This window comes from Epargyreus clarus, unplaced genomic scaffold (genome assembly GCF_041222505.1).
Source record: "Epargyreus clarus isolate Ecla_fem2 unplaced genomic scaffold, WU_Ecla_fem_2.2 ptg000023l, whole genome shotgun sequence".
Classification (NCBI taxonomy): Eukaryota; Metazoa; Arthropoda; class Insecta; order Lepidoptera; family Hesperiidae; genus Epargyreus; species Epargyreus clarus.
Window position 1 is genome coordinate 6,497,969 of NW_027332230.1, and position 126,024 is coordinate 6,623,992.

Here is a 126,024-nt window from a genome sequence, read left to right on the forward strand (position 1 = left end):
GTTGCAAATGTCCATAGGCGACGGTGACTGCTTTCCATCAGGCAGCCCGTCTGCCTTATCGTTAGGTTACATATAAAAAAAAAAAAAAAAAAAAAAAAAAAGAAGATTGTATTTACATAATCATATATTAATTATAATTTACTTATGCTTATCTATATGCTCATTATTTTAATAAAAATATATTGGTTTTTAGGAAACCTATTACTCTTGTACTTATTATAAATACTTTATCATCCTGTATATTACTAGCAGACGTACAATACGTAAATCAACATGCATTGAATTTAAATAATAGGATGTGAAGAAGATTCCTTTTACATTTCGGTGCCAAATTATTTATAGACAGTTTTCAGTGCCATCATTATTTACTTTTTAGAGAACATAGACTGCCAAACTGTGAAAACTATTTATAACATATGTACAGAGGAAACAAACGAAACAATGAAACATGAAACTATTTCAGAACTAACTAATTAGTAATATTTATATTTTTAAACTACCTTCGACCGAGACGCAAAAGTGCGTGAGAAAATATGTATGTAATTCGGAAAACTATACTCGACAAATGTTATGGTTATGACATATAAATATCCACGGTATTTTCAGAATAACTGTACTAAACTTTGGAATATAAGTAAAACAATAAATGTTTGTTAAGAATCATTGAATAAGATCAAGAAAACTCAAATTATTTTTTCTTTATTTCAAGTTTTCTTCGTAGTAATCATTATTGATATTCGACTCTTGTAATTAATTTAATAAAGGTACTTGCATGTTACCAGTGTTTAAAGCCTCTACCACGCCATTTTGAAAACCCATATTCAGCACAATAAGGATATTTTACACGACTGAAAGTTGCATGTACCTATCATAGGTACTATTCACCGTTAACGGTCTTACTATATTTCTGTTCACGTTTAACGAGAGATAATTAAATTCAAATATGCACATCAAATTAACTTTAAAAATCCAGAGAATGCGAAAATTTGAATATCATATTGACTGGTCAAATTTCAATAGGCAATCACTCATGTCCCTATAGTTCCGGGACTAGAATAGGGCTACGGTATCCCCTGCCTGTCATAAGAGGCGACTAAAAGGGGGCTTCCGGGGTTGCCGGCGGCAAGAGTGGGAGCTCGAACCGACCGGCAAGCAACCCCGGGAAGGAAGGCGGCATGTGTGGTCGCATGCCGACGTAAACACCAGGTATGCAGGAGGAGCGTAAACTGCTCCTCCCAGGGCAGAGCCTCGCATCAGCGGGCATCGCGCTCGGAGGGCTCCGGTTGTGTTCCATCGGAGATACCGGAGTTCTCCGCCACGCACTGAGGACGGCCACCGGGGGGTTTTAGTGCGGTAAAAATCCCACATAAGCCGGCGTCGCTCCCACGTCGTCGGGTACCTTTTGAAAAAAAACGGTACAAAAAAAAGGCTATCAGTCTTATTACATCATACTATTATTTGGTATTTAGTCATATCGTAGTTCAAATAAAAGAATGCCAGCTATATAACTTGCCTATTTATAAAAACTTTGATATCGCGACAGAAATACAGCTTTGATTTCTTTTTGTAAACAATCTTGTTCGTTTCAGCACATTTGATCTCATGACCCAATTCAATCGCATAAAATTAAATTCCAGTAAGTTTGTTGCGCTATAAACAGGTTGTTCTAAACGTTAAACTAGTTTTGAGGCATCTAATTAAAGCGCTAAATTATGGCTAATTACTTTACCCAATCATTAACTTGCTAGTTGCAACTTGCTTTAACAACCTTAGCTTTAAGTATATAGGTATTTATATTATAATAAAAGGATCTACCTTTATCTTAATTAATATATCTTTCGTTACATGACAAGAACAAGAAATTAGATATAAGTAGTACAATAATACAGTATTCTAAATTTTCTAATCAAAATAACTTTCAGTGCAGAAGCTATGCCAGAGTAGTTCTCACTATAATTTTGTGATAATAAAACACGTCTCGGAATTCCACGATCCGCACCAGATTGGACCTTTGAGATGCAGTTGCCAAAACAGTTTCTATGACGGCCACGAGTGTCTTATTTATAAAGATTGCAGATTGCACACTAAGAACCGGCAGACGGCCATTGTATGCGCCACCGCTCACCAAGAAAGATGTCGCGCGCGTAAACATACCAAGGGTATAAAAAACAAATAAACAAATGAACGTACACAACATTACGTGATTAATATACGGTCAAAGCGTACGCGGTGTGGTCATGTCTAACAGTTATAACATGAAGGAGTTCAGTTCGACGTAAGTGAAGACAGTTTTGAAAATTTTAACTCTAAAAACATTTTTCATTTTTTTGCAAAACATAATTGTGCTTTTAACGACTTTTTAAGATTTTTATTTATATTTTGAACGAATCAACCTACGTTTATGATGTCACTCAAAACTCATCAACCAACAAGATAATCTTTCCATGACCGAAGGCTAACAACATTTCAACTTTTAAGTACTTAAACTAAGCGTTTATGGTGTTTGATAGTATGGTGCTTATTTTAATTTGGGTAATATTTTTAAAGGCGTAAATCAAACTTCGGTGGTGAATTAAAATGTAGAGTTCGATAGTCGTTGATGCCAATAAAATCACTTAAGAAAATAAAAGGAATTGATCCACGTGCGTTAGACCGTTCAAACATTGTGGTCTTGGTAGACTTTTAACATACAATATATTAGGATATTGTGGTATTACAAGAAAATCATAAAGGACTTTAAGTCAAGTGTTAAGTGTAACTAAATACATAATGAAACATGAAATGAACACAAATAAAGTAAATAAATTAATAATTACATACAAAAGTGATACCTTTTAGAGACATTTTATGTATTTACAAACCCTAAATACTACGCACTAAGACTATTTACAGATCATGTAGGAGTAGGTACTACGTATTAGGTACAAGTTTACAGAATCATGTTGTTTAGTGGCTAGAATTCTCTTAATAAATACCTACATACCTTAGCGCTAATCAAGGAACTTACAAAATTATCTTCAAAATGCTTCTAATATAGTACATTACGATACGCGTGGCCAAAGTAGCCTATTTTTGCACGGCGTGAAGTTAGCGCCCGAGCGCAGCGAGGGTGCTAAACGCCGTGCAGATAATAGGCTACTTTTGTCACAAGTATCGTATACTATTTTATAGCTCGTGTGATATAAACCCGCTTATACTTGTGAAGAAATATAAAAAAATATGATAATTATTTTGAAACTTATAAATAATTCAAACTAAAAATTATGAACTGAAAAAGCAATAAAAATGTGACACAACCAAAACCATTGAAATATAGAAAATTTAGTAATTATTCTGCACTTGTGATAAAGACAAATCTAACACCACACATACGTCGAAATCTATCAAGCCATTTAGGCTACATACAGGCGTATTAAAAAAAAACATATGATAAGCAATCACATAATGTACTAATACATAACTAATACTAGTGATACAGTAGAAAATCGATTATCCGGACCTTAGTTATAAATATTCGCGATTGTTCGGATTGTGAAACGTGAACTAGTAACTTTGTAATAACCCTTACAGATCAGCCACATTTTGTGTGACTTGTGCATTTAAATTCCGGAAAGTCGCCAAATCGCAACAAAATAGTTACTATAAAAAACAAAAACCCGATTGCTAAAAATATAACCTATGTTATCGCCACAATTTAGACGAATTCAGCGACACATCATGTATCAAAATTAATGAAGTCGTTTGAGTTTGCCAAAGAATGAAAAATACATACGTAACAAACATATAGTCGAAAAACATCACCTTCCTAAATCGGTTTAAATAGCTTTTCTTCATAAACTCAATTATCAAAATTTTCGATAATCCGAATGCCACAAATACGACAACAAATAGGTCGCTTAGTGGAGATTCTACTGGAGTAGTATTATGGCTAATTTTGATAACGATTCCTAATTTAAATATCTCCTACTATGGTGTGTAGCGAAAATAAAACAAACATAGTCAAAACAAACAATAAAATTCGATAAAGCCCAATAGTTAGTCTTATAGTGATGCTATTGCTTAGTATGTACACAATGGCAAAAACATTTATAAATACGTCCAAAATAAAATATTAAAATAATTATAGCTTTAAACAAAATACTCATTACTCACTTTTAATTTTTAAATGGCATTTAAAAGTATGAAACGTTCATAGCTATGTTTATTTTTTTCAACTGTGAGGGTAGTGTATTAATATTCGTATGGTGTAAAAATCGGCTACTTTGGACACAGAAATGCGTGGCTAAAATGCGGGTTTAGGTCACAGAGTGCTATAAATATAGTTAACTAATAATAAGTAGTGTTCACCTAAATAACACTAATTAATAATTAATTTTATGTGTTGAACACACAAGTTTTAGTTATCGAAAGTCCATAATAATACGTTTTCCAAAATTGGTAAATTCATTGATAGGTAATACTAAATCTTATTAATAACTACTAACCAAAAGAAGAAATAATTACCTTATATTAAATTTCATTAAAAACAGTTAAAACATAAATAGTCAAGTGTATCATATTAAAAAGAACGAGGCATGCCTAAATGAAACAGGAGTTTAACGACTTGAACTTTACTAGACATACATCGTTAGAAAATATAAAAACTCAACAAGGAAAAGGCTCAGTTGTAATCGAATATATTGTAATCATTGTATCATACACGACCATGGTACCATACGTACAGTAGGTACACGATAGTATTATAACAAAATATGAATCAAAAATCGTATCGCGAAGCAATATAAAAATCAAAAGTTATACGATTCAATCATAAGTAAGAACGAAGGCCAGGGTCATTGGGACAAATCTCAATCAACAGACGAATTTGTCGGTTGCGGTTTAAATAGTATTCAATCATTCATACAGCACGTGTTTCACGTGACAAAGGCTAAAACACATACATACGATACGACGTCGCGTCGTGACACATTAAGACGTCATGAAGTGATATATTGCACGACGGTTTGTCGTGAAAACTGATGATGCAAACCCTATGGAATCCAATGGGACTAGTTTTCTGTAGTGTTATTGTGTAGTATGTAGACTTTCACAAGCATTATCTTAATGTCAGCAAGAGAAGAACACATGTAGAGCGGTCAATATCTCCATCCGGAGACGAACCTATCTATGTTAATTTATCTTCGAATTCCAACGAGATCGTATGCAATACGTTGTGCCGTGCATATCACCGCGATGTGTCACCGCGTAGTGTTTTTTACATGGCACGTCGTTTTGAACAAAACGACATGGCATGACTTCAGGGCTACACAACCTGAATGTATGTAAGTGTTTCAGACCTTCCACGTGAACATTTATATCTACCGACATGCCCGCGTCCGTACCAGACCAAAATCGTATTTATCGTTCTTTACAATTTGTACGAAGATGTTCTATTACATGTTGTAAAAACAAAAAAGATTTTGTCTGACACGATACGTTCAATATCTGAAGATATAAATTGGATCCAAAACATCATAAAAGTAATTTTACTTATTTAATACGTACTCTTATAGTATAAAGACGTTTTGTTAATAAATACAATAAAAGCTTGTAAAAGATAAGATACCTTACTGTTTCTCAGGGCCGGGGAAGTATGTCACCGAAATGTTATTTTTGAGGTGTTTTAAATGTTAAACATAGCGATAGAGCGAAATAATGTCTCTTCTTATGCAACTATTATGTCAAGGAAAACTTCAAATATCTTCTATTACTTACAAACTTATTACTTACAACTTTAATTAAGTGTACTTATATCAATTACCATGGCTAAATAAAAGAGGTTGAAACGAATCACATACCCACAGCACATACAAATCTTTCATACGAAATCAAGGTATAAGAAATTAATTTTGTATTACTTAATAATAAACTTGACATGAGACGGAAAATCTTCATACATGGCATAATAAAATGTTCTATGTGTAAAATTTCAATGAATCCGAGACAAAGTCAGTAAAGCATTTTTTATAAAACTCTTGACAGCGTCCTCTCTATACCATATGCAATTAATCTCGGGCGTTATAATCCGATATTATTTTTTAAAGTTTTCTGAATATCCTCAAACAATTCCATTTGACCTTTAACTTTTAGGATTAATATAATATGTAGATACAAATTCCGCTGAGGTTAATAACATTTTCCATTAACCGACTTTTTGTATGTCAACCCAATTGGTGATAGTCAATAAGTTGAATAAATGTTGTGAACTACAAACTAGTAAGTAAGTATACGATTCTACATTTAGTTCAATTGTCAACCTAAAAAAGAAGAGAATAATCAGTGTAGATACTTTCGGTATATTGGTTTGGGAATTGAACAAAGTCCAATCTCTCAGATTAAATTCAGCTGCGGCGATTGACCGACTTCATTCACCGACCGAAAATAATGTGTCTTGGTGATTTTTACATCGATTGAAAAAAGTTGGTTTGTCACAGCATTTTTTGTACAAAACTAATATACGACGAATTAATGTACCTTAGGTAACCCAATAACGTAAAAAATCAATTTACAACGACAAATGAGAATTAACTTAGTAGATAAGTAATATTCCCACAATCTATCGCCGCAGCAGGTCTATTGAAAGTATTATCTAATGTCGTGTAAGCCTCCTTTTAATATAAATTGATTACGTTTAAAACATACAATTTTACTATTGTGTTGAATCTAAATACTCGTATGACATTGAATACGATTTACCTGTTTAAATACAAACATTACATGCAAATTCTAAATTAATGGTGCCTTATAGTTGAGTACTATAAATAAAATATCTTTCTCATCTGAATCCTTTATCATCTTATCATTTATTACTTTATATACCAGACTTATTTGTTAAGTACACAATCTTAAAATCCATATAACGCCCGTCATTGAGTTAATATAAATATAAGGGATCTCGCACAGTAATCTTAGATAGCCTACTCATACGATTACATATAAATTTAATTCATGTGAGTGTTTGTTATTACGTACCTCGTAAAATTAAAAGAAAAAAAAAGAAAATTACGAGTTCCTAATAAAGAAATATTAAGAAACCTTCACATTTTAAAATTAAATACAGAATATTTAATACGACGTTAATGTTGTATACTTAATATAAATCGTATGGTATAAGTACTGTAAACAAAATGTTTACCATAAATAATCAAGGCAAGGATTAATTGCAACGACGTATGAATCTTTAATTGCTAATTACATCCTTTATTCAATAAATAAATTAAATGCTTTGTAACTCTTACGAATGAACTGCCGCAAAACGCGAGCAAAATATAAAAAAAAGTTTTTATTATCATAATTAACAGGGAATTACCTACTTTGTCCGACGGCGTACATATATAATTCATAAATATATCTTCTCTTGTCTCTTGATACGGGTCTCTTGATAAACATGGGTTAGATATCCGGCATATCCGGCTGTAATATTCATGGTACTAAAATGAATTTTCCTAACACTTTTCCTATTTTATTTCCAGTGCGGTCATAACGGAAAATGGAGTTTATCCTTCAACGATATCTATCAGCACAATAAATACGAAATGTAAAGAAAATGACGTGGAAGAAAATTCTTATGACCCGTTTCAAAACCGAAAGCTAGAACACCCGAATTCGTAAGTATTTAATTACTTATGGAGATACCATGAAATGTTGATTGGAAAGTCTTACATTATGGAGCAATTCGTCACTCCACTTGTATCTAAAAGGTTTTTGTGATGGTGTGGTAGAATAAAATGACAACCTATCCAAACAACATGGTATGAACTTCGACTCCTCATGCCACGCGGGAGTTCAAATCGCAAACACACACGTCTAATCTTTTCAACTTTTGTGCAATGTAGACATTCATTAGTACATACTTGAGTGATGAAGGAAGAAAATCTTAAGAAAACCTATATGATTGACAGTTCTTAACATTTTTTTTCCAAAAGCTGGTTAAAGTCTTCTTATCCACCTTAACGAGTGGATTAAGGCATTTATTCGTAATGGATGATTCATTCCTAGTATAAAGGTATCATCAATAGCTGTTTCATCTTATATGGAAACAAGTCCCACTTAAAAGGCAAAACAGATAATATCTTGTCACATTAGCATCTGCAGAATAGTTGTATTATGGTTGTCTATAGCCAGGTGGAAACTGCATTAACATAAATATTGTTGAAGGTATTACAAAATTCGTGACTGAATAATAAAAGAACTATACAATATGTAATCGATGTTATGCGGTTACTGAACACCCATTAGATTAATGGCCTACTTCAAATACAATAGGATTCCTACCTTTAAATTTTACTTTTAACCATAAGGTTATGTAACAAAATCATGTGGTTTTTCCTTCCATAATTTCTCAAAATGACAAACAGGAACACCTAAAATACCATTAGTACACAAAATGTACAAATGTAAAGTAACTATTTTATAGCAAACTAGTGGTGCCCGCGGCTTCGCCCGCATTTTAAAGACATAATATGAAAATTTGTACCTGCATTGGAATGACAGTGGTGCCATCTGTCGAAAATTGGTCTTACCAACTCCCAAACCTTCGTGGGCTCTTGGACAACAACTTTGCTAAAGATCATCACTTGATCAAATGCATAGTTTCCGTGTCTATAACTACTTACGAATTAAAAATTAGTTAAAAAAACTTTTTCCCATGGACTAAATTGTGAATCTAAACCATTCTCGAGTCCCCTTGAACACACACAACAAATTTCATCAAAATCAGTCCAGTCGTTTAGGAGGAGTTCAGTGACATACACACGCCCATAAGAAATATATATATAAAGATATGTATTTTACCGATGTAAGATCGTAACAACATATTACAACTATTTTCTAATGAATCTGATTTATTTCAGAGATTTAAGATCGTTTGCGAACCTTTTGAAGTCATCCCTTGGTTCTGGAATTCTTGCGATGCCGGCTGCCTTCAAGAATGCTGGTACCATAGTCGGCATATTCGGAACCATTATTTTGGGTTACATTTGCACTCACTGTGTTTATGTACTGGTAAGTATTCATTAATTTCGCAGCAAAGAAAAAAATTACAAAGTAGCACTACGTTAAATTCGGTTCGTTTATACTTACTAATTGTTGTTTAACGGAATTATTCCCTGCGTATTTTGTGTGTAAATTTATTCGTCGTAAATTTACGCTGTTTCTACCCTGCCCTACTAATAATAATATACCTACAATGTACCTATAACTATATATACTAATTGCAGATCTAATTTGTACTGCCTATTCTTTACAGGTTAAAACTTCACAAGATGTATCCAGGGTCACAAAAGTGCCATCACTTGGTTATGCGGAAACTGCCGAGGCTGTGGTAGCTACTGGACCGGCGTGTTTGAGGAGCTCGTCTAAAGGAGTAAGGTAATTAATATCTGTATATTCCTAAAGTTATTTAACTCACATTACGTAATGCTTGCACATGTACCATTAAACTAAAAGTAGAAAATAACCATGCAGGTAATCTGATGACAAGTAGTTACTCATCGCCTACGTCATCAACGTAATCAAACTCAAAAATTGGAGTTGTAATACTTCGTGTCGGTTACAAATAAAAAATAATTTGGAAAACCTTACATACTCGTCTATTAAGTAACATTTTTGCGTAAAAGTAAGCCAAGACTTTATAGTAATATTAATATTACTATAGAAGTAGCATCGTTAAATACATAGATAAAATTCCTTTAATATAATTTATATGAACAGGTTTTGACACTACATTCATCTATGTATAATAAAATTATTGCCTATAAAATACCTAATACGATAGTAAATAAATATAATTTAATATATGAGGTATTTTTCTGATTATTTGCATAATATGTATAAACAACAGGTTCTCTACATACCTGCAATTTAGTTATTCAATATTTATCTAAGCGCTACGCCAATACAAGATCCTTCCGCGTGATACTGCCCGCAGCTTTTCAAATACATTTTAAAAGATAATTATAGAGGAAAATTGTTATGCTGATTTTTTTTACAAAATATTATATTTTCATCGATATTATCAAAGAGGAAAAGATAAATTTTCATTTAAATTATAAACTGGTTATAGTAAGTAATAATAGTAGCCAGTAGAACTATATATTTATTATATAATCGAATGACGTTCATACACGCAGACAGCCTTTTCGTCATTTATTTAATGCCTTATCATGTACAAACACTAATGTGCAATCTGTGATTAATAGGATTTCATTATCTAAATACCTACTCAGATGTAAAACCGATTAGTCAATGTGTTGTACCATGGTACGTGTACTATGTACCTATGCGTGCGTCAGAAATCTTAAAAATATGTTACAAATTTATCTTATCGTAGAAAACAATAGACAATCAAAATCTAGTTTTAACTGATATAATTATATTCCTAGCGTAGCTCCAAATATCGGATTTGTTTTTATGTACGTGCTGCTCTTAAGATTTTATAAAATAGGTATAACCATTCGGTACCTACGTCCAATGAGTATATAAGTTAACTTAGATACATAGCTTGCAAACAGCGTCATAAGCTAAGGATTGGCCCGATGGGCGGCTGTCAGGAGCACTCATTCATGACGGCACATTTTCCGATCCACACAAGAAAAAAGGACCCTCCATGCAAAAAAAAGGCATCTCGTTGTTTTTGACATAAATCGGCGAAATGAAAAGGTCATTAACACAGACTATCTATGACTATAGTCGCCTAGTCGCCAACCACAGACCTGTATTTGTTTTGTACCCAACCAATATTTGAATTTGATGGAAGTCTCGGGAGGCGCGAATATAAAATCGTTCCAAAGGCGTTCATGGCCTAAATTACGTCGCTGATTACAAATACGTGCTAATCTTTACCTTTTGATAAAAGACTACACATATTGATATCGATAATAAAAAATATTGGTAACATATTCTAATTAACTCTACAAAAGCTCTACATATTATTTCTCACTTGTATTATAAGTAAGTAAATAATTAAATTTGAAATATTTCAAAACTTAAGTTACTGTACTAGTATGTATTTTTTTTTTGCTGTGTTCGCATAAAGTTGTTCATTTTATTAAGATGATCTCAATGGATAAATATAGCATTGGCTGTACGATAACTTAAGAATCGGTGTTATGCCAGATGTACAAATCTCTGAACTTGGCCCAGTGGGCGAACTTTTGGAAGTGGGGCGGCCGCGAGCCAACATGTGCGAGGACGTTGGCCCCATTGTGTCCACAGTAGACAGTAAAATGATTTGCTGTTGAATACATCCCACATTCTTGTATGACGTTATAGAAAACTAACATAATTTGTGGCGCCATAAGAATACGTAATAATGAATTTAAACTTAAGATTTTGGGGTACCAAATAGTACTAATGGGACCCTTACTAAGCCTCCGCTGCCGCCTGCCTGTCCGTCACTGGGCTTTATCTCTTGGACCCTAATAGCTATACATAGCTGCTATAAAAACAAATATTAAATATACTACTCGTATTTTAAATACTTCGTCGTGCTACGTTTGCAAGTTTGTTCGCACTTGGCTAATTTTTAACCATTTTTAATCATACAAAATATAACTTTTTGAGTTGTGAGAATTTCAAACGTTTACTTCAGCATTCCTACCTTACTGTAGTTTGACACTGTATGTACCTACGTATTACTTCTATGTGCCAGCAAAAATATAGCTCCTGTTTTTTATGTAAGAATACATGAGGCGACATTTATTATTCTGTACTGTGCCAATTACCGACAGACGCTAATTACTTTCCTATAGGATTTACGTATGTAATACTGTGATTTTCCGCTTGGCTACAGGTCATTATATAGAACTACTTGTAAATGTTAAAATGGATTATTTTATCTCTTTACTAAAGTTAATCTACCTACATTGCCGCTATAGTGGCATTTTAACTTGTATAATACTTATTTTTATAAAATAAAATTATGTTATTGCCACAAGAAATTACTGTACAAGATTTATTGATATCGATAGTGATTTAATCATTTAAAATATATCATCTAAAAATCGAAAAGATAAAGCCAGGATGCTAACAAATAATCTATAAGACACTACAGCCTAAATGAATGAATTTATTAAATATATTCATTAATATTATGTACAACTCTCGACAGATTGTTTAATAAGGCGCTATCAGCGCTATCAAAAATACATAAAATCAATGACATACCTATAGTTAATAGAATGGCCTATATTACATGTTCTAATATAAGACATTGTTAAGACTATCCTGTTATCCTCATAACGCCATAGCTCATTATTGATATTTTGACTCTACTTATACCTACATTCTTTATCAATCTTGCAATTAGTTGCTTGCTAAACAAAAACTATTGTTGGCGTTCAGTGAATCTTTCTCGAGAAAACCGGCATAACATGCAACCAAAATTCATAAAATTCAACAACCGTATCGTCGTTACATAGACTATACTCACACTTTCTGCAGAAAAACGATAAAAGTCACGAATGTGTTAAAAAATTCATTCTGCATATTCAATAACTATTTCAAAGTAGAAAAAAACGTACAAGAGGTTGGATGTTTCTTTTCCTCTGTGATGATTGTATTATTCTCTACACCCGCTTGATTAGAGCATCATAGGACCGCGATTTGATGCGGTACTCTGCAACTCAAATTTTCCAGACAGGCCTGTTTCGCTTGTGTACTTGCCATATCACGGGGCAAACAAGAGTAACAGCTAAATTCCGATATTCCTGCTTCATCCACTCGTGAAGTTGTAACTAATAGATCCGTTACTAATCAAATCCGTAACTAACAGCCTGAGAAAAATTGAACAAGTCATATATATGAAATCCCCCATTAGAACTCACGAGGCAGGATATAGTATATACGTTGTTCTACTACAACAGAACATATACAAAAAAAAGGCTCACATATTATTTTTCAGTGTGTTCTATTTTCACCATTACAATGTACAGTAAAAACTTTTACACGTGTTTCAGGATATTTATAGACTGGGCGATGGCGTTAACCATTCTTGGCGCCTGTGCGGTGTATGTCATCCTGCTTGTACAATCCGTGGAACAGGTATTTTAAATGTTTGGCAATATTACCTAATCATATATTACTCAATACACACACAACTTTACTTAAGTATAAGCATTACATATTTTACATAGTGAGGAAGGTATCAAGACGTGGCGCGTAGTCTACTAATCCGCACACTATCTACGATATAATCACATAACCAAATTTAATCGGTCAATGATATTCATCTATGTCTTACTCGTTTCATAAAACGATCGAAAGATATCTTAAAACATAAATTAGCTAAATTTAGTTCACGTAGTCTTTAGTTCTATTTGAAACACGGTTTATGCTCTCCTCTTTAGCGCGTACATATTCTAAAATGTAAAGCGAACGTCCTCAGAGGTATTCTGGGAACGCCATGACAAGCCATGGTTATTCAATAAAGATGCAAAAAGAAGGTCTCCAACAAAGAAAGGCAATGGGTCTTCTTATATTTTCTTTGATAGGTTATTTATAAATATACCAGGGGATGAGGCAATCAGTTACTTTGACATTTACCTACAATATTTTCACTGTAATTAATTTTTATGTTTCAGATCGTGACCCACTACTACAAAGATAACGGAATCAGTCAAAACATGTTTTTCTTGATATTTCTGGTGCCAATACTAATTTTCACTCAGATTAAAAACTTGAAGTATCTCGCACCGTTTTCTGGATTTGCCAATATTTTGCTGGTTCTTACATTCCTTATATGCTTATACTACATATGCCAGGAGTTCCCAGACCTGGATTCAAGACCAATGGCAATAGACGTAGGAAGATTACCTTTGTTTATTGGGTAAGTCATCAGGCTTTAAATAGTTCAGCGTATAAAATGTAAACACGATGAGTCATTAAAGAGAACTAATTTTTATCTTATGTAACGTTTGTCTCGTTATTCAATCGTGTTAAACGTGCTTTAGGTTTTAAAATGTAACAAGAATATTTGGCATGACTTCAACCGATTGTACCGACATTTTTTATACAGGAGACTATATTATTATGACTTATATTTAAAGTCCTCGATGACACAAAAAACAATATGTATCAATAAATGGTTTTCAAGATTATTTCGTAGCGATGATTCTTTATATATTGATACTAGCTGACCGGGAAACGTTATGTTGCCATATATATAAAAATATGTTAAAGGTGAACAACCCTCATCACTTAGAGGTATGAAAAATAGATAGAACCCGATTCTCAGACCTACTGAATATGCATATAAAATTTGGTGAAAATCGGTAGAGCCGTTTCGGAGGAGTACGGTAACTTACACTGTGACACGAGAATTTTATATACGAGTATAAGATGTAGACCTTAACGTTTCACTAAATTGTAGATTTGTTAAGTTCGTGCGGAAAAACCTCTTAACGACAGTTGATTTCTTAATATTTCAGTACAGTTATATTCGCAATGGAAGGCATCGGCGTCGTGCTACCAGTAGAAAACACAATGGCAAAGCCCCAGCACTTTTTAGGCTGCCCTGGAGTGCTGAACATTACGATGGCAATCGTCATTCTTTTGTACATGATTATGGGCTTCTTAGGATATATACGTTATGGAGATGATGCTCTAGGAAGTATTACGCTGAATTTGCCAACTGAGGAGATGTGAGTTCACCTTTTTATAATATACCTAAAGGTTTGACGGAAATACGTTACTCCCCCTGAAGACACGAATCAGTGGCGCTTGAAATTGATATTATAATATTATTTCCCACTTGTTTTCCATGTAATGCCGACAGACTCATTGCAACATTGTGATATTAAATAAAAATTGTAGTATTAAGGAAAAATTGTATTATTATCACATGTCTTGCAACGTGTCATCTTTAGACTTACCTATTATTTAAATCATTCTAAAACAATTTATACTAATTAATATTTTTCAGACCTGCATTGATGGCGAAAATATTTATTGTCTTCGCAATTTTCTTCACTTACACGCTTCAATTCTACGTACCCATGGAAATAGTTTGGCGTAACATGAAGCAATACGTGTCACAGAAGTACCATAACATAGCTCAGGCTATTATGCGAGCAGTATTTGCAGTACTCACAGGTAAAAATTACTAATTTGCTATTAAAAACACTGGCTAAGGAGTTTTATTTATTCATATGATAATAAATCTAATTTATATTATGTGTCTTACAACTGAAAAATAATTGCCACTATTGCACACATTGTTTTCGAACAAAATCAAAATCAAATCTTTTCTTAAAACGTTGTTTGACTAATTTATTAAACTACTAGTGGTGCCCGCGGCTTCGCCCGCAATCCAATGTGAAACATTCCAAAATCAACAACTACTTACGAATTAAAAATTAATTTAAAAAAACCTTTTCCCACGGACTAAATTGTGAATCTAAACCATTCTCAAGTCCCCTTGAACACACACAATAAATTTCATCAAAATCAATCCAGTCGTTTAGGAGGAGTTCAGTGACATACACATAAGAAATATATATATAAAGATTGTCTTGATTTGAAAGGCAATCGAAATCGTGTCTAGATTCATATTATAAACCCAATATCAGGTTTTTAAAAATTAACAAATAATATTAATGTTAACCATTAATCCGAAATTGACTAGCACGGTGAACTATGTCCCTTATCCTTCTCATTATGAGATGACTCCTGCCAACCCAGCAGAGGAACAATAATGGGTTAAATATGAAGAGTTTAACATATTGAACCAATTGATATTATTGGACTTACTTATAACGATAATTAAATAAGGCACATAAAACAGTATTAAGCATATCTATCAAAATATACTAAACATTTTTAACTTTCAGTAACGGCCGCTGCAACATTACCTAAATTGGAGCAAGTCATCGGCCTGGAAGGGGCATTCTTCTACTCGTTTCTGGGTCTCATAGCACCCAGTCTAATGGAACTTGTCTTCCGTTGGGAAAGAGACCTCGGGAAGTACAACTACATACTTATCAAGGATCTCACACTCGTCATATTTGGCATGTTCGTGCTCATAACGGGAGTGATGCAAAGTATTAGAGAAATTATCAGGACTAGCGAATAAGTGATAACGATGTGATAAATAGGACTTCAGTGATAATCTTTATTGTAAAAAATATATCGCACGTTTAGAGTTACGGTGGCAAGTGCAAAATATCCTCAAACAGACTTTTGTACTCGTACAAATAGCACTAAAATTTTCGAAACTATTCAATGCAACGGTCCCTGTAGTCTTAAATTACGCTATATGGAAGTAGCTGCAAATTTGCACTAAAATGGTATTGAAGCAACGCTCCTAATTCAAATGTATTTTTGTCAATTGCGTTTGCATTTATTTCATTGTAATTCTAACGGTGTGTTATATGAAGATGTACATTGAATATAGGATTCCTAATATATAGTGCTATGGTGCTATATACAAAACCACAGACCTATATCTAAAAAACAAATACAGGTCTGTGGTGCTATATATTCAAAGGCAAGTACGCAAAAGTCCAAAAATAAAAATCTAAATTCCTTATTCATATTTTCTGGCCAGAGATTGAGCCCGAAGCCCTTCAATCGTATCGCCCTTCTGCCATACACCTGTATTGGACATTATTGTACAAACCACGTTTAAATAAAAAAATAAAGTATTTCAATGTGATCATTGCTAGTTCTTAAACAGAATATACCTAACTATTTTATTACCCGACTGCCAAGGAAGGGTTATGTTTTTCGCGCGTATCTTGTATGTTTGTCTTTCTTTATTTGATCCGATCTAACAAACGGCTGGATGAATTTCAACAGTTAAAGTGTCATTATATTTGTCTCAATGACCCGAGTGTCCTTAGATAGGTGTTAGTAAAAAAAATCAAAATGGCGGATTTTTGGCGCGAAATAGTAACACATTTAAAAAAAAAAGTTAACCGAACCTATCGAGTAGGGTATCAAATGGAAGGAAATTAAACGGAGATTATAAAAACATATTTGTATATATATAAAACAGTAAGGTGACTGACTGACAGACTAACTAAATGACTTTTTCATTTTTCAGAAATCAACGTACAGCCTAAACCAAGGACCTTACAGTTCTGAAATTTTGCACACAGGTTCTCTATATAGCTTGAATAAGTACTAAGAAAGGCCTTTTGGAAATTCTACCCTTAAGAGGGTAAAATAGGGGAAAACAGTTTTTTTGAAATCCTTTAATTTTGAAGCAACTACTATAAAATTTTGTATTTGGCTTTCTGGATAGGAACAAGGACGCTCTTATTTATCCCCCTCCGAAAAATCAACCCCGTAGAGGGTAAAATAAGGGTTAAAAGTTCATTTGAACAATCGTCAATTTTGAAGCAAACACTATGACATTTTTTATCAGGCTTGTTGGATAAAAATAATGAAATGCTACCTCTAACGAGGTGAAATAATGACCGAAACTTTGATTTACTGAAGTTATATATTTTATAGACCGTAAATGGTGAATTTTTTCGCGAAATAGTAACACGTTTTAAAAAAAGTTAATCTATCGAGTAGGGTGTCAAAATAAAGGAAATTAAGAGGAGATTACACATACATTATATAATATATCTTATATATAAAATTCTCGTGTTAGTTACCGTATTCCTCCGAAACGGCTTCACCGATTTTCACCCAATTTTATATACATATTCAGTAGGTCTGAGAATCGGCCACTATCTATTTTTTTTTTACACCTAAGTGATAAGGGTTTTTCATCCTCAACATTTTTTTATTTATATGGCAACACAACGTTTGCCGGGTCAGCTAGTACATATATACTCGTATATACACATCGAGATGACTGTCTGACTAAATGAGTGAATTGCTGTGCCAGAGATCAACGCAAAGGGAAACCGCTGAACTTAAGCGTGCTGGAATTTTACACATAGGTTCTTTATATAGCGTAAATGAACACTACGAGGATAAAATAGGATAATATTGTTTGAACATGTTTTGTTTTTGAAGCAGACACCTACTATGAAACTTTATATTTGGCTTTCTGGATAAAAATAATGAAATGCCTATTTCACTGCTTTTGGAAATTCTACTTCAGCCTTTCTGGTGCAGTCGGGTTTTTGATTTTCTAAATTAATTACTTGTAACTTTATTATTTAACTATAAAATATTTTATAAACTTATTACTGGTATGGACATAGATTAGTAGGTATGGAAAACTCCTAATTTAAAATATTTTCATTATGTCTAACACGATATCCAATATTTTAATTATTCAATCAGTATTTTAAAATCGAATATTATTCTATGGCTATTTTATTATTACTGTATATTTTTGTAAAGATCACTTGTGTTCCACGATGATACAAAAAATATTCTTAGATAGGCTGTTGTTATAAGGTAATTGTACACAGAAATAATATAGGATTTTTTGATAAAGTACTTACATATTTCTATGATGATAATAAAAAAGTAAATATAAAAGTAAACATGTTTTGTTTTATTACTCCTAAGTGAAATAGGCACCCAAACATTTTCGACGATGAAAGTGTTACCTACATCTAAGAATGAAAGGGGTTTATGCCCTATTTCACCGCCCTAGCCAAGTATGAATTGATAGACTTCACACCCTTTTCAGGTTTCATTATATTTCTTTCATTTTTAACAAGTGATAAATAATTTCTGATACGGATATAACTATGACAAATCAGAGATGCGTGGCTGACATCGAACCCAACTAAGAAGCCCATTTTATGGTTTTTTTTTAACCACTGTTTTGATTGAAATAATCCTTCGATAAAATTGAGCTACATCTTACTGCCGTCCATGATATGTGATTACCTAGTGATTACTGAATACTGAACTAGAAGGTATATCACGTGAAAAAAAATAGTAAAAAGAAATAGTCCTTAAAACTGAACAGACGTATTTACAACAATCTATGGGTGTTTTTTCTAGAAGAAAGAGTATGTTACTTACTTATTTTATGTTTCTATTATTGCATTAAGTCATCGAATAAATCCCGATTTTGTCACAAAATATCTCTGAATTGTGATTACCTAGAACATAAGAAGATTATTGTAAAACCACTCGACATAAATTTTAAATAAATAATATAAGATCAACTAACTGCGCAGTAGGTACGTATAAATAATTCAATTGTTTTTTCTTATGTTCCATTTACTATTTTTTTCTATTTAAATACTTTTATGCCAGAATCTTTAAAAATATACAATTATAATATATAAGTAAATGAATTAAAATAAAATTATTGTATCTTCTACAATTTTATTATTATTCATGTTTTAATTTACTCACTATAATATAAATACTATAACATGAATAGTATTATACTGAAATACTAATCATAATAATAATGCAATACATAAATAAATGATTAATTTATTTATGTATTTAAATATCATTTACGTTTTCATTATTATTATGCTTTTATTCTATTTAAAAAATATAAATAAAGTTATAGAGTTTAATATAAATATTTACATCACGTGGCTCGTACCTATGTTAGGAATTTTATCGTTTAACGCGTGATCGAAGTTTAACGCCATAGATTAGTACTAATCTATGTTTAACGCAAATACCTACTTTGTAGTTCTTTGTTATAAGAAAAAAAAAACAATAAAATAGGGAATTACGATAAGTACTTTTTTTAAATGTTAAGAAGTACCACAGATTATAATATTTAGTATTCTACTTGTGATTCTACTCTGTGACTCTATTAGAAAATTATTCTCATATTCTATTTTTGCGTCAACGTCAATGTGTGACTGAAGCTAAAATATAATTGGATGCCTTAGTTCTAAAAGTCACTAAGTCCATTTTTATCGATATTGAGTTTACCAGTTCAAAAAAAAACTTTTTTTTTTGTCTATGAGTTGGTCTCATCCTTTTTTTAATTAAATGTCGCTAAGATGTTTTTTTCCAATTCCTAAAATCACTAAATCCTCTAAACTGAATTCAAAAAGTCACTAAATTCAAATTTTATGTGATAAGTCACTAAATCCATGTATTTTTAAACTATATCCTGGTCACACAGGCGGTCGTTTATTCTCACTGATTTGAATGTTGGAAAAGATTAGTTTGCGAAAACTGTTTTAAACTTAAAAATTGAAGAAGAAAACGAAATAAAGTGTAAAATTGGAGAATGTCAGAGGATAAACTGGAACGGTAAGTATTTTTTTCAATTTGTGCTCGATTTGGTTAGAATAAATGAAATATTAATAGAATAATAATTACTAGTCTTTTTATTTCAGACTTATGTACGATTGTGGTATATACGACGGTGATTCCTCTGGTAGTGAATGGACTCCAGAAAATGAAAATGCGATCACGACTTATAAGCGTATCACGACCTCTGCCAGCGTTCATACAGGAAACAGGTAAGTGTATTGGTATAATACCCGTAATAATTTTAGAACTACCCGCATATTATAAATTTACGAATCTGGACATATTCTTCAATAATTTATTTTATAAGTTCACAGAGTGCTACGAATTTGACAAATCAAATTAATGATGTTGAAAATGGTGTCAGAAAAATAAATAATAAAAAACGAGTCAAGTTGAATGAAGAAACGGGAGAAATTGTATCATATAGTGAAGGTGATAATGAAGAAATAGAAGTTTATGATGAAAATGACGTTTCAGATATTGAATTTCGAACTATTGAGCCTACTAAAAGGAGGAAAATTTTAAATGAAATAACTGGTGAGTTTAATGAGGTTGAAGAAATAGATGAAACGAACGATATAGAAGTAAACATAATAAAAAAGCGTGGGAAAAAAAGAACATCTAGGCCAGAAAGTTGGAAGAAAAATTTGACCAAGAAAAAGAACGTCAAAAACCATGTTAGGCGCGAAATACCAAAATGTCGGTGCAAGTGTAAAGAAAAGCTGTCAGAAAAAGAGGCTGATAGTATTTTCAACAAATTTATTGGTTTGTCTTCGCACACGAATCAAAACGTATATTTGCAAGGTTGCCTTCAAGAAACTAACCCTCTTAGATTTCGCCCAACAAAATCTCCAACAAAAGCAAGGCCACGAAAGGTTTTTAAGTATCATGTTAGTCTGAAAAAAAGAGTTGTAGTGTTATGTCAGCAAGCTTTCTTAGCGATACACGGTATAAAAAGGGAAAGGCTTCAGCGCAAAGTACAGCATAAAGAAAAAGACATCACTGACTTGAGAGGAAGGCAAAGTCATTCTACTTATAGCCAAGATGTTATAAAAAAAGTACACGATTTTATTGAAAGTATTCCAGCTAGAGAATCACACTACTCTAGAGAATCTAATAAACATAAAAAATACATTGATTCAAATCTATCTGTTGCTGAGTTACACAGAAAGTTCAAAGGTGATAACCCTGAAATAAACATTAAGTACAGCAAGTTCAATGAAATCTTCAATAAAGATTTTAATATTGCTTTCGGACAGCCTAGAAAAGACATTTGCGCGACATGTGAAAAATTAAAAGTTCAGATAGATTTTGCGACTATGAACAAAGACATGAAACATGTTAATTCTTTGAAGATGGAAAAAGAACTTCATTTGAGAAAGGCTGAAGTGTTTTTGAAAACAATCACAAAAACTGAAGCTGACAAGAAAAACGATAAGTTATCACTTTGTTTTGATTACCAGAAGAATTTGCCATTACCTGTAACAAATGTTTCTATAGAATATTATTCACGTCAATTGTGGTTACATAATTTCGGTATTCACAATCTTTCAGACAACATAGCTTCCATGTATTTATATACTGAAAATTAAGGACAAAAAGGGCCAAATGAAGTCTTAACAGCTTTGGCTGACTACATCGCGCACAACAAACTTCCAGAGCACACTCACTTGGAGTTGTTTTGTCATAATTGTTTTAGCCAAAACAAAAATCGCTATCTATTCACTTTCCTGGACCAATTATGTGCAAATAATATATTTCAAAAAGTTTCAATTTCTTATCCGATTCCTGGACATAGCATAATGCCAATAGATCGCGACTTTGCACTCATAGAAAGAAAGCGTATTAAAACAGAAAAGGTTTACACGCCTGGCTATTACGTAGATCTGATAGAAAACTCACGCAATACAAATAAATTCCAAGTTCTCTTTCTAGAAAAGAATCTAAGGGATGAGGAAAATCTTGAAGATCGCGTCTTAAAAATTAAGAATTACAAGAACCTGTATGATGCTCATATTAAGCCATCAATAAAAATGGAATAGCTGTATGCCGAAATGTACGCTTTCAAAGATTCCGACACCCTGAATTTGCTACCTCGATGACAGGTCAAAATTTTAAGAAGATGACATTGTATCGTGTTGGCATGGGTGGCAAGATCATCGAAGATCTCAGTAACTGTTACCAAGGGATGTTACCATTAAAACCAGCAAAACTTCAGGATATCAAGAAACTGCTTGAGTATGTTCCCGTTGAAAAACGACTCATTTATGATGACATACTGTTAGAAGCTACTTCTTCAGGAAGAGAACAGGATTTTGAAAATAACGATACACAAGAAGAAATTTATGAATAAAGACAATAATATAATAATAAAACTGTGTTCGATATGATTAAACGTGATTTTAAATTTAATGAGAAGATAAGAAGGAAGGTTATATTGTGTTAAAATTAACAGTTAATGCTAATAATAAGAAGAAGTTTATAGTTTTGTTATTGATTGATTTTTTGTTCTTTATTAAGGTTAAGATAATATGTCACTAATTCCAAAGAATTTTCATAAGAAGTCCCTAACTCCACTAATTTTGCGATAAGTCCTGTTTTTTAAGTATTTAATACTGATAATAATAATAATAATGTTTTTTTTTTAAGAACACCATATTAAAGCCTACCCCATAAACGATTGTTTCATTTTTTTCCAAATTTATTTATGCGGCCATTTTCTTAAAACATTTTTTTTTACACTTTAAATGATCTCATCTCAAAACAAAGAAAATGGACTTAATGACTTTTAGAACTAAGGCATCCAATTCCTATTCGGATTCGCGACTTTCGCGTCTGCGCAGTACAAACTCACTGAGAGAACACGGTTCAGCGTTTAATACAAACATCTGTTTCATTTCATTCATTCTTGAATGGTTTACAATTACATTGTTGTGTAACAGCTGTTCCAGTTATTCGGTAAATCGGTTTGTCTATAGTTTATTGAATTAAAATGAAGTTTTACATACGTGTATATAAGATATAAAATAACAAGTTGTTAATCCATTACAAGTGATAATACAATTTGGTAACATTAACCAAAATGAATGTTTCAGTGAAATTGAATCCAAAAATTGTAAGTATACGAATACGATACATTCATGAATTAAACATTAGAATTAATGAGACATTCGTAATTAATCACACAATTTGAAATATGTCGTAAACATGTGTCATAATATTGTCGTAAAAGTTTATTGGTTAGGAGTGCCGATTTATCATTTCGATATCTGAATTATCTGATAAAATTCGATCAAGTGGATCAGGTAAGTAATTTTATTTCTAATATTTAGTGTTAATTCGAATTTTCAAGCATAAGCAGCTGACCGCACTCATTAAAATGGTTAGTTACTTGTAGCTTCGTTTTTTGTGTAGTACACTCGTACATTACAATTCAGCCGAATCAGTAAGTGGTTTCGTTCGGTATTCGTAATACTAAGTGAGGTAGTGTTGGTCGTTGGTCTCGTGTTTCGCATTAACTTTGACGTTAAACTCCTATCTCGCTTGATAATTATTGTATAAGCTGTATAATTATACTTGTAATCAAATCTCTCGTCTTCCTCATTTCCCTATCGGTCGAGCACTGCGAGTGTAATACCTACTTTTATACTAAGTGCGTTTTATCAGTGACAATATGAATAACCTCCAAGTGGCCTTATTTGACTTTTTTGAAAAAGGACCTGTATGTATCTTACTCAGCACTTTTTATGTCAATCTTTCTTTTACTAACCATGACTAAAGTGGACATAACTTACCATAACAAATTTGTCACCTAAAACTCCATTAAAGTTTATCATTTTAATATCTTATTATTTATATAGTTATTTATATAATTATGATGATGAGATACCTACAAACTATATGTTTATAGACAATTTTTTGTACTTTTGCTAAGAACAAGATGAACCTAACTTTATATACCAATTATTGTGCATGTAATAAACCTTATAATGCTTTCAGGTATTCCCAGTAGTTATAGGAGTAAGTAGTGTAGTAGTATTAGCAACTTTACTTGTTAACTGTCTTTGGGGTAAGAAATCCAAACCAAAACGCAAAACACTAATTACCCTAGTTGACCCCAACGTAAAGTATCCATTACCCCTTATAGAAAGAGAAGAAATAAGCCATGATACCAGAAGATTCCGGTATGGATTGCCATCTTCTGAACATGTATTAGGTAATTATCCTCTAAAGAATATTTAACATTATTATTTCCCGTATTACTGTCATAAATGTAAATAACTTCTCAAGAATACTTACATAATTTTTTGTTTATTTTATCAAAGGTCAAAGATTAAAACAAATATGATAAGACTCGGTTGTCTCTAATATTCTCTAATTTTATGTGTGAATTTTGTTTTTTCATTACAAACTTTGTGTATGATAACATATTGTCTAAGTACTGCTGTTAATTACCAGTGTAACATTGAACAATCAGATTATTATATATATAGAGACATGCATATTGATAGTAGCAAGTATTACAAACATCAGAAGAATTAACTCGTAACGGCTAGCCGTTGCCAAGAACTTATTGTAATCTACCCCATATAAGATAAAAACGTAATGACTACAGATTTATTGCTTCCCTTGAGGACCTAGAACACCTTATCTCCTATCTATATCTCCTTTACCACACCCCTCAAAGTAGATTGTTTTTATGGCAAAAATAGGTATGGGAGTGGTACCTCTGTACCACCAGGGGTGGGTACCAGCTTCATATCACCTTACAGATGTAACAGAAATTTCTTTCTTTCTTTTAAACTCAAATATAAGTAGACTGCGTGCTCTACGCTGACATGTTTTGTAATACATGATTTGTTATTTTCGTTCCAGGGTTACCAATTGGTCAACACATTCACTTATCTGTAAAACTTGATGATGATCTTGTAATTAGATCATACACTCCAGTGTCAAGTGACAATGAAAAGGGTTATGTGGAATTGGTTATTAAGGTATGTTGATGTTTTTTATTTAGAAAAATATGATATTACTTTTTCCTTCCAAAATTATCTATTAAAGCTTTTTAGATGATAGAAGTAGGAAACAAATCTGCCTTGATGTTTAGCGGTCCATGCTGCTTATAGGCATGCTTCTAAATTAAAATATGATGGGAGCACTGCTTAAAATGCATGATGAAAGAGACTTACTTGAAATAACTTAAGCATAAAAGATATATAATTTTCCATAACCTTCTAAACAGGTTACAGTAGTGCTACTATATGTGACTGTAGTGATACTAGAAATTATAACTTATTAGAAATAAAAATAAATTCAAATAAATCTGCACTGGTAATTTAATTTTATTCTGAAATGTATGATGATTCATGATATTCATGTATGATTATATTAGAAATTAATTATCACTTGCTAAACGGTGAAGAAAACATCGTGAGGAAACCTGCATACGTGAGAGATTTATAAAAAAAAAATCTCAAAGGTGTGTGAAGTCTACCAATACGTACTTGGCCAGCGAGGTGGACTATGGCCTAATCCTCCCCATTCTGATAGGAGACCCGTGCCCAGCAGTGGGACAGTAATAGGTTGATGATGATCATATCCTTAGATAACTTGAAACAGTGACACATACATTCACATTCCGTTACATTATATCATTTCTCAGATAGCTAATATAATTTGTATCCTGCTTTTATCATATTTTCTATATCTCATAAAAATACCAACATCTTATCAAATGATAACTCTGCCGATACTATTGATATATCGTCATATATCATATATCTACATAGTTATAATAATTAGTTACCCATATGATAGGTATATAACATTTTACAAATTATACTTAAACATTAAAATAATTCGATATGCTGAGTCATTTGTGACAATGCCTGTAATCTCTTTTCCAAATAGGTTAATAGAGTTATATGTTTATTTATGATTAACAATTGTGTTGTAGGTATACTTCAAAGATGTCCACCCCAAGTTCCCCGACGGTGGCAAAATGTCTCAATACCTCAATAACATGAAGATTGGGGACACAATAGATGTAAGAGGACCTTCTGGAAGGCTACAGTATGCCGAGAATGGAAAATTCTTGATAAAGAAGCTAAGGAAAGACCCACCTGTTGAGATTATTGCCAAGAAATTGAACATGATTGCTGGTATGTATGTCGACATTCATTTTTAAATACCCTGCTTTTTGTAAATATTTGAAATTTAATTTATCCTGTATGGGAAAGTACGAGTAATATTTGTAGATGTAAGTTTAATGTTTACTGTATTGTAATGTATTCTCTTGTATTGTACTTACTAGTTACTATCACTACTTATTCTAATACCTTGTTTGTACTATATTCTACAAGTAATTGTTACCAAAGTCTGCTTATTTAGTTATTTGCTGTTATCTGCAATTTCATTACAAAATACCAGTGTTCTAAAAAATATTCTTAGAACTGAAGCTAATTTAAAATAATCTAGACTAGACAGTTACTCATTCTGGCTACTGAAGGTGAAACAGATCTGCTTTCAAATGCTGTTGCTAATTAATTATACACAGTGTTTAAAGATACTTAGGTTGTATTGTGATTTGTTTTGGCGGGTCTAGAAATAAATAACAAAGCTGGATGAGTCGGTTAACCAAGACCAATGGACTATGCTGTCAGCGGTCTGTAATTAATTTACTTTGTTGTCGTGGGTGGTGTCAGTAACCTTTATCTATTTATTTACAGGTGGTACTGGCATCGCGCCAATGCTACAACTAGTCAGACATATATGCAACGAAGCGGATGATCAAACGGAAATGAGATTGTTATTTGCCAACCAGACCGAAGAAGATATTCTGTTGAGGGATGAACTTGAAAAATTCCAAAAAGACTACCCCTGTCAGTTCAAAGTGTGGTACACACTTGATAGACCAAATGAAGGTAAAATTTATTAAACCAATTTGTATTGCTACTTTCTGCGAGTCGTCAATAGATGGCACTACTAGTATTCTGAATCATGTTATCAAAGTTTTCTAATGTCTTGCAAATGAAAAAGCTCCGAATTGAGACTAATGGAGCATGGCCACTCCTCAGACATAGTGACGTGGGAGCCGAGATCTCCCTTTGCCAAATGAGCTTTCCTGTGATAAATTCGTAGTGTATAATTAATAAGACAAAGTAACCATTTGGACTCTTAATGCTAGACACAATTTTTAACATTATTATTATTATTATAATTATATTAGAAGCCTATTTAATTCCTTACTTTTGAGTCAGTAGTTTATCATAATAAGAGCCCCTTTAGAATAAATTCGCATTAAATAATAAAAGAAACATGTTTTCGGAAATTGTAATAAATATCGGACGGAGATTTATTTATCTTGGTGTTAATATACAATTTATTTTTTTCAGACTGGAAATACAGCAAAGGTTTTATAAACGATGAAATGATTAATGACCATCTTTTTCCTCCTGCGGATGACGTGTTAGTGCTAATGTGTGGCCCGCCGCCAATGATAAACTTTGCATGCACGCCTGCTTTAGACAAACTGGGCTTCAAGGAAAATCTACGTTTTGCCTACTAATATTAAGAAGAACCAAATAAAAATCATTTATTTTCATAGCAAATATATTTTATAGGTACTGTTATATGTACAAAGGTTGTAGTATTCATAGATGTAGACAATAAATGTTTTTATAAATTTTGAATGTTATTACTTATTTATGCCATAGACAAAATTACTACTATATGGTTACTGTGTTTATGAAAATAATTGTCTGACATTAAAAAATAATAAACGTATAGTTTATTGTTATTCTATGATAGTTTACATAACAATAAATTGTAACACAACTACAGCATAAATAAAAATGAGTGACAAAAATCGAAAAGGTAATTTAGAATCCAATTGCAACAGCCCATAGATTGTGAAGTTGGGTGGCAGTTCTTGTAGCAACCAAAGAATCTTTTTCGCACACTCGCTTATAGAATCTGTAAGCAAAATAACCGTTTTTTTTAAACAATAAGTAGCCAAGAAGTTTTCCATACGCAGCCTATAAATTTACCTTTACCTAACCTTTGACCAGTTCCAAGAGAACGGGGTTATTACCTGAAGCAGATCACAGTCGTGTTGACACTGCTGAGGATAGGTCACGTGTAAGTCAGTTAAATATAAAAATGGGCATGTAAAAAACCAATTTCTGAACCACACATTAGGCAAAAAAGTTCTAGAGATCAGCATAGTGGCACTACTGCATTATAGTTTGAAGGTTGTTCTAAAGGTAATCCTTACTAATATGATAAATCCGAAAGTAACTCTGTCTGTCTGTCTGGTCTGTCTCTTCTTCACGCCTAAACCACTGAACCGACTTTAATGGAATTTTGTACAAAGATAGTCTAAAACCCGAGAAAGGACATAGGATAGTTTTTATCCCGAAAATCCCACGGAAACTAGGGATGGCGATCTAAGATCGATTAATCGGAGAATCGATCTTTGGACCAAAAAAATCGATTATTTTGATCGATATTAGTAAGGATTGAATCGTAAACTATGCATTTGATCAAGTGATGATCTTTAACAAAGTTGTTGTATGAGCCCACGAAGGTTTCAGAGTTGGTACGACTAATTTTCGCCAGATGGCGCCACTGTCATTCCTATGAAGGTACGAATTTTCAGTTTTATGTATGTTAGTATGTCATATTATTTTCTTTTACACGCGGGCGAAGCCGCGGGCAAAAACTAGTTTGATATAAAGAGTACAAAAAATATAGGTACATTAAGCACATTTACACATTAAGTACAGATAGATCTTCGATTACCGTTTTGATGAAAATCCAAAATTCCGAGGCACAATACTTGCGTGTTTTCAACTTCTTTCTTAAAAAGTTCAGCATTAGCACTTATTAGGAATAAGATTACCATTTTCTCACTAACTTTTAATGTCATTGATAAGTATCTTTCTGGCAAAGTTTGCTGTAAAAATAAGATAAAGGTTCATTTCATCTATTATAACATTAAGTCATTCTGACTTAATGTTATAATAGATGATTGAAATATTTGACTCACCTTATCTTTCAAAGTGGTGAACACAGTCTTGATACATGACATTGACCAAATGAAGAAGTTTGTGTAGAACGTAAACAACTAAAACATGAATATAATGTTTGCGATGAGCAAATAAAGGCGTCTCGTATCCCCTTACTAATATTATAAATCCGAAAGTAACTCTGTCTGTCTGTCTGTCTGACTAGTTGTCTCTTCTTCACGCATAAACCACTGAACCAATTTTAATGAAATTTAGTACAAAGATAGTCTGAGACCCGAGACCGAAGGACATAGGATAGTTTTTATCTGGAAAATCCCACGGGAACTACGGATGGCGATCTAAGATCGATTAATCGCAGAATCGATCTTTTGGACATATAGTCAGGCGCTGTTAGCGCTAGTGTGAAAATAATAATCTGCTCCGGACTATCGCAGAGATACTACGCATAGTGTAATTATATATTATTATAGTTTATCACTTGTGAATTGTGATCCAAAGTTGATTATGAATGGAAACGCAGCACGCCAGCAAGCAGCGCTTAATACGTAATGACTAGGTACCCCTATACTATACTGTAATCAAAAATACCAACAATGTTTCTGGTGTGAACGCGCTGTAAAATCACTGTCAAGATTCAAACCACCACTGCATATTTTAGTTATGTTAAGTATATTTAACAGTTGCAATGACTAAGTTCATTTTTATATGTACCTATTCAAAGACAGATAAAGACCTAAGTCTGTAAACTTGACACGAATCTGTACTTACCAAACATTTATGGGTTTTGGTTAACAAACCGAACGAATACAACGTTCGTTCCACGGCAGTAATAATATTGTTTAGCTTCGAATTATTGTACTTTTCTACTACACCCTTAGCATGCGTATTCATAGTTTTTTTCAGGGTATAATTAATATTTTGAAAACTTAATCTTAAATAGCTACACGTTTTTGCCCACAGCAGAATATCAATTTCAAATGCGAAACAATTTATTATGTTGAAATACCCATCCGAGTAATATTTAGGGCCCACCCAGCCAGTTGTGATTATTTTTTGAAGAAAGGATATACATAATCCTAATATTGCTAGATCTAAGCGATCTATTACCCATCTTCTTATTTTCCAACCAAATGAATCCAAATTCTGACAAATTTTAAATAATAATACTCCATAATTACTTGTAAATGTTAAATTAATCAGCTGGATAAAGTAGATGGAGATCGTAAGGAAAAATCTAAAAGACCAAATTGAAAAATTGCCAAATGGGTATTTTTGAGATGCCAAAGTATGGATATATGTTTCATAAAAGAAACACAAAGATGTGAAACACCAGATAATTGACCAAACTTTTTGAAATATGCTCCTCGAATAAACTAATCTTCCACGTATTGCAATCCGCGTAGTGCCAGTCAATAATTGAACAAAATATATAAGTTTTACTGATTGTAGAATTGATCCAGGACTATTTATAGCGATCATTTTATTCCTTATAGCTTTTTTATACTCCATGACTAAATATAAATGTATGTAGATAACTCTTTAGTTGTCTATTTTTTTAATGTAAGAGATATTTTCCTATTTTTCTTATTCAAAATGCTCACTAAGTTACTCCTACATGGTTTCTGGAAAACTCGGCTACTTCATTATTTTACTTACTATGTTTTTAACCATTAGGTAAATTTGATGTTGATATATAAATCATTCAGTACAGGCACTTTAATTTTGTTATCTAGCTGGACACTTAAGAGCTTGAACGTAATATATTATTTCAACAGTAAAAGCCATTTAAAATGTCGTTAGTATAAACTCACGTCTATCAAGAAAACCTTAGGAGACATCCATTTACTTGATTAGCGTTTAATGTTACACTAAATATCGAAAAACTCGCATTAATCACTATCACTTTAATCATCATTATTCCTTTACATAATACATTATGAAACTCAATTATAAGAAGAACCTAAAAGCTTTGTTAATAAATGCCCTACATAAGTTTCTCTCAGGAGATTTACATAAATTACTTTCCCACCATATTTTTTATGAAGTCCTTAAAAATATTTAGTTCACTTTTGCCCACTGCGTTAGATGTCCAATACAAATATGGTAAATGATATAGAAACCCTGTCCGCAGACATATTGGATGATGATTTCGTTCAAGTTTTCCGATTTATAATTTTTTTGCAAAGAGTATTGGGTTTCATGACAGTGGAAATTAAGTATAGATTTGCAACAGTACCTTCTAAATTATATTTATTTTATTGTTTAGTCCTTTGGATAATTACTGTGGCATCCTTAATCATTTACACGTTCCATTGCAAAGTTAGGGAAGATTCGCTTGTAAGAGGAACTTACTTCAAAATATGCTATATTTTTTATTATACAGGAATTTTAGTAAATGTGTACAGTGGCTATTCCCAGGGAGAGAATTACGTTAAATTTTATGTCAATTTGCAAAAAATTGATCATGATTTACATATGAAAAATGAAAAGAATGTGAACAAACGTCTTGCTAAACAAGTGGCTGCTGTTATGACCTTCAATATGGTGTTCGTGGTTTTCTGGGCAGTATTCTATAACATTGATGTTTTTGACGAATTTTGTCCCGCAGCAAACTTCGTCCTAATTCCTGGGATTGGTAATTTTGTAGAGATGGCGTTCATTATCTTCGTAATTCATTTTATTTCCATAAGAGTGGAATATATCAACCAAGTATTGAAAGGCATATTGAACGACCTACAAATGAGCAAGACACATGAAATACGCAGTGTTTATCGTGACATTCAACCCAATCGATCTTCTGAAGAAAAGACTTGGGAATCAATGATACGTGGAATGTATAACATACTGTGTATCATAGCAGATTTTATTGAACTTTTTCAATATACAGTAAGTACGTAATGTAGTTTTTGTATCTTTTTCTATATGGGCATATGACAGTCTATATACCAAATTATACTACACAAACATGCTTGTCCAATCAGTGACGTAGCTAAGTATGGGCTAAGAAAATTGACCGTATGAACTTCGTTGCGAGGTATTATGTATGGAAATCTCAACGATCTTTTTTTTTCGCCGTTATATTTTAGCGACTGCATGTTTTGGTATACATTGTGCATTTTTTATACAAAGACCTCAACATTGCGGTGGGACTTTAAGCCCTCTAATTCCCTCCAAGCTACGTTCATGAGCAACGCTAATACGACTTCGCCCATGTCTACACAATACGGCACTTTTCAGCAATGATTAAAAAAGGGGCGGCTAAACCTATAGTCCAGGGTGTGCAATGCACACGGGGGCAGGGTTTCATTGCACACGGGCGCTACACGAGCTAGAGCCGCCCCTGATTAAAAAATAAAGAAATCATAATAAACAGAATCATTCTTTCTTCACAGATTTTCTGCTACACATACCAGTTAAATATTTGGTACATGATCATGATGCAAAGCGTAATTGAAATTATTAAATACGAGGTAATAACGGAGTAACATATGTAGTTAGATAAGAAACAATAAATAAACTTGAAAATGAATGAACCTAAAAGAACAAGCGTATTGGTAAAGAATAGAAAGAGATAGTTTAATGGAGGGACATAACGCTTTTTCCTTACATAACATTGCTTTTGCTACCATTAAACATCTACTTAACGTAAGCCGCCCAATAGATGTATCATAGATACATCATCAGAGGATTTGGCCACCGTCCATCGTGCTGGCAATGTGCGAATTGGTAGATTTCGCACAACTTTTTCAAGTTTAAGTTCGTTATAGCAAGTGATAAACAATTGTCTATTTTCTAAAAGGTTCATAACTTTGGAAAACCAGAGATGCGTGCCTGGGGTTTGAACCTTGGGCCCTCTGGATGTGAGCCAAGTTTCAACCAATAGGCATTACTACTATTATAAATATCTAAATGTAATGTATTTAACTGTTTTTTTTCAGTCTACGGTGGCATTTTGCCCGTCGTTCTGTATTATAATATTAGTTCCATACTCTATGATCGTATTAATAATATTATGCTATTTATCTGAAAAGCTCACCGGTAAATTGGAGACAGCAAGAAAACTCAGCATTCTTCTCTCTTCGCGAACTGAGAGTTAGTATCTATAAATTGTATAACCTTCTAAAACTCAGTGTCGGAATTTTGCCGTCAGTAGCAGGGGCGTAGCTACCGCCGTATCTGCCGTATCAATTATACGGGGCCCCCGGGCCACGGGGGCCCCCAAAGTGTGTAAGGGAAAAGAAATAAAAACTTCCTAATTTATTTTATTTTACAAATGACAAAATTCTATAAAGCAATTACTTTTTATCCCGCCTTAAGCGTGCGTTCAAAAGTTGGCAACACTCTGCATCGTTATGGCGGGCTGCGGGACTTCCCCGTTTTACTTACTTCATCTGCAACTCAGCGGGGAATCCCTAAATAATAAAATCGATATCGCGATGTACGTGTACGTACATACTCTACATTGGATGTTAAACCACGAAGTGCAGTGCAGTGTTTATTTACGCGTTTTATGTAATTGTGCATTACATTGTAATTCAGTACAAACAATATTGTTCTTCTGGTTTAACAATATTAGTAGCGATTTGTAAAAGAAATGAGTGAAAGGAAAAGAGATTATCCCAGCGGTGCTGAGAAAAGAAAAAGTAAACGGAAAAGGGAAGAGGTTATAAATAAAGTGCCCAAAATTTCTTCATTTTTTCAGAGACAAGATACTGTGAGTGATTTAGATTGGAAAGGTAAGTACTACCCAACCCATTTATTCGGGGTCCGTAGTGATAAACAAGGAAATCTTTTAATTTCGGTCTGTCAATCTGTCCGTCACAATAAGTGGTCTCCCCCCCCCCTCGATTTTTACAACTACTGGTCCAAAAATCTAAAAAAGATATTGGAGACTCCTTACTAATTAAACTTTTACATGAAATTGGTTTGGCAAAAATCTTAAAACGGATAAGGTTTAAAAATAAATGTCAAATTGTAAAATTAGTTCTTCGAAAAACCGAAGTACTTACTAATTTACACAAGTACTATTTTACACGACGCTAATGTGGATCTGCGTGGTTAGATACGCGTGGTTGGTTTATTATTTACCTGTAGCGAAGGGTGAATTTTGTTTTTAGAGTTCCGTGCCTCGAAACAAAAAAAAAACCAAAACTCTAACTTATCTATAGGATCAATTTGTTTTGTTGTTTGTCTATCAGTCTGTATCGTATCGTAAATTGCGTGTTGAGAACTTCAGATGTGCAGACTCGCTTTCGGGTTGTTCTCGTTTTGTATGGCCACTACACTACGCGCTGCGTTCAAATAGCACGCAGGTGTAATGTAACGCACGGACGGGCTGCAGGTGATTTTGTATCTACTAATACGAGCACAATCCGCGTAGAGTCTGTGTGCGTCTGAACTGAACACTCTCTAACTGTGACCCTTAGTAAAGTTATTTATTTATATATAACTCTTTTTAGTTTAGTATCAAAGCATTCGTATTTATTTTTAACGAATACTCGTTTATTTTTAGATTCTTCTGAAGCACCTTCTTCGTCAAATATCCATTCGGAAATAGAAGAAAGCCAAGCACATACTTCATCGGATGTCCATCCAGAAATTGAAGAACACCAAGTGAACGATTCTGATATATTTGAAGATTGTAATATAATTTCATCAGATAGAGGAAATTTTGGTGACAATTTATCTGAATGCGAACGAAAAATAATTTTTAAATTGGGTCCATTTAAACCACAAGGACCATTTCCAAAAGATTCAGAAAGTAACCGACCTTTTTCGGCCTATTATTATTCATATTTCAATCAGGCAGGCATAAAACTTGTAAGACCATGGTTATGTTATTCTAACGTTTTAAACAAACCGTACTGTCACTTCTGTTGGTTATTAGCAGATCGTCAAAACAAATCGTACTCCTCTGCTTGGGTTAACGGTGTTTCGGTTAGAAGCAATTTTACGCAAACTATATTTGACCATGAAAAGTCACAGCAGCATATGAATGCCTCACTCTGTTATAATAATTGGTTGCAAGGAAATACCATCGATACTCTATTGCAAAGTGAAATCAATAGTAAAATTACATTCTGGAGAGATGTACTGCATCGTATAATTAATGTTATAATTACTTTAGCATCTTGTAATCTATCTTTGAGAGGGCATGATTCTGATTCTGGAAATTTTATGGCAATTTTACGTTTGCTATCTAACTATGATGCAACTTTAAAAGAACTTCTTCTAAAACCGAAAGGCGAAATAAATTATTTAAGCCCTACGATTCAAAACGAAATTATTAGTTTGCTTGGTACCACCGTTAGGAACAATATTATCTCAGAAATTAAAAAAGCTCCATTTCTGACAATAATTCTGGATACAACACAAGACTTGTCAAAAATTGACCAACTTTCTGTAGTTTTTCGATATATCTCGGTTACAGAAAATGATGATTATGTGCCTAAAGATATAAAAATCTGTGAGTCCTTTTTAGGATTTATAGCAGTAACCGATTGCAGTGCTGCAGGTCTAAAAACTGACATTTTAAATTTGACTAAAGAATATGGAATTGATTTGACTAAATGTAGAGGACAGGGTTACGATGGAGCAAATGTTATGTCGGGTGTTTATGGAGGATTACAAACCCTAATAAAAGAGCATGCTCCAAATGCCGATTATGTTCATTGTGCTGCGCACGCTTTAAACTTAGTTTTAAACGATGCTGCGAGACACGTTCGTGAAGTATCGACTTTTTTCGATAATTTAGAAAAAATATATACTTTTTTTGGCAATAGTATAAAACGCTGGGCTATGCTAAGTGACGATCCATCTGAAAAATATTTGATTACCCTTAAAAAAGTATGTCCAACCAGATGGTCTTCTAGGAACGACGCTTTATTAGCGGTAAAGAAAAATTTTTTACTAATCATGAAAACTTTGTACCAACTAAATTTAATTTCAAATAAAAAAGATGAACGTGAAGAAAGTAAAAATATAATTAATATTTTAGAGAGTTATGATTTCTTAGTGCTCGTTACATTTTTTTCTTCACTATTTGAAATTATTAATCCTATTTCTAAAGCTCTACAGCATGAAAATAATGACTTACAGAAATGTAGTATTTTATTAAGTAATCTTTTAAATAGACTGTGCCAATTAAGAAATCAGATTTCATTTAATAGTTTGCTAAATGAGTCTAAAGATTTAGCAAAAGAGTGGGGGGTAACAACTGTTTTTAAAAACAGTAGGCGAAAGATAACGAAGCGTTTTTTTGATGAGTTATCACAAGATGAGAGAATTTCCGACCCGGAATCCTATTTCAAAGTCAATGTATACTATTGCTGTTTAGATATATTAATTTCTCAAACTAAAGAAAGATTTCAGAGCCTTTGCGACCTGAGTAGTATGTTCGAAATATTACAACCGGAGAAACTCCTATCTTCTTCAAACGAAGAGATATCAATCGCTTCCGGAAAACTGTCGGTTAAATACAGTAAAGACATCTCAGTTAATCTTTGTGACCAATTAAAGGCTCTAAAAACATGCTTGAAATCTGAAATTCAAAAAATTTATTCCATTAAAGAACTCATTGAATTATTGCTAGTAAAATTCAATAGTCTTGCATCTAGTTTTCCCGAGGTAATCACAGCATGCTTTTTATTCTTGACCCTTCCAGTTACAACCGCAACTGCTGAAAGAAGTTTTTCAAAATTAAAACTGATAAAAAATTACTTAAGAACTTCGATGGGACAAGAACGGCTGTCAGACCTCTCACTATTGTCCATAGAGGTAGAAACTTTAGAAAAACTAAAATCATCATCAGCCATAAATGATTTGATAAATCAGTTTGCTGAAAAAAAGGCAAGGAGAATGAATATTTAAAATTTGATTTTTATTTGTAAAATGGTTAAATTATGTTATGATAAATAAATATTTCTTTTCACAATATTTTTTTTCTTTTTGTGAAATATCTTTACCCCCAAACAATATAAGGGCCCCCAAACAATTTTTTATACGGGGTCCCGCCAATGCACGCTACGCCACTGGTCAGTAGACTATTGTAATTTCGCCGCCCCCACCGACCTCTACCTATAATTCGATATCCAATCGCGGGCCAATTCAAATCTTTATTTGGTGCCTATAGTTAACGAAAAAAGATTTTAAGATAAAATAGTATCCTACTTATAACTACCTACACTATAAAATACGAAATAAAACCACATGGCTATGTCATGGATTAGCCTTGATAGATAGATACATTCGTTAATCGAGTCATTATTTTAATTAGACCTTTAATGAGTTATTCTTAAATGACTTGTCATCAAAGTATATCAAATCAAGCATTTACCTATATGGATCTACGTAAATAAATAAAAAAAATGTGTTTGCCTGTTATTCCAAAATAATCGCATTTTTTATTGTAAGTGAGTGAGGGTTGTCTGATACAATTAAGACAGTTATAAGAAGATAGTAGCTGCTGTTTTCTGGTTTGAAGAATGTGGTGAGGAAGTTTTTCGAGGCGTTCAAGCTTAGTCCGCATGGTCACACATGCGCCGGTAGCGCATGTCAGACCAACGTAAGGGGGAGTCTGATCTTATCTAAGGTTGATTATGATTATTAAGGTTGTCCATGGGCGGCAGTAGCCACTTACCATCAATGGGCTGCATGCGCGGCTGCTGCTCCTGTATTATAAAAAAACGGGAAAAAGTTATATAATATGTCTTTATTGTCCAGGGCATCCGCGGATACTAACCACTTATATCATAATCATCACTAATCACAATAAAGTAGAATTTTAAAATATTTTCAGGGCACACCAGAGGGAACGCTAAACGAATGTTATTACTCGTAGAGGTGAAAAGCGATATCTCCATCTACGACGTTTACGCTTTGGACATTCGGCTACCAGTACATTTGCTGGCGATCGTTGCCACGTACATCATAGTGCTCTTGCAGTTTGCCATGTTGTGAAATATAACTGTACTCAGTTGTGAATTTACATATTTTTATAAGTGTACGCAGTCTACGTTCAAAATAATATATAGAAAGAATTGGAAACATGGAAACGCGTATAAACAATACACAGGAATATTTATCCAAAGATATCTTGGAGGAGGAAAGCATAAAATCCTTTGCACCTATCCGAATTCTACAGATATTTTATGGCACCTGCCGTGTGGATGTTAGACATAGATTTGTAACTGCTCCGACAGTCTGGCAAAAGTGTTACTCCATATTCTGTATTATTTCAGTAATATTATCACACTTAAATTTAATGTACATGTACGGACATTATACAAGTCGAAATATTCGTTGCACTGTCACAATTTGGATTATCGTGATCTTAGTAACAAATACTTCTAATTTAATTCACAATAGATTTTTTAACGGCGAAGCAAATGCCAAATTTTATGTTAAATTACAGAAAATTGATAGGATTATGAAAATTGATAAAAACGAAATTATAAATAACTTTATGTATACAGTTAGTGTACTTATTGTCCTGTATACGGTAAATTCTTTGATTTTATCAATTGTTATAGCACTAGCTCCAACATCATTTGATTTCATCGGTGTTATTGGTATAATTTGTAGCAATTTTTCATTTCTAACTGAACTAATGCATTGCTGTCTTAATATATATCACTTTAGTGTTAGATTACGTTTCATCAATTGTATAATAGTAAACTACTTAGAAGGAAATCCAGTAAGGACCAAACCTAGCAGGCGTTTTCACATTAAAATTCCTTTGTCGTATATAGCTTCTTTGTCACATCATTTTGAAACGAGTCCAATAGATGTGTATTTAAAAGAACTGTGTAGTATTTTCGCTACTTTTAGAGAACTATATCAATTTCAAGTAAGTTTATTTTGATAAGTTTTCGTGTAAAGGTCAAAATTCGATCGTAATGCAATCCAAATAAAAACTAAGCAAAGTATAACATTACCTAATGCTTTTCTATTCTAGTACTTAGACTATATTTTCTTTGTTAATATTATAGGTCAGAGAAAGTCTTTTCGTATTAGATACCTATTTATTAAAATGTTATTCCGGGCATGTACCAAAGTAACCTCGTCTTTTTTGGTAGGTAACGTTATGAAATATACAAAAAATAGGATTTCATATTGATTTTTCAGGTTTTATTATGTTACTCCAGATTTATTCCATTAACCTTAATTGGTGTCTATTTTATATTAACCACAGTGAAAAACGATGTAAGTTTTTTATCCATAGCAAGTTAGTATTGTTAAGAATTAATCACGCAATTTAATAACTTAGTGAAATACCTTTAGGAGGAGTGAAAAGAACTGCAGTTTACTGCAGCCAGTTAAACCACATTGTTTTAGTACAGTAACTAAGTAGGTTAATTGCTTTGTTTTAATATTGTAGAATACGTTTATTTGCTATGCGGGCTAGTGTGGGTTTGGAGTATGAGTGCATCAGAGAAGTATACAACCCTAGCACGATGATTAAGCGTAGAGAGATAGCGTATAAGAAATGAAGTACATACATGAGATTGCCTTCTGTTAGTTTTTATTTTGTGCTTTAACACACAGAAATAGTGTTTCTATTTCTTATTATGGTTAAATAATGAGATCCTATTTCAAATTATATGTACTAAATTTGATTTTCAGATAGATGTACCATTTGCACATTTTATAAGTATTGGTTTCCTCAGTTATTTGGATGTACAGACACTCGTCATTCTATCTGCGGTCTGTGACATATTTTTAAAGGAAACTATAAGAACTAAACGCTTATGTACTAGCGTAATGGCACTGAACTACGAAGGTACGAACTTAAAAATGGCGAAAATTTAAGAATTTGTTTATTTAAGGTATGCTAAGTAGCTACTACCAGCCCCAAATACGATATTTTGAACCGCGGCAAAATCTTGTCAAACAAGCCCACCGCTCGCCAAAAATTAAAATATAGTGTTAAAAACTGTACAAGTATACAAAATGGGGACATTTTTGTGACCGGAAAAAATAGTACCTACCCACCCTTGATTTTGCGCTCATTAGCAAATTATGTACTATTTTCTATTCCGTCCATTAATTTTATGTATTCATTCACATTTATGTAACATTTAACTAACATAAAATGAAATGTCGAAAATTTACAATACACAAAAAAAGAATGAAAACAAAAGTCGTAACTCAAAAAGCTGTAACTCTAAAAATAAGTATAACGAATTTTGTTAAAAAAACGACTTTCTGCTAATTCATATTGGATTATACTTTATATTATATATGTGTACGTGTCTTGCAATACCCTATTCATACCACAGCAGTCTAAATCACTGTAAATATTGATAGATAATGAATAATGGACAAAAAAATCTCATTCCACAGGTTCATTATGGAAGAAAGCCAAAAAAATACGAAACATGATTGAAAAGTCCCCACCACGGTTTTCGGTGTATGATATGTGGATCATAAATGCACTTTCGATTCTCAACTTGATTTATGCAACCACATCATTTATTATCACGCTGTTGCAATTTATTTTTGTTTAGGTATTTAGAGATCCATTACAAATTTTGACTTTGATTACACCTAGTTTGATCCAGATAACAGAAGCACCAAATGGTCTCATCATACCAATTTCTGTAAAATAAATTTAAAATGTGTGTTTAAATAGTTAAGTGTGATGCACAAATTAAATATGTAAAACTTAGAACTACTCATTGTCTTTTACCAGATTCAGAATAAAAATAAATAAAAATTATATGTTACATTTTCTTTTCCTTTCCCTACATATCAATCCAGACACTAGATGAACATACTCGTACTGAAATATATTCAAAGTAAACTTTAAAACAAGTAATTAATATTTATGCACTAAACCCCCCCAAGGTGGCCGTGTCCAACGGACTGCCCTGGGGGAGCAGTTTTCGCTCCTCCCACACCATGTAGTGTTTACGACAGTATGCGACCAAACATACCGCCGTCCCTACCGGGGTCGCTTGCTGGACGGTTCGAGCTCCCACTCTTGCCGCCCGCAACCCCCGAAGCCCCCTTTTAGTCGCCTCCTACAACAGGCAGGGGATACCGTAGCCCTATTATAGTCCCGGAAGTACAGGGACAATGCAGCTGGCCTACAGTTCGTTTACTATACATATCATAGGAGTGAATGAGATAACTTTGGAGCGTCGGACATCTTGAAAAATGATGATAGAGTTATGTCGTTTAATAACGGAGTTCCCATGGAAATCTTCCAGCTCCATAATTTCCATCTCATAATAATATTGTATTGTCACCCAATGAACATATGCATGAAAAATTATAATCTTCGATTGAGCTGTAAATCGAATATCAGGAAGTGGGTTGTATGCTTCGATGACTAATCGAAAAAAAAAAGTGATCGAAGGTTGTATGGGATGGATATCGCATACTGAGAGCACTAAGCGACGTGATATAATAGTGGTAGCAAGCGAGCATACAGTCCACTTGATGGTAAGTGACTACCGACGTCTATGGGCATCTGTGATTGGCCCCAGTTAAGATTCCTACTTGAGATCCTTCCTTACCCTTGAAACCAGAACATAACAGCGCTTAACACTGCTTTTATTAGGCAGAAATAGGTATATCGATAGTGGGGCCTGTGTCGACTTACATACCTACTTATATCCTGCTGAAACTATGTATATAGGTAGATATGTGTACATAATAGTATAGTGCCTACACCATAAAATATGAAATTACGAACATATAGGTAGGTTAAAGTTGTTGATTAGAATTGATACTCTTCATTAATTAAGTTATTATTTTAATTAGTCCTTTAATAAATTATCGTTAAATGACTTGCCATGGCACTATATAAAACAACATCCACACGTAAAAAAAAACCAATGTGTCTGACTGTGTTTCCAAAATAAGTGGCAGTTAAAAACTACTTAACACCCCTTTTTCTTTTCTCTGTAGATGAAGTTCCACTCCGGCGGCACCACCGCCACACCTATTTCTGCCTAATAACAGCAGTGTTAGGCGCTGCTGTGTTCCGGTTTGAAGGGTGTGGTAATCGAGACAGACTTTTCCGAGGCGTTCCAGCTTAGTCCTCAGGACTAGCGGCGCATCTGTGGCCGACCTCAGGTAGGAATATCTTATCTTATCTGAGATTGATTACAGATGTCCATGGGCGGCAGTAGCCACTTACCATCAGGTGGACTGCACGCTCGTCTGCTACTCTTAAAAATACTATGGATTTGTAGGCGTTGTTCTTCAAAGGAACGCTCGTTATCTCCAAGTACTCTAGGTATACTCTACCCAAGGTAAAGTATAATAGGGTAGTCATTGCTGATCACAATATAATGTAGATATTAAAATTATTTCAGGGCACACCCGGGGGAAATGCGAAACAAACTTTATTACTCGTTAACTTGAAAAGCGATATTTCCATTTACGACGTCCACGCTTTAGGCATTCGGTTACCAATACATTTGCTGGCCATCGTTGCTCGCGACCCACATCATAGTGCTCATCCAGTTTGTCATGTTGTGAAGTTCAATTATACTCGATTGCTTATTTACGTATACTTATAAACTCAGACTTCAAAATAATATAAAGAAAAAAATCACAAACATGGAAACACGTATAAACAATACACGGGAATATTTATCCAAAGATATTTTGGAGGAGGAAAGCATAAAATCCTTTGCACCTATCCGAATTCTACAGATTGTTTTTGGAACCTGCCGTGTGGATGTTAGACATAGATTCGTAACTGCCCCGACATTCTGGCAAAAGTGTTACTCCATATTCTGTATTATTTCAGTAATAGTATCATGTATGCATGTTATTTATGTTCACCTGTATGGATATTATAGGTACCAAAATATCCGAACCTCTGCCACAATTTGGTTATGCATATTCATATTATCAAACATTTGTAATTTAATTCACAGCCGATTTTTGAACGGCGAAGCCAATGCCAAATTTTATGTTAAATTACAGAAAATTGATCGGATTATGAACATCGATAAAAATGAAGTAATACAAAACTTTACGTACACTATTAGTGTGATTATTTCCTTAATTATAGTAGTATTTTTAATTATGTCAGTTTGTTTGGCATTAGCACCACTATCATATGATCTCGTCGGTTCCGTTAGTGTGATTTATATCGATTATTCCTTTTTAACTGAACTTATGCATTGCTCTCAAAACATATATCTCTTCAGTGTTCGATTACGTTTCATCAATTGTATAATAGTAAACTACTTAGAAGGAAATCCAGTAAGGCCCAAACCCAGCAAGGGTTGTCTCAGTAGTATACGTTTGATGTATGTAACTTCTTTATCACATCATTTTGAAACGAGTCCAATAGATGTCTACTTAAAAGAACTATTGGATATTTTCGCAACATTTAGAGAACTATATCAATTTCAAGTAAGTATATTTCGGCGTATTAGTGTAGGTATACGTATAGCCATTATATGTAATACTTTACTACTATGATATACCTAAATATATCGTGTATTTGTAAACCAAATGTCATGATGAAACCAGTTAGGTAATTCAGCTTATTTGCATAATATAAAACATGCAAAATAAAGTTTTGATTTTCAGGTTTTCATAGGTTACTCCAGAATCATTCCAATATCCTTGGTCGGCATCTACATCATTATAACCTCAGTTAAAAGCAATGTAAGTATTTATCCAATATAGCTATTCAATTTTCTAAAACTGTTAACATAACAAACTTCTTGATTTTTTTATTTTGATTTGAAGAAACGCCTCATTTTTTTTACAAAATAATTGATATTAACCTGCAGATTGTCAATTAAGTAATATTATAAAGTTGCTTAGCACATACCGCTTGACACATTATTGTGTAGGTACCTATAACGCTCAATACTACTGCAATATTTCATTACCTACGCTTGTAAATAAGTGGCATACATTAGTAATGATACGTGGGTAGAGTCCGCGCCAAACGTCTAGTCCACTTTGAATATAGAAACGAGTCGCGTCGCAACAGTAAATTGTAGATATTAGCTGGAGGAAGACAGCGCGGGACCTCCTTAGCACCTGTCCGCTGCCCACTCTCGCGCACGGGTACATAGCTGTGTTAGTATACCTTACTGTTGCTACAGAGTACCTATATGCTGTAATTGTGTTCGACCGCATTTGGCTCTCTGACTACACCTGCGCGCAACAACTTCATAGCGGACTAGAAGTTTATACTTAATTTCAGATTATACAAATTTGGTTTTCAGATAGTTGTACCTCTAGAACATTGTGCTATTATAACTGGTTCATGTATCTTCGATGTGTGCCTACTCGTAATGCTATCTACATTTTGTGACATGTTTTTAAAGGAAACCATAAAAACTAAACGCTTATGTACTAGGGTGATGGCGCTGAACTATGAAGGTACGGAAAATTCAAGACTTTATTTTTTTAAAGATCCTTACATACTATACGAAAAAGGAGTAAGGAACCATACAGCTCTTATGTTACTTAGTAGATCAATGAGGTAATATTAAATAGTCGCTGTTCGCAAGGCAATATAAAGAACTATAATACTAGGACGCCACTTATTGGGTTCTCTGTCCCACTTACAGACCTTACGAAAAACCATCACTACTTGCCACACTTTTGTGGTCAATTTGGTAATTGTTTTTGGGAAAGAAAGTTGGTCCCCGTTTGATGTTAGCAAGTTTTAACATGTTAGCCAGAAAGGCTCATGTCAAAAGACAATAGAAAGCATATTTTATAAAGATATATATATTCTGAATATAATTAATAAATTGTCTCGCGGGCAGCAACCTTTTAACATTCCTATAAACTGGGATCACCTTAAATGTTAAATAATTGTTCCTATAGTCTTTTGAGTGATTGTCTTCCAATCACACTATAATGTTGCTACAAAGCAAGAATTTCTTTTTACAGGATCCGTACGGGAGAAAGCCAGAAAAATACTAATAATTATTGAAAAAAACTCACCAGACTTTTCAGTGTATGACATGTGGATCACAAATTCACACACATTTCTTAGCTTGATTAATGTGATCGCATCACTTACTATCACGCTGCTGCAATTTATTTTTCTTTAGGCATTAAGGATAAAAATCGTTTTGTGGGGGAAGAAGGGGAGTCTCGGTACATACTAAATAATATTTTCTTCATTAGAAACAATATAAGGTTGTAAGGAGAATCGGTATAATTAAGTATGTTTTCCAGTGAAACATCGACAAACCTACGTTTAGAAATTGTCATGTCAAATTTACAATTTCACAATTTCACATGACAATTTCTAAACGTAGGAACGTGTGAACGTGAACGTTTGAACGTGTAAATTTTCAAATTAGTTAATTAATGTTATGTTGCGTGAATTAAGTTTAAAAGAAACCTCATAAATTAAATTCGTTGTATTTTGAGATGTTTCCAATATGCCTTGATGATTATGTTAAATACAAAACAATAAAAAAAATATATGTCATGGAAAAGAACCGTTTATTTAATAGTTATGCAACATTTTGTACAATAGTAAGAATTAAGAAACATTGTTAATTCTATAAAAAATCCTATAAACGAATAAAGTTGCTAAAACATCTAAATACCTATTATAAATGGACGGAATAGCATAAGTTGCTGCACAAAAGTTGCCTATTTTTAACAGACTTCAAAAAGGAAGAGATTCCCAATTCGACTATTTTTTTATGGTTTCTTTAGGACATTTCCAAGTTTTTGAAGAAACAAATGTCAGTGATTACAAATTCTTATTATACAATAATATGAATATTGTCAGTCACCTTTTGAACACACTCTTATTAATATATTGGAATGTCATTATATGGTAAGCCTACTTTAATAGAATAAAATTAGTAATCAAACATTTTTGTCATATGCAGGGTGAATCTTACTTCTCGATCCGAGTCAATTCCCGAGTAAGGAATTTTACATATGTTAAGAGGTTATGTTTTTTTTTTTAATCGGCCGCAGATCTCTTTTCATCATTTTATGCTAATCTGAAACTATAAGAGTTTCGGAATTCGCCATCCACGCACATTGAAAAATTCACCCTGTATAATATATGTAGACATAATTCTTGCAAATTACAAAATATTTTACTTTGAAAGTCTTAGGTCATCACTAAATACATATCATTAACTTTTCTCACTTACAAATACTTCAGAAGATACACTGTATGTATGTTATACTATCTATTTTATGTCACTGTCAATTTTTTTTAAGTTCACAATTCATTCATGAATTAAATTTAATAAAATGCATTTTTATTAAATTTAATTCATGTTTTAATTTAAGTTTTTCTTGTATTACTTCTGTTATCAAAATAATTTTAAAATGGATGGTCAATATCCTGTATACACGATCATGGAATATGTTTATTGGATGTGTGCATAGCAATGCATTGGTGTGTGTAATTCATTTGTATTCTATAGTCTACAATCAGATCTACAATACATTCTTATGCTTGAATGAACATCAAAGCAATGATAATTTAGTGAATAGTACAATGACTGTTGATAATGTCAATGCCAGCATGGATTTTGATAAATTTGTTGCACCATTACACCTGTGATCCAGATAACAAAAGCACCAGACCGTTTCGTCATACCAGTTTCTGAAAAATAAATTAAAAAATATATTCATAGATTGAATGTGATGCACAAAGTATGTACTATATCATATTTCTGTAAATTTAAGGAATTATAAGTTATATGTATAACTTAGATCTTATATGTATAGCTTTAACAGGTTCAGATTAAAAAGTTATTAACTGTTACAATAGTTTTCTTTAGCCTTTAAATTAGAGATCTCAACTTAGTCAAACTGCTTATCTTCAAAAGTATGTAACCAATTCAAATTTATGATTGAGAGTATGTTTGCTTGCCTTTTTAAACATTATATACTGTTTTATCAGTCATGGCATCATCTTATAGATATAGGGACTGCAAGTAAAGTTATATACAAAATAAACAACATTTTTTTAATTACCTCTGAATATCCAGTTCTTTTATAGTGTTATTGACATAGTTGGCCAAGTTTACATCTCGCGCAGCTGGCCTGCAGCCCTCATAAGTATCCGCAGGGATGTCAGTTCGGAAAGCTTTGAAATTGCTCAAACAATCTCTTGTTATAACTTTCTCGGCTGTAAGTGGTCAAAGTTAGTTACAATCAGTCACTATGGGACAATACACAGATATAGATTTAGGCAAGTCTAATAAATGTATATTGTGTTATGCGATTAAAACACAGTATGTTAACATAAAATTAAGCTTATAACCATATTTGCACGCCGAAATGGTAAAATAAGGGGATTATTGTATCCGAGGACAGATTTCACCAGAATTTTGTACCTTATTTGGCAAATATGTATGTTTGATTTGATTTGATTTAAATGAATGTCCTGCCACCCATTTTATAAAGGTTGGTTTGAAGGTGTCAAAGCTGTGTGAAGTATATCATTCTGAAGTATATCATAAATAAAATTATTTTCTATATTTAGGTTTCTTCTCAGAGAGAGGTTTAAAGCCAGCATAGACATGCTGATTTTGATATTTTCACATCTTTGATAAGTATTTAATACAGAACCCTTCGGTATACAATTTTTTTGACTTGTAATACACATAGATTTTAAATTCACATTTACATACCTAAAACTCAAACCCTAGGTCCCCAATTTAAATAGCTAAACTTTACAACTAAGCCATCCATGCTTTTACACTTTTTTAAGGAAGTAAAAAGTACAAACCTCCTTTTCTCTCTATTAATTTAACACATATGTCTTCAACATCGGGACATGGGTTGCCCAGGTAGCCAATGCCTCGCCAATTGAAAGGCTCCATACAGCCGGGAGTAGCTGCTGAACACTGATAACACCATATTGCTAAACCTAGAACAATTTATAATATTTTACTTATGACTTCCTTCAAGTTAATCAATATTTTATATTTAATAATATATACTGAAAGTAAAAATGTCAGTTAATAGTATTAGTTGGTAGTATGAGTGACTCAATGTGATAATAATAAATTAATGGCTACTCATGAGAGCTCGTTTGAAAAGCCTCGAATAAGCCTTACAGTCAATGGTGGTAGATCTAAAGACCTTTACAAAGAAGTTCGTTATATTATGTAAAATATCACTAATAAAGAATTTTTGAAAATCCCCATGTGTATTTAGCAGATAAAATTTAAATACGTAGTTTAAAATTATTTTAAAACGCTTTATTTTAATAAACATGACTAACATTACTGGCTTTGAAAATTTTTGGCTTTGTAAAAGCCATATCCCATAAGTAGTATAAATCCAAATTAGAGAAAAAACTATTACAAAATCCTACATTGATAGAAAATTTAATTTTATAATAAAACACAACACCGTCCAGTAAAGCCACACCTTGTTATTATGTTCCTTGGAGTTCAAAACCAACAATATTAATTGTTACTTACTTTCGTGAATACCCGATACCAATGCCAACAAAATAATAACCTTCATTCTTTATAATTCACTGTAATAAGCATAAAGTAGTAAAGTAGAAGTTTATACTTTTTTAGGATAAAGAAAATGTTTATTTAAACTAACACTGCTAGCGGTTGCGCGTCTCCTTGTTCATTTGACAGAACTTTGACGTTACCTACTTGTCAGATTAGTCAATTGCCAGTATTTGTCACTATTATAAAGTCTTTGCACATTAGCACAGAATATAAATCAACATAAATGTAAATTGTTTGTGTAATATTTTTTTTAATTCTAGCTCTATTTTGCTTCTTTTTTTAGCCTAACAATATGTAGTATTTTTATGGTCGTATTCCATCAACATTACCATAAAAATATATCACGTACATGAAAAAGTACATAATATTATTTATTACTTTTATGCGTAATTTACATTAGCATAATATATAATATATCATAACTAATATAACATAACTTAGGTTAAAGTCTCAATACTTTTATTAGCTTGGTATGTATGGTGTCCGTGAAACTAGCACAGCATTTGCCAGCAGAGCACTAAAAAATGAGAGTTCTATTCGCATGCACAAGAGTTCTATAGTTCCTGATAGTTTTCAGAAATAGTTCTGGCGATTTCACGGAGATAAAGCAGAATGAAATAGTGCTCTGCTAACTTCACACAGCAGAGCATTTTCTAGAAAATTAAAGAAAAAGCCATTGACTAGTGTAATTAGCTAATATCTAGAGTTCCTAATAGTTTTCAGCGATAGTTCTCGCGATATACCCTGAAAAAAGAATTACTGAAAAAATAAACTGGCAACAATTTAAATAAAAAAAATATGCAAAAAGGTTCTCTAAAAGCGGAAACTCGTCGATTTTGCAAAGTCGAGTAATAAAATTATACCTTTGAACAATAGCTGTCCCAGACACTTACACTAAAGTGCCAGCAGAGCATATGGAACAGTAAAAATCGGAAGGATTTTAGACATTTTTTTAATTATTTCTACGCAACCAAGGCATGGGAATTCATCGGTTTTACATAGGCTAGTAATTTAAGTATATTTTAAAAATATAATCAATCCCAGAACTCACACTAAAGTGCCAGCAGAGCATACTAGAATATTAAAAATCGGAAAGATTTTCGAGAAATATATTTTTTTAATGATTTCCACGCAACCAGGGGGCGAGAACTCATCTGTTTTAAATAGATAAGTAATATGGCTACAATTTAAAGACATAACGAATCCCAGAACTCACACTAAAGTGCCAGCAGAGCATACTAGAATAGCAAAAATCAGATGGACTTTCGACAAATATTTTTTTTCAATCATGTCCACGTAACCAGATGGCGGGAACTCATTAGTATTATATAGAATAGTAACATAGCTACAATTTAAAAATATAACCAATCCCAGAACTCACACTAAAGTGCCAGCAGAGCATACTAGAATAGCAAAAATCGGATACATTTTCGACATATATTTTTATTCAATCATGTCCACGTAACCAAATAGCGGGAACTCATCGGTTTTATATAGACTAGTAATATAGCTATAAATAAAAAATATAACCAATCCCATAACTCACACTAAAGTGCCAGCAGAGCGTACTAGAATAATAAAAATCAGATGGATTTTCGACAAATATTTTTTTTTCAATCATGTCCACGTAACCAGATGGCGGGAACTCATCGGTTTTATATAGACTAGTAACATAGCTACAATTTAAAAATATAACCAATCCCAGAACTCACACTAAAGTGCCAGCAGAGCATACTAGAATAGCAAAAATCGGATACATTTTCGACATATATTTTGATTCAATCATGTCCACGTAACCAAATAACGGGAACTCATCGGTTTTATATAGACTAGAGTTCAACACCACAAAACATTTTATACTGACACTCTTCACCTCGCAATTTTACGTTCTAAGTACGTTTTCAAAGGGAAATTTCTAAATTTCTCTCAATTTTTACATCACTTAACGATTTGTATCAACAAACCATAATACTTTAAAATTATGATGACGAGATCACTAATGTACTCTGACGTTTGGATAGTACTTTGAAATTTGTATATTGTAAGAGGACCAAAGGTGACTATTTGTCGTTTATCGTTATTATTTTAATGACACCTTCAGAATAGATCGAAACAAACAGCATTTTTTTGTTTCATTCCCACACATGAAATGCTATATGACAATAATGAATAAAATATAGTTGGGTTAGTTTTTATTCTAGTCCGTCTTCTATGCTAGTATTGTTCTGAGACAATAGACGATTTTAATAATCTATTCGTCCTTATCAGGAACATCAGGATTTACCTACGATTTTTAGACGATGTTCGAGTGCCTTAAACAAATTTCATGGCAAAGTTTGCCATGAACTTACTTACAGGCACTAGATAGCAATTGATTTACTATTATTGATTTCAGTTTGATTAACTAAAAAAGAGTGGTTATATTGTTTTAAATAAATTATAATAAAAAAAACTAAAAACCACGCTTTTGCTTGTTAATCAAATTAGAAATTAAAAATAATTCTTAGTGTGTAAAAATAAAATGATTGACGAGAATTAATGCTACTGTTTTAAACGCGCTAAATTAATTCCCGTCAAACATTTTATTCTTATGTTTACAACAATAAAAGCGTAGTTTTTAGTTTTTTAAACTATAAATTTAACTTTTTACTAAACATTTCATTTTTATTTGAAATTATGTAACCGATACTTGGTTTTTCTATATATGATTTTTTATATCGATACTAAATGGGACAAACGCTAGTGTGATGAGTCCTAATGTGCAAGGGCCAAGCACACTTAACAAAATAATTAAACAACATTGAAACATTGGCAAAATTGTTTATAAAATATATTCCATAACATTACTTATAAATTGTAGGTATGCGTAATATAATAATTAATACACATATTTTGGCATTACGTATTTATAGTTAATTTTGTTATGCAAAAACAAAAATGTAATAAGATTACACGTCATATTAAAATTTAAGTAAATGTTAAAACCAAAATGCAATACAAATTTAATGACGTATAAATACTTAATTGTTTCTCAATTTTCACCCTTATTAATGTAATTAAAACCAATTTTACATTTCTTGTGGTTGTTCCTCTTCAGGAGGTTGTAATGATGCTATAAGCATTAATAAATCTTCTTTATTTAAATCTATGCTCATAGTACCCACTACATCTTCAATGCCAATCGTGCCATCATTGGTCATATCAACTTCTTTAATAAGATTGTCAAGTAGTTTCTGAGGCATCTTGTGACCTTGTTTAGATAACAGCTCTTTTAAAACCTCTCTATCTATTGTTCCCGTTTTGCCAGGATCGAGAACTTGTAATGCTGAACGCAATTCATCTTCCACTGAAAAGTCTCGCTGACGAATGGTTACCATTTTTAAAAATTGCTCATAGGTTATATGTCCCTGAGGATGCGGTGGCCTAACACAATATGCTATTAGTTCTTGAAGTTGTTCAGGAGTATATGTCATAAGAATGAGACATTTCAACATGTATATGAGTTCTTTTTCAGTAATGTAGCCGCTAATCTCAGAATAAGCAGGAGTGTGGTTTTGGTAAAGTTCCCAAAGTTGTTCTACTTCAGCTAATTGATCAGGTCTTAATTCAAATGGTCGTTTCAGTGCTTCCTTAGAATCACTGAAATCAAACGGCGCTGCAGGATCGGGCGGAGGTTCTTCAACGTAACCTTCCTCTTCCTCTACTATTTCTTCTTCTGCGGCTTTAACTTCTTCCTTTTTTTCCTCTTCTTGTACCTCTTCCCCTTGTAATTCTTCATCTAACTGTTCACCTATTAACTCTTTCCCTTCTCCTAAAAGTCCTTCTTCTCCAAAGGCATGTTCCCCCTCAAAATGCTCACCTTCTGCTTCTTCAAGGGCCTCAGTACGTGCTTCTCCTTGTGTTGTAGTATCTTGCTCTCCTTGAATAGTAGTTTCTTGTTCTCCAAGCTCATCTTTATGTTCACCTTCCAGTTGCTCAGTATCGTCAGCAGCCTGTGTAACATCACCTCCTTCGGTTGTGGGATCCTCAGTTTCATTATCCATTTTATAGACAAGAAATTTTCAATTCCGGTTAATTTAACTTTAATATTTTGAATATCTGATACTTACATATTGTATTTCATGTTAAACTAAAAAATTATCTCCACATCTAGGTTTCCTGAGGTGTGCTCTTAATGCTACCGTCAAGTTTTCCGTAATTTTGTCATATAGATTGAGACTGCCAAGTGATATAAAATCCAAAATATTAATAAACTCTTCTAAAAGTTCGTTTCGCACGTTATCAATAAATTCTAACATTTATACAAAATTAATAAACATAAAATAAAGTAAGGTTTGCTAATGTCACTATTATAGTTCGATATAAAGGTACAAAGACGGTGACATTTCTTGACATTTATTTTCTTATATATTCTTTTTCACTTTTTTAACGCTTTCTTATACAAAACCTACGCACAATAAATCAAGTATGATAAGTCGATACCATGCAATCCGAATTTTGTGTACTAAAATCGATATCATTTTAATTTTATCATATCTATTGGCTCTAATTTATTAAACGAATCGTTTTGCTTTTTACTATTTAATTCATAATAATTAATGTTCAACCTTAAAGAAGCTATAGATAAGCACTTTAAACTAAATTACTTCAAAATATAACCGATACAGTTCAAGATCCGGCTGCGTGTAATTATTACGTCCATCAAATGTTCGTAGCCAAAATATTTTTTAAACATAAGGCCATTTAAACAAAACAAAAAACTCAATCGATATGATTTCGGATGAATCGGATGTAAATCGTTTGTATTAATGATAATTGGATTTCTTTAAGAAGCTTCATTTTTTGTTATGAGAGTCCTCTGAGGTTACAACTATTTCAAAGTTCCGTTTTTTCACCGTGTCCGGGTCAAGTGAGAACATAATATACTTAAGTACTTTTCATAGAATGTTATACGTATAACTTATAAGAACTATAAAGCGGTCCATGAACCTAACATTACCTACCACATTTTTATGGACAGGTTTGTATTTTCATAATTCAAGGAATTATAAAATAAGTTCATAATATCAGGCTGCTTTTGTCGGACGCGTCTTTACGAATAAAAGGTGGTCTATTGTAGACATACCTTTTTTTTTTTTCTCGAGGGGGAAGCCTTCAAAAGGTACCCGACAACGTGGGAGCGACGCCGAGTTATGTGGGATTTTTACTGCACTAAAACCCCCCCGGTGGCCGTCCTCTGCGCTGCGTTGAGGGCTCCGGGATCTCCAAAGGAACGCAACCGGAGTCCTCTTAACGCGTTGCCCCGTCGGGCTCCGCCCAGGTGAGCTTGACGCTCGCCACACCATCTGGTGTATACGACGGTATGCGACCACACATACCGTCGTCCTTCCCGGGTCCGCTGGCCGGGCGGTTCGAGCTCCCACTCCTGCCGCCCGCAACCCCGGAAGCCCCCTTTTAGTCGCCTCTTACGACAGGCAGGGGATACCGTAGCCCTATTCTAGTCCCGGAACTACAGGGACAGTAAATTGTAGACATACCTATAGACCCTATAATCGCTCCTTAAGTTTTAGTCTACATTTAATGCTTTTAACAGTTAGCCTCACGTCATGGCACTTGACAATCACGTTTCGCCATCCTGGGGGATTACTACCATCTCTTAAAACAATATTATTTTAATCATACATTGAAATTTCGTACCACGGCCTCGTTAAAGTAAGATTGTTTTTATTATAATATATTTTTTGCAGGAAATTTAAGTTTTTAAGCAAAATATGACAATTTCAGTTGCTTTTATACAACGCTTAAGCGAGCGGAATATGGGTTTAAGTTTGTTCAACTGTGTTTGACGGAACATAATCAAGGCTGTGGTACGAAAAAAATAATGTTGATCCAATATTGAAACAAGTAATTAATTAAAAAAATCAAAAACCCGACTGCACCAAAAAGGCTGAAGTAGAATTTCCAAAAGCAGTGAAATAGGCATTTCGTTATTTTTATCCAGAAAGCCAAATACAAAGTTTCATAGTAGGTGTCTGCTTCAAAAACAAAAGATTTTCAAACAATATTATCCTATTTTATCCTCGTAGCGCTCATTTACGCTATATAATAAAGAACCTAAAAAATGTGTAAAATTCCAGCACGCTTAAGTTCAGCGGTTTCCCTTTACGTCGATCTCTGGTACAGCAACTCACTCACTTACGGCCGGTCTCAATAACTTACTAACCTTTAACTAAAAGTTAAATTAGCTACCAAAAGTAGCTGATGACAGTTGTTTGCGTTTCAATAACTCAAGATAGTTAGAAATTTTAACTTTTACTATTTATCTATCTTTGGGAGGGCTTTGCGCTTACCATAGTTAGGTTGAGCCATACAAAAATGACATAAAGCGTTTCAATAACATTCTGACAGCTTACTTTAGTTAGTTTGAGATACCATCTGTCAATATTTTGCTATCTCTCAAAATCGGGCGGTAATCGCCAGATAAAGCATTATAAATAATATTTTTTCCTACAATTATGGTGCTATTTTCTGATTAAAGTGATAATAAGAAGTATGAGGCCGGTATATTTGATTCTAGTGCAAAAACAGAAGCTGTAGAACGCACGACCTAAGTCGAAGGTCGACCTATGATTTTACAAAATTGTGTTAAAAAGTGCTTATTAGTAATTAGTTTTCATTTTCTATTACGGTGAAGGACAATAACGTGATGAAGCACACAAGAGTTCTTTAAAAATGTTCTGAAACGCGAGTGAAGTCTACCAATTCGCATCTGGCCAGCGCAGTGGAATTTGACCAATGAATTTGACCTAAAACTCGCTTACTTTGAAGAGATCCATGTCCAGCAGTGGGACATTAACTTGACATGGAATTATTAGTGTACATATAATAAAATATTGTCCTAAGTAATAAGCTGTAAGTATTCAGTAATCAAGGAACACATTTTATAACATGTAACTAACACATGTGGATATAGTACAAAAATATTACAAAACATGTATTTGTTATATAAAGTAAATAAAGAATATTCCATTATTTTCTTGTTTTCCTTGTTAAATATCCCAATTATATTTTATATTAAATAGGCGGCATCTGCTGTCAAACGTCAAAGTGCGTTTTGATATTTCAGGTTCGTAAATATTTTATTGTAATTATATCGTAATTTAGGAAATCTACCTTTTTATGTATAATTATGAATGAAAATTTGAAGAAGGTATAATATTAGATAAGCTAACACCACTAAAGTGAAATTAATAATTTACTTGGCGATATTAAACCAATGACGTTTTATACTTATAGACGGGTTATACTCCTACTAACTTGAGTGAAAACCAGTGTTGCCAACTCTCAAAAAAATTTATCCCTAAACTGAAGTCGAAACCCCCTATAATTGCATTAATTATTTGAAAATTCCCCTAAAAATATATTACATATATTACATATTTTTTTTTGGGATGCCGTGCCACCTTATGACCCGTTTCCCGTTTTTTTTTTTTTTTTTTAGCCCCGCCGTGCCGGCTCAGTACATGTTTGTTTTGGACGCCGTGCAAGGTTATGACACGTTTCCCGTTTTTTTTTTTTTTTTTTGCTCGCCGCGCCTTTACAAAACCCCTAAAAAAACCCCTAGACATATAAAACCCCTAGAAAAATCCCATACCACTCATTTACCCCCTAAATCTGGGGGGAAAACCCCTAAGTTGGCAACCGTGGTGAAAACTTGAGCGAAACTCCATTGATAGCACACATGCACGTTTTTTATTTTACTTACCTTTCACTACTTAGAAAAATATTCTATAAGGGACAGAGCTATTAGAACAATGTGATAAAAAAAGACAACTAGTGTTTGACCTTGCGTTTCAAGTCTACGCAAACGTAAATATTGACCATGGAATATAGTGACCAATGATTACTTCAGTCAAAACGGGACATCGATTTTTTTATGTCAAATACTTTTTACTTGAACAAATATAGTTGCAAATACTAAAAAACACGCTTTTATGATAAAATTAACTAAAAAGTAGAAAATAATTTTCAATCTATGAATCATTTAAGGAACAGTAAATAGTATAACTGTGGAAAAAATGTGGGGCGCTTTTTGAAAACTGGTAAATGGAGCGCGCCATGTTTTTTTCACAATTATACTATATACTGTTACTTAATTGACAATGGCAACGGTTCGTTTCGGAGACAACGGCACGAAGCATCGAAAAAAGGGACTGTCCTGTTAAAAACGGGATGTATGGTGATTTTACCATTGATCCGCATGCTTGTCAAAGACAAAGAAATAATGGAACAGAAGGTAAAAAATGTCCAAAACTGTCGATAATAGTTTTAGTACGTCGTTTACGTAGAAATGTTATAGTACAGTTGTAAAGTATAGACAATCAAAGTTCATAGTTAATAGACGTTAGACTACTCTGTTATCTATACCTTGTAAGATGTCAAATAAAAAATCCGCTTATTAGAATGATCTCGAGTGTTTTATTAAAAATAACTACTTTACATGGTGTCAGAAGTTCAAGTAAAGTTCAATAATAACGTCGCAAACGAAATAAAGCGCGTGATAAAGTTACGAAATGACGTCGAACGACGCTGTATCTGGTATAAAGCCGCCAGACAACTTACACATTGACGCGGACAAGTCCACGAGTTGGAAAAAATGGCTGCAACAATTCGAGTGGTACGCCACTGCAATTCAATTGGAAAAAAAGCCAGGCGTGGTCCAAGCTGCAACATTCATGGCTGTAATAGGCCCGGATGCAATCGAAATTTACAATTCTTTCAACTTGAAGAACGAGGAAAAAAATAACCTTAAAACTATTAAGGAAAGATTCAGTGACTATTTCGCGCCAAAGACGAATATATCGTTTGAACGATACATATTTTTCAAAATTGAACAGAATGAAGACGAACATTTCAAGGAATTTTTAACAAGAATTAAAACCCAAGCCAGTAAATGTGAATTTGACAATTTATTGGAAGAAATGTTGAAAGACAAAATAGTATTCGGTATAAGATCCAGTCAAGTAAGAGAAAAATTACTGACAGAGGATAAGTTAGACTTGGAAAAGACAATAAACATATGCAAAAGTAGCGAACAAGCCTCCAGGCAACTGGACGAGTTTGAAGGCAAGTCGAAACCGGATAAAGTATTATTAGTAAAGAATACTAGTGATAAAAATTATAATGCCAAAAATAAACAAAATAAAACATTTTATTGCAAAAGATGTGGCACAAATCATAAAAGCAGAGAATGCCCAGCGTTTAACAAACAGTGTACTAAGTGTAATAAAAACGGTCACTTTGCTAAAATGTGCCGCACCAGAAAGAAATATAATAATAAGCAGAAAAATAGAGTAAATGCATTAGAAGAAAGCTCAAATTCTGAAGATGATGTGTATATCTCAGCTATAAGTGCTGGTGAACAGAAAAATTGGACAGAAAATGTACATGTAGATAATATGAAGTTTACCGTTAAATTAGATACAGGAGCAGAATGCAATGTATTACCGAGACACTTGATGGAAAAAGCCAAGGCAAGTCTAAAACCTAGTCGAACAAAAAATTTGATAAGTTACACAGAAGATAAAATGGCAGTTCTAGGTGAAACAGAGTTACTATGTAAAATAAAAGATGAAGAAACAAACATTACATTTAAAGTAGTTAAAGAAAAAGTTACACCGATTCTAGGACTTCATACCTGTGAAAAATTAGGACTTATCGCAAGAGTCAAGACATTGAAGGAAAGTCAATGCAAAGATGATATATTTGAAGGGTTAGGCTGTTACAAGAATTATGAGTATGATATAGACTTGATTGAAAACCCAAAACTTGAAATAAAAAAAATGGTTTTCTGTACATGGAATACCAGAAGAGCTAGAAACCGACAATGGAACACAGTATATGTCTAGAGAATTCAAAAATTTTCAACAGGAGTGGAGATTTAACCATGTAACATCTAGTCCACATCACCATCAAGGCAATGGGCTCGCTGAGAAAGCAGTTCAAACAGCGAAGAACTTATTAAGAAAATGCAGTATTGATAAATCAGATGTTCAACTCGCCTTATTAAATTGGAGAAATACACCAAGAAATGATTACTTAGGTTCACCCAACCAACGTCTTTTCAGCAGAATTACAAGATCTCCAATACCTACCAGTGATGATAATTTGAAACCAAAAATTATGCACGGAATCACAGCTGAATTAAAACGATTAAGAGAGAAACAAGTTAATTACAGTAATAAACATGCTACAAAACCAGTTAATTTTGAAATCAATGATAAAGTCAGACACAAAGTTGCTCATCGACATTGGGAAGGGGCAAGAGTGATAGAAAAACCTGAAGGTCTACCAAGATCAGTCATTATTCAAACAGATCAAGGCCAAATCTTACGAAGAAACTTTAGTCACCTGCACAAAACACAAGCAGACATAACCAGGGACAGAGTTGTAGTTCCTGAAACTAAATATACAGATGAACCAGCAACACAACAGGTTCCAGCTCAAGCGCAATCACCAGCTGTTCCTAAATCACTCCCAGTTTCAACACATTCATCACCAAGCACCGCCAATCACTCACAGAAGTCAAACACAGCTCAAAGGGCAATAGCAGAAAGAACAACCAGGTCTGGCAGAATAATTAAACCAATAAATAGACTTGATCTTTAATAATATGTATGACTAACAATATGTATAACTAATATTCACTAAAGTTAAACTTTGTAATGTATATTAATATATGACTAGATAACATTGCTTTGTATTTACAAATTACTTATGTTTACAGTAACTATACTAATAACTTGTTTTGTAAAAGTAAAGAAAATTAATATGATACAAATTCATGATAGTTAGTAAATATTACAATTATCCTGTTAATTAGTTTCCTGGATTGCATATAATCATACTGTAATACCTATAATATATATGTGATAAGTGTTAGATAGATATTAATCTCTGATATTAAAGTTTCTAACTGTAGATCATTTTGTAACATCAAAATTAGAATGAACATTGTAATAAGTAACTTTAAAGTATAAAATTGTAATGTAAGTCAAGATTTAGGTTTAAACTAATGTTAATTAAAGTCCAGATTAATGTTTAAATTGTTGTATTTAAAGTTAAAACTATAAGCTAATGTTTATTTACAAAGAAAGGGAGATGTAAAGTATAGACAATCAAAGTTCATAGTTAATAGACGTTAGACTACTCTGTTATCTATACCTTGTAAGATGTCAAATAAAAAATCCGCTTATTAGAATGATCTCGAGTGTTTTATTAAAAATAACTACTTTACAACAGTTTAACTAAATAAATTATTATTATATAGAAATATAATTTGAAAGAATGTATCTATACAGATGTATCGACTGGTTTAAAATATACGATTTAAAAATAGTTTATATTTATTATCATAGATTAGCAAAGATTACTCACTCCTAACAAAAAAATATACCCAGTTTTGAAAATTGAAATAGTTGCGTAAAAAAGTTTTGCCACGTCTCCGTGCTAAAATGTCCCTAAAATATTTGAAATAATTATTTATTTATTATGTAAATTACGCAGTATTAGTTATTGTAAAAAATGTTAAGGGTGAACAACCCTTATCACTTAAGAGATATGTAAAATAGATAGTAGCCAATTCTCAGACTTACTGAATATGCATATAAAATTTGGTGAAAATCAGTAAAGCCGTTTCGCAGGAGTACAGTAACTAACATTGTGACATGAGAATTTTATATATAAGATTATAATTTTACCGTGGTCTTTTTGAGGATTAATTTCTGGCTATACAAAGATTATTTATTAAATTATGTTTAGGTTAAGGAAGAAATACGACCTTAATGATTGAAATATTTATTCAATTAAAGAAATTTTAAAATACCGTATACTATCCTATATAAATTTTATGGTAATATTTTTTATTATTTACCACAGGTATCGAAGAAAATTTAAAGATTAGGATACAGAATTTCCCATATATTTTATTAAAATAAACTATAAAAAGTTATATTTTGACTAAAAACACACTAATATAAAAATTAAGTAGTGGGATCTTAAACTATAACATACGACATATGAACATCGTCAGCTTCAATAAAATGTCACTTCTGTTCTGTTGATCTATGACCATGCATTTTGCGTCTTTATCACTTTCATTGACAAAAACATACTTTGTCTCATTCTGGCTACTCACGTAATCATGGCGGATCGAACACGAAAAATAAACAAAATTTTATAATTTCTCTTCATTTACGTGTGATAGGTGATTCCATGAAGCTTGTTTCTTTTTCGAGCATAATTTGTGCATTTACGCATTGCACAAGAAGGCATTTTGAGGCTTAAAATTCAAAATAATGACGTTTAACGTGTTCAGTGACATTCGTGTATATTACTACGCCGCGCGAGAGCGACTGGAGTCGTTTCAACTCGTTTTACACCACTTGACGTATTTTGTATGTTTCAAGTTTTGCCCGCTTACGGCGCATCTTTAGTTATAGATCAATGGGTTAAACATAAATCAGTTTTGTTGAAATGCAAAAACGGAACGCTTCAGAGGGACACATTTGCTTACCGAAGATAAGGAATCTATCTGACGTTAACTTTAGTTGGCGTTGTGAAAAAAAAATATTGAGACGACAGTAACAGATAGTTTTAATGTCAGAGTAAAACTCTGGTAGCTAACCGAGTTTAACTGTTAGTAGATTATTGAGACCGGCCGTTAGTCAGACAGTCATCTTGATGTGTATATACGAGTATATATGTACTAGCTGACCCGGCAAACGTTGTGTTGCCAAATAAATAAAAAAATGTTAAGGCTGAACAACTCTTATCACTTAGAGGTAAAAAAATAAAGATAGTGGCCGATTCTCAGACCTACTGAATATGTATATAAAATTAGGTGAAAATCGGTGAAGCCGTTTCGGAGGAGTACAGTAACTAACACGAGAATTTTATATATAAGATATATTATATAACGTATGTGTAATCTCCTCTAAATTTCCTGTATTTTGACACCCTACTCAATAGGTTTGGTTAACTTTTTTTATAACGTGTTACTGCTCGTATTTCGCGAAAAAATCCACCATTTACGGTCTATAAAATATATAACTTCAGTAAATCAAAGTTTCGGTCATTATTTTACCTCGTTAGTGGTAGAATTTCATTATTTTTATCTAACAAGCCTGATGCAAAATTTCATAGCGTTTGCTTCAAAATTGACGATTGTTAAAATGAACTTTAAACCCTTATTTTACCCTGTACGGGGTTGATTTTTCGGAGGACGATAAATAAGTGCGTCTTTGTTCCTATCCAGAAAGCCAAATACAAAATTTTATAGTAGTTGCTCCAAAATTAAAGGATTTCAAAAAAACTGTTTTACCCTATTTTACCCCCTTTAGGGTAGAATTTCCAAAAGGCCTTTCTTAGTACTTATTCAAGCTATATAGAGAACCTATGTGCAAAATTTCAGAAGTGTAAGGTCCTTGGTTTAGGCTGTACGTTGATTTCTGAAAAAAGAAAAAGTCATTTAGTTAGTCAGTCAGTCAGTCACCTTGCTGTTTTATATATATACAAATATGTTTTTATAATCTCCGTTTAATTTTCTTTCATTTGATACCCTACTCGATAGGTTCGGTAAACTTTTTTTTTAAATTTGTTACTATTTCGCGCCAAAAATCCGCCATTTTGTTTTTTTTTTTACTAACACCTATCTAAGGACACTCGGGTCATTGAGACAAATATAATGACACCTTAACTGTTGAAATTCATCCAACCGTTTGTTAGATCGGATCAAATAAAGAAAGACAAACATACAAGATACGCGCGAAAAACATAACCCTTCCTTGGCAGTCGGGTAATAAAACTTTCGTGAACTATGATGGTTTTTAAAAGATGGTCGTGAGTCCCCTGGTGCGTTGCAATAAGACGACGGCACAAGCTAAAAGCTACTTTACATTATCCTATTAGTAGACCACTGATGGGGTCGAACTTTATCTTAGTATAATTAGTATAATGTTATATAATTATTTTAGTTTTTAAAGAAAGCTCCATCGTGTTACCCAAATGCCGGTTTTTACGATTCAAGTCTAATTATGAAGAACTATCACGCATGTAACGCAAGTTTTGTTATTACGTTTTCCACCCTCGTTATTAAAGCGCCATACAATAATATCTAATACATATGGGTTATACCTATACCTAATGTCTGAAAAAATTACCTACGTAACCTTGGTCTAGTCGCCTTTTGTTCGAGTCTATAAAAATGAACAGTGTGAAATGCTGAAATTTAAACCAATCTCTCTCTCGTTACATTGAATTTATTTAAAGCATAATAATTAAATGTATTAATAATGCACAAGATTACAAGTACATAAACAGCAAATAGTTGTAAAGTAAACCAGAAACGCAGTTGAGAGAACCAACAATCAAACGCATCGACAGTAGGTATGTACACAAGGAAAACATTACTTAACAGGTGGATGCAACCGATGCAAAAGTTCTAACGCTCTACGCCACGGTCAGTGCTTTCATAAGGTGCATCATGTCACGTGCTTTAATTCGCGAGAGAAAGAACCCGGCAAGACGATGCGATGGTGAATGGCTGCGGGTGTGGTACGCCGTAGCCTAAGAATCTAGCCAGAAGACAAAACGCGCGTGAACACCGCGCATGCGCACAAACATATTTGTCAGTGCGATTTTGGCGGGAATTTTATCTGTCAACGAAGTAAATTCAATTTTCGTAAATTGATTTTTGGTTAATACGGAACTTTAAAGCAGTTGTTGTGATCCAAGTGATAAAATTAAATTACTTTTGACAAAGCTTTACTGTAACCTACTTATTAAATATGGTAAGTTTTGAGATATCTATAAATAATTACTTACCCATAATATTTACCCTACAGAGCCAGATACAACAACATTATCAAGAGAATAACTACTAATCTATGAGAATAACTGTAAAGGAGCTTTTTTTAAAAAAAAACTGATTTGTTTTAAACTAGTCCAATTTTTTGTCCAAATGTTTTAAACTAGACCATTTCGTTTGGTTAACATTTAAAACTGCAGAACAGAGCTTCGCAGTATTGAAAGGGAATTGTAGAAAGTAATATAATCTTGTTTTTATCAAGAGGAAGGTAAAAGTAAGTAAAGGGTACACATGGGTGGCATAGGAAGTGGTTAGTTGATTCTTTCGAAAACATCTGTAGGTACGTACTTTTTAATACGTTCATAATAAAATTGTGTATTTGTGGGAGTCAAGAACACACACAAGGCTAAGAATTAAATCACGAACTTAGAACCAGGAAAGAAAGAGTATGTGCGGGTCTACAACGCGTTTGCCACAAGAATTTCCCTAGATGTCTTTGGAGGATACAGTGGATATAATTAATAATAGGAATTATTTATATAATTCTTAATGATATCTAGCGACATATTATGTAATTGTTATGTAGTAGTTAAAAATGTAATAGGTAGATATGTGCAGGGCCGGATTTAGAGGTCTAGAGGCCTTGGGGTAATAGAGGAGTGGAGGCCCACTGGCCCCAAATTATTTTCCGAATAAAATGATCAATTTTTTCAGATGAGTTTTTCAATAAATATTTTATTGTGAAACGCAGGTAGATTCTTCTAGTATTCATGCTTGTACAAAGTACAGTAGATAAAGGTAAAACAGCGAATAATATCAAAGGATAAGATATATATATATTCTTTACTAGTGCTTACTAGTCGGAATAAAAAAAAAATCCGACGTCTTTATTGTGGGGGCCCCTCTTTTGTGGAGGCCCCGGGGCTGCCGCCCCGGTTGCCCTCCCTTAAATCCGGCCCTGGATATGTGAATCAATTATTGTTTTCCCGGACCTCCGACTTAGTCCGCCACTGCATATGAAACTTTCTTTCATTGGTAATATATTTGATGATTATTATTATATTATGGATAATTAGGTAGTATTGTGCAAGGACAGAGAAAAAGCACATTATTGAATTTGTTTTGGATTTTTGTTATTGTAAGTTGCCTTACTTAGTTGTATGTTATGTTGTTATTATATTGAATCACGGGGCCACTTCGATAAAAACAAAAAACTTAGTAATAGTTATGAATTCATCTTTGTGTTAAATTCAAATGCACACACACAAAGTCAGCGGTGTAGGAGGTATAATATAGAATGAAGACCCCCATATGTATGACACTTAAAGCTGTGTGAGGTTAGCTGTGTGAAATATGGCAGTTCCAGGACCAGAATAGGGCTACGGTATCCCCTGCCTGTCGTAAGAGGCGGCTAAAAGGGGCTTTCGGGTTGCGGGCGGCAAGAGTGGGAGCTCGAACCGCCCGGCTAGCGACCCCGGGAAGGACGGCGGTATGTGTGGTAGCATTCCGTCGTATACAACAGACGGTGTGGTCATACACACTCACCTGGGCGGAGCCCGACGGGCAGTGCGCTGAGAGGACTCCTGTCGCGTTCCTTTGGAGATCCCGGAGTCCTCTACGCAGCGCCGAGGACGGCCACCGGGTGGGTTTTAGTGCAGTAAAAATCCCACATAACCCCGTGTCGTTCCCACGACACCGGGTACCTTTTGAAGGTTTCCCCTCGAGAGAAAAAAAAAAGGTTGAAGTATGGCAAAAATCATAATGACTTTTAGGTCAACAGCTAGGTACGTATATATCGATATTATTATTATTAATACATCTATGCTCGTAGCTCTACTTTCAATACACCCACTTACTACATATTTGGATTTCACTTAAATATTTTTAATTCATACCTATTACGTCATGAAACTCATGACTTTACCTTCCTTCTCATTCTTAAATCATCTTATGGACCCTTGAAATAATGTTAAATGTAACTAAGTCAAAAGAATGATATACAAACCCAAATTATGCGCATATTATCTATAAGCCCCAAACGCGTTACCAAATTTCGGCAATGTACACAGTACTACACGAAAGGTATCAGGGTGTTTCATAAAAAAAATACGAGAAACTAGCGCCAAACATAAGCTCTACATTTCATTGCGACTTTGTAATGTTAAGGTTATACCAGTGTCTTCTGAAGTTAGTCTCATCGTATCATGTATTGTTTACCAGCTACGATAAACTAAGTTATTTTTAGTGTAACACATAAAAAAAACACATAAATTAAAACATTTATCACGGCCGTATACCTACAGCTATTTTTTTGCTACAGATAAAATAACTGTTTATCCGAACTACAGAACGCCACACTTCTTACCTACTCTGTCGCGCAATTAACAAATTCTATAATCTTAATATTTAATAACTATATGACATAATGATATATAATGATTTTGACTAGAGTTTTGTCACAACAGAGAACTTTAAACGAAGTTATACAGCCTTTTTCCGCAAGCAATAGCTTAACCGTCATAAACACGATTTATGCATGAAACAAAGGAACATTTGTCATCGTATTCACCCTTCACCACCAAGTTTCTTGACTAAATATATTTATCCACGAAATAAACAAGCCTAATTGGATCGCAAATAACACAAATGCAAAAACATCGTTCACTATGTCACGTTAAACAAATACCAAAATACAACAATAAGCCATTAGATTATTGAAATTACGATTGCGGCTTTATTGATTGATTAGGGAAGTTTATTATGAAATGATGATTACTCAATACATTAAATCAAGCCTTGATTTTATTTACCATCTGCATTTGTCATTTGAATAGAAAGTGTTTTTATAACAAAATATAAAAAGATCAAACGAGTAGTTAGGTGTAAATTTGTTATACGCTTAAAACTACTACTAATTCGATGACGTTAAAACATTATAAACATCATCATCATCATCAACAACCCATTACTGTCCTACTGCTGGGCACGGGTCATCTCATAATGAGAAGGATTAGGCCATAGTCCACTGCGCTGGCCAAGTGCGTGTTGGTAGACTTCACATACCTTTGAGATTTTTTTTCCATAAATCTCTCAGGTATGCAGGTTTCCTCACGATGTTTTCTTTCATCGTTTAGCAAGTGATAATTAATTTCTAATAAGCCTATAACTTTGAAAAATCAGAGATGCGTTCCTGGGATTTGAACCTCGGACCCCTCGATCGAGAGGCCGAGTTTCTTAACTACTGCTGCTATCACTGCTGTGCATCAACAACAAAATGTATTAAATCATAGTCATAAATTTTATAATATAACATAGTCATAATTTTATTTTATAACAGAGACAAGGCGTATCGCAGCTTAAATAATAAAATAATATTCTCACCAACAATATGCACATAACATAAAATCATATGGCATTCCGATTAAGTTTTCGTTTCTTGTAGATTACTCTAATTACTTACTTATAATTAATTATTGCTTACTAAATTTCAATATCATATTTCGTATAATTGTCAGTTTTGAATATTTTAATCAATAAATCTATAGGCGGGATCTCAGTAATAATTAGAGATATAACAAAATAATTGCCGAATTTCTATAGCACGCACAATCGTGATGATCCTTGGTGAAAAAATAATATCTCGATCGATCGCAATTAATTTTTGACCTTGTTATTTCTATTATTATAATTGATTAATCTCATATAAGACAAACCTGTTCTTGATTAACGTTTTATGAATCATTCATCAAAGTTAATATCAATATTATGACGATAATTTTATCTTCATAATATAGGCTTTTATTTTTTCCCTGTTCAGTCAACAAATCAAATTAACGTTATTTTTTAATTTACATAATAGGTATATACCGGATCCTATAAAATTAAATAAGCGGTTATAAGGTACGTCGCCGAATTGCTAAACTTATTACCTGAGGTACCTATGCTCTATATTTTCTCTGAAGTTCTACTAAAATACATAAAAGTCCGATTAGGGCAATCGGTACTACCGCCACAACTCCATTCATTTTTAGCGTAAATCGATCTACATATTAGGCGACCATCTCTGTTCTATATAGAGTTTACAGATGTGCATGGACAGCAGTGACTTACTCACAGGTGCACTGCATAATCGTTAGCTACTTATAAAAATACATATTAAGAGTTTGGTCCTAAACATTATAAGCACAGAATTTGGTCCTAAAGCATTATACAAATGGGTCTAGCTAACAGTACGAAGGTCGTCTGTTACACAACGAATCGAACTTAACGCATCAAACGAAACTCATTGTGTCGGTGTACGTGTATCACGATCTGCATTGCTCCAGTTTGTGTTATTTTAACCTCAGCTATTGGGCAATTCGTGAACCCCAATTTGTTTACATAGTTTAGAAAGGATTTCCAATTAAAAACTAATTTTGTGGGTACTAAAATATATACGCATAAAAAGTACACAAGACACTAAATCTCAAATAGTCATAAAATGTTGATGACTTTGTGTGATCGAATTTAGCAAATTAATAGATTGGGTATCGATAGGTACCATTGATCTACAGAGAGCGTTCGTCCTAAATCAATCACGCTTTCAATTGAACTAAAAGTTCTATGAATTACTATAAATGATAACTGCATCAGCATATAGGTGTTGGCACTTGGTAGGTACCTATAGGTACTTTTAATACATGACATACTTGTCTTACTAAATGGATTTGCCTGCACATAAATACTGTGGCAAATGAATATTTTTTTCGGAGTGGTATGCGTAAATATATTACCTACTTAACATTATCCTTCCGTCACAAATCAAGAGGAATTTGGTGTTCAACGAGCACGCAAAAGACATCATTCATTCAAATAGTGTCAATAATAGAGAACTCTTCCTTAGCTTCTTAGTAGATTAATGGGAACCACTTGTTTATTCGTAAAAGGCCTACCTAATCCAAGTTAGGTACATATTAAACCGCAATTTTAATTTAGCACGCAATCCTCCATTCCTTCTGACATCAGTAGTAGGTATGTACGTAAGTTTGGGTGTTGAAATAACTAGGTACATTAAGTACATGGTAGATTTTAATTTTTGAAAAGAATTTATACCTAAGGGATTCAGCAGACATGCTACTTTTTGGCTGGATTAACTGATTTCTGGATTTCAGCAAATAGATGCAGCGATCAAACTCTACACCCCATACACATTTGAGCACCAATCACAGTCACTTTTGGACTCTTGATGCAGCATTTGCAAAAATAGCCCTACAGAGCTGTTCTCAAAAACCGCGTTTTCGATACTGGGACCAAACGCAGTAAGTCCCCAAAACGTAATGCAGCATCGAGGCAATCGCCAAAACTTGAATGACCAACGTTTAAAGTTGCTAATATAGAGCCGTATTATCTCGTATCGATGTGAGTCCTTATAGTCCTTTTAATATAGATATTATTTGGTATTGATATGTGTCTTTAACGTCCGTTAATATTAATTCCTTGGCGTAAAGTTTACGAGATTAACGTTTATTCCCTGCATTCAGCCAAGATACATATCGATACCTTAATTCGCAAATCAGCCAACTCCACTTTTTGTCAAAATGTTTTTTTTTTAATTTATTTTAATAGTAAGTGGCGTTGAACAAAATCAAATATTATAGTAGTACGTGCATATTATACTATTTCTATAATATGCACGTACCAACTATGATACACTTACTATGATCCATGGGATATACTTCACAACTACGATTTACTCGTTCTTGCTTAGAAAACATCTTGTGTATGTGTATTAAAATTTGTCAGTTACTATTAAGCTATGCAGTCTACCTGATGATCTGCGGGGACAACATAACTAACCTTAAATGTGATCAGAATCTAACCATAGATGCGTTGTTGCTATCCTTGACAGACAGACGTCCGGCTGTCTAGTTACACAACTTCTCAGGGAGACCGAAAGTCCGAAAACCTAGCGCTATAAATGCCAATAGCCTTCCCGTGACTCTATTTGAGCCCGTTAGAGCATTGCAAAAATCCAATGATTCTGCAAATAAATAGAATAGGTATAGTCCGCGTAATACTATTAATCCGCTCTAAATATAGAAATGAATCGCTTCGCCATAGCAAATTGTTTGACTACCTGCTCGCAACAACTTCAGAGCGGGCTAGCAGTTTGGCGCGGATTATACATGAGTTGTAAAAAAAAACTAAATTAAACAACAACTTATGCTAAAAACTAAACTATGTTAGAAGAATAAACTAGGATGTTCATGTAGTTAGTCTAGATTCAATAACCTACGTGTATAAAGTTCTGTTCGCACAAAGCCTAATAGAACTTTTTCCATAAGTGAGCCAGTCAAACTAATGAATAATAAAAACTACTCAAGACTTAATTTAGTAGAAGAATAGAAGTTTATTATACAAGCAGCAAACGACCGTACATAGCTCATGATAGAACGGTAATGGAGTTTAGGTGCGTTGCTAGTGCTACTCCTGAGGACTAAGATGGAACGCCTTGTTTTTCCTTTGCCTTTATTTTTCAAACAATAACAGCACTGCTATTGTGAATCTGTAATAGGGTAAGAACTACTTGCTTACTCTTAACTAGCAAAATAATGTAAGCGCCTCGTGAAATGTTACAATATGCGTCGTTAAGTAATAAATAACTTGTAAACGAGCAATTTATTGCAATGGGCTAAGCCCCACCGTAGGTTAATCATAGATGCTAACACGATAATGGATGTTTGTAAGTAGTAAGGTTGTACAACCTTTGGTTAAATTTAAACAGCTTTTCTTAATGCTACTAATTCCTTTGTCAATGTTATTTTTTTTTTAATAAAACGAAAATTAATGTTAGAAATGTAGTAGTAGTTTATTTATCTTAGAATTAAACAACGATTAAAATAGTAAAAATAACAATCGGGCACGCAGATTATTTTAAATTAAATCATCGCTAAACCCTGATATTTTTTTATAATATAGTTAAGTTTGCAAGATGAGGATGGATTACTGGATGCTCAAGAAGACATGAGTTATCATGTAGTTATATACAATATTGATCACAGATGTGTTGCTGCCCTTTAAGAACAAATTTGAATCTATAGATTGTATACCCACACTTAAAACCTGACCTAGTACTGCCTTGTAAAAGTGAATAACAAAAAGTTCTACTTTGTTTGTTTTCTACATAGTCAAGACATTTCTTATGGTAATTATATAAATCACATGCAAAGAAGCAATTCGGTATTCGTCGTTGTAGAAGCAATTAATAATTGCTTCCGACTCACGTCAAGGTAACACTTAAGTCAATTGATGTGATGTCAAGTGTGTGTCGTATCACGCACGGTAGTCGGAATGAATATGTTTGTACGTCGTAGAATTTCTCGAATATCCTTTTAATATTTTTTCTGCAATCACTAAATTAAAAATACCTACGAAATTATCTTGTAGCTGAAAACTGCAACATCCTTAATATCTTATTCAAATATATTTTCATTGAAAAAATTTTTTTTAAGTTTTCTACTACTTGAGTTTTCCACCCTATAGGTAGGTACTTGTAAAGTGAGAAGGAGACAATTATTACGTGTATTTCTTATATCGTTAGTCATTAACAACAAGTGACATGAAAATCGCAAAGTAATATTACTGTGATATATTAATGGACGAATAAAAAAAAGGATTCTCTTGGTTTGCATTTGGCGTTGGAACAGCCAGTGGCTACTGGCCACATATTCACGAGCATCTCAAATAATAAATGACGTCCTGTACCTTCCTGTACCTAAAATTTTGCTGAGAAGAGGTGCACATGATAAAAAAATGCTCAGTGTTCTCGTTTAATTAATTTTCTAATTTCTTTAATTAATGGAACCCCACTAAACTTCTACTTGCTCTACAATAAACAAGGTACACAAAGATTTAAAATTAATTCTAAATTCAAACGTTATAATTGGCAATGTTTAGGATACTAATAATTTAAAAATGGCACTAAAAATAGACTTAACAAAAGAGACATACTTAACTAAACAGATATTTAATTTTCGTTTGTTAGACGAATATTTTTCAAATGTGTCTGCTATTTTGACTTGCATGTTTACGAAATTATACTGTCAAAGCAAAAAGACAAAGTTGATACGATGACGAAATTTCTCTGGCACGCACTTGACGAGCCGCGAATGCCAAAACACGACGGTAAAAGTACAAATAGACGATTGTAGACAGTGTTTTCACGGGTCGCGGTCACAAAGATCAAGATTAAACATCAAATACATATATGAAAGCTGAATATAGGCAACTAGTTTTTTGGCTTTACTATACGAGCGATAGTCCGCGCCCGCAACCGTCGCGCACGATCGTCGCTAACAAGCGTCGACAATCATTGGCGGTCGGTGACAACAATCAAAGAAAAACTTTTTCAATAAAAAAAAATACTTTTTGTAAACCAAAAATAGAATGTTGTAGAAAAACTCTGTTTTGAATTTAGAAGATACGTCATCGGTATTCTTGCTGTAGCTTTCACACAGAACGGTCGCAAAGCACTGAATATACTGTTAAACTCTGCTATTTCCTAGTTTTCTTTCAGACGATCATGAAACAGCGATCGTGTTTTGTTGTTGGTCGCTGTTAACAGGCAACGTCCGCCGCTGACTGTCGCCGCCTGTGTCGGTAGCGACTGCTACAGACGGTGGCGATCATCGTCAACGCGGGCTGTCGCTCGTGTGTTAACTTATTGTCGTTCATATGTTGCCTCCGATAATTTTGACGATAAGAAAAGTATTTTTCCATTTTTTTTTAATTTACTGCTGTAGGTTGCTTAATAATTTTATGTTTGACACATGGACATTGGACGAGGTTGCAATAATATTATATTGCATTGTTATTTAACGTGCATTTACAAAATTCGCTAGATGATTGATCAATATTCAGATTCGTTTCTAACAATACTATGGTTCTGATCATAATCAGGGTCAAAGTATTTCACAATAAAACACCGCTTAACGAAGCGCCATCAACTTTAGGCTCCTTTGATTAGAGAACATGAAAAGCACTTCATGTTATCATGGGACCATATAACCCTATAACATAACCATATAGCCCCCATGTAACCCCATATATGAACCTAACCCTGTAACTGGAATTGCCCCAAACAATCGAACTAAAGAATTTGTCCGAAATTCTTTAAAATTGTCTCAATATCCCACTTAAGTCATATTTCTTTTTAATTGTAATATTTAAATATAGAAGTCCCTTTTTTTCTTTTGCAAATAACTAATAGGTATATGACAATATGTATTGTAATCTAGCCATAGATTAGTAAAGATACTTCGCCGCCTTGAAATTGAATGAAGCCGCAAATGGCTTAATATAGTAAGTTCTTTTTTTGAATTCTTGACAAATAAAAACATTTTTGGACAAAATTTACGAATAAATAACTAATACTGCGTAATTTTCATGATACTTAAATAATTTATAATAATAATTTCAAATATTTTAGGGACATTTTAGCACGGAGACGTGGCAAAATTTTTTTACGCAACTGTTTCAATTTCAAAACTGGGTACATTTTCTTGTTAGGAGTGAGTAATCTTTACTAATCTATGATTCTAGCATTGCCGATTATAATCTCAGAACCGAAGGTACCGAGTTGCATAATACCCTTGAAGCAAAACATTACATTGTAGCAAATGACATAATCAAATAAAAGTTCACTCTTGAACTTGTAAACCGGTTTATTGTTCCGGTGACAATTTATGCGCTTTCTGCCATTGAAACCACGATTGAATGTAAAATGTATTTGTTGTAATAAATTTAAATAATACATACAGCTTCTAGGGCAATAACACATGACACGGAAAGCAAAACCGCACGGCTGCGACGCCCGAAGGCTGCAATAGGCTTTTTCGTTCAAAAACACTTTAAAAGTATTTCAGATAACGTCTATCAATTTTACAACAAACTAATTTTGGTGAAAATTTCATGCGAGGTTATTTTATTCTGCAATAATATTTATTTGGATATATTGGAGGATTTGGAGGATATATTTTATTCTGCAATTATTTTAAATATAAAAAAATCATTTTGAATTTTTATCTCTACGTTTTACTAACAGAAAAAATAAGATATTTCCAAAAAATAGTAACAGTGGCGCAATACCGAACCGGAAGCTCTAATAAAAAGCAAAAGTGGTCATCAGAAAACACTGAAACGACCTTTATCGGGAGTTTTCCGGGTGAAAGTAAGGTGCGGCGTGACAGGCGAATCATCGGCTGTTCGCGAGACCAATAACGTAAATAACAAACGATCGAAAGTTGACCATCTTGTTAAGAGGATCCAGTGTAGACTTGTAGAGAATCCATTATTTTATTAATTTTGTTAATAGATACCAATAACTTAGCACTTTTTAGGTAACTGATTCAAGTATCCATTAATTACCTACCTCCTAGAATAATAATGATAGGTATAGTTATGTTATGTTATATACATTCTATGCAGGCTAGAGTGACATAAGAAAAAAGGCAGGAACGCATTGTGTAATTGTGTACAATAAATAAAACGCTTTCAAGCCCTTATTCTTATTTTAATATTTCAGGTATTTGTGTAACAGCAGTTCGGGTTTTTGTTTTAATAATAATTTATACTCACTAACCATATTCATTACTGACATTACATCGTTATAGAATTTGAAGATATCCGCGAAACAAAAACTCAATCGGATTAGGCACTAAGAGTAAATTAATTCCTGCAGAATTAATACTTGGATGATCAGTAATACAATAGATAATCTCATCATTTTTGAAAAGAATAATGAAGTTATTTTGGAAATTAGATAATCCAATATCCATATAAAGGCTATTGAAAAATCAAGCAAACACTGAAGATATTATATTTCAACCTAATATTAGGAAAAGGGATTTCACAACTACATGTACCTACATAGGTATACAGGATCAGGTATCAATTCGTGACTGTAACCTAGTATGGAATAGTTACGTCTGATATAGATTTCAGACGATGTATTAGAGTTACCTCGAAATCGATAAATTGGTAGCTGGCTTTGATTGTCTCAAGGTTATTCAATAGTCAGCATTCCTAACATTCATATGGTCCTTATATACTGTTGCTAGACAGAACAAAAACGTAAACCAAAGACCACAATATGATAAAGGTATGTGTATATTTCATAATATTACCTACTTCATTTTCTTTCCTACGGTCAATGTCGCTATACAAATCTCTGAACGGAATGCAGCTATATCTGCAGAGTTCCAGATAATTATAATGGAAGATAATAACTGATTAAAAAACACACGTCATGCATTTTTAGTTTGTTACGATTTGTCATTTCTAATTATTTTTACTCTTCATCTTTGATGAATTGTGCTGTCAGTAACATAGCATATTCACCAATTTGTAAATTGAAATGATCGTGATGCTGTAAAGGATTGCGATCTCCGCTGCGTTCATGAAGGACGATCGAGTTCTTGCTCCACTTTGCGATGATCCGTCGGCTCAATTAGTATACATAAAGTACTTTTACTATAGCCTCATGTCTGCCCGCTGGCGGCTTCAATAGATAAGTTTATATTGCAGTATGGTCATTACTATTTAGTACCGATCTAGATGAGTTAAAGTTTATAGATTTAAGTAGAAACCTTCGTTGTGTGATTAGGGCAGCTTTACTGCTACGAGTAAGTAGGTATATCTTATACTTCTAATACTAATAATTATAATAAAGCTGAATTACTTTACCGTCTATTACTACTAACCGATCTATCCAATCTTATGCCCATCAAAGATCGACATTTGACACATTAGGTATTTATACTAGACATTATCAAATTTCGATATTTGGTGGGCGATAGTTGGATAGTTTGATTATTAATAACGGGCATATATTTGTGATGTAGAGCTGTTATATTCTAATATTGAAAGGTGTGATAAAGATAATAATTTGAGGTATTTCGCTTTTCGCTCAGGTGCAGCAAAGTGGCAGACTTTAAGCGAGTTTTTTATTATCTACCTGTCTCCATGTGACTTGCTAAATGGTGCAAAGCACTGATTTCAATAATGCTGCCATATTGTTCGACGAAATGAGTAGGCGTAAAATGTAGACAGAGTAATGGATATTATTAGCGAGTTTGACTATCACAAATTCTACGTAAGGCTAACAACCCAAGGAGCTGTTCTTACCAACACTTGCGCATGGTTAAGGGACACTTTTTGTCAGAACTCACGCGGCCGTAGTTTTCTGGGGTTATGTATCCACCCCAGTATGACGAACCCCACAAAAATGACCTAAAAGGATCTAATTAATTAAGATCCAGGTAAGCCTGGAGTTGACTACAGATATCGATGGGCTTCAGTAGCCACATACCATCCGTTGAAATGTATGCCCTATTGCTACTACTTTATTGTAAAAAAAATTAAAAACTGCATAAGCTGGCATATCGTCCACAGCGCGGCTTTACCCGCATTTGAAGATTATACACACATTGCGGTTTCGCTATCGCGGCGGGTAACCGCTCCGTGTATTCTTAGCCTAATTGGCACATTCACACGAAGTTCTTGTATGTGACTTCACAAAATAGGACAAGTTCACTATTTCAAAATTATCGACATGTGTTGCTACAGTAATTACCAACAGTTGGCGGCATCTTGACCTTAATGTATTATTGTCAGAAAGATGGAGCACCTCGATATTATTTCATCGCTAACGAAGCGTCGCTGATTTACTGGATAGGTACGTGGATATGTAAAATGAAATAGTTAAACACATTATTAGAATTGTAGGTTGGTACACGTACTATGAAGGTTTCGTAATTCTCCTTGCTATTACTATAGGTATCTACAGCGGATACATCAACTGAATAGGTATCCTTGTACTTAGGTCTCACCACAAAATTATTGTCTGGAAGATTTATCGTATAATAAATAAGCAGATTTTAACAGTTAAAATATTAATCAATACAACATAACTTTCAAGGCCTCGTATTGTAATCGAATGTTTTTGTATCGCACGTAGCTAAAACAAATAATTTGTCGTAAGCTTTCTGGGCTCTACTAATTCAATTAGTAAAACTTACATACATAACACGCATATTTCACACGTTGACGTGATTGTATTAGCACCTTTCTACAAACAATATCCTATTGCAAAACAATGATTATTAGACACTACTGTGTAACTGTAGTGCTTAATAACATTGCGTTATTAATATTAGCCAACTAACAATAAAGATATTATTAAAAAAATATATTAGTAATACCGATAGTGTCTTTACTGAGAAAAAGCGCGGGTGTGTATATGTACATAAGAAGTTGTATTTCTTTGATGTGGTTCATTCAAAATAAAAAAGAGTATGTGTACACGCACAAGAAGTGAAACTATTACAATAATTGTAATAGTGTATTGTATGATAGACGCACGAGTGTATGGGGTCCGATTTTTATTTTTTCATACGGAACCCTAAAAATATATTATAGGTATTTTACAAAATGATTGCTCTGTATCGAATCGGTACTAACCAACTTAATGATATCGATTTTGGATAAATATCGATATGAGAACATCCTGCTTTCGTGATATCATTTTTCCCAAAAAAAGTATAGCTCCAACAAGTACCTACCTACCTAAAGGTTGGTGTAATTCTAAACAACTATAAATTGAATACTTAAGTTTTATAGTCGCTTGTCCTTGATAAGTCCCGTGATTCGTGACCGTTGTTACGCTGACATGACAAAGACAAACTCGTGACAAATTCTCATCAGTGGAGTTTGTACGCAATACGTACAAGATGGTGCTTTACCGATAAATGCTTCTCGCGATCGAGAGTGAAATTTTGTAATACTGAACGATCGTAAACTGCTGGTAGATCGGTAATTAGAACCTGCCCTGCATAAAGTCACGTTTTAAGGAGTCGTGTGTTAAAATTTGTAACGGTCGATTTGACAACTGATTGATAGGTGGTAGGTGTACATCCAAAGAGATTAAATAATAATAGGTATGTGTCTATAAGTGGCATTATCAATATTTTCATACAAAACCTTACATACCGTTTCACCCTATCACCGTCTCGGGTCAGTTGACGTTCGGCAAATATTTTAGAACGGATTATTACCAACTAATAATAAGAAAACACCTTTACACCCAATTTCCTGACCGGAACGATGGATTACGTCTCCATTTCGGCCTAGAATCAGAATCAAATTTTTTCGCGACACTACCCAAGGGCCCAAATGATGCCCTAATAAACCCTGCAGTCATGTTATTGATAAGTTCAGATAGAAAGCCCAATATTTTTATCCCAACTTGTATTTTAAGCTTTTATCCTTAATCCTAACCTATATTTTAAGCTTTTATAAAATTATTGACCTGCAAATTTATTATTTAGATTTATAACTTTGAATAGCTATGAAAAACTGTTATGTATAAGACGAAAATGGATTCTTTAAAAGTATGGAGTTGGAAAAGGATTGATATTTATCTAAAGGTGTTAGAACCCTCTTTGGTTCGTATCCCGCGGCATCACCGCCACACCTTTTTCTGCCTAAAAACAGCAGTGTTAAGCTCTGCTATTTTCTGGTTTCAAGGCTGTGGTAAGGGAGACATACTTTTCCAAGGCATTCCAGCTTAATCCTCCTCGGGAAGCAGCGCGTCTGTGGTCGACTCCAGGTAGAAATCTAGTCTTATCTGGCGTTGATTACAGATATCCAGAGCGGCAGTAGTCACATAGCACAAGGTGGACTGCTCGTCTGGTATTCCAATATTTAAAAATCCTGTTAGCCATTTACAAAAGAATTTAAATATTTTCAAATAAAGAGTTGATTACAATCAATTGTAATTACGTAATCTAATCACGCGTGATGGCTTCCCGGGCTCGGTTTAATACTGTTCGTGATTAATTAATCTATATTTCGACTGAACATCATAATCTTCATTGATGTAAGCACCGAATCCTTCTTTGTTGTATTGTAGTGTTACCATTGTAATAATGATTCTGCTTCACCTTGGTTTAATGTTCATCTCACATGGTTCCATTAGCTGGATCTCAATCGTTAAGACATCTATTTGTTATGTCTACTGATGTCTTCAGTAAGGTCACGGCCTAGTACGTTTTAGTATAAGTTTTTAACTTCATCGTTCAAGTCTTAAACAATTTAAACTTGTGATAACGTTTACTAAATACTGGCAGTATTCTACCTATTTATTAAAATCGATTGAATCGAATTTCGATGTAGGCCATTGTCTATATTAAATGAATCACTTAATATTCATGATATGAGTAAGAAACCAAAAAGTAATCACCTTTCCCCTAGATAGGTTTACGAGTTTTTAATGGCACTATTAATTAAGCTTATTGATAAATCTTAATATAGACATATCACTGACTTTAAAATAAATGTACCTAAGTAGGTACCTATAGTAAAAATATCTAAAATAGGACGTAATAAATGAAAATAAATAGCACTAAACATGACATTAATATTTAACTACCTAAACGTAAACAATAGGTAATATTTACTCATTTTGAAACATACATGAATATCCAAGAATTTCGTACGCACAAGACACAAATGACAATGAGTTACCTGATATATATTATGATTTATAGTATTTAATAGTTTAAGAGCATCAACCATAAACTTCAAGTTGTAAGGGGAAAATAATTTCCTACAAATTAGGTGTTACGTTACGAGTGACTTATAAATTAAAGTGGTATTATGAAGAGGGTAGTTATCTATATGTGGTGTAAAATGCTAATCAACAATAATAACACAGGTATTTAATATTAATTTAACCTCTGCAACTATGATAAAATATTTTAGCGCCGAACAGGTTCAAGCGAAAGTTACCTGTATGTCTCGAATCGATATCATACATGCTTAAGGGTCAAGTTCCTCTCGAGTGATCCGTCCGTTCACCGGCACATTTCGCCACTACATACATCGGTATTTAGCAAATTCATTTGAATCGGAGACGACACGAGACTACACAGACGCGTTACCATTGTGTCGCAACCGTCCTGCGTGGGAACAGCAGTACTCTAACCATTAATCTACATATTAGTACCCAATGTGGTTAAAGAAGGCCCTGAGTGTATTTTTATTTATAACAGGTGATTATCTCAATCTTATTAAGGTATAGCACATCGCAGACAAGGTTAACATTCAAACATACAAATCCCAGATCAGAATGAAAGATCTTTTTGTATTGATGCGGGGAGAATCTTCAAAAGATCTTTTGATGAAGAAATCCGGTTGTATGACATTTTACTTAATAAAACCCTCGCGGCAGTTTTGCTAAAAGTGGCATGTCTAGGTCGTCTGAATCTTAGTGAGGTAATCTTGTCAGGGATGTATTGTATAGAAGAAGACTAATTATGGTCTAAGCTAGGTGTATATAAAATTGAAGTATTGGTAAACTAAGGACCTGGGGAGAAAAGTGGCATCCGCGACTCATTACCAATTGTTAATAGGTTGTTTCAAAATATATCTATGTCAAACATTAATAAATACGAGTGTGTCAGAGTGAAGCGGGATCAAAGTTTTTGTATGAAAATGTTGACAATGTCCGTGCTATTAAACTCTTTGGTTATGCCATAACGAAGCTTCTGACCGGCTCTACCTTTCCCATGCAAGTCATAATGCTTATCCTAAATAGATTATTCGTTTTCTTTTCAGAAAGTAGCAGCAAAGCATTTGCGAAGAGTATGGAGCGTGTTGTTCTGCATCCAGATGTCTGGTCAAGTGTTCGGGGGCACGCAGTTCACGTCGCACGTCAGTGTGAACACGCCCGCGAGGAGCTTCTCGCACGGGGTCGGCGACCCACTGCCCCTGCGAAGACACGCGTACCAACAGCAAGGTTCCTTTAGACAGCTAAGAAGTAAGTCCGAACAATAACAACTGTTGAACGCTGGTGTGTTCGGGTTTGAAAGGGGTGGTAATGCCAACTCTAGTCCTCGGGGGTGGCGACGCCTATATGGCCGACCTATAATCTATTTGGCGTTGATTATATACATGTGTTGATTCTATATGTGTTGATTATATACTCACGGGAGGCAGTGACCATTTAACATCATACCAGTCCACCTGGGACTTCACGTTTGTTGGTCTATAATATAAAAGCAAAATATTAACGTACGTACTAACCGTAAAAAAGAAAGGAAATGAAAAATTGCATTTGTATCCTGTTTAATGTTATAACTCATTTAAAAAGGGTCGTTCTTCATACCTACATTGTAACAGCAAAATCCTTAAGGCGATGTTAAAACCCATAGGTATATGGGTTTAATTATCATATACCTATAGGATGTCAAAAAAATCTGTCTATGATTATACCATAGCTGTACCTGGTATTTTTATATGTCAAAAGTTATAATTTTTATAATACTACTATCAAAAACTTAGAGCTAAATCCTGTAAATCAAGTGTATTATGGGAGATACGTACGAGTACCTAATTAGGAACACCTAGGCTTTTTCGGCCATGCAATTTGTCTAATCGCATTAATTGGTCTCCGCAGCCCATACACATCTGTTATCAACTCAAAATAGAAAGGTATTAACTGAAGGGAATTCTTAATTGATAGATCAAGTTCTAGTTTTATTTATTTACGTAATACGAACAATTAATAATCTAATACATAATCTTACAGCTGTAGCAACCGAAATGATAACGCTGACTAACGTAAAAATATCAATATTCAAGTCCTATTTTATTATAATTATATTATCTTTATCGTCAATAACTTTCATTGCCTATTTTTGTACATTCCAGGGCCAGCGACATCTCAGACCCAGGGTGGTAGCCGCGGTTACCCCAAAGAGAAACCATCCACACCATTCCGGAACGAAGATATACCACGTGATAACTCATTTAGTGTCTTACCGTGGCGGTATAACAGTTATATGACGGGTATAAGATAGTTCATTCTAAGCATGTAGCCAGTGTCGGGGCCAACTTTATTTCCAACTCATCTTGCATGCGTTTTATGGTACATATTATAGGTATTCAATTGCAGGTATTTAAGTTGTAGTGATAATCTAGTGGTTGAAACTCGGCCACTTAACCGGGGGTCCGAGGTTCTAAAGCTAGGTACTATCCCCTGATTTTTCAATTATGTTGTGGTGAAGGATATCTTATCAAGAGGATAATTTTATGGGTCAAAATTTCACCATTGTCAATCTATTTCCGGGGCGGCAAAATTCACACCCGGGTCGGCATGTTATAGAAACAGAGATCGCATTTTTCGTTGACCTATTTTAAGAAGGTAGCTCAAACCAACGCTGTATCTTTGTTATAACCACAACTATAAAAAGTTATATGCCTGATTTAGGTCATATCTGCCGTATTTCATTGCTAAGGACGGATTGGTAGAAATCAAAGAGTTAATACTTTATGAATATCTATCTCTCAAGCGTAAAGTATACAGTATTTTTATTTATTTAATAATATGTACCTAATTAATTTCTACTACGCATATTATTTCAAAGGAATTACACTAGCATCTTTGATATGGTGACATTGGATTTAATAGACGTGTCACTGGGATTATAAACTGCTACATTCCCAATTGCCCTGTCATAAATCGTGTTTATTACGAAGAAGTAAGGCTAAGTACACACGGAGCGGTTTTTAACCGCATTGGCGCGTCAGATTTTTTATTTTTGAATCGATGAGGTCATTTTATGCGGTTTCATAACCGCCGCGGTTGCGGAAGTGCTCGCTAACTTGAACATTTGCAAGTCGAAATTGCAAGTGGCGTGGTAATTAGGATTCATTCATCAGATTGCCAAGATCAACCGCTAAGTACATGGGTGTTCACCCACTTCGGTCGCGGTTCACAAGCGACCATAAATCATTCAATTGGCAACTTTCTTTAACCTACATTTTAGGAGCCTTTACCTATTTTATGGTCTTGTCAGGAATGAAGCCTTTTACAAGACTACATTTCAGTATATTTATATTTCGTATTGTAAACGCTCTTCTATACTGCTACCGGCGGATGCGTTTTGAAACCGCTCCATGAATTCTTAGCTTTATGGAGAGCATATCATACGGAATCCCCTTCAAATATTGCAAAATTTTGCATACGTATTGAGATAATAAACGAAACAAAATTTATGACGGTAAAATTAATTTTCATGCTAAGATTCCTTTATTACTAATTAACATTACAACATACTTTTATTATGCGAATCAGCAGAGAATGGAAACACACCTAAAGTACTAATCTGTTGTGTCATACCATACTACATACATTTCTATTAAGACTTTAAAAACAGATTAATAGATTATGAGCAGTAGGTGCCCAGGTTCAAGCATTTTCTTAAAATGACTTAAAATAGATTGTCCTAGAGAACTATTATAGTTTTATTTTACAGTGGTCATTTGTACATTACTTCTAAAACAGAAGAGAGGGTTCTAAACATGACATCTCGTATATTTACAAATGTGAAACATTTGTTACAATACGTAACAGAGAGGGGGTACAGAAACGGTCGCACAATTCCGTTTTATATGATGTTACTTATAGACGAACGTTAAATAGAGAAAGAATTTCCTAACATAAGTTCATAGATTGGTAAAGATTACTCACTCCTAACAAGAAAATGTACCCAGTTTTGAGAATTGAAATAGTTGCGTAAAAAAGTTTTGCCACGTCTCCGTGCTAAAATGTCCCTAAAATATTTGAAATAAATATTTATTTATTATGTAAATTACGCAGTATTAGTCATTTATTCGTAATTTTTCTCTAAAAATGTTTTTATTTGTCAAGAATTCAAAAAAAGAACTTACTAATAAGCCGTTTGTGGCTTCATTCAATTTCAAGGCGGCGAAGTATCGTTATTCGTTACTAATCTATGCATAAGTTATTAAACTACTGAGCGATTTAATGGTTCCCTTTGCTAATATTTGGTTTCACTGGTCGATACTAACACCTGCGTACTAAATTCTTAGATCCCATCGTATAAGAAGCAGAATGCGACCCCTGTCTCATAAATTTCTGACTCACTTATTGCTTTAATTTTTTTCACTAGGCCGATGGAATTGCTCAATATTTGAGTACCAAGTAAGATCATCTTATTTTATTGCCTTAAAATTTCTAGCTTTACTAAATATAATTAATATTTGTAATAATTACGTACCACATTCAATGGATCTCTTGGGACCAGGATATTGCAACATCCTAGGTAAGTAGGTGCCGTAAGTAATGGTGCTGATACCTTCAAACGATTTCGATTCTCGGTCAAATATATTTAAATTTTAGCATTCAGATTCCCGCATTAGGTCTGGATGTTTTGTAGACGTTGTGGGTCCATGATACCGATCTTAAAAAAATCTAATGTCTAATCCTATAACTGGAATGGAAACCATAATATATAAATCTAGGATCAGCTAAAACAAAACATTTCACTATTTTGTTTGTCATCCGACATTCTTATTTTCTTCGTAGCTGTTGCTGAACCATGCTTGGGTAAAAAAATGTGTGTTTATGTTCGATATTCGACCACTGAGTGAACTACTCGTCTATTCAAATCCACAGAGATAAACATTCCCGTCTTGCCGCCATCGCCATACAAGGTTGACTCGCCGGACCCCGAGTCGCTATGGCCCGACGGCCTGTTCTTACCGCCGATCAACCCCCCGCGCTTCGAAGCTCATAGACGATCAGATTCCGGCAATCCTGAGGGTAGTTTTGACTTTAACATTATCTATATTACTTACTCTAGACTCCGGCGGCACCACCGCCACCTTATAACAATGCGCTGGTTATTTGGTTTGATGAATATGAGAAATAGTCATACAAGTTATTTCAATTTAGTTCTCAGGGGTAGCAAAGCATCTGTAGCTGACTTCAGATAGGACTTAAATCCTATTTGGGTTTGATTATTTACAGATGCCTTTGTCATGTTCATAGACTTAACTTAGGATGTCATGTAATTTTGGAGTAGCGTCATATGTTATGAAAAGAGATAATATACTCAATTATTAAAGATTTATATATACCAACTAACAAAGATTTTGGTCTGATTTATATAAACCAACTTAAATCCATAGTAATATTATTATATTACGTCATATTTTTTTAAATATTGTTTAGAAATGATTTTATTTAGTACTAATATTCAAAATTTGAAATTATTTTTTAACCAATTGCATAATATAGCGTATAAATTCCATGCTTACAAGTTTTTACGATAATAATTATTTCCCAGGACTAGATCCCTTGGACCCCTACTTGCTGGAAGGTTCAGAAGCCATCTCGGCGGTGCGAAAAGCGAGCCTGCATGGACATTTGTATTTCCACGACATTCCCCATATCAAGTCCTTACTTGATAACCAGGAACTCAGAACAAAGAACAAGTTGAAGCCGCATCGCATCGGGAGTATACGACATACTTGGCCTTACAACCGACCTTAGATACTGATGAGAAATAAAACACATTTTACGGATTATACAGTTTATAAAAATGTAATATGTATAATATTAGATTACTTATGACTATGCTATAAACATATTGTAAAAATATTTCATTCTAAAAATATAATATACCTCAGCTTATATTTATTCTTTCCTCACTTGTAGCTAATATTAAAAAAAGTAGAAAATCAGTCAACAAAACCTCATTTCCTTGAGTATTTACATTGCGCAATTTATTTTAAATTATTGTCATTTACACTTTGTATATAACGAATTTTGTGATGAAAATTTATTTACAAAAAAAAAACAATATAATTGACAAGAAATTTTAAATTGTGTTTTTATTTGACAAAAAAAGCTTAAAACCCTGTTAAATGTTTCTGACACAACAGGACCTATTACTACAAACTTTAATATTACTAACAAACCTATAAGGATCTATAAGAACATATCCTTTTCTTACATATTCATTCAACTAAAAATAATAATAGAGGAATAGTAGTAACGAGACCAATAATTAAAATTAAAACATTCGGACGGGATACATAATATATTTTACATTACGAGTATACTATCAGACCTACCTAAATGAGATTCTAAAAGAACAAGGCTCTCTCTTATCTATTCAAATTAATGAACAATTTCACGGTGTTTTTATTGAAAGCACAATAGTGAGCATTTTTTTTGTGCCAGTAAATATATGTAATTTACTGTTTATAAGTCTTAAAGATATAGTACATATGGACGGAATATTACATCATTACAATACCACTAAGAAAACAGTTATAAATGTGGTATAATATTAAAAACTAATTAAGCTGTCATATGAATCATGTTCTTGATCAAATAATTATAGATACAAAATATACAGTTATGACTTATTAAATTGACCACAAATTCCCAATTAGTCTCTCTACTTAAACTGTGTATAATTTCAAAATCCATTAGGTATGGCATTCGTTGAAAAAATATTGATATAAGAATGTGTTTTAAGTACATACAAGTCTGATAAAAATAAATATCACAAAAATGGAATCACATTTAAGGAATAATCTAATGTTTATGCCATAGCACACTATAAAATGTTATTGCGAGAGTAATTAGAATTGACATAGAAAATGTGGGGATCCTATGGGCTGAATTACACAGATCTCCATTACAAAAACACATGTATACTTTTCTATGGTTCCACATTGTGTAGGCACATCTCTCTTCGTCGTCACTAGGAGATCTTTGCAGACACATTCTTTGGGTTGCAGCACCATAGTCTGAAAATCAATTGTTACCAATGTGAATATCATACAACTAAATATTGCAACAAGAACTTTGCAAAGATTATAAAAATCCAAAGTCCAATATAGAATGTCCATAGTACTCTCCAATACACATATTACTATGTCATACAACCTTATGACAAGCAATGACTTTACTTAAATGAAAATCTTAGTTTCCTGCTCAAGTTTCTTACAAAACAAGAAAACCAATATTGGAATGACCTTTTTTGTTGACAAATTTCAGACAGAATTTATTCTTTATGACCAATTTTTTTGCAAACATGACCTGCCATTATCTCATTTAGTGTAAATGTTATTGTGGAGTATGTTGCCCCCTGCTGGCCGAGGTTTAAAATTAAGGTCCAAGAAATCAAGTCAAATTAAGTAACTTTGCTTTTTATGAATTCACTTTTTAATATGCAACGGGGTTAACAATATGTGGCTTTAACTTGTATATTGATGATATAAAGATATAAAAATTATGCAGTGTGTGTATTAATTAAATATTAAAAATTTCAATGCTGCAATGTTAGTCCAAATTATAACTAATTTTAACTCTGAAGAAAAAAGGAAAACATTGAAGAAAAAAAAAGCAATGTTCTCAATGGTGTGTCTACTAATCTGCAGGGTATAAACTCTTCCCACTTTCAGATGCAAAGCTCAAAATTGGGACAGACGTGTGAGTGGGTTGTTGATGACAACAGAAACATTATATATACACAAGCTTTTGCCCGCAGCTTCGCTCGCATTACGAAGTAATATTATTAACTAAGAAGATTTATACAAACTTTCATCCCCTTCAACTTCATTTTATCCCCTTGGGGGTAGAATTGATCGAAATCCTTTCTTAGCAGATGCTTATGTCATAACATCTACCTGCATGCCAAATTTCAGCCTGATCCATCCAGTGGTTTGGGCTGTGCGTTGATAGATCACTATGTCAGTCAGTCACCTTTGAGTTCTATATATTTAGACTATTGGAGAAAACCTATGTACTTTACTAGTAACTAAAGAAAAAACCTATAAAAAGAACCTACCATCAGTCCTAAACGCCCCAGTGGTTCCCTCAATCATTTTGCCACACCATCCTGATGGGCACGCCACCACATGGATGCCCACTTCTGCTTCTGGATCAGTCACATTGAAGGGGAATGGATCCCCACAGGAGCCAAGCTCTCCCCTCGATCTGCATTTCATACACCTCCTTTGCAAACCTGAAATAAAAACCATTTGTGTAAGTTACACAGGACTGTGAAAATAATTTTGCAGCAATATCTGATAGTCTCCACCAATTCAGATTGGAGCAACAACATCCAGTTTGCCCCCAGCTTTCTCAGTCATGAAGATAGAGCTCATAGTTAGGCTATGAGACATAAAAAGGTTGCTGGAATATGTTATAAATTATGATATTCCACAACCTGCATGACAGAGCTATCACAATTTTAGTCTGGCAGTGGGTACCAGATTTGATCTCCCACGAGACGGGAACCATGAAAAGGAGCAAAGTGAGATTTTTAGACTACTCCTCAACATTACTTAATAATGAAATCAAATTAATGTAACAACAAAATTCATAAAGTGAAAGAGAATAAGATACAACAAAAAGTTATAAAAAATTAAGTTAAAAACCTTTGTAATTCTAGTGTTTAATAATAACCATATAACTTCCTAACTTTGGAATAGTAGAATCACAATAAGAATGAACAATAAAGAATAATTATTCCACAAAGTCATTAAAGTGAAGTTTCTGTGACATCGCAACTCAATTGTAACCTGTGTGGACGGAGCAACACAGCGGTAACATTTAACTCTCACTTTACCTTGGAAACATATCCGTGTTAAACAATATGGGCTACGAAAACTTACTGTTTACTTCCTTCAGTATTAACGCACTGACCAAAAAACACATCAAAAACGTTTTACAGGACATCTTGCAATGATCAACGATATAATTTTACAATATCAACTTAAGAACCTATTCATTTTGTTTGGATTTTTTAGCGAAACATTGACGCAATCGACTCGACTCGTCCCCAGTGTTCTTGTTTGAAGTTAAATTGAATCGAACTACGAAGTTAACTTTATCTGTCAAATGTCACAACTTTTTATTTGTCATAATTTTGAAGGTGACATAGCAGCCTATGTAGGCATAGATAACATAAAAGCCACATTTTAAGATTTTGTCTATTGTCCCTTGAAATGATTTATTAACATATTTAAAATATTAATTAAATGAGAAAGTTAATCTCTCTTAACAGAGAGTTCATGATTACTTTTCCGTAAGGTGAATTATGTTTCCAAACACAGAACCAGATTAATAGTACTGTTACATACACATCAATTGAAAAAAACGCAGCGTTTTTATTTGTAGTTTGATTTTTATCAAATTATGTATAGTATCTACACAATTTTTTTCACTATTGTACTAATATCTCAACTAGTTTATAGTAAATTATAACCTCTTTGCCATATATCTAGATATAATATTAAGCTATTAATATTTAATTTCATTTACATATCAAATTCGTAAAATTCATTGATTTATCCATAATGTACAGAACATTGTAACAAAGACAATTTTTAACAATGTCATCCAGCTGTCTTAGCGCTTGGCGCTCTCATCTTCAAATTCAATCAAATTTACGACATCAACATGGCGGATAAATGGGAAAGTAAGTTTGTTTACGTTTTTATTATAATAAATTATAAACTTCACAGCCAGCAATACGACTCAAATGATATCATAAGTGTAAAATTTTAAACTTGTACCTGTTTGTATGAGCCGTCAAATCTCGCATAGTTTCGAATGCAAAGTTCCTTTCATTATTCAAAATTTGAAAAAATTCAAATTTGTGCACGAATTGTCACAGAATTTTTATTCCCTTGCACTTGCAAAATTTCACCTGTTATTGCAACTTTGTTCGTTAGTTTATCTTAAGCAAATATTATTACCTTTTCACTGTAACTCATATTGACATATATTTTTCGTAGATGGTCAAAATGTTGAAAGTCACTCGTCCAGATTACAGTATAAAATTAAGGACGAACCAATGGACACCGATTTACCGGAGGAAGATGATAATCCACTGGCCTTTGGCCCCGCAGCACTCGGCCTACACAGAGTGGGTACTAAATTACCGCCAAAACCTGCGCCTAGCGAACCTGTACAGAAATTGAACGCTAGAGGTATGCCTGCGCGGATACGGAAGAAAAATAGATTTATTTTCGTTGACGATTTTGTAAACACGTCACCTCCACGTCATTCGCCTAGAAGAACTCCAAAAATATTATTGAAAACTCCTAATAAGCAGCCCAGTGCAAAAAAACAAAAGAGTCCAACAAAGACACCCAGAGGTAGTGACAAATTAGAAGAAAAATCTCTTACTGGTGGATGCCAGTCACCTGACCGGAAAAGTGGACAAAGAATAGGCATGAGACTGAGAAACTTACTTAAGCTCCCAAAGGCACATAAATGGGTTTGCTTCGAATATTTTTATAGTAATATTGACAAAGCTCTCTTTGATGGCGAAAATGATTTTATGATTTGCTTGAAGGAATCGTTTCCACAATTAACCAATCACAAATTAACACAAGTCCAGTGGACTAAGATAAGGAGAATGATGGGCAAGCCCCGTCGGTGTTCACAGGCATTTTTTGCCGAAGAAAGAAAGGAGCTTGAAAGAAAAAGAAAACTAATCAGATATATTCAGCAACGTAAAACGGCTGACATATGTATTAAAGATTTGCCAAACGAGATACCAATGCAGTTGGTAGTGGGAACTAAAGTAACTGCGAGATTGCGCAAGCCGCAAGACGGTTTATTTACTGGTGTAATTGATGCTGTAGATACTTCCAATAATACATATAGGATAACATTTGAAAGACCAAAATTGGGTACACATTCTGTTCCAGACTATGAAGTGTTATCTAATGAACCACCAGATACCATATGCCTGTCTAGTATATCACAAAAGTTTAGGCCCAGATATGTCATGCATGATGCATTTGATTTGTATCAACCTTTATTACCTAACAGCAGTAAAAGTCAAGGTGACCCCATGATTGGGTGTAACGATATATCAAAGCATATGGATACAAATGTAGGTAGCTTCCCTTTCCCACTCTTGGAGCTCATAGTTAAGTTAACTAAAATATTGCATGTAAAACGGAACAAAATTAATAGATTGAAGGAATTTAATTGTGAAGCTGTTAAAAGGAAATCATCAGGACAGAAGCCACCTGAGGACTTTGAGAGAAAATATGCTGCCATTGTGATTGATCTTGAGAGAATGAATATGGATCTTCAAGAGTATATTAATGAAATTCAAATATACTGCCAACAAATTGCACCAGGCCCTAGTTTAGCTGCTATGCTGGCTCCCTCACATTTAAGAGAAAAATGTCATGAAGAAGCATCCTTGTTGGTTGAAAGGAATAATAATGGCTTAGTGAGGGATTCTAATGTTATTGATTTAATAACAGATTTAACAGCCCTAATGTTGCAAGTAAAAAGTTTATCAGACTCCGATCAGAATGCCTATGAGCTTAGTGTTTTGCAAGGTACCATGGACCAGATAAAAATGAAACTAGATCCGCCATACCAGAGGTTGTTCCAAAATAATGTGGAACTTCACATGAGAAGGATACAGATGGGGCTAGGCCAGATGACATCAACCACTTTTCTTGCAGGTGCATAGACAGGCAACTTTGTACATAAAATGTGTTTTTAATTATCAAATTATTTCTTGTTATTGCTTGATTAATAAATAAGCAAATATATAATATCTTTATATGAAGGTATTGTAAATTTTATTCAAATTCAAAGAATTTTGTAAAAAATTGTTTGATTTAGCCAATATTACGTGATGTATTGTTATATCAGACATTAATATAAGAAAAGCCTATGTATGGTTTAAAATAATAATAGAATTTGACTTTGGCAATAAATTTTTATAATAGTGCTATTTTAGTGCCATCATTATAACATTTCTTATTATAACATTGGTGTAATAAAAATATACATACTCTTTGTAATAAATAAATAATAATCTCTAAATTTATCGTTATTTTGGTATAAAGTAAATTACTCCATATTTTTTCCCTGTTGTTCTTTTCGTATCGTTTTTTCTTATTTAAATGAAATATTCTATAGTGGAATGGAATAACAAGGATGATAATAATTGAACATTTGATTTTTAAATATACCCTTCTGTTGTACTCTTGTACTGCAATAAACTTAACTTTTTGATTTCTGTTAATTTAAATTTAGAACTACCGTAGCGCGACAAAAACGTTTTAGCTAAAATTGTACCCAAAACAAAAAAGACGTGTCGAATAACATGACAGTATTGGCATGTCAATATCTCAATGTTAGGCCTCACTTGCCCATGACATGTTGGCGACGCTATTTAGATCGCTCAACTTGTGATATCGCATTTTGGACTTGATATCGTATTTTGTATAAACTTTAACGAGGATTTGAACCAGGTCATCGACCTTTGGGTTACTTGACATAGCAGTATCGCTTTTGTGATCAACTATTTATTGTATAGTCCGCGTAAAACTGCTAGTCCGCTCTGAATATAGAAATTAATCGCGTCGCCATAGAAAATTGTATGACTACACCTGCTCGCAACAACTTCAGTGCGGACTAGCAGTTTGGCGCGGACTATAATCTTAATTTAAAACACATCAAGCCATCAACACCGACCTAGCACGACAAAAACAAATGTTTTGAGCGACTAAATTTTTTTTATATATGTTTAGTCCGCTACGAATATTAATATTTTTAAATGTTTTTAAATGTTTTGATTTTTCATATAGAAATTGCAGTTTATAATAGAAAATATAACATTACTCTTACACAAAGAGTGTATAACCTCCCTTACATCAAGTGAAGCATCGCCATAATGTGTTTCTTAGTGTTGCCATTCATCTATAGAACTAAAAAGTTGGTAGTATAGTGCCCCACGGAAGTTTTGGTTTCGGTTAAAACGTAGTGACCAAAGAGAATGTCTTTGGTCTCGGTATAGGCCAAAAACTGATCGAACCTTTCGGCACCACGTCCGAAATATACGTTGGTTCATATTCTCGTATTGCGTTCGGATGTATTCGGGCGCTGGACTTACACAGGCATTTTTTGTCTACTTGACCTTCAGTGTTGGCTGAAAAACTTCGGAAAAGTTTCGCTTGGGCACTATTATTTACAATAAATTGCATAAATACTTTTTAAGATTTTTTATTCAAATAACAAAATGAGCTTGTATTCCATATAATGATAAATTATTACTGCCGCCCTATTTAACCTGTAAAGCCTAAACATGTATACCTAAACAGCCTGCGTTGAATGATGCTTAGACAATATTATCGGGAAAAAACTTCTTACACTGTTGAATTGTATTTACTGTATTACTTCTAACACTTAGTTAACAAACCTTTTACAAGCACAAAGTACAAATGAGCACAGTTAATGAGTAATGACATACATGTTATCATTTTTTAATATGTGGTGTCATTCCTGGTTGAATGTAGAAATATTATTTAAATTAGTATTAATTATTAGTAAGTAGTAAGACTTGTAAATTGATACCCAAAAAGTAAGAATGACAATTATTAAATGTTTGACACTTCTATACTTAACATTAACATATATTTTTTGAGCTTTCGATAAAGATGAATTATTTATTATATTTAAGAAAAATTTATTATGTAGCCTATATAAAAAAGAATGTTCCCCTACTAGGAAAAAATAACACCACAAAAGATATCTAAGCTAAGTAAATGAAAGTCAAATATTAATATTTAAAAAGTGTGTAATCATCATCTACATTTAATGGGCATTTATAAATTAATCTTACATACACATTTTTTGGGAATGCGGCAATGCATTATAACTAAAAACACATTATATTATGCATCCAAATACAACTTCCAACAATCTTGATTTGAATTATTTAAAAATTGCAATGCATTTATAAAAAAAAATATATATCTACATAATGATGTAAAATCCTTATTATTTAAGCCTTATGCTTGTTTAATGTGCTTAATAAATTATCAGCTTCTTCTGCAGTTTTCACTCTAATCAGGATAGGAGTTGGTGGTGGTTTTGCATCTGGAGTGGGAATGCAGACAAGCATTACATTATTTTTACCCATGCGCTGAGTAGGAATGGATGAGCTCAATACTAAATTAAGCAAAACAGTTCCCAGGTTAGTGTTAGCACGAACTAACAATTGATGTTTGCTGCTCTCATCAATTTTCTTAATGTACAATGTTCCAACTCCCTTATCCACAAAGTTGCCATCCTTTTTAATGAATATTTTGCACTTTATATCAAAGATACTATTGTCTTCAACCACTGGGGTATATTCAACTTTGGGAGGTTCATCATCTTCCTCCTTAGTTTCTGATTTTGTCTCTGTTTTTGGTGGAGATGTTGGATTGAAATTAAATCCACCCTTATTAATTCCAAATGAAAATGGAGCACTAGCAGTGGTTGTTGTATTCACAGAGAAAAGGCTAGAAGCAGTACTTGCTGTTGAGGGATTTATTCCAAAAGAAAATCCAGTATTGGCAGTAGTTGAAGTTGGAGTGTTTATACCAAAACTAAATGATGATGATTTTGCTCCAATACCACTTGTATTGTTTTGAGGAGTCTCTATTTTTGTGGAACTTGAGCCCAAGTTACCAAAAATGGATGAGCTTACATTATTGGTAGCTGGTGGAATTTTCGTTTCTGATGGCGTTTTTATTTCTGGTGGTGGTTTTGTTTCCACTTTCTTATCATCATTTTTATTATCTACTTGTCCACCCTTATACTCCGTTTGTATTTCTCTTAAATATTTTTCATAGTCTTGAAATATTGGTGAAAGAATGCACAATGGGGTCTCCTCAACATGTTTTTTGATCCAATCAGATACTGATTCGTTTAATCCCTTTAATTTAGAGAAGTAGGTTAGTCTCCTCTCATTTGTTTCATCTGCCTTTGAAGTAGGTTCAGTGGTATTAGAATCTGCTTTAGTGGTTGTTGCACTGTTTGTTGATGTAGTGGATGTACTAGACACTGGTTGCGTGGGAAACAATGTTGAATTACTGGTTGTGGATGAGAACAATGACTTGTTTGCACTGGTATTAGATGGCACTCCAAAAATGGTGGAGGACACTTGAGATGTAGATACATCTGGACTTGTTTTTGTTGCTGAACCTGTTAAACCACCGGATGTATTCTGAACTTTGAAGGGACTGTCATTAACTGTTGAATCAGCTTTTGATGCAGTAAATACTGATTGCATCGGTGATGTATTAGTGAGTGAGCCACCAAATAAAGAAGATCCTTCCGGTGACTTTCCCAAAGTTGATTTTGTAGTAAACCCTGTTCCTGACATACCAAATAATCCTGTGTTTGGAGTACTGGTTAGTGATTTGTTGGTAAAGATGCTGGATGACACAGTAGTTTCCATTTTGGGTGTTGTGGGCTGTGTATTGTTGGACTTATTACCATTTGTCAAATTTGCAAGAAAGTCAAATGATGATTTTTGTACCTTGTTGAATCCACCAAATCCACTGAAAACGCTCTTTTTTGTCTGAAATTGAAATAAAAATAACATCATATAAATGTCTTATACATATAAATACATATTAGATTTAGTATTTTCTTTTATATGTAACAGATACTCATGGTATACAGTTTAAATTTGTTTTTGCTCATATTTTGATCTGGTTACATGGAAGATGTTCTCAGTGAAACTCAACCATAGATTATGAGTACCCATTACATATTAAAATTTCCAATATTTAAAAAAATCAGAGATTTAGTATTGTTTACTAATAAAATTATGAAAACAATCAACCACATTATCATTGTACATTGCTGGTGTGTACCAAGAGTGCATTACTGCAATCTATTTCTTTGGAAGGGTTTTGATGCTTGCTAACTTCTATATGCAGTAAACATCATAGTCCCTAAGTTTAGCAATGAGCTGTGATCATATAGGACCCTAGTTCTTCATCTAGTTGGATGTCTATATCTGTATGTCTATAAATAATTGCAATAGTAACTACTTATCACCAGGTAGACTGCATGGTTATTTGGTACTTAAATCTTATTAAAAAAATATTTATAATTTGCTCCTTATACAGGGAAATTAATTTGCAGAACATTTTCATTGATGAACATTAGTATATCTCAAATAAAAATAAATGAAAGAATTATCATATCATATAGATTATTGAACATAAAATAATAGAAATGGAAAAATCGTAAATTAATAAAAATAGACACATGTGTAGATGGTCCAGTGTCAAACCCATGAAGTCTGAATTCCATTTGTTTTCAACCCATTATTGTGTCACTGCTGGCATAGGTCTGACGTGAGAGAAGGATTTAGGCCATTATCCACTGTTCTGGCCAAATGCAGTGAGAGGTAGACTTCACAAAACCTTGAGAACTCTTGGCCTTTTAGAACTTTGTGCCTAAGATTTCAATCTCCGGCCATCCCAAATAAATGTGAGGCATGAAAGGCCGCATTTCTAATCACTAGGCTATCACTGCATTTGCATTGCATTCTGTCAAACGTCGAACCTTGGATTAATCGGCATTAGTCAAAAATATACATACCTCATCACCAGGCGCTTGCGATCTTCGTTTAGCTGTCCTTATAACACGTTTTTCTAGAACATCTTTCGACGCCAATTTAAATGTACCCATTTCTTCATGGTCCGAGGATTGTTCTTGATCCCAATTGTCATGATTGAGTTCCGTGGTCGCTTGCCGTTTCGTAGACATTATTCACTTCGATGTTTTAAATTGTTTTGAAAATATACTGTATTCAATGTGCCTTTACATTAACAGACCATTTTGTCGACGGACAATGTTGTAGTTAGCTAATCGTAAGATATATAAAATCCTTTCATTTCATATGGTGTTTATTGTGATACATCCATAAGTGTTCATTAACTTCCAAACACCACGTTATGAATTATGAACGTTCACTGTGGCTTGTTGCTTAGCTTTGCGATTGATTGCATAGTGCGCACCGGTCTAACCTTGTCTCGCCAAGTCGCCTTTTCTAATATATTTAAGATGCCCAACAACACCAATAAATTTATCAATAATTATTATTGTAATACGAATTTACGAAATGCAAAAATCGCGAAGAGCGATCGCGAACGAAATTTATGAAATCAAATCAATCAATGAAAGAATATGAATTATGAAATGCCACAATGGTTGGATGTCAAAAAGGGCAACGATAAGTTTACCGTTTATCTGTTGTAATGTCTGAATGCAAAAAAGATAATATTTATTATAAAGCCTACAATAATAAATGTATAAAAATAAATTATTTTAAAAATATATGAAGCCTATTTAACATAAGCAATTTGCATTACATTTAAAAGTGTTTAGATATTAGTGAACAATCCGCCCTATCACTCGCCGAATATTGATGAGTATGTAAACAGCGCGCACAAATACAGACCAATAATTCTATATTACGGCGTAACTAAGCTCCTTGCTCTGCTTGTGACACTTGTGACATTGCCTTAACAGCCATCAGCCCTACGTCAGTAGGATAATATATCTATGCATCAGCCACAATATTCTACTAAAAATGTTGCGAAACTTATTCATTACTTTGACTCTACTAATAAACTGTCAAAAATGAATCGTGATCAAAAATATAGTTAGAAGTCCGAATTCGATAAAGAAATTTAAATTAAACTTTTAACATTATAATAAACTAACCGAAAGGTACAAAGTATATTGTATAATAAAGGTTGCGATTAAAAACGTAGTGTGGTCCTTTGCTAATATCTTCGATAGTTTTCTTTATTGTACATGTATTAAAATTAAATAATTCTATGTCATTTATAATATTTTTTTTTACCAGGAAAACAAAATAGGTATAATACTACAAGCATAAATGTTGGGTTTATTCGAGATATCGAATAAGTAAGACAGAAAAGAATCGAATGCGAGCGTGTGGAACTACCATAACACACAAATAAATGAATTAAATTATAAACATTTTTTATGTATTTATTTAGTTATTTACTTAATATTAAACAGGTACAAAGACAAACGTTGATAAAATTAGTTATTTAGGTCTTTATACAATTTATTATACTTTTTACTATTGTTCCTAACGAGAACTATCAATGAATATTCATAAACAATTTTGCTACTTCAAAAGTAGCGTGAAAGAATTATTAGACGGAAGCAAGGAGAGTTCGGAGTACTTCGGAGTTTCAGAGTTCGGACGTTGAGAGTTGTAATAATCATACTTACTTCATAAACAATTTTTGTAAAGTGTCTGTGTTAAAGCGAATGGGCTACTTTGCGTAAATAAATTAATCTTTTACTTTGTGATAGTTGTGTATTTTTAATTGTGTTTATATTATGGAAGTGTCTAATGAAATAAAGGAAGATATTCGGAAAACTCAAACGGACTTGAAAAATGCTATACGAGTTCATCAGGTGATTAATTTTGAATTTACAAGTCATAAGATTATATTAATTTGTTTCGGTATAAAGTTTTAAATCTTTAAATAGATATAAAGTACATTTGTTTGCAATTCCAGGTTTGGGTTGCGCGTCTTCATGACGACGAGAACGTAAGACAGATTTTTTGCACACTTCGTAATTCTTTATCCTTAGTTCTAAATTTATATTCAAGTTCATATTATATTTCAGAATATGCATCTCAAGACTAAAGTTAAAGAGGCTGAAAAAGAAATAATTGCAATTGGACAAGCCCAAGTAAGATAATATTTTATTATTATTTTTAGTGACACATTTTATTCAAACATAGCTTACTAGAAGTTGAATAGGTTTTTTTTAAATATAATTTTATCTTAAGCAGAAATATTATAAATAAATAAACATTTTATTTAACAATGTTCCTTAAGAAAATTAACATTACAATAATACTGAAGAAGTAGATAAATATTGCTTATACATTTTATCTTGAATGTATGCTAAAAATACAATACATTGTTTATTGTTTTACTGTATTTTATTGTTCTTATTCTATCATTTTAATTATTTTAAACATTTTATTTAATCAGGTTGTGTAATTTTGCAATATTTATATTTATTATTAAAAATAAAAAAAATACCTTTGTTGTATTGTACCAATGAGGTAATGTTTAATATTATATTCATGTTATGTAATTTGCATGTTATGTATTTTATGTATTGTGTATTTTATGTATTTTATGTATTTGCATGTTATGTATTTATTTTGTAGTATTTGTGAACAAATTATTCCCATTTTTAATTTCTTGCAGAGGCTGGTTGTGGATAGACTACGCCGAGAACTTGAGTTATACCAACAGAGGTTGAAAGCTAGGAATAAACAAATCAGTATAGAGAATGATAACCATTATGTGGCTCAGCAGTTAAGGGACCATCAGATACAATTTCGGAGTAGAAATCGCTCTACATCCCTCTTGAAACCATCCGTCCTTAATGAAATATTAATAAAAAATGAAAATCATACTGAAGACCCTAATAATATATCAGATTCTGAGAATGAATTGAAAGGCAATGATAAAGAGAACTCAACAAGTGAAAATGATGAAAAGGATAAATATGATAGAAATTTTTCTCAACTGCCAAATACAGTACATGATAGTAGGAGTAATTTTGCAAATGCCCTTAATAAGGTTAAGGAGGCATTCATGTAAGTAATCATAATCCTATTATATATTTTTTAAATTAAAATCTTTAACATATTTGATATCTGTCCACCTAGACTTAACAAGATTTGGTGCATTTCTGTGAAGTAATTTTCATATCATGTCATATTCTATAATATTATTACCCAGTTCACATCTATTGTAATACAAACAAAATCAAATCAGTTTCATGGAAGAATAACTGTATTTATATTTTTTTGAGCATAGATTTTTAAAATAAGCCCAGTTTTAGGCTAATAGACCATGAAGCTGACTTTAATATTATTCATTAGCATATTATTATTAATTGTCAATGTATTATCTCAATAATTCTAATGCTTTAATGCATAAAAACTTAACAATAAATATTTTAACTAGAAAGTATTACACTGGAAAACATTAAATGGTTATTTTACAACAAGGATTCATTGAATCAAATTGAATATCGAGTCTGTTAAAGAACTTATTGCTGGCTAACACAAATAAAAATTATTTTGATTTGCAGTGGTACCAAGATCCCTGATGACAATGACTGGCAAGATAACAGATCGGACTCTGACTCCTCACCAGGCATGGCTTCGTCTCCAACACCCTCGCCGCCACCACTACCAGAACCAGGGGAGCCTGTTTCTAAGGAACTTTTCATGAGGTAATTACAAACATTATTTATTATTTTTAGGTTTAAATGTTGCTGTTTAAATTCATATTAAAAACTGAATGTTGTTTGATCGTTTTACACATAAATACAAAAATTGCCTTAGTCTTATTACTATGCACATATATTCCACAGTTTTAAAGATTAAGCTTCACATATAAGAGAGTATTTGACAAGAGTGTTTTTCAGAAATGCTTGTAATTTTAATTTTAAACATAACTTATATTGAGGTCAATACTTTTTCATTTTCATTAATGTATTTATTTATATTATTTGTGATGTTATTAAGTAATCATTAGCTGTTGTTTGTGCATAACCAATTAGAAAAAAAAGTAGCTAAAATTAGTTTTTTTATCTCATATTTCCTTGATTTTTTTTCCAGACTGATTGGGTTGGTCACTCCTTTACAAAAAGAGATATTAGAAAAGAAGCTGAATGAACGTCGAAAAAGAGCAACAACAAACACTGACAGAAATCAATTTGATTATGGCAATTATGAAATGATGCCAGTAAGTAATAGTTTTGTTCCTTTAAATTCCATGAAGAGTTTTTTTGGGAAATAAACTGGTGGATAACATGGCTATAATATTCATTAAAAAGGTGGTAGAAGCATTTGTGATTTGATTCCAGAGTTATCGTTATCACACTTATTTTTGCCTTATAACAAATGTTAAGAACTGTTGTGTTCTGGTTGGAATGGTGTGGCAAGGGAGACATATTTACATTATTCACGTCTGTGACCCTTAGGTAGTCCACCAATCTTTAATAGGATTTGAAGTTAATTATAGATTTCCATTGGCAGTAGCTACTTACCATCAAGTGGACTGCATGCTAGTTAGCTACTGTAATAAAAAGTACTTTTATGGGTGTATATAAAATGAATATGCTTCTATTCATTGTCTCCTTTTATTTTAATTATTTTATTTATTTACATAAACATCTTAACATCTCTTGTTTATCAGAGATTCATTTGTTTAAAATTTATTTATAATGTTTATTTTCTTTACAGAAAAGGAAAAAATACAATCAATTTCCATATCTTCAAAGTCATAGTGACCCACCTCAGACTCGTTCAGCTAAACTGAGGAAACAGCAGGTAATTGAGACATAATTTAAAAATATATCTTGTATGAAATTATTGTTTGCCCTTAAAAATTGGATTGTGCATGAATGAATTAATAAAATTGTATGTATACTGAAGTCTGTTAAGCATGGTTGCTTGTAAGATTTGACATTCAACATGGGTTGTAATTTGCAACATATTGTTAATTTAAAATATTCTTATTAAATTGTTAAATTTTCTTATTTCTATGTGTTAATAAGTTTTAAACACTGTAAAAAAATTTTTTTTTAGAATCAGAATAAATCATCGCGTGAAGGCTCACCTTCTGGGTCGTCATCAGAAAATAAAGGTAAAATAGAACACTATTAATCTAGACATTTTTGTTATTTATGTTTTAGATACAATTATACTTTAACCAACTTCTAAAATATAATCCTCACTATAACTTGTAATGTAATTCAAATAATACAGGTGTTTTGGTTTTTACTTTAAATTATGTCTGTATTGTTTTAACAATAATTTTCTTCCTTTTTATTCAATAATATTTCAATAGTTTAACATGTAATCATTTTAAAATATACCCTATGTCTTATTATCTTATTCTATTTCGTATTATCTACTTTAAGGAAATATTCAATTTTAAAGGTAGGTATATTAAATATACATTAATATAAAAATATGTATTTACATTCACTAACAAAATTACAAAACGATTTGATTGTATTAGATTACATAAAGTTGTGTGAATTTCAGGCTGGGGTCACAGCAAACCAGCATGGGTCGCGTCACTACCGGCCGGACTTTCTGTTGAACCTGTGTACTCGCCTACTAAAAAAGTTTGCCATGGTTGTGGGAGAAATGGTAAGTTTCATTTTAATTAACTATTATAAATGATGGATATTTAAAAAAAATCGAATACCGCGAATGCTTATTAGGGCAGTTATTTTTTTTTGGTATTTCACATTGGATTTGATTTGAGTAAAAATGACTAATTGGTTTAATAATGTAGTTGAAGTAATATCCTTCATGGTTTGATCGATTCTGGATGTGTCACAACTCACTTCCAAAGCTATTTCTGTGTTATGTTAGGTGCTGTTTTAGTTTAAAGGGTTTGAATACGGGAAAAATATTTATATGAGATGTTATATTTATAGCAGTTCTTGCATATTGATGGAAGTATATGAAGGTCGATTGGCTTGTTTATGAGGTAAGATAATTATCATAGTTCTCAGAAGTGGCAACGGATTTGTCATGCTTCAAGTAAAGCTCCCTTTTTTATAGTTAGTTTGCCATCACCGTCACACCTAGGCGTTCCAGCTTAAACGTCAGGGTTAGCGGCGTATTAGTGACCGACCTCAGGTAGGAATATCTGCTGCTGCTCATCTCTGCTGCTCCTATATTATATACTAGCTGACCCGGCAAACTTTGCATCACTTCAAAATCTATTTATCAAATATATTTCATATAAAATATAGCCTATGTTCCTCGTGGATAATGTAGCTTTCGAACGGTGAAAGAATTTTTAAAATAGTCCAGTAGTTTTTGAGCCTATTCATTACAACCAAACAGACAAACAAAGTTTTCCTCTTTATAATATTAGTGTAGATAGAAAAAAAAATAATGTAACGCTCGTATGGCGGTCGCGAAGAAGTATAACATCAACAACAATGTCCGCAGACGTGCCGTCGCTGCTGGTGTGGTGCGGCGCGTGCGCGGTGTGGCAGCACACGGGCTGCGGCGCGGCGGGGCGCTGCGCCGCGTGCCGCGCGCCGCTGGCCGAGCCCGCGCCGCCCGCGCCCGCCGAGCCCGCGCTGCCGCACCACCGCCTGTTCACCGGTACGTGAGGTTACGTGCACAGTAGGTAGTAGAGCTTCGGTATCCCCTTAGGTATCCTACGGACTGTCATAGGGCGACACTAAAAGGGGGGTTTGCAAGCGTCACGCTCACTTAAGCGAAATCCGGCGGGGCAACGAGCTAAGAGGACATAGGTTGCGTTAATTTGGAGAACCCGGAGTCCTTTACGTAGCGGCGAGGACAGCCGGGGGGGTTTTAATGCGGTAAAAATCCCACATTACCCGTGTCCCTCGGACGGTATATTGTACATAAAGCCAGCTTAGGATCTAGAAAAAGTATGGCAGTGGGTCCTAGCCAGTTCAACTATATTAGTGACACCACCCGCATGTATATTACCCGCACATGCTCTAGCCGATGATGTGACACTGGGCGGGCTGACTGCGCCGACTCTCGCTGCACTACCGCCTGTTCAGTGGCATATGGCGAAAGAACTAAATGGTAAAGATACGTTGATTTATGCGCATGCTCTTAAGGGCATGCATATCTTTAAAGATAGGAAGAAAGAAAAAGAAGATCATCTCATTCTGTTGTCATAGTGATGCTGATCTGAATTGTAGTACTAATATAGGGTAATAGCTTGGCAGTTAGAAACTGGGCATCTCAATCTGAGGGGCGAATACCAGGCAGACATTAGATTTTTCTCTATGGCCTAAAATGCTATGGCCTAATCCCCTCTCAATTTGAGAGAATCCACGCTTAGCAATGGAATGGTAATAGATAAATATGTATAGCATTTCAAATTAAATCTCGGATTTAATAATAATAATTATGACGCCCTTAGCTTCATCAGATTTTTCACAATTATGTTCAATATATTTATGTTCTATAACAAAAGCGCAATTCTCTTTACTCCGGTTTAAAGAGGCGACACCACAGATTATTTATTAAGTAAAATTAAACCTCCGAAAAAACTTACGATTCATATTTAAATTATTTTCAGACAAACTAGCCGAGCGTAAGCGTTTACAAGAGAAGAACATAGAACTATGTGTGGAATTGCGTAAATTGGAAGCGAGAGCTGCAACCCTTAAAGAAAACCTGGACGAACACAACGCCGAGAAGCGGCAACTCCTCGCGGACCAGATCAAGACCCAGCGGAACCTTCAGAAGCTGTTGGACTTCATCAGCCATTTTAAGGAGACCTCCATTAGCATTCGGTCCACGTCAGTCAGCGAGTCTGGTAGCGAAGTCAGTAAGAGTAATGAGGAATGACGTAAGTTTTAATTAATGTGACATACAGGGTGAATTTTTCAAATAGGCCTTCAGGGCCAAATCCGAAACTATAAGTATTAGCGAAAAATGCTGAAAGGAGTTACGAGGCCGATTTTGATAATTATGCATCATTAGTTTTTTAAAATATCTTTTTCTCTAGCCGGGAATCGAACGAGTTCATTTTGAAAAAAAAAATTAGATCGTCTTGTTTATTCCACTATCTGATAGTGTCGCTTATAAGGATAAAATTCTGGGAAGTAATGATAAATGTCAAACTAAAGGAGAAGCCTCAATTTTAAAAAAATACATATACAGGGTGAATTTTTAAAACGGGCCTTCAGGGCCAAATCCGAAACTATAAGGATTAGCGAAAAATGCTGAAAGGAGTTACGAGGCCGATTTTGATAAAAACTAAAACTGCATCATTAGTTTTTTAAAATATCTTTTTCCCTAGCCGGGAATCGAACGAGTTCATTTTTAAAAAAAATACACCCTCTATATTATTCCACCATCTGATAGTGTCGCTTATAAGGATCAAATTCTGGGAAGTAATGTTATGTGACAAATTAAAGGAAAAGGAAAATTTTTAAGAAAATACATATTTTTCCATACACTGCTATACTAATCGTTAAGGATTATACATAACAAATGATTTATGTGTAATTCTTTAGAAACATACGTAAGTCATACCATTGAAGAATTTGTTGGTTAATCAACTAATTATTCGATGTTATAACCGTGACATACGGCTTAGTATGAGAAAGTAATAGTTTGGCAAGTAAATTACCGCCGTTTCTAGGATTTATTTTTTAATAAAAATAGATAAGTCATTAAGTAGTAAATTGTTATTGTTTGTTGTTTATAACTACGTTTCAACAGTAAATATAATTTTCTATATCTCTTTGTTTAGTTATCATTCGGGTTTGACTCGAAAAAGACATTCTCGCAAATTGTCAATTTTACATCTGTATTAAACGAAACTCCGCCCATAGAAAGTTAAATCTATTATAATGGTCCTAAAAGTAACCTTAACTAAGTCGGACATAAAAATATAAATTCTTGAAGAACAAAACGTCCATTTCGAATGATTTGAAACATTGAGCCAAAAAATTGTTAATACGCGAAATGTTTAAATTGATGAATGGCGGGAACTTAACTGCCAAATTAATATAAAAAAATATGTATTTTCTTAAAATTGAGGCTTTTCCTTTAGTTTGTCATTTATCATTACTTCCCAGATTTTGATCCTTATAAGCAACACTATCAGATAGTGGAATAATATAGAGGGTGTATTTTTTTTCAAAATGAACTCGTTCGATTCCCGGCTAGGGAATAAGTTATTTTAAAAAAGTAATGATGCAGTTTTAGTTTTTATCAAAATCGGCCTCGTAACTCCTTTCAGCATTTTTCGCTAATCCTTATAGTTTCGGATTTGGCCCTGAAGGCCCGTTTTAAAAATTCACCCTGTATATTCATATTCATTAGGTAGTTAAGTTCCCGCCATTCATTAATTTAAACATTTCGCGTATTAACTTTCTCTTATTATTTTAAATCGTTCGAAAGCGGACGATTTTGAACACAAAGTATGTGTTTTAAAATCACGTCTGTTGTATAATTCGAATTTGCACAACAAGTAAACCGAGTAAATTAGATGTAAATAACGTCTAGTCCTTTTAAGTAATGAAAAATGTACAAAATAATAGTATCATGTAGGGTTTTAAACTTTAATAAAAAAAAATGACATATTTAGGGTGACTTATTAAGTTTCTCAAAAACTGTTGTTTTTTTTATATATAATGTAGGAGTAGCAGACAAGCATGCAGTCCACCTGATGGTAAGTGACTACTGCCACCTATGCACATCTGTAATCAACCCCAGATAGGATTAGATATTATAGGTAGATTAGGCCGACCTCAGGTAGGTACCTGAGGTCGGCCACAGATGCGCCGCTACCCCTGAGGACTAAGCTGGAACGCCTCGGAAAAGTCTGTCTCCCTTACCACACCCTTCAAAACGGAACACAGTAGCGCCTAACACTGCTGTTATGAGGCAGAAATAGGTGTGGCGGTGGTGCCGCCGGAGTCGAACCACAAAGGGTTCTACCACCTTGTTGTGTTGTACAACCACCTGTTGTTGCATCTTCTTTGAAAATAGGGTTTCGTCGTTTTTTTTCAGTATTTTTAGTATACATCAAATACTGAAAATCATCTCATGATGCCCACAACCAAAAAAAACCTTTAAAGTTTTTATTTTCTTAAAAAGATTTATTCTTTGTCTTAAAATTGCAAAATGAAAAATATATTTTGTTTCAGGTCAAATGAAGAATGAAGAACACTTCTTCATTCATCGGAGATTCCTTTAAGTCGAAAGTTGTATTTCTTTTTACTAGTTTAGACCCTCATGGAATAATATAAGTTTGTTTCTGTTATGTCTAGTTGCAACCTTTCTATGTTATACTACTGGGCCCAGATTTCTCCCACTACTATAGTTTCGATTATTTGAAAGTTAATCGATTATCGTTTCTTCCGAATGCTTTGAAACTGCAAGCTCTAACCGTCACGTGGTCGTAATTTCCCTACTAAAAAGTTAGTTTAAGACATTAGACATTAATGACATTGGGATGGCATGTGTCAAAATGGACCTATTAAATTGTGACGGCTATAGTGTGGGAAACTTAGGGCATATTCCACGAGCCTGCTCCAATGTAAATGAGTGGAAATTATATGAAAATTGATTGCTTTTACAATATTGCACCTTTACATTCACAATGATGTATGCATTGAATTTAGGTAGAAATAGTATACGTCGACCAGAGAGGTACCACCTCCACGCCAATTTCTGGCCTGAAGTTCTTTCGTTTCAATGGAAGGGTATAGTTTTGACTGTATGAGGTTAGTTCTCTAGGCTATCCATGGACGGTAGTGATCACTTACCACGGTCTGGACTACATGCTCGTTTGCTATTTCCATCTTATAAAAATACATGATGAAATGTTAGACCGGCTTGTATACAAAAATAATGTAGTTTCAATTTCGATTTGAAAAGCGATTGGAGCGTGTATGGTATTTGTGCTTTGATCATTGTAATTTTAAAGGTGCGATATTTTATTAATATACAGGGTGGATTTTTCAAATAGGCCTTCAGGGCCAAATCTGAAACTGTAAGGATAAGCGAAAAATGCCGAAAGGTGTTACGAGACATTTTTTCGCTAATCCTTATAATTTCGGATTTAGCCCGTTTGAAAAATTCACCCTGTATATAGCGTTATTTTAATAGTATATCATATCATTTATTACTTTTGTAAGTTGCATACGAAGCTAAATGTGGATTCGTTGCTTTGGAACAAATTAAATGATTAATTGCTTTAATTTAAGCAATATTTTCATAGTTTTTAGGACTGTTTTTCAAATTGCCATATGTTGCATTCTTGTAATGCTTGTAATGTAATGTCATGTAATGCTTAATAATACATTATTATGATTTCCCAATCAATTATGTGACAATATAAGTACATGGGTCAAATTGATTTAATATAGTACCTGTTAAACAATGAATCAAATTAAAGAAAAGTTATGATTAAGTTTTTGTTTGAAATCTTAAATTATATAATATCTACAATCAATTTACCAAAAAAGATGGTTAGATGTGCGTCCAATATATTTTTTAAGATATATTTTGATTACACGAGGAGCTTGATAAGAAAATAGAGTTGGGAGTCAGAGAATATGGAGTTAAATGACTGCGGCCATAGGGTATACTACATACGATACATTTCATCGTGATGAGTCGCGAGGACGTGTCGTGAGACGATATCGTGTCATGAAATCTAAGACGTTGTATTGTGCTTCGTAAAAATCTCGAAAGCACAGCTTGTCGTAAAAATTGCTTCAATAATGCATTGATGCTTTATTATTCCTTAAAATTATTTCATTATTTATGATCGAAAGAACTTATGGATGTATCCAATATTTTTTTGTGTTTCTGTCCCTTCAAATATCTTAACAATATTAGCAAGAGATTCGGAGATGCAGACCATACTCAAAGTTCTTCTCTTGTTCACATCGTGTCGTGAATTTTACAATGCACGTTGTAGGTTTCCACGACACGACGTCGCAACTTGTCACGATGCGAAGTCGTATCGTATCTCGCCCTTATATATAGTAGTTATCATATTATATTTAAACAAAATATCATGTATTATAGTTGGATACTTTGATTTTTTAAATTAACGAATGTGTATATTTGTCAAGTTGTAATTCGGCAATAAGAAGAAATGGTCGTATATTAATAATGTCTAAGTTAAGAAAAATAACTTTTAAGTTCTTGTAAGTTTACTTCGTTAAAATTTTAGTTTTTATAAACGTCAATCAGTTGATTATCATTTTTTTGATTCTTGATTTTGATCCTTTTGGTTAATTTGAAGCAAACAGTAAATATAAATTAAAAATCAATATTCTTGATAATAATATTTATTTTTATCGTATTCAAATCTCAACTTCAGTTGATCAAAAACATTTAATTTTTATGTACTGTCATATTGTATGTACGTACATATATTGTTATATACATACACAGTAGTAGTCAATATGATTTGCTCAATCATTACTGATATTATAAATACGAACATGTTCGTGATGAATAGGTATATGTCCTGCAAATAAATTTAGTTTATCCCTAATTGTTATAGATTCTGAAAAACGTGCATTATTTTATAATTTAATGCCTAATATAGATATTCGCGAACAATCCGCCAAGTAACTCTTCGAACAATGGCGAGTATGTAAATGCTGTGGACGATGACAGGCGCAGATAAACAGACAAACAAACAAGCGTCGCGGCGAGTACTATAATACTCCTACTCGCCCCTATTCGTCTGCAGTTTATAATCGGCGAGTATCTAAAATTTTTATACATTGGGTTGATTTTGCCTGATTACATTTGAAGTATTGTATTATTACCTTTGTTTTTAGTTAAGAGAATAAATTTACTTTTTACTAGTAAATATAACAATATTTACTAAGGTTGATTTTACACAAGATCGAATGATTAGCCAAAAGAAGTGTTCAGTATTTATTCCTGATAAAAAATAGGTATGAAATTGTCTAGATATAAAAATGTTTTGTTTTGTTATCTTTAAACGTTAAATGAATTTGTATTTTGTGTATACTGTGATATGATTGGGTTTCCCTTGGTCTGAGAAGTAATTGTTTTGTACAAATACCAAGGGTGTAAATAAATATGAATCAGTTCTTTATTGGCTCTTATTTTTCCTTTGTAGCATAGTAAAATAAATACTATTTTATAACTGCTTTTCTATTCTATTTTATTATTTATCTTAAAAGTATCGAAAATCAGACGAATGTTCTTGAACTAGAGAACGTTTTGTCTGTCTACATATATTCAACTGATAACGTAAAAACAAAACAAAGAAGACAAAACATATACCTTGTTATGTTATACCATGTTTATATAAACGTATATAGTATACCTTGGGATATTTTTTTTTGTTTACGAGGGGGAAACCTTCAAAAGGTACCCTATGCCGTGGGAGCGGCACGGAGTTATGTGGGATTCTTACCGCACTAAAACCCCCCCCGGTGGCCGTCCTCGGCGCTGCGTAGAGGACTCCGGGATCTCCAAAGGAACGCAACCGGAGTCCTCTTAGCGCGTTGCCCCATCGGGCTCTGCCCAGGTGAGCTTGATGCTCGCCACACCGTCTGGTGGGCACGACGGTATGCGACCACACATACCGCCGTCCTTCCCGGGGTCACTAGCCGGGCGGTTCGAGCTCCCACTCTTGCCGCCCGCAACCCCGGAAGCCCCTTTTAGTCGCCTCTTACGACAGGCAGGGAATACCGTAGCCCTATTCTGGTCCCGGAACTACAGGGACAAACCTTGGATATACAGGGTGAATTTTTCAAATAGGCCTTCATTTTATGCATATTCAGTGGGTTTGAGAATCGGCTACTATCTATGTTTCATACCCTAAGTGATAAGGGTTGTTCACCCTTATCACTTAGGTAGGTTAACATTTTCTTATTTATATGGCAACATAACGTTTGCCGGCTCAGCTAGTAAAATATAAAAATATTTAACGAAGGGTCGGAGCCTGATTTAAAATTATGTCTTACATGTCAAGCAGAGCTACCTAGTATACGAGTAAGTTGCTACTCTAGGGGGTGTTATGACCTATAGGGCGGTGAGATGGGGTAATCTTTAACAAATATTGTTACAGAATATATAAATATAATATAATAATAATTACGACATTCAAATTATATTTCTATTGCAAAAATAAAAATCTGTCAGTTACCTATAGATGATCATAATCAGTAAAATTTTGTCATGGAGTACGTCAGATACCTATCAAGCTATCCCTTAACGAGCGGATACCATAATCGACGTTGGCTGTCCGTGCCTAACGGCCCAATATAGGACAAATAGCCGGCACAGAGTCACAAAGCGACCATCCAAACCGCTTTTCATTCAGAGTTCACTAGTTTGATAGTTCGGTATTATTTACAGTGTATCTTAGTAAACGACTAATCTGTAAAAATAAAAATAAATTTTAAACAATATTGTTAACTAACAAATTCCGGTAAATTATTGGTTTGTAGTGGTGCGATGCATTGTATTGTTAGCTATGTTCTTTTTTGTGTTAAACTTCATCATGTATGTAGTAGAAACTTTACAATCAAAATACCGCTTTTTCCCAAGTAATATCTTTTTTGTGTCTGCTATTATTATATAAGCCACTTTCTAAACTCATTCTTATTTCTATAAAAGGAAAATATTAAAATCTGTTTCCTAAACATACAGATATTTTAATAGATAAATCTAATCTAGTCTGATATTACCCTTACCTAAATCACTCGTAGCCGTGGAACCACAAATAAGGCCGGTAACGACAGGGTTAACTTTAACGTAATCGGTATACGGTCATATGGGCCCTCAGTGTAACATTGGGTTTAATGTTTCTTGACGACTGTTCATGGGTTGTTAAGGGTTGTAGTATAGATGATTACGCCAAAACTTTGTATGGGATGTCCGTTTGTGGCGTGCTTAGATTAGGTTGGGATAAATGAAAAGGTGTTGATTTCCCTTTATGTTTATATCAAGTTATCTTTACTGATATTATGTTTTGGACACAAACATATTGTAGATACATGTGTAAACTTTAATTTAGTGTCATTACACCATATCTTTGTGTGATATAGAAAGGTTCAGGATGTAATGAATTTAGTGGGTGCCTGTAGTATGTAGATTGGGAAAAAATATACTTATTGGGTATTTACATATTAAAGCGAAAACAAGCAGTCTACAAAACATTTACCATAATGAATTGTAAAAGTTTTTTTCAAAACCCGGCAGTGTTTGAAGAAAGATTGCAGTTTAGCAAGTGTTAAAGTTAGAGAAAAATGTTCGGCACGCAAACTGACTAGTCGGGGTCTAAAGGTCCCACGGGAATCATTTGGAGGTTGCCTTAGGCTTTGGCACATGATAATGCGGTGGTATCTACAATGGTATTTAGTATTTACCAATGACATTTTAGGTAATAAATCTATGGTTTTTACGACGATTTTCTATTTGTTAAGATATTACGAGGCATGTCGCAAATGAAAATGCAATCCACATGATATTAATATCATGATATCATGGTGATTGCTGTCACTAGGTACATACAGATGTTTGAGAAAAATATGTTTTATTTGCAATAGGTTTTTTAGATCGTGTTTAGATCGTGTGTTCTAGCAGAAACGGTGATCGTTATTTTACAAATTACAGTTAATAACTAGATGTGTAAACTTTTGTAGTTTAAACAATAGATTTATAAGGGCTGTTATATCCAGGAAATTCGAAATGTTTGTCACAATATTCTAAACTCCAACTAAGCAACACAAAGAATGCGTTCAGTCGTAACTTGTTATCGGCAAGTTTGTAGCCCGCCGCGGCAAGAATTGCAAATTGCGATAATTCTAACTACGCCAATAAATCAGCTACACCCGTTCAACTTTTTTCCTCGAGGGTGCAAACGCCATTGTTGGAGATTGATCGCGTTGCTCCGTACTTAAAACTTTCTTTGCTTGCGAACATATGCTCCGAAAGAGTTTGGGACACTTCCATCGGGCATTGACACATCGTAATAGAAGAATAAGTGTTATTTATAGCTTTTAAATTAGCCGTGTTGCGCTAGAAATGTATTTCAATTCAACTATGATTTATTGGTTTTGAACAAATTAAAAAGTTTTAATGGTGGTGGAGCCGTTCATCGATCGATTCTGGTGGCCCTATTGTACACCTATGTCTTATAACAGTAGTGTTAAACGCTGCTATTTTAATTCGAAGCGTATAGCAAAAAAATAGACTTATATGAGAATATCCCACTTAGTCTTCAGGGGTAATAATACACATAGGTGGCCGACCTCAGGTAGGAGATTAAACGCAGCTGAATTTGATTAGAGGTTTCCATGGGAGACAGTTGTCTGGACTGGACAGTGTGGTAGATTGCTACTTCTATAACGCAAGAAGATGTTTCAGTTGTAGCGGAGTGATAGAACCCTTGGAATGCCACAGTTTCTACACAGTTACGCGTATATAGATTATGCCAGTTAAACTTCCAATTTATTTATAGTGACCGGTCAGTCATTAGTGATATACCTACGTAAGAAAGCAGTAAATTAAGCATCGATGACGCCCTCGGGAGCCGACGCTGCAGGGAATGATATAATAGCAATTTATAGCTCTCACTAATTGCCCTTAATTTATATTATGTCCACTGACTCATATCGCTTCTAGAGAAACAAACGCCTGGGTTCAAATTTTCGTTTAGTTTAAATGTATGACCGTCTAATTGTTAAGTTTTGTTAATTTTATAAAACTTGTTGTTTATCAATATACGGTAGATATTTGTTTGCACTTTATTTCTTATTTCTGTGTGGGGATAGTATTATCCTCTTTATTATTAGTCGGGTTGAAGAGAGTTTCATAGAACTAAGATTTGGTTCGGATGTAGGTACTCAATTTTTTCCGATAAGTTTGTAATTTCTTGAAGAAGTAAAATCCTGATAAGCCTGTTCGATCCACTTGTGAATAATGAAGAAATAACGCCTGTGTAACATCCAACTGCTAAGTTCAGGTTTCCTCTTACAATGAGAGACGGTAGTCAGTTGCAGAATGTTAAACATAAAATACCCTTGAGCAGATCTTAACACATTATGCAGTAAGTGTAGCTTCCCGATGTATTCATCGTGAAAGTAAGTGAGGTTTAATTTCTAATGATTATCATATTGAATACCTATTTATTTCTTGAATTTCAACCTATAACTATGCCGTGGAAGGCTGAAATTCACAATACTTGTACATTTTTGCTATAGACAGGTATTTATGTACTTAGATATACTATTATAGTTCTCCTACTGTACATTACATTACTCATATAATTATACTTGTTAAAACGTTTATGTCCTATGCGACTTATTAACTTAATGAGTCTGATACATTGTTGCTAGTTGAAGCCATCGTCCATACAATAACTAACTAAATAGACTCCTTTTTTATTTTCTTTTGTTGACGAGGGGAAACCTTACCCGACGACGTGGGAGCAACGCCGGCTTATGTGGGATTTTTACTGCACTAAAACCCAAGGTGGCCGTCCTCAACGCTTGTTGGAGAACTCCGGGATCTCCAACGGAACACAACCGGAGCCCTCCAAGCGCGATGCCCAACGGGCTCTATCCTGGTGGAGTAGTTTTCGCTCTTCCCACACCATGTGGTGTTTACGACGGTATGCGACCACACATACCGCTGTCCTTCCCGGGGTCGCTTGCTGGACGGTTCGAGCTTCCACTCTTGCCGCCCGCAACCCCGGAAGCCCCCTTTTAGTCGCCTCCTACGACAGGCAGGGGATACTGTAGTCCTATTCTAGTCCCGGAACTACAGGGACAAACTAAATAGACTCCTAGCAATCATTTGTTCTACGTCCAAGTCTGTGACATCGCCGTAGTACCTATAATGAGTCATCTACAACCTATGACACAATTACATTAAATATAATATAGGGGATACGCTAACTCTATGTGTGTCAGTGTGTCTTTCTATAGGCAGATGCACAACCTCAGCCAGGGAGCGAAAGAGGAGAGCGATTGAGTGTTTCCCTGCCAAAGTCTGAGTTTTACGTCGGCAAAAAATGCCTTTCTTTGAGACAAAATATCAATTACGTAATATCTAAAATGCCCCTCCTACGATTGAAGCAAAATATCAGTTATCTACGTAGCCTTTATAAAAGTTCCCGGTATAAAATATAAAGCTGGAATATTTTACGTTTCAAATAATACGATGAACATACGATGAACGGCAACGGCCTTAACTAGGTGTCTAGTTTGTTTACGTTGTTACGCCATTGTTATTGGACATTCGGTGAAGCATTGAAACAGCAATACTATCGTCGGTATAGTCTATAATTTGATTCCCGTAATAACCAGTACCAAGACGCCAATTTTATGGAACTGCCAACACACCCAACGCGTAATAATGCAACTTTGCCGCTAGACTATTTCCGCTTCTTGCTTGGAATATGTTCTCTAATTGCCTATTAAGTGGAAAATTAAAGAGCTCTTCAATGTTTCCTTTTAACTAGGTACTAAAATAATGAGACAGACGTTTAATATCGCAAGTGGAATTTTAGTAGGTATATTTAGTTATAATTTAGTTCGTTACTGAAGACGTAGTTAAGTTTAAAATGTTTTCAAATATTTGAGGCACTCAACACGGCACCTGACTTGAATTTTGTGATAAAAGTGTTTATTGTTTACATAGCAAAATGCATCAAAGGTATCCAAAATTTATCATCTTTATGCAATCGTGTAGCAAATATGTTGTACCAAACTTTGTAGGTAGATACCATAGATTAGTAAAGATTACTCACTCCTAACAAGAAAATGTACCCAGTTTTAAGAATTGAAATAGTTACGTAAAAAAGTTTTGCCACGTTTCCGTGCTAAAATGTCCCTAAAATATTTGAAATAATTATTTATTTATTATGTAAATTACGCAGTATTAGTTATTTATTCGTAAATGTTCTCTAAAAATGTTTTTATTTGTCAAGAATTCCAAGAAAGAACTTACTAAAATAAGCCGTATGTGTCTTCATTCAATTTCAAGGCGGCGAAGTATCTTTACTAATCTATGGTAGAAACCTACATTTTAAAGGGAAAACGCATCACTTAATTTTACAAAATACACTTACACATTATTAGTAACTATACCTATGTAGATGAACCTATATCGCGTATAGAAAATGCGTTATAACAATCGTAACTTTTGCCAATGACTTGCCTTGGTTTTAATAATCGATTTAATTGAGCCAATGAACAATTTAATTAAAATTCTAAAGACACGCCGCTCAACTCTGGATGCGGGCCGGTGTATGTTGTAGTATTTTTGTTTATGCGCCATACTTTAAATTGTCTACTCTACTTACTCTCTACCTATACAAAATTATCTCTTTGGAAATTAAATACTTAAATGTTATTTTTATTGAAAACGGATTTTATTACAATATTTTGAAACCACTTAAATTTATTATTGTAGGTAATAGGGAAATTTTAAGAAAGTTCGCAATAATTACCTACAGAAAATTATTATAACCTACATTATTTTTAATTGTTACATTTTTTATAAAAAATACTGTGAATTAATAAAATAATACCGTTAAAATTAAGTAAAAAAAAATACTGTTTCACTTACATTGTATTATCATTACATTGTCATTATTTATAACATTGCGTTTATGCATTTATGTAAAATATTCGGTCAAACCGTTTTTATTTCCAAACCTTCTACAAACTGTCCCATTTACAAAACTCTATGCAACATGTATAAAAATATGCGATTATTAAAATGTCGGAGTACAAATGAAAGATGCGCTATGCCGGTATTCACGGTACGGGTTATTGGGAGAACTGAGATCCGTTTGCAATTGTTGTTTGACTTTTGCTGTCCATATTAGAGGCGGTTTACTTATGTTTTCTTAATGCTCTACTCGCGGTTTCACCCGCATATAAATGTGCAAATACCTACTTAGAAGATTTTGTGGGCTTTTGTTTTTTTACACGCAATATCCTTCTTAATTATTTTTCTAAAATAAGAGTCAGCGTACATTGCTTTTTATAAAATTAGCTTATTGTCAGTGAAAGTCCTGTCTGTCTAGTCGTTTCGGAGAAGAGCCAGAACAAACAGACAGACAGACAAAAAGTAATATTTTTGTTATACCTACCGTATATAAAATTCATATATGGCATTTGGAAAAAAGCCAGTATTTTAAAGTTGGTAACTTTTTATTTAGATAACAGAAGCAAAATGCGTAGTTTTGCTCGTGAACATTCATCCAACTAAGGTGAAAGTAACCACCCCAATTAGAGCATGAACCTACCTGAAGTCAACTTTATTGTTGCGTTCCAACCCATACGACTAAGTTGGTACACCTCATAAAAGTGTAACATATTGGGTTACTGTTTTCGTCTGTAGTGTTGTTTGTTAGACAGAAAGATTTGAAACTCATGGATAATTTTTTTTATTCTGCAAAACATCGTCATTGTATATATTTTATGATCTCCCACAATCGGATTTGCCCTTTTAGGACATGCAAAATCATAAGTGCGGTCATTACAGCCCTCGGTGTCATGCGCACGCGCATACTAAGATAACCCACGGATGACGCGTGTGTGTCGCGTGGCGCCCTGCCTGGATTTAAATGATAGGTTGCGGGTACGACAGGCAAGAATTAGATTAAAAGTAAACTGTTCGTGACGCAATAAGTATGCTAATTATAAGGGATCTAAGTTTTTTAGATCCATAACTATATCGCGAGCTTCAAGCCAGAAGGGCTTGTAAAATAGTTGTATTTTTGGTTTATTACGTCATTCGTTTCCAAAGTCAATACTTAATCTCTAAAAGGATATCGCAATGTACAATACAGTTCCCTTAGTATGAGGTTTTACGTTTTTAAAAAAATACTGTTTTTGTATTTGTATATGAATCTCCTATACATTTCCAATCAGTTCTGATACAGTCCGCTAGGGGCGCTGATTGGAAATGTATGGGCAAATACCTAAAAAAATACAAAAGCAGTCATTTTTGTAAAAACGTAAAAACTCATACTAAGGGTACTGATCTGTGATCATAATAATAGTTTAGGTAAGAAAGCAATGAAAAACTTTTTAACGTAAAGAGAATTCATTAAAATTTTCTGTCACCTAAATACCCGTATACTCGTAGGTACGCCCTATAGCTTGAAGCACGCGATACCTATTAAAAAAATAAAATATTTTATTAGGAACCGTTGTATATTTTTTGTAAGATAGATCCTGAAGGAAATGCAAATAGTAGGTAGAGTCTCGACTCTTATATAAGACAATTATCACGATCTCTGTATATTCCTGTTTTCTACATTTTATATAGTTTTATTATTTTTGTTTAAAAAAATATTACAATTTATCAAAATAAAGTATTGTTTCTTTGTTTCTTTTATTTATCCTAAGCGCGTATGTGTTTTCTAGTGCCGCTTATACACAAGTGGCATGACGCCATTGCATCCGGCGTCCCCTCATCATTATTGTGGTGTTAATACGAAATCGGGATTACACTCCATTAACTTTGGCTTTGCTATTGAACCGCAGAATAAATAAAGATTATTCTAACTGCTGGTTAAGTGTCGTGAGAAAGGTTTGGTCACATAAACTTATCATTAATACTTGTGGGTGCATAGAGATTTGTGGATGCATGAAGCGTTGTTACTAAGCTGTTGTATAATACAAATTTGCAATTGCGTGTATTGACAAATATTACGAGTAGTATAATTTATCATTTGGTTTATAAATCTTATACATACTAATGAAAACACATTAGTTAAAGGGATACATCTAATGACTCTAATTGAAGCACTAATCTAAGTGTGACTATGAGTAAGCTATAAAATTCTCTGTGACAGTTGCTTACCGAGGTACCCATTATTTTATTTTTTAGCCTATAGAGGTAGGTTAGAATGAAAATGTATATCTTAAGGTGGCTAAGTATGGGATGAAAACTTGTTATAATAAAAAATAACTACATACACTGAAAATATTTTTTCAGGCTAAATATCAGCATAAACATCAGACCTAGATTTAATAACTAAGTAGAACAAGATTTATATTAACCTTATTATGATATGCATCGGCATGCATGGTACCGGGATATCTATAGATCAGATTGGTAGCCGTTATGCCATTTTACAACTACCTAAATACACACAGACTTAAAAACAAAACAGCATTGCAATAAATCTAAAGAAAAAATAGAACCCGTACATAATTATTTCAAGATAAATTTTATAAAGAAACTTAAGTAAATTCACAAATTAATCTAAAAAAGTAAAAGTAATTAGTTTTGTTGTTCTAAGTGCCGAAACGACGAAGGTCATTTTACCTCTTTAATTATACTCATAAAAAGGAAAAAGAGACAAATTTAATTACGGTAATGACATCGTCATATTAATTACAAGCTGAGTAAGAACGAATACAGAAAGAGGGTAATTTTTCTCCTTTTATGTTTTTAATGAAATAGACATACCTGAATGTAATGTCATTTTAGAAATAATTTAATTATATTAAAGATTGCAGTGATAGCGTAGTGGTTGAAACTTGACAAATCCCATATATATATTGCAGATTTTTTAAATTTGGGTTGCTTATTAGCTAATCACTTGCTATAACAGTGAAGGGAAGCATCATGAGAGAGAGGAGAAGAGAGAGGAGCCAAAGAAAGTTCTCAAAAGTGTTTCAAATCTACTCGCACTAGGCCAGCACGGTTGACTATGACCTAAACCACTGACTTTGAGAAGAGACCGCCCAGCTGGACAATAATGGTTTCACGACGAATTTCAAGAATAATTTCACGAATACGTTTCACGTCTTCATTTAATGAGTACCTAGACATGAATGCAAAACATTAGGGATTCTATTCTGATCTCTTTACTACGGGACATTAATCTTAGATCGTACTTATCATTTAATTAGATCCGTGTCGAGCTCCCTGCGGCTTCAATTTTATTTTATAACGTCATACACACGTCCAGGCCCCTGCTAACTACACTATGGTATTTAATTTCGAGATGTATAATCCATTCAAGTATACATAAGGTGCAAAATGCCCTGTTTCCGATTGTGCGGCGGAAAATTGCAATGTTTCTGTATTGGTGCCGCTACCCTACTGTTACAATGCCCGTCTATTCGCTTCTGAGTCGATGTGGCAAATTAGTAGGGTTGTAACAATTGCGAGCCATCTCATAGAAGTACCATGTTTGGAGGTAAACGGTATCATGAAGGATTAACATTAAATAAATTTAGAGTATATATAGGTATTCTTAATTATGTTTCTTATAAATTGTATAATTTCGGAAATGTATGTACAAAAATATTTCAGATATTTAGATTTCAAACAGTATAGTATTATAGTAGTATCGATAAGCCAGCCTCTATCCACACTCAATTTTTCGAAATTTTCGCAACTTATATTTATTCTGAAACTAACTTTCCTTACAACTGTACGAGTATAATGCACATAAATATCGTAGTAAAGTTAGTGATTTTACGTACAACTTCGCTATACGAATTACGCACGTACAAACGAGACAGCCCTACTGACATACCGAACTGCATTTTATGTCTTGCCTTCCCGCCGGATATTAAGCCCCAAACTTAATCATGTCCCTTACAATATTGAACCGTAAAGGGATTTTTACGCTACTCATTACACACCGTTAAATTCCCACGAATTTAAACATTTTTTTACGAAACCTTTTATTATTTTCACAATTAGTTTCGTGAAGTAATGCGTTCACGCTGCATAAGTAATTTCTTTTTGAGTGAGCACACCACAGTCCCGATCCATTTGTATAATTGAATGAATGAACACATTATGCGTCTAATTGTCATTCGTTTTATAAAAGACGTAACGCGAATTTAATTTATCTATCAAGAATACATTCGTAGTCAACTCACGTGTTAGAATATTCTATTTCGGATGCGTTGTATTAAATTGGGGAAGTTTTAATTATAACTTCTGAGATCTGAATGTTTGAATTTATTTACTTGGGCCTTAAACTTAATATTCAGATGTTGCTGCTTTACTTTATATTACCGTATCAAGGGGTAAGATAGGAGTATAATTGAATGGCAAAAATCCTTTCTGAATCCGAAAATGTTGGTTTTCTTTGAAACTAAGAATACTATTTATTATATTAACAAACGTTAAATAAAAATTATAACAAGCATGGGTTCAAAGATTATATTTAATTAATGGGAAAATAACTTCATGTTTACGATTCTTCCCATTTTCCAAGAGATACATACTTAATGAGATGAGATACTAAAAGCATAATAATATTCTCTATGGCAGGTCGGTTCAGAATGCATATTATAATTTATTTGTTTGTTTTATTAAGGCCAAAAGTTCAGGCCAAATTACAACTATTGTCTTGTAAAAATAATTTAAAAAGTTAAAATGCTAGGTAGTACTTAAATGCATGGAAAAGTTAATATAATAAAAATGGCTATTCAGGAAACAAACACTCGATACTAAATGCATGATACATATAAATATATCTACTGTTTCTGATATGCGTTGGAGAGTTATTAGCATTCAAGCCAAACCACAGGAATATTGCTTAATACCAACAAAAATCTGCAGGTAAACAAATGAAAAAGTAATCTCCATTAGTGTGCTATGTTCTTGTTGCTAGCAACATCTGACGCTTGGGGAAAAATGAGCGTTGTGAAAAAGAAGTGTATTTAAATTTGCATCAGCGGTGGTTGTGATGCAGATGAGTGACGTCACGTGGAGCCTCCCCACTGCCTAATTGACACCCCAACGCAGGGTAAAACACTTTTGGTTACATGCTAAATTTGTATTTTACGAATTTGAGAGACAATTTGAGTTCGTGACGTATGATCGATTTATATTTCAATTTTGACTTACTTATGAGGCATCTTAGCTTAGTCTCAGAAGTGGCTACATATCTGAGTTCGGCTTCAGATGTCATGGAAATCTGTGAGCAACTCAATGTAGAATCCTTGTTCTTTAAGTTAGTTATTGTCCATTAGTGACAATGGTCACTTATTATCAGGTGGATTGTACCATATAAGAAAGAGTAGTAGCACAGCTTCATACAAATCGGCCTCCACCGGTTTCAATGTGTGCGTAAGTAGCGGGCGCCGTGTAAGCACGCACTTTTTACGCACACATTCAAATAGAGAAGAGTGGCTGAGAGTTCTTCTTTACTATGATTGTACGTTCGTTAGAAAAAATAGTATTATTTACATATGTTTTGCGATAAATTTAGCTTGAATACAAATTCAGTTTAAAATAATAACATCACAAGTAGTAGCGACTGTTACAAGATTACTTTACTGCGACCTATATTTATAAGTTAAACATAAAGTCGCAAAACAAAATAAAACCGTAGTCCATAAGAGGGCGTGGGGTAAGCTGTATTATTAGTCAACGTTGCCTGAGGCTCACGACACAATCTTAAAATCAATTTTCATTTATTCGCAGATTATCCGCACTAGTAACAGGGTGTAGCGGGGTATGATGAAGGGACTAGAAGTGTCATTTATTTTATTCTTAAATTTTGTTAGTATCTATTTAATACAATTGTCTTAAATTTATGGTAAAAATGAAGGCAGCGAAAACAAATCAACGATTTTATGTGTTAGTTACACATAAAATCGTTGATTTGTTTTCTCTGCGAATTAACGTTACTTATAATTTTGGTTTCGCCTGCATTTTATTCATTGGTGGTATTATATATTGAGTAGCTTTAGTATTCAATATATAAGAAAATATAATATGAAATGCATGTTATTCCACAAGTATAATACACATTGTTGCGCTTAGGTATTCATTCGGTCGTTATCGACAGTCGACCACAAATTGGTAATCTTTAAAATTCAATTGAAACGAATCTTTAAAGCGATATAATTAGGTATTATTACATTTATATTGGATATATGAATTAAATTAAACTTGAAAATATTAAAATATTAATATAAAATAAAATTAGATAGATACTTATAACTTTTAATTGTCAAAAACGATTGATAAAATAATTGTAATATTTTTTTTTTCTTCTAACAATATAGTACACAATACTCCTTAATGTTTTACTTACTGCATGCTCACTATTTGTTTATTTTAAATTAAGTTATCTCATAAAGTGAAATGTATATTTCTTTTGAGAATGAATGTCTTTAACCAGAAATAATGTAAAGAACTTTCTATTATTAACACGACGCCTCTGTAACTTAAGTACTCTACACAAACGTATGGCCAGTAGCAGTCGAATAGTCTCGGGCGGCGGGCCGGCGAAATCTTTACAAATGTGCGCCGTTATCGTCCGGCCCGATTGACCGCCGGCCGACCGCACATTTCTCAGCCTGAAAAATAACGGATTTATTTAATTTTATGGCCACGCCGCGTGCTGAATGGCCGATTGGGCCCGGCGAGGGACAACTCTGTTTGTTCTGTTATGATTGCGTGCAGTGCTATGAAGCAAGTAGCTACTTTCTGCGGTGGACTGTCGGTCTTATTAGACTAAACGATATAAGCTCTTAGAAATGTTTAGGACTCACATTTATATTTATATCATGGCTAAATCACTAATTTGATTTCAAAATATCTGTTATTGTAAGTTCATAAGGATATTCGTAGGTATCCTTAATATAAAATCAAACATACATTTTTATCCGTCGATTTCAGTAATATCAATTTTCGCAGGAGCAGCAGGAAGAATTTCGTTAGGAATTTTACGTAAATATGTCTTTACAATAAATTACCTAATTGTTTACCCACAAATTGCCTAAAATTCTGTCATTAAATTCACATTAAAGAACTAAATAATAAACGTTAAAATATTTATTTAATAAAAACATGTCAGCTGACGGTTATCGCCAGCTAATTATAATTTAGGTTTTGTTAAATTTTACTTTTTCACATAACTTTACACAAAACCATTACTTTATTTTTAGTAAAATACATTTTAAAAATTCAAATTGCTTTCCTACGATATTTTTTAATTTGTTAACACACAATAATGGGGTAACCAGTTATCACAACTAATTTGTGGATTAGTTGTATAATGTCCCCTTTTCTATCTTTTCTATGTTTACCTTTCCCATGGATCTGCCGTCGGTAGGGTAACTGATCTCATTAATTTAATCCCACCAGATAATTTTTAGATTTGACACGTCTTGGTAGATTTGATTTGCACGAATTATAAAACGGTTGAAATGATTGACGCATTTCGTAGAAATTTGATTTGTAATTGCACATGGCTGGGATTCCAGGAAAGTACTTATATAGTCATCTTAATTACCTAAGTTTGAGTTATATAAGGTCATATGAAAATTAATAAAACGATTGGAATTATATATGTATGTACAACTAACGTATTATGGTGAAATACTCAATCCATACGAAAATTAAGGATACATAGGTATTTTTATGAAAATCTATATAATAAATATTGTTATCTATTATTAATTATTTTTCCATTAATTTCAAATTACTAATACTAATTATTATATTTCTATTGTTTAATTAATATTTTTAAATGTTTCATTGATTTGCTACTTATATTTTATTGCACAATTGTTGAATGCTCACCTGTGGCGGGAATATGTTGTACTCAAAATATTATGTTTGTACCCATGTTCCACAATAATTTTGATTTGATGTGTGCGTATAGGTATTCATGTAATACACATAACAACCTTAAGGGTACATCCATGAATACATTTTATGCTGAGATGTAATGATTGCATAATTATAAATAATTGTATTATGTAATCTATAAACCTTTCAAATTGTTTAAAAGGTAGAGGACATTCCGTTATTGGTTGAAAATTTCAATAACGTTTTCTTTAGCGCAGTTTTTAGTGAATAATTGTTCCCAATCAAATAATTGCACAAAAAGTAGGAAAAAATATTTTTTGGACCGGCCTAATTAGGCGTAGCTCTTAGATTGAATTGCTTTCCTATTGTTGTCATGGAAATGCAAGGTCAGTAAAAGTTATTGTACCGTAAAATTGTTATATCAGATTTCGAAAGGGTTGACTGAAATTAAATAAACTATTAATGAGAAATTTTATTTAAAGTAGTATAAGGTTAGTCTATTTATCAGTTGTAAGGTCATATTATGTTATTTTCAAAAATTTTACGGAGTACATATATATTTATGCATTGACATTTTTTATATGGAGAAAGATTGAAGAGTGAAGAATCATGAAGACTTATTGAAGAAGCAAATTAGGTTGCAATTATCTGGTAGTACTGGTCAGTGCTGTCCATAGATTTCTATAAAAAATGGAGGACCAAGATTATCATGTGTAAATCAACGGGCACCCCATAACCCTTTCGCCGTAATATAAGAACTACATTAACCTAGAAACTAAACTTTATCTGAGACTAGATATAAGTGTCGCGGTGGTACTTTCCCAGTCAAATTATGCCGGATCTACTTCCTTTAACTTTTGTTAAATTGTTCGTAATTAATTTTTTTAACCCTTAAAAAAATCGACATAAACTAACTTAGGTACGTCTTTAAAAACATTACAAAACTGTTTCGAAAGTTATACTTTTTTCTTTTAGAAATAAGGTAATTTAAAGTTCTACCCATACACCTCACAATAATCGTAACGAAAAATAAACCAACAGGTAACTGTAACTTCATCTCGGCATTATTAGTCAGTGTCAGTGACAACTTCACGGTTGAACGCGGTGCGTCTCTATCACTTTTTGCCGTATTACAAACAGACAAATTGTAATTTATTTTGCATTATATTAACTACTTAAATTTAAACTTGATCTAATTCATAATGACCTCACTTTTTAATTACATTACGTTGTTTTATTTATTAATAAACACAATACGCTACTTAAATCTTACGCAACATTTAAATTTTCGAGTATACTCTTTGAGAAATTACTCGGGTCTAATTTCCAAATTGCTAAGTTCTTTAAGATAATTAAGGCAACGAATTAAAATCAGCTTAATTCCCCGTCGGAGGCGTGTTGTTAAAAAAAGTTGAGTAAACAAAATTCAAATAGGTACGAAGTTCGCAGCTGGAATCGTTTTACATGTCATCATTTTCTTATTACGGGGCCCTCTTCAAAATTTGGACGTTAAAATGCAATTTGTCTTTTCGTATACATTTTTGTTTTAAACCACTGGTTCTTTATATAGTTTACAATAATGGAATACATTTTTAACATAGTCTTAAGGGTTCATTTATATCTACAGACATATACCGTGTCAGACAAGGGTTGTTGCTGACAAAGTTATATTTACCTATAAAATATATTTATAACTTTGGCACTGTTTGTGTCTGCACGGGAATGTAAAGGTAGATAAATTCGTCAATATATATATTATATAGAACTATAGAAAAATACTTTTTGTATGCTACGACACGTGTCTAACACTCTCTATGTCTGTAGCTGTAAATGAATTCTAAGTCACAATTTCCCCAGAATCTTACAAGAATCATCCAAAAATGATAAAGAACATGATATCAAGTTAATCAGTAAAAGCGAGTGACGTCACGTGCTTCAGTTCGCGTGAGAGCCTTAAGCCGTTTCATTGCTTGATAAAACGCCCGTAACCTGACGAAAGCTGCCTTCGTTTAATATGCTAATTACAATTTGCGAGCTTTTTCTGGTATTTCAAACAGTAAATAAATATGTTGTATGGATATTTTTGGTGTTCTATTGTCACTAAATATAGTTTTAAGGTAGGTAGAATCATTTGTGGTTCGACTCCGGCGGCACCACCGCCCTTATAACAGCAGTGTTACGCGCTGCTGTGTTCCGGTTTGAAGGGTGTGGTACGGGAGACATACTTTTCCGAGGCGTTCCAGCTTAGTCCTCAGAGGTAGCGGCGCATCTGTGGCCGACCTCAGTTAGGAATATCTAATCCTATCTGGGGTTGATTACAGATGTCCATGAGCGGCAGTAGCCACCTATCTGCATGCTCGTCTGCTATTCCTATATTATAAAAAAAAGATATTGTTTTTTTACTCAGTGGGTTCCGGGTACGATCCCCGGCAATAGAGATATTTGTTATGCAAGAACATAAATAAAATATGAAAGTAATATTCTATTGTCTTTGTGTCAAAACGTTATTTTCTATTATTGAAATCATAGTTTCGTTTATTTTCATTACATTATTTTAGTAACAAATTTAATTTTTGATCTTAAGTATGTGAAATACTCGTTTTAAATCTATCAAGAAATAAAATAGAAACCCATAA

The 126,024-nt window shown here is 33.4% G+C and overlaps 12 protein-coding genes and 1 long non-coding RNA gene across 18 annotated transcripts; 8 read left to right on the forward strand and 5 right to left on the reverse strand.

The window, feature by feature from the left end:
* Positions 1–2,086: 2,086 nt before the first annotated feature.
* On the forward strand, positions 2,087–27,881 carry LOC140751536 (NADH-cytochrome b5 reductase 2). 3 transcript variants are annotated; one of them, XM_073085435.1, is made up of 14 exons: positions 2,087–2,275; positions 7,512–7,646; positions 8,892–9,042; positions 9,287–9,408; positions 12,996–13,080; positions 13,620–13,864; positions 14,466–14,678; positions 14,960–15,129; positions 15,867–16,051; positions 24,190–24,406; positions 25,066–25,184; positions 26,147–26,351; positions 26,919–27,113; positions 27,585–27,881. In XM_073085435.1, the coding sequence occupies exons 1-14, from the start codon at positions 2,238–2,240 to the stop codon at positions 27,755–27,757; spliced, it is 2,253 nt and encodes a 750-aa protein (XP_072941536.1). In that variant the 5' UTR covers positions 2,087–2,237; the 3' UTR covers positions 27,758–27,881. The 3 variants fall into 3 exon arrangements, with proteins under 3 accessions (XP_072941536.1, XP_072941534.1, XP_072941533.1); XM_073085433.1 differs by lacking the exons at positions 2,087–2,275; positions 7,512–7,646; positions 8,892–9,042; ... (4 more) ...; positions 14,960–15,129; positions 15,867–16,051 and adding an exon at positions 23,005–23,305; XM_073085432.1 differs by lacking the exons at positions 2,087–2,275; positions 7,512–7,646; positions 8,892–9,042; ... (4 more) ...; positions 14,960–15,129; positions 15,867–16,051 and adding an exon at positions 23,548–23,911.
* Positions 19,887–21,818, forward strand: LOC140751535 (uncharacterized). Its single transcript, XM_073085431.1, has 2 exons — positions 19,887–20,399; positions 20,498–21,818. Exons 1-2 carry the CDS (start codon positions 20,278–20,280, stop codon positions 21,780–21,782), a joined length of 1,407 nt encoding a protein of 468 aa, XP_072941532.1. The 5' UTR covers positions 19,887–20,277; the 3' UTR covers positions 21,783–21,818.
* A 63-nt stretch (positions 27,882–27,944) lies between the features above and the next one.
* LOC140751537 (uncharacterized) lies at positions 27,945–29,313 on the reverse strand. The gene is made up of 3 exons (XR_012103361.1): positions 29,240–29,313; positions 28,993–29,146; positions 27,945–28,164 (listed from the first exon to the last, which is right to left on the reverse strand). It is a non-coding gene; the product is annotated as an uncharacterized LOC140751537 (long non-coding RNA).
* A 2,006-nt stretch (positions 29,314–31,319) lies between these two features.
* LOC140751848 (uncharacterized) lies at positions 31,320–32,635 on the forward strand. Its single transcript, XM_073085930.1, has one exon. The coding sequence runs from the start codon at positions 31,320–31,322 to the stop codon at positions 32,115–32,117; it is 798 nt and encodes a 265-aa protein (XP_072942031.1). The 3' UTR covers positions 32,118–32,635.
* Positions 32,185–40,889, forward strand: LOC140751749 (uncharacterized). The gene is made up of 9 exons (XM_073085787.1): positions 32,185–32,199; positions 32,612–32,701; positions 33,922–33,955; positions 34,732–34,832; positions 37,998–38,147; positions 38,266–39,066; positions 39,345–39,422; positions 39,843–39,999; positions 40,563–40,889. The coding sequence occupies exons 1-9, from the start codon at positions 32,185–32,187 to the stop codon at positions 40,724–40,726; spliced, it is 1,590 nt and encodes a 529-aa protein (XP_072941888.1). The 3' UTR covers positions 40,727–40,889.
* Positions 40,890–42,791: 1,902 nt separating this feature from the next.
* Positions 42,792–45,434, forward strand: LOC140751750 (uncharacterized). The gene is made up of 3 exons (XM_073085788.1): positions 42,792–43,445; positions 44,429–44,585; positions 45,105–45,434. The coding sequence occupies exons 1-3, from the start codon at positions 42,792–42,794 to the stop codon at positions 45,266–45,268; spliced, it is 975 nt and encodes a 324-aa protein (XP_072941889.1). The 3' UTR covers positions 45,269–45,434.
* Positions 45,435–46,186: 752 nt separating this feature from the next.
* Positions 46,187–48,811, reverse strand: crim (QVR superfamily protein crim). The gene is made up of 4 exons (XM_073085629.1): positions 48,632–48,811; positions 47,932–48,072; positions 47,175–47,328; positions 46,187–46,800 (listed from the first exon to the last, which is right to left on the reverse strand). The coding sequence occupies exons 1-4, from the start codon at positions 48,675–48,677 to the stop codon at positions 46,662–46,664; spliced, it is 480 nt and encodes a 159-aa protein (XP_072941730.1). The 5' UTR covers positions 48,678–48,811; the 3' UTR covers positions 46,187–46,661.
* A 2,909-nt stretch (positions 48,812–51,720) lies between these two features.
* LOC140751807 (uncharacterized) lies at positions 51,721–53,065 on the reverse strand. The gene has a single exon (XM_073085858.1). It carries the CDS (start codon positions 52,717–52,719, stop codon positions 51,745–51,747), a length of 975 nt encoding a protein of 324 aa, XP_072941959.1. The 5' UTR covers positions 52,720–53,065; the 3' UTR covers positions 51,721–51,744.
* Positions 53,066–63,225: 10,160 nt separating this feature from the next.
* LOC140751837 (uncharacterized) lies at positions 63,226–84,983 on the forward strand. 4 transcript variants are annotated; one of them, XM_073085904.1, is made up of 5 exons: positions 63,226–63,525; positions 80,196–80,397; positions 81,291–81,428; positions 84,061–84,207; positions 84,734–84,983. In XM_073085904.1, the coding sequence occupies exons 1-5, from the start codon at positions 63,523–63,525 to the stop codon at positions 84,937–84,939; spliced, it is 696 nt and encodes a 231-aa protein (XP_072942005.1). In that variant the 5' UTR covers positions 63,226–63,522; the 3' UTR covers positions 84,940–84,983. The 4 variants fall into 4 exon arrangements, with proteins under 4 accessions (XP_072942005.1, XP_072942006.1, XP_072942009.1 ...); XM_073085905.1 differs by having other exon boundaries at positions 81,291–81,377; XM_073085908.1 differs by lacking the exon at positions 63,226–63,525 and adding an exon at positions 79,174–79,293.
* rtv (QVR superfamily protein rtv) lies at positions 84,963–88,283 on the reverse strand. Its single transcript, XM_073085909.1, has 3 exons — positions 88,080–88,283; positions 87,251–87,427; positions 84,963–86,207 (listed from the first exon to the last, which is right to left on the reverse strand). The coding sequence occupies exons 1-3, from the start codon at positions 88,141–88,143 to the stop codon at positions 85,993–85,995; spliced, it is 456 nt and encodes a 151-aa protein (XP_072942010.1). The 5' UTR covers positions 88,144–88,283; the 3' UTR covers positions 84,963–85,992.
* Positions 88,284–88,747: 464 nt separating this feature from the next.
* Positions 88,748–91,269, forward strand: Aly (aly protein). Its single transcript, XM_073085903.1, has 2 exons — positions 88,748–88,885; positions 89,205–91,269. Exons 1-2 carry the CDS (start codon positions 88,867–88,869, stop codon positions 90,908–90,910), a joined length of 1,725 nt encoding a protein of 574 aa, XP_072942004.1. The 5' UTR covers positions 88,748–88,866; the 3' UTR covers positions 90,911–91,269.
* A 1,738-nt stretch (positions 91,270–93,007) lies between these two features.
* On the reverse strand, positions 93,008–96,458 carry Nup50 (nuclear pore complex protein Nup50). The gene is made up of 2 exons (XM_073085902.1): positions 95,833–96,458; positions 93,008–94,798 (listed from the first exon to the last, which is right to left on the reverse strand). Exons 1-2 carry the CDS (start codon positions 95,998–96,000, stop codon positions 93,233–93,235), a joined length of 1,734 nt encoding a protein of 577 aa, XP_072942003.1. The 5' UTR covers positions 96,001–96,458; the 3' UTR covers positions 93,008–93,232.
* Positions 96,459–97,298: 840 nt separating this feature from the next.
* LOC140751539 (uncharacterized) lies at positions 97,299–108,930 on the forward strand. Its single transcript, XM_073085439.1, has 12 exons — positions 97,299–97,692; positions 97,797–97,829; positions 97,909–97,974; positions 98,505–98,899; positions 99,400–99,543; positions 99,932–100,058; positions 100,559–100,645; positions 100,904–100,961; positions 101,366–101,473; positions 102,290–102,448; positions 103,407–103,679; positions 105,991–108,930. The coding sequence occupies exons 1-11, from the start codon at positions 97,615–97,617 to the stop codon at positions 103,676–103,678; spliced, it is 1,527 nt and encodes a 508-aa protein (XP_072941540.1). The 5' UTR covers positions 97,299–97,614; the 3' UTR covers position 103,679; positions 105,991–108,930.
* Positions 108,931–126,024: the final 17,094 nt, after the last annotated feature.

Excerpts from the sequence above, each read along its gene's own strand:
- LOC140751536 (XM_073085435.1), top strand. The coding sequence starts at position 2,238 with ATGTCTAACAGTTATAACATGAAGGAGTTCAGTTCGAC. Across the intron at positions 9,409-12,995 it reads AGCTCGTCTAAAGGAGTAAG|GATATTTATAGACTGGGCGA; the intron begins GTAATTAATATC and ends CACGTGTTTCAG. Across the intron at positions 14,679-14,959 it reads AATTTGCCAACTGAGGAGAT|ACCTGCATTGATGGCGAAAA; the intron begins GTGAGTTCACCT and ends AATATTTTTCAG.
- LOC140751535 (XM_073085431.1), top strand. The coding sequence starts at position 20,278 with ATGTACGATTGTGGTATATACGACGGTGATTCCTCTGGTAGTGAATGG. Across the intron at positions 20,400-20,497 it reads AGCGTTCATACAGGAAACAG|TTCACAGAGTGCTACGAATT; the intron begins GTAAGTGTATTG and ends TTATTTTATAAG.
- LOC140751848 (XM_073085930.1), top strand. The coding sequence starts at position 31,320 with ATGGTAAATGATATAGAAACCCTGTCCGCAGACATATTGGATGATGAT.
- LOC140751749 (XM_073085787.1), top strand. Across the intron at positions 38,148-38,265 it reads CGATCGTTGCCACGTACATC|ATGGAAACGCGTATAAACAA; the intron begins ATAGTGCTCTTG and ends AGAATTGGAAAC. Across the intron at positions 39,423-39,842 it reads TAACCACAGTGAAAAACGAT|ATAGATGTACCATTTGCACA; the intron begins GTAAGTTTTTTA and ends TTTGATTTTCAG.
- LOC140751750 (XM_073085788.1), top strand. The coding sequence starts at position 42,792 with ATGGAAACACGTATAAACAATACACGGGAATATTTATCCAAAGATATT. Across the intron at positions 43,446-44,428 it reads ACTACTTAGAAGGAAATCCA|ATAGTTGTACCTCTAGAACA; the intron begins GTAAGGCCCAAA and ends TTTGGTTTTCAG. Across the intron at positions 44,586-45,104 it reads GATGGCGCTGAACTATGAAG|GATCCGTACGGGAGAAAGCC; the intron begins GTACGGAAAATT and ends TTCTTTTTACAG.
- crim (XM_073085629.1), bottom strand. The coding sequence starts at position 48,677 with ATGAAGGTTATTATTTTGTTGGCATTGGTATCGGGTATTCACGAAA. Across the intron at positions 48,073-48,631 it reads GGTATCGGGTATTCACGAAA|GTTTAGCAATATGGTGTTAT; the intron begins GTAAGTAACAAT and ends AAATTGTTCTAG. Across the intron at positions 46,801-47,174 it reads AAAGAACTGGATATTCAGAG|AAACTGGTATGACGAAACGG; the intron begins GTAATTAAAAAA and ends TTTATTTTTCAG.
- LOC140751807 (XM_073085858.1), bottom strand. The coding sequence starts at position 52,719 with ATGGATAATGAAACTGAGGATCCCACAACCGAAGGAGGTGATGTTACA.
- LOC140751837 (XM_073085904.1), top strand. Across the intron at positions 80,398-81,290 it reads TTCCTTTAGACAGCTAAGAA|GGCCAGCGACATCTCAGACC; the intron begins GTAAGTCCGAAC and ends TGTACATTCCAG. Across the intron at positions 81,429-84,060 it reads GTATAACAGTTATATGACGG|AGATAAACATTCCCGTCTTG; the intron begins GTATAAGATAGT and ends TCAAATCCACAG.
- rtv (XM_073085909.1), bottom strand. The coding sequence starts at position 88,143 with ATGTCCTGTAAAACGTTTTTGATGTGTTTTTTGGTCAGTGCGTTAATA. Across the intron at positions 87,428-88,079 it reads AATACTGAAGGAAGTAAACA|GTTTGCAAAGGAGGTGTATG; the intron begins GTAAGTTTTCGT and ends TTTTTATTTCAG. Across the intron at positions 86,208-87,250 it reads TGGGGCGTTTAGGACTGATG|ACTATGGTGCTGCAACCCAA; the intron begins GTAGGTTCTTTT and ends ATTGATTTTCAG.
- Nup50 (XM_073085902.1), bottom strand. The coding sequence starts at position 96,000 with ATGTCTACGAAACGGCAAGCGACCACGGAACTCAATCATGACAATTGG. Across the intron at positions 94,799-95,832 it reads CGCAAGCGCCTGGTGATGAG|ACAAAAAAGAGCGTTTTCAG; the intron begins GTATGTATATTT and ends TTTCAATTTCAG.
- LOC140751539 (XM_073085439.1), top strand. The coding sequence starts at position 97,615 with ATGGAAGTGTCTAATGAAATAAAGGAAGATATTCGGAAAACTCAAACG. Across the intron at positions 97,975-98,504 it reads TTGCAATTGGACAAGCCCAA|AGGCTGGTTGTGGATAGACT; the intron begins GTAAGATAATAT and ends AATTTCTTGCAG. Across the intron at positions 100,059-100,558 it reads GCAATTATGAAATGATGCCA|AAAAGGAAAAAATACAATCA; the intron begins GTAAGTAATAGT and ends TTTTCTTTACAG.